The 144,179-nt window shown below is 42.6% G+C and overlaps 2 protein-coding genes across 4 annotated transcripts; one reads left to right on the plus strand and one right to left on the minus strand.

The window, feature by feature from the left end:
• Positions 1–1,614: 1,614 nt before the first annotated feature.
• RECK (reversion inducing cysteine rich protein with kazal motifs) lies at positions 1,615–75,710 on the plus strand. Of its 2 annotated transcripts, XM_059836192.1 has the most exons (22): positions 1,615–1,693; positions 6,361–6,419; positions 14,159–14,233; positions 18,433–18,469; positions 29,116–29,201; positions 31,520–31,567; positions 32,584–32,625; positions 42,749–42,782; positions 43,671–43,868; positions 44,268–44,535; positions 46,028–46,207; positions 47,171–47,383; positions 48,167–48,303; positions 50,570–50,710; positions 53,332–53,520; positions 61,340–61,462; positions 61,978–62,149; positions 64,233–64,425; positions 66,301–66,511; positions 68,248–68,321; positions 71,739–71,894; positions 74,570–75,710. In XM_059836192.1, the coding sequence occupies exons 1-22, from the start codon at positions 1,615–1,617 to the stop codon at positions 74,783–74,785; spliced, it is 2,931 nt and encodes a 976-aa protein (XP_059692175.1). In that variant the 3' UTR covers positions 74,786–75,710. The 2 variants fall into 2 exon arrangements, with proteins under 2 accessions (XP_059692175.1, XP_059692176.1); XM_059836193.1 differs by lacking the exon at positions 32,584–32,625.
• A 24,416-nt stretch (positions 75,711–100,126) lies between these two features.
• On the minus strand, positions 100,127–114,493 carry ADNP2 (ADNP homeobox 2). Of its 2 annotated transcripts, XM_059815186.1 has the most exons (5): positions 114,240–114,493; positions 113,906–114,066; positions 112,233–112,352; positions 108,006–108,095; positions 100,127–103,529 (listed from the first exon to the last, which is right to left on the minus strand). In XM_059815186.1, exons 3-5 carry the CDS (start codon positions 112,338–112,340, stop codon positions 100,521–100,523), a joined length of 3,207 nt encoding a protein of 1,068 aa, XP_059671169.1. In that variant the 5' UTR covers positions 112,341–112,352; positions 113,906–114,066; positions 114,240–114,493; the 3' UTR covers positions 100,127–100,520. The 2 variants fall into 2 exon arrangements, with proteins under 2 accessions (XP_059671169.1, XP_009817230.2); XM_009818928.2 differs by having other exon boundaries at positions 113,906–114,240.
• Positions 114,494–144,179: the final 29,686 nt, after the last annotated feature.

The raw sequence follows: 144,179 nt of genomic DNA on the forward strand, positions 1-144,179 counted from the left end.
GCACCTCAAGGTCCTTCTTGGAGTGAGGGGCCCAAAACTGAACACAGCATTCGAGGTGCGGCCTCAGGAGTGCTGAGTACAGGGGCACGATCCCCTCCCTACTCCTGCTGGGCACACTGTTTCTGATACAAGCCAGGATGCCGTTGGCCTTCTTGGCCACCTGGGCACACTGATGGCTCATCTTCAGCCGGCTGTCGATCGACACCCCCAGGTCCTTTTCCACGGGGCTGCTTTCCAGCCACTCGTCCCCAAGCCTGGAGCGTTGCATGGGGTTGTTGTGACCAAAGTGTAGAACCCGGCACTTGGCCTTATTGAACTTCATCCAGTTGGTCTCAGCCCATTGATCCAGCCTGTCCAGATCCCTCTGCAGAGCCTTCCTACCCTCCAGCAGATCAACACTCCCGCCCAACTTGGTGTCGTCTGCAAACTTACTGAGGGAGCACTTGATCCCCTCATCCGGATCATTGATAAAGATATTAAACAAGACCGGCCCCAAAACTGAGCCCTGGGGGACTCCCTTGTGACCGGCCGCCAACTGGATTTCACCCCATTCACCACGACCCTCTGGGCTCGGCCGTCCAGCCAGTTTTTTACCCAGCAAAGAGTGCGCCCGTCCAAGCCACAATCAGCCATTTTCTCCAGGAGAATGCTGTGGGAGACAGTGTCGAAGGCTTTACTAGAACCCAGGCAGACCACATCCACAGCCTTTCCCTCGCCCATGAGGCGGGTCACCTGCCCACAGAAGGAGCTCGCACCGTGCTAACACCTCCCTGGGCGCTCTGGGAGCTCGGCCCCGAGCAAGCGCTCGCCACGGAGCGAGCAGCAGGAGCCGATGATGAAGCAACAAGTTGCAGCCACAATGCCCTCCTCATCTCTGGACTCGGGGTGACGTCCGCCCAGCCTCCGGTGCCGTGCCGGTCGGTTACCGACGCTTTGTGCCATCCGGTTCACCTCTCCTGGGCGGTCACTGCGTACACAAAGCCATTTCACGCAGAAAACAGCGTTACGCAGCAGCCTTACGATCCACGCTCCGAAAGTAACGTGTAGAGGTGTTATTAATAACGCAAGGATGATCTAGACAGAGCTAAAGGAGTTCAGGGGAGGTCTCTGCCTCCTTGACAAAAACTTTCTCCTGAGTATCGGTTCTTCTCGCCTTTGCCCTCTCCCCAGCCACACCCGCCCGAGCCCTCCCTCCACGCACGCCCTCGCCGCCCCACGGGCCGGGGAGAAGGAAGGCTGCGGGCTCCCCGTGCGGGCAGCGGCGGAGGCCGGCCCAGGCACCACAGCACCGGGGCCCGCGGGCCCGGGGCCGGGCCGCAGAGGAGCCGGCGGCAGGAGCCCCGCCCCGCCGCAGGCCCCGCCCTTTCCGCGCCCCGCCTTCCCCCGCCGGGCGGGGCGGGGCTCCCGGCGGCGGCGGCGGCTCTCGCCCGCTGGAATGTCCGCGGCGGCCAGGCGGAGGGGGCGTGGCCTGGCGGGGGAGCCGCAGCCAATGGGGGCGGCGGGAGGCAGAGCGGGGCCGGGGGCGGGCGCGGGGGCGCTGCCCGCGTCAGAGCCCGTCCGTCCGGCGGGCGGGGGTCGCGGGGTGGGGCCGCGCGGCGGGTTGGGGAGCGGGCCATGGCGGGCCGGGCCGCTCGGTGGCCCTGGGCCCTGCTCTGCCTGGCGGCGGCTCCGCTGCTCTTCCCTGGGGCGGCCGGTGAGTAGCTGAGCCGCGGAGCGGGGGGGGGAGGCGGCTCGGCGGGTCCCTCTTCAACAACATGGCGCAGGGGCGAGGCCGCCGGCGGGGCTGCCGAGGCTGTGGGGCCGTGGCGTCGCCCGCGGGGCCGGGGCGCGGCCGGGAGCCTTGGCTCCCCCCTGTGCCGCCGCGGCCGGCGGCGGGCTGACCCGGAGCCGGGGGAGAGGGGGGGACGGCCCCCGGCACCCGCTGCCGCCCGCACCTGCCCGGGGCAGCGGGAGGCCGGTGGGCGCGGGGCCGCGGCAGGTGAGGGGCGGGGGCGGCTCCCGGGTGCGCGCGGGGCGCTGCGGGGCGGCAGCGCCGCCTTCCCGCCGCCGGCCCTCTCCCCGCTGCGGCCGTGCCCGCCCGCCCCGCCGCCCTGTGCGACCACGGTACTGAGTTCTGGGAAGAGCGAGGGGGGGGCGGTGAACAGAGGGCAGGACAGCGGTAAAACGGTTTCCCGCCTTCGCGTTGTGGTAGCAGGTAACCAGGGCCAGAACCGGGTAACGACGGAAGAAGGAGGCGCAAGCACAGGTATTGGCAAATAGCTTTTAATAAATAGAGCGCGGTGGTAATGCTGTCACGGGAGTGGGAAATACAAACTATGTAATACTTGAAAGCAGAAGGCTGCGGTCACTGAGGCGTTGATGGGCAAAGTGCCGGGTCCTGCACTTGGGTCACAACAACCCCACGCAACGCTCCAGGCTTGGGGACGAGTGGCTGGAAAGCTGCCCCGCAGAAAAGGACCTGGGGGTGTCGATCAACAGCCGGCTGAAGATGAGCCATCAGTGTGCCCAGGTGGCCAAGAAGGCCAACGCCATCCTGGCCTGTATCAGAAAGAGTGTGGGCAGCAGGAGCAGGGAGGGGATTGTGCCCCTGTACTCGGCTCTGGTGAGGCCGCACCTCGAATGCTGTGTTCAGTTTTGGGCCCCTCACTCCAAGAAGGACATTGAGGTGCTGGAGCGTGTCCAGAGAAGGGCGACGGAGCTGGTGAGGGGTCTGGAGCACAAGTCTTGTGAGGAGCGGCTGAGGGAGCTGGGGTTGTTCAGTCTGGAGAAGAGGAGGTGAGGGGAGACCTCATCGCTCTCTACAACTACCTGAAAGGGGGTTGTGGTGAGGTGGGTGTTGGTCTCTTCTCCCAAGTGACAAGCGACAGGACAAGAGGAGATGGCCTCAAGTTGCGCCAGGGGAGGTTTACGCTGGATATTAGGAAGAATGTCTTTCCTGAGAGAGTGGCGAAGCTTTGGAACAGGCTGCCCAGGGAAGTGGTGGAGTCACCATCCCTGGAGGTGTTCAAGGAACGTGTGGACGTGGCGCTGCGTGACATGGTTTAGTGGGCATGGTGGTGTTGGGTTGGTGGTTGGACTTGATGATCTTACAGGTCTTTTCCAACCTTAGTGATTCTGTGATTTCGCTGCTGTCGTGTAGTCCTGATTTCTGGCGAGGCACGGTGTTAGGAAGAAGGCAGTAAAAAGCTGGTGGAATGAAATAGGACGTGCTCCAGCCCAATTCGCCCTCGGTAAACCTACTTACGTTGCTGAGGAAGCAGATCTTATGAGTGTGTCGATATTTCATAGTTGGACATGAATAAAATTTTGAAATGAAACCCGGAATATTTTAGTAAAACTAGAGAAAGTGGGAATGAGAAAGTAAGGAACTGACCAAAAGAGATGTGGCAAGATTTCAGAAGAGGTTAACTGGAAAGAGAACTGAGGAATTGTGTTTGGAATGGGTATTGTTAATAACTTCCATTTCTGACTTAACCACTAAAGATCACTCTGGGACGGTTTAATTTGCTGCTCGTTCAAGACACCATCAACTGAATAAGATTTTGTATGAAAGGAATTAAACAACCATAAAGTTTAGTATATTGTTACTTCATTGTTACACTCTTTGGTGTAACTGGTAAGATTGAAACTCAGCAGTGGAAGCGGTTGAGAAGAACTATCCTGCATGTGTGTTAGCTCATCACAAGAGGGTTTAGAGCTACTGGAAGCTAATGGATAAAAGGCCACAGAGTATTAAGTAGTCTATGTGAAGGGGCCTTTAATAAAACATTGCCTAAGATATTCATGAACTCAAATCGTAGTGACGTACGCAGTTAAACATATGCATTGTCACCTAAGCCAATGTAAATTCTCTTTTTAGCTTGGGAACTCTGAATTCTTGGGTCTCTTAAATGTAGCAGTTACTCTCAATAAAAACTTCTACAATGAAAAATTTCTGGCACTTACGGCGAAACAAAACAAGAAAAACGTGACTGAGTAGTCAGTATTTCTGTTTGTAAGTAAAGTCTATGTTTAAGTACGTTTGGTTGGATTTTTTTTTACTTATGACAGTTAATTTGCTGGATACCTGTTTGTTGTGAATCTGAATGTTTTCTGCAGCACTGTGTTAATGTGCTCGCAGTCTGATGGCATAGGCACTGAAATTTGGAAACGTTTCTGAAAGTAAGAGCAACTCCTCCCTTAAGAAAAACTGTCTGTCCTTCAAAGTTAATGGTTTTTATTGTTACATATTTCTAATACCATGGCTTTATAACGGGACTAAGAAAGTGTAAAGCAAAGCTTTTCAGTTAAGTGAAATAATAACTGAAGTTTGAGCATGGTGGAGCCTGCTAGGGATGAAGTTGGTTCTTGGCACAGATCGGCTTACTGAACGTAGTGCAGGAAAACCTGCAAGATCCCATGTGTCGTCCTCAAATCGGAAAGATTTTTAAGCCATCTGTGTCATATCTCAATCCTTTTCTGCAATGGCAGAAAATTGTCAAAAAACATTAAAGTCAATTTTACAATTCCATTCTTTCATTTCATTGTGTTGTAAGCAGGATCTTGGTGCTGTCCTCATTTATTACAGGCATTTTGCTGTGTTGTTTCTAATTATTAATGAAAACATTCACCAGTTACAAGTCCTACTTTGGTTTCTCTACTTTCCTCTTTTTAGGAGTGATAGATTTCTGCATGAAAATATAGCTCAATCCTGTAGCAGCCGTTTTAAATTGTGACTGTTTCAGACAACCTTGTCAGTGATTTTTTTTTTTTTTTTATTCCCCCCCCCCAGTTCCTCAACATTTTCAGGCTGAAATTTTCTTTTCTGTTTTAATGTCATTTGAAGAGTGGAGAATTTGGGGTTTGGTGGTGGTGGATTCTTTTGGTTTTTAAATCGGCTATCTTGTAACAGCTCTAAGCTTTCAGATGGACACACTTGTAAGCTGTGAAATTATCAAGGAATTCATGCCCAAGATCCCTCTTACTGGTTTGGTCAAAATCTATTTAGTAACTAGGTATTGTGAAATGCAACTTTATGTCTGTGGTATCATTGTACAGTATTGCTTTTATGTTGTATCAGTGTGCTAAGTAGTGCAGATACAGTTGAGCAGGAATCTGTAATCATTAAGTGATCCTGTGTGTGAAGATGTGCGTGGAAGTAAAAGCTTTGAAGGAAACCTCTGTCTGTCTGGTTGCTAATACGCTGTTCCGAACACCGGGCAGTGAGGATGAAAACGATTATCAAGGAGTTGTGCAATTCATTTTATATTGGCCAAGCTTAACTCTGAATGAAGGAAATATTTGCATGGCAGGGGGAACAAAGCACAGCAAAGTATGTTAAAAATGCCGCTTTAAACCTTGGTGTTTCATGACTTCTCAGTGCTTCAGTTCTCATTTGTTTTCCTGTGGATGTGTTCATATCTGTGTTTGCTCTATTGCTTTCATCTAGTCAGGCAAAACCACTCTTAATCTCCATCACTAGTGAAACAATTTACAGTTTTGTTCCAGGTTTTTAAGGAGGCAGAATTCAGCGAGCAGCTCTGTTCTCCTCTGTGTAAAAAGGGACTCCTGCTCTCCTTTCCTTCTCTAGCTGTTCCTGACTGGGTCTTGCACTTTTCAGGTTCTGTGAGATGATTCAATTTACGGAGGCATATAGTCTCTATGGAGATTTTGGTGGGGTTTTTGTTCACTTTTTATTATTCTTTTTTAATAAATTGAATTGCTTCATGAAGGAATTAGGCAGGTGCCAAGCTAGTGCAAGTTAAGCCGCAGAAATGTGGCTAGAAAGCAGAAGGAAGGGGAGTGAGATCTCCTTTTGGTGGCAGTGTGTGTTCAGGGGTAATTCGATGTGTTCAGGTGAGATTCGAAGAACGGATCTGTGTGTACCTGAAAGGGGGTTTGCAGAGAGGTGGGTGTTGGTCTCTTCTCCCAAGTGACAAGCGACAGGACAAGAGGAAATGGCCTCAAGTTGTGCCAGGGGAGGTTCAGGCTGGATATGAGGAAATATTTCATCACTGAAAGGGTTGTCAGACATTGGAAGAGGCTGCCCAGGGAGGTGGTGGAGTCACCATCCCTGGAGGTGTTCAAGGAACGTGTGGACGTGGCACTGCGGGACATGGTTTAGTGGGCATGGTGGGGTTGGGCTGATGGTTCGACTTGATGATCTTACAGGTCTTTTCCAACCTTAGTGATTCTATGAACTTTGGAACAAAAATTTCTCATGTTCTTTTTTGCCTTCTGGGGAGGAAAATTTCTCAGGTTCACCTGTGGACCAGACAAATCGTCCTGATAGGCCATCATGTGGGCGCTTCTGTTCAGAAGCAATAGTTAGGTCCTTCACATCTTTTAAATATCTTTTTCCCTCCCCCTGCTTTTCCATAGGCTTGTCTTGTTGTTACCATGCAAAGGACAACTTAATGTGCCGTGATGTCTGTGAACAGGTAAGCTTGTTTTAAATTCGGTTTATCACTCAGAGTTAAAATCATGCCTTGAGACAACCATGTAGCAAGATTAGGGTTATAAGCAAATTATTTTTTGTGTGAATACTATGTGTGAATCATGAGATGTAATATTATTGTTATTTAAATGAAAAGTCAAAGGTTTAAAACTGTAGTCCTCTTTCCTTTCATAGTGGAAAACAGGTTCTGCTGAAGATCAGGAGAAACAGAGATACAAATCTGAGGTCAGGATTTGGTCAAGAAGTGATAAACATGTTAGGAAATGGGAGGGGTGAAGGTATTTTACCCAATTTCTGGATCTTGTGTGTTTCCAAGTTTTTGGGAATTTAAAATGAACAAGATGTTGGTACTGTTCTTTCTTCCTGCCAGTTCTTGTTTCTTAGCTAAGCATCCGAGGCGCTCGTTATGATATATGGCTTTGTGAATCCAGCAAAAAACTGCTTGCTTACTTACTCTGTTCTTAAGGTAATAACAAAGAGCTGTTTGTGCTAAATTCAAGCTTGGAAAATATTTTTCCACAACTTCTGTTTAGGTTTGTACCTTTGGACAGTATGTTGTACAGCTTTGTGTTTGTGTGTATTTATGTAAATTTATATACATAAAACTTACAGTAAAGCATATGTACACATATACACGATTTTTATATTAAAATTGTCATACCTGTGCCCTTTTCTTGTCCTCATTACCCACGTTGGGGCTATTCAAGCACTAAACCTGGTTATGATTAAGTTAATATTTATTTGTGATTGTACTAACAAAACTTTTAGTTTAAATTCAACTTCTCCCTGATACATTTATAGAATGCAACCAAATCTCCTTTCAGCTTTCTTATTGTTAGGCCAAACAAGAAAAAATCTTACAGTCTCTTTGCATAAGATATTCTCTCAATTCCTATAATTATTCTTGCTCAATTCCTATAATTATTCTTGCAGCCCTTCCAGCATAAGTTTATCTCTTTGAATACAGGTAAGCAAAACTGTACATGGTATTATGAACAAAAGTATAGCACGCAGTCTTAAAAATTGTGTTAAAACTTATGTGTAAGTAAGAGAAAGATATCCATTCCTGTATATAAACAAATTTCATTGGCAGGTTTAGTAGCTGCGTTGAGAGGACATTTAGAATAGTCCGCCCAGTCCTTTCTTCTGTTCCACTGGTTTGAAGTTCCCAGTTTATCGTGTGAATTCCTGTTAGCTCTTCATGAAAGGCCTTGAGCTTTTTACTGTCGAATTTCATCGCATTTCTGTTATACCTTTTCTAATTATCGTGCAGGTTTTTCTGTGGTTTTTGTAAGGTATTCTGACCTTGCCTCATCTGAATGATCTCACTCTACTCGGATAACCAGCATATTCCGAGTCTTTGTGGTGAGAGGTCTAGAACAAGTCTAAAGCAAGACTGGTGCCCCTCAAATTGTTGGATAAGGAGCTGTTTTAGTTACCTCACATCAGGCTGGTAGCACCATTTTCGGAATGACCCTTTGATATAGGCCAACAAACTGGCTGAGGGGGCTCTCTACTATTTTTTCTACTGATTTTCATGTTTTGTAACTTAACCATTTGTGCAGCACGATTCAAATGCTTTGCCTTCGTTGAATCCATTTTGGAATGTATTATTTGATACTTACCCCCTTGTCTTAAACATAACATTTGTAGGATGAAGGTTTCCATACGTGGGAGGTGACTGTAAGGGAACAGAGGTAGCTGAATGATTTGCCTTTTTCTGTCTTTCCAAACACGTTTTCTAAAGTATTTGCCATGCATTTGTTGCCTTGTCTGTACCACCACACTGTACCAGCCTGAAGTGATAATTTATTTAATAATAATTTTTAAAAAATGGTTTCCTCCTAGATTTGGTAGTTTGAACCATAAAACATCGAAGTTGCTTGCCAGGGACAGCAGGGAAAGAGAGCAGGCTTGTGCCCTGTATTTCTCTTTAGCTAATGTTGAGGGAATGCCAGTGACCAGGGTGCACGGACAGGAATTTGGGTGTTAACACAGACCTTTCTTGTCGAGAGGGCGAGCAGGAGGCGCAGATGTACTGCTTGAGACTGCGTGCAGCTGTTGTGTCCAGCAGGACAGTCTCTGGCACTGGCTGGGCCAACCACTCATGACAAGTTGGAGGTCTTGACCCAGAGGGAGCTCTTGAGGAAGAATGCATCCTCCCAAGTCTTGGGCTGCAGGGAAAGGATGGTGTCTCTCCTTGAGTCGATGGCACTTAAACTGTGGGAGTCATGCTCTGGTCAGCTTCCTGAACTGTCAGATAAAGAAGCTGAGGATAAAAACATTGCCTCAGTGTAAATGGGAGCTAGACAAGCTCTTCATGGAGAACCTGCAAGGGCAATAGCCTGAACTATGCATGGCATGGAAAGAAGGATGGCCAGAGGCTATGCTTAGTTGAGACTGAAAGTTTTTGACTCCTGACAGCAGGAAGAAGTTTCTTGGCCTGTCTTTGGATATGCGCTTACAGAATAGATTTGGGGCCTTAGAACAGGTAAGGAGGAACAAGCTCCATCAGGGAGCCGTTTTGGCCTCATCAACTGGTTGTAAACAGTGCCACCAGGAGAAAGACTCTCTTCTGCAGCAGATGGAGGGACTCATCTGCAGATGAGACTTGCTGTCTAAGGTGGTTTGGTTTTTAGGGGCTCAGGTCTAGGATGTTGCAGAAATTGCACGTTTTTTTTGACCCTCAGACTATTATGCATTGGCTGCTCATCTACATGGACACCAGTGATACTAATGAGGGAGGCCTTGCATGGGTAAAAGGTAACCACAGCCCAGGGTGAAGGGCACAGGAGACCTGGTGGTGTTCTCCTTGTTCCTACCAGTTAAGGAAAAAGGCTTGATTAAGAGTAAGGAATTCTGCTAACTAATAATTCAGCTACTTTAAGTGAGTCCTTTGGAAAAGAAAACTTGGATTACAGATTTGTTTGTCGACTAACGTGATTCAGACATCTAATTATTTTGCATTCTTAGTAAGTATTATTCCAAGCTTAGTTTCAGTATCATCTCCTTTTCATGATTATTTGATTAAGTCTGTCAGACATTGTAGCAAGGAATAAGTGGCCCTGTCTTTCTTTAATTGACATATTTTTCCTAAGTTTATTTCTGGGAAGTTCCACAATTATAAGGTTCCTGGCAGCATTCATCTCAGTACCACTCCAGCGATCTCTATCCAGATCCTCCTGCAAGCATAAGAACAGTCCATCCCAGCCCTCAGGAAAATGCATTAATGTTTGGAGAGGTTGGCTTGGCTAAAGAGAGAACTCGTGAACAAGCTTCAATGCAGAAAGGCAGTGTAGAGAAGGTAGAAGCAGGGAAAGGTTATAAAAGAGGAATTTAGAAAATTTGCCGAGGCATTTAAGATTATATTGGGAAAGACAAAGCTCAACTGGAGTTGAAACTTGCAGAGGGTGTCAAGGGCAACAAGACATGCTATGGCAGTAGTTAAAGGCTGAAGAAAGAAAAATGTGCAAGTGTTGCTGAATGCAGCACGTGATTTAGTGTCAGTAAACACCCATACGTCAGAGGTACTGAATGCCTTCTTTCCTGAGTCTTTGTTAACAAGGTCTCCCAGTCCTCTGTGCACAGACAGGGTTCAAGGAGGAGGACTACCAGTAATAGGTGATGGTTGAGTCAGAATTACCTGAGAAAATTTGACCCATACAAGTCCGTGGGACTAGGCAGACTGCATCTGAGGGTGCTGAGACTGCTGACTGGTGTCACTGGAAGGTTGCTCTCTATCACCTTTGAAAGGTTGTGGAACTTGAGGGAGGTCCCCAATGACTGGAGAAGGACAAACAGTGTACACATCTTCAAAAAAAATAGAACAGACCACAACAACAAAAAAAACACCCCAAAGGACAGTTCCCAATCCAACAAACTACAGACTAGTCATCTTCTCTCAAATCCTTAGGAAGATCCTCTCGGAACACATTTCTGAGCATGTGAGGGGCAAATCATGCCTGCCAAACCAGGTTGCCTTTGATAATAAGGCTGGATTTCTGGACAAGGGGAAAGAGGTGGATGTCATTTGTGTTTACTTTAGCAAGACTTTCAACACTGCCTCCCTCAATATTTTTGTATCTGTTCTAGGATAATTCCGGTTTTGATGGATGGACAATTAGATGAGTAAAAAAATTGTTTGGATAATCATGCTCAGAGAGAGAGGTTAGTGGGTCCTACTCTGCCTGCAGGTTAATAAGAAGTGGAATACCGACGGCGTCTGTCCTGGGACCTGTCCTGTTTAACATCATTATTAATGACCTGGAGGAGGCGACAGATTCCACTCCTGTTCAGTTTTCAGGCAATACCAAGCTGGAAGGAGAAGTTGATAATGGCAGGACTGTCATCCAGTCCTGCCAGGACCTGGACAGATGGAAAGAATTGGCCAATATGAACTTTATGAAATTCAGCAAGGACAAATACAAAATCCTGCATCTGGGAAGAAAGAATTGCTTGCAACAATATGAGTTGGAGATTGATTCGCTAGGGAGCAGATTTGCTGAAAAAGGACCCAGGAGTACTGGTATACAGACAGCAAGCTGAACATGAACCAGCAGTGTGCCCCCACAATAAAGGCGGCATCCTGGGCTATATTAACAGGAGCACAGCCAGTAGGTCTAGAGAAATGATTCTCCCCATTTAGTCAGCACTTGCTGACCACATCTAGAATACTGTGTCCAGTTTTGTCCCCCCTGTTACGAGAAAGACATCAGTTAACTGGAACAGGTTAGCAGGGAGTCACCAGGGTGATCAGGGGGCTGGAGCACGTGCCCTCTCTGGAGAGGCTGAGGGAACTGCCTTTAGTCTGGGGAAGAAGGAGCACCTCAGAGCAGCCTTCTGATACCTGTAATAAGATTGCTCAGAAGACAGAGCCAGGCTCTTCGCAGTGGTACGTAGTGGGAGGACAAGTGAGAGCAGTCATAAATTGAAACTGGAGAGTTCCAGCTGGTTTTAAGGAGGAACTTTTCCACCATGAAAACAGAGAGGCTGTGCATTCTCCATCTTCAGAGGTTTTCACGAGCTGCCTGGATAAAACCCTGAGCAACAGGGTCTGGCCTCATAGTTGACCCTTGAATTATTTTATTATTCTATGACCCCGGAAGACCCCAAATACTACTGCAGTTTTCTTCTGTCTCTCGTTTCTGAAACCAGTACTATTGTTCTCTTGTTTTTCTTTCCATGAGCTTATCGTTTATCATGTTGCAAATTTAGAATAGAACTGTAATGTATTTCTCTTTCTGAAAGATCTGAAATGCATCCATGTTTCGGTTATTCCTATAATTTCCACATTAATAGGTCTGTTTCCATCCCTTTTGTTGCCCAGTTTCTTGTTTTAATTTATAAATGTTTTACTTAATTGGACTGCTAAAGAAACAAGAACTAAAAACATGATTAACGTGGGACCAGAAAACAATTTAAAATATGCTGAGAGCTCAACTTACGTTAACATTTCCATGAAACTTTAAAAAACAAAACCAAACCAACAACAAAAACACCATCAAAAAGATTGATGAGGTAAAGGCATCTTGTAATAAACTGTTAAAATATTGCTACTGTTGTAAGGAAATGAGATGAGCAATACTGTAAAATGGTCTGAAGGACACCTGGAAAAAAAAGATAAGTTTCCATGATTCAGAATTGTGTATGAAAGTCAGTAAGATAAGGTAAGATTTCTTCCCAAGTATAGCTATGCAAAATAATTTAAGTTGGAAGAGTCATTTTGTCTAACCTCCTGCTCAGAGAGGTGCTAGCTTCAAAATTAAACCAGGTTGCTCAGGATCTTGTTAGTCAAGTTTTGAATATCCTCAAGGATGGGTTTTCCACAGCCATTCTGGGGAATGTGTTCCAGCACTTAACTACTCTCATGGTGAAGATTTATTTTTTTCCTTTGCATCCAGTTGTAATTTCTCTTGCTGCAACTTGTTACTTTTGCAGCTCATCCTTCCACTCTCAGAACAGTCTGACTTGCCTTTTCTATAATCCATCTTCAGGTACTGGAGGACAGGAATTTAGATTCCCCCCTGCCGCCTCTTAACCCTTCCTCAGTTTGAACAGATTCTTTTACCTTGGCCTGTCTTGGTATGTTGTGAAGTCCAGCATCCTTTGTGGCCTTCTACTGGACTCTCTGCAGTTCATCAATAACGTTCCTTGCACAGGGGTGGCACAGAGCTGGGTTTGGCGTTACAGATGTGGCCTCATCAGTGCCTGATAGAAGAGGACGGTCATCTTCCTTTCCCCAGCTGGTAGTGCAGTTGCTAGTGAAGTGCTGTATGCTGTTAGCTTTCGGTGCCGCATCGGTGCACTGCTGACCCACGTTCAACTTGTCACCCACCAGGACCCAACACCCTTTTCTGCAAAGCTGCTTTCTAGCCAGCGAGTGCCCAGCCTGTACTGTTGCATGGAGTTACTCCGTATCAGCTGCAGGATTCTGTGTTTGCCTGCGTTGAGCTGTGTGAGTTTCCTGCCAGCCCATTGCTACAGCCTGTTGAAATGCATCTGGGTGGCAGCTCCACCTTCCAGTATGCTGATGACAGCTCCCAGTACGCTCATCTGCGTACCTGCTGAGGATTTTTTCTGTCCCGTTGTCTGGCTCGCTAGTAAAGCCATTAACAGTATTGGTTTGACTCCTATACTGTACCACTTCTAAGTGGCCAACACTTAGACACTGAACTGCTGACTGCTAATCTTTGAGCCCTACTGGCTAGGCAGCTTGTCGCCCACCTAGTAGCACACCCATCCCATCCATGTTTCACCAGTTTGGCTTTAATGACACGGTGGGAGACCATGCAAAAACCTTTTTAAAGTCAAGGTGGACAACATATGCTGTCTCTACTTTTTTACTAAATCAGTCTTTTCGTTATGGAAAGCTATCAGGCTTAATTTGCCCTTGGTACGCCTGTGCTGACTGTTCCCAGTCACCTTCTTGTCCTTCATGTGTCCTGACGTGGCTTCTGCAAGGATTTGTTCCACAATCTTCCTGCGGGGTGAGGTTAGGCTGAACAGCCTGTAGTTCCCCAGATTATCCCTCTTGCCTTTTAATGGATATGATGTTTGTCTTTTTTCAGTCATCAGGAACCTCACCCAATCACCATGATCTTTCAAAAATGGTAGCAAAGCTGTCTTGCAATGACAGTGGCCAGCTTCTCGACATCCCCAGTCGGCATCCCATCCAGTCTCACGAACTCCTGGATGTTCAGTTTGCTTAAGCGGTGCTTAACTTGATCTTGCTCTGCTGTGGGTATTATTCATTCCCCTGGTAGTTTTGATAGACTCTTTAACTAATCTAGGTTTTGTTCATCTTTGTTCTACGAGAATTACTTGTTTCAGGGATTTTTGGAAGGAGTTTAGTTGCCTGAGGTAATGTAACATGTAGCAGAAGGTTAATTAAGTAAATAGAGTTGTATAATATTTTGATACGTGGGGTAGAAATCCTCTGTTTTTCACACTGCCTATTCAATAGAAACATTGATGGAAGTGTTTGAGGAGGAAATTCTCATTCACTTCGAAATATAAAAATGCCTTCTTCATAAAAAGTGGAACATATTTGAAAGACTGTGGATATATAGAAGAAAATCTTAACTTTGCCTTTTTTACATACTGTTAGCCAAAGCTGTCGAAGGGTAGATAGTAGTGAAACTAAGAGCGATGAGATCAATTGAAAAAAGTATTCAATGTGTAGTTACATTCTATGTGTTTTAAGGTGTGTTTTATTTCTAACAGATTTTGTCTTCTAAGAGTGATTCCCGTTTGAAGCACTTACTGCAACGAGCACCTGAGTATTGTCCAGAATCAATGGTAAGGCTTGCTAGTTTTTAATTAAAGAAAACAAAACAACTAATCTTATATTAACAAAGTTTTGCTTGCAAAAGCAAGGTTTTAAAATTATTTACTCACTCAGTTTTGAACTGGTAGAACATGTGTGTATGTCTTCAAGCTTTTTCTTCCTTGTTATGAGGACTAGAAAAATTCTTACAGTGAGATTTGACCCTCAAAGTAGGTTTTTTTTGTTTGTAAAGCCATCATGTATTATGCTACTTGCAGTAAGATGGGACTTGACACTTTTGCTAGGTGTCCTGGTTGTGTAAGCTATGAAATGCAATGAAAATCTGACCTGTGTTGTAAAAAATTGTGCTGGGTGATTGTCACTTGGATGTTGATGGCAGCGACTTAAATTAGAACATGTGTTCCAGCTCGTGTGTGGGACAAAGCTGTGAGGTCTTGGTTAGGCTAAGGCAAGGAGACCCTCATAGCTGCTCTGCGTGGTTTATGGCCATATCTGACAAACTGAAGTAATTCTTTTATTGGATAAGTAAGATTATGTTTTTCTGAAAGTTCTCTAGTGTATCACTAAAAAAATGAAGAATGTAATCTGCTCCCCGTCTTAGAGAAGATCTAATCGGGGAAGAGATAAGCACTGTCATTCAGATTGTAAATTCTGGAGTCTTATCTCTTGGCCACTTAGAATATCTCAACACATTTGCTGTCAGAAAGGTCTGCTTTCTTCTTGTGATTTTTTGTTACTTCTAAACAGTATCAATACTGTATCCAGCTAGCCTAAAACATAGACTCAGCTCAAATGGGCAATGCGTAGGAGTAGTAAATCCGAGAATAACATTTTGTAAGCAGCTTTGCAAGAGTGTACTTGCTTCTAGATCCTTTCCTTCTGTGTCAAAAGTATGGTTTTCCAGTGTTCTGTTTCTGCGGATCATCAGCTCTAAGGTCTTGGAAAGTTATAGCTGATGGTACGAGTAAAACCTGTGGCATGAAAACATATCAAAGTGGTGAATAGCTTTTGTTTTGGTACTGGTTATCTTTATCTTTTATTCCCTGACAGGAAGAGTAGGATCTATCTTTATAGTAGAGGAGTGCTTTTTTAAAAGACAGGATTGGAGAGTATCTGAAAAGGGGGAAATGATTGACACAATGATTTTTTTAACTCCCAATTACCATCTTTATAAATGGCAAGTTTATGGCAGTGTGTATCTTAAATTAATATAGCTGAACTGGTAACATGTATAAACTTTCTAAAAGACATCTAGATATAAAATAGTTAACAGTTCAATTTAATACCGTATTTGCTGTTTTCAGATACCACTTGTCTTTCTTGGAGAGGTGTTCATAGATAAGTTATGAATTTAATCAGATGGTCTGTTTTCTGGAGCACTGGTTAGACATTGTGTTGTCTATATTCCTTCAGGTAATATGATAGAAAGGGTATTGCCTGGTATTAAGTAATACAGTAACTGCCAACACAAGAGGTGACTTTGTCTTAGAATCATAGAATCATTTAGGCTGGAAAAGACCCTTAAGGTCGAGTCCAACCGTTAACCTTCTCGTGAAATAAAGGAAGTCAAGTGAATCAATGGGGTGGAACTAGTAGAAGTAGCAGCTCTTTACCCTTTTCTTTTGAGCTGACTTTGACTCTTATCTAAATGGGAAACTCCCACAGATACGGAGGAGGACAGTTTTAGATCATTAGCTACAGATCCATTGCAACTTTAGAAGTCATTAATTCCTGTGATGACAGAATCATTGCATGACAATATGGGTCGCTGTTTCAGTGTGATTGAATTGAACTTTTCATTTTGTCTCAAAGAACATGTTCAACAGTCTTACATTTAAAGCCCCTTGTGGTGGGTTAACCTTGGCTGCACCAGGTGCCCACCAAAGCCGCTCTATCACTCTCCCTCCTCAACTGAGCAGGGGAGAGAAAATAAAACGAAAGGCTCGTGGGTCGAGATAAGGACAGGGAGATCACTCACCAATTACCATCACAGGCAAAACAGACTCAATTTGGGGAAATTAATTTGATTTATTGCCAATCAAAAGGTCAGAGTAGGATAATGAGAAATAAGAACGAATCTAAAAACACCTTCCCCCCACCCCTCCCTTTTTCCCAGGCTCAGCTTCATTCCTGACTTTTCTACCTCCTCCCCCCGAGCAGTGCAGAGGGACAGGGAGTGGGGGTTGCAGTCAGTTCATTGCACGTTGTCTCTGCTGCTCCTTCCTCCCCCCACTCTTCCCCTGCTCCAGCGTGGGGTCCCACCCATGGGAGACAGTCCTCCATGAACTTCCCCAGCGTGGGTCCTTCCCATGGGCTGCAGTTCTTCAAGAACTGCACCACTGTGGGTTCTTTCCATGGGGTGCAGTCCTTCAGGAACAGACTGCTCCAGCGTGGGTCTCCCGTGGGGTCACGGGTCCTGCCAGGAGCCTGGTCCAGTGTGGGCTCTCCATGGGCTGCAGCTTCTTTCAGGGCACATCCACCTGCTCCGGCGTGGGGTCCTCCCTGGGCTGCAGGTAGATATCTGCTCCACCATGGACCTCCATGGGCTGCAGGTGGGTGTCTGCTCCACCGTGGACCTCCACGGGCTGCATGGGGACAGTCTGCCTCACCATGGTCTTCACCATGGGCTGCAGGGGAATCTGTGCTCTGGCACCTGGAGCACCTTCTCCCTGTCCTTCTTCACTGACCTTGGTGTCTGCAGAGTTGTCTTTCTCACATATTCTCACTCCTCTCTCCCAGCTGCTGTTGCACAGCAGTTTTTACCCTTTCTTAAATATGTTATCACAGAAGCGCTACTGCCATCACTGATGGGCTCAGCCTTGGCCAGCAGCAGGTCCATCTTGGAGCTGGCTGACATTGGCTCTGTCGGACATGCGGGAAGCTTCTGGCATCTTCTCACAGAAGCCACCCCTTCAGCCCCCCGCCACAAAACCTTGCCACGTAAACCCAATACACCCCTTAAGACTTGTCACTTGCCTTCTTACTCTGCAGAATTTTCCTCTTATTTCATCTAATTTAGGCTTTCCTAGTGCTTGCTTAAAAAATACTGAATTCAACATTGTACTAAAATACGTGTAATCCCTCAAGCCTTTTCTGTGCTCTTGTCATTTTAAATACTATGTTGTGATCATATTGTCTAAGTGTTGTAAGACTCCAGTTGTAGGATGTTAAAGATCTAGCACACAGTGTAGAGCAACTCCTGTAGCTTTTAATTCTTCAGGCTTTTAACACAGCGCACCCACTGTAACTGCGATATGTACTTGTTTCTGACAGTTGAGCTCTAAAATTCTTACCTTAGATGGAATTCTTCTTCTGCTGCCTCAGCCTCCCTCTTCCAGGACATTTGTAACTTTTATTGGGTGGGTAACATAAGTACCTGTGGCAGACCAGTGTCTGCCCTGAGATTTCTTTTATACTAGCCCCAGTGTAAAGAATCCCCTGTAGTCAGCTTGGCTAGTAGTCTTGGTAATAACAGCAATGAGAGAGATGGGGACAGCAACTCTTTGGTAAGCTCTTCACCTTTTTTTTCTGAAAAAAAAAAAAGAGAAACATTTACAGAATTCTCCTGCCTAATACCGTTAGCCACTTAGGTCATTTAGCAGAACATGTGCTTAGCACCAGAAGTGCTTTGCAGTTGGGATGAACCAAACAGATCCCTACTGTAACTTTTCATGTTAGTAAACTTCACCTATACAACTCTTTCTTCTGTGTATCTATCTTTCCCTGAAGCTACATTTCTCTGGTCTCTGGGGTACTCTAAAACCTCTTTCTTTCGTTTTATGTGTGGTTGTATGTGTGTTTGGGGTTTTTTTTTAAACTGGTAGAAAGGATTGATAGGGCAGTAAGCTTCTCCACAGGTCTTGGTCCTAGATAAATCTTTTTCTTTGTCTAAACAGTTGATACTTAGTCCTGTAAACACTGGTGGAGAAAGTTGACTAGCTAGCATATTCCAGGTAATCACAGCATGTTCTGCACCTACAAAAACACTGCTATCGATTCCATACTCTGTAGATGGCAGCCTTCTCGTCAAAGCAAGTGATACTCAACTTATATGACACAGTGTTTCTTTCGAAGATGCTTTAGACATAAGAATTATTCCAACAGGATGTTTAAAACCCAGGGCAAAAATGCTCAAAATGCTGGTTTGTGTCTGCTAGAAACTCTCTTATTCTATAGACTTATTTTTGCTTAATTGCATTTTACTTTTCAGGGGGAAGTGTGGGGTTGTATAAATTCTTCTTTGCCAGGTAAGAAATACTAGTTTACTATTGAATTGTGTTGCTTTTTCACCATGTGCATGTTTTGATGTTGTGTCTACCACCTGCACCTTCAGATTTCGTGATAATTTAACTTTCATTATGCTTCCATTATAAACTGCATTTGATGTCTAGTTTCCTTTAGTCTAAACTGGGTTACCTGTGCATTATTTTTTTAACTCTTCTTTTCTTTTCCTAGTTAGAAAGTGTTTAATATGTTTGTATGATTAAACATGTGTGCTTCTGTGACACATCCAAGAAATATCAAAGTTTCTTTCCTTTAAAGGTTTTCTATTATTTTTAGTTTCAGTATAGCTTAGCCTGATCTATAAAATCATGGATTATTGCAAGTTTGCTCTGGATGCAGTTTTTTGAAAAAAAACCTGAGTAACGGGGAAATAGTAAGAACTAGACAAACAGTTTAAGAAGTGCAGAGTCTCAGATCAAGAACCAAACTGCTTGGTACAGGAGGATTTAGAAAGTTAAAGCATAAATCACGAGACAGGACTGTTACGTTAAAAGGAGAGATCAAAAATAGATGGAACGGGACTTTACTACTACTGTTGTATCCTATGACATTTCTAAAAGACTTTGAGTGAAATGAGCATGCTATGGTTGGAAGAAGTGGTAGTGAGGAAAGAGGAGGCTATAACAGTTTTATGGCATCTGCTCAGACGCCCCCCCGAGCCCTGATTCAGAAGCAAACTGTTGATTCCAGTGCATGCCATGAGATTTGCTGACTTAGATTTTGCTAGTTCTACTTAACCAATAATATCTTTTGGAGTTGCAGTGCTTCTGTCTCATCCAAAACCTGATAAACTTTTATTTCTAAACAATACCTAATCTTCATTGAAGCTCAATAGCAATATACAAATGAGTGGCAATGCTTTTACTGCAAGTGAGAAATACATATTTTATTTTGAATGTTAGGTTTGTGTAAGCAAGTAAAAAAGCATTGAAATCTTTGTTAATGAACTGCTTCCAAATTGTCTTTGTGTACTTTTTAAACTGGTGTGAGGCCTCTTCAGTGCCTTTATGGTAGGATTCTATTATCCTCTGATTTAGGGGAAAAAAGTCACTTCTTCAGTGGTGCTGTTAATCATAGTTTAGTCCTGTGATCAAAGTGAAATCTTCTTGGAGTATCCTGAGCTCGTATCCTGAACTTTATACCTGCGCGAAACCAGTCACTTTTCGTTCTTCTTGCATGTGAAGTTACGTTACTGTTTTCTTCTTTTTTTGATGTGAGCCACTTTTAAAATTCTTTTAAGTATTCTGCAGTGATTCCATGCACTGTAGGATTTTGTATATTAATGGTGTGGTGTGTATAGGACAGCGTTACAGAGGAAGCTCTTACTCCCTTTTTGGGAAATCAGTACAACGGAGTGCCTGTACGCTAGTGCACGCAGCATGGGGAGCAAACGGAAGTCTGTGTGCAGTTACAGGGCTAAGATTTTATTGGGGTCACAGAGACATAGCAGGAAGGCTCCCACAGCCGGAGTGCAGTGGTGGACAGGTACAGCAAGGACGGGCCAGGAAGGTGAGGAGGGGCAGTTGCCCTCTATGTGAGACTGTAACTGGCATGCATGGGGCTCTGCCTGGGGATGGATGATGAGCCAGCTGAGAACAGCATATGGACATGTAAGTGGCATAGTATGGGCATATCAACACGTTAGTGAGCAGTCCAACATGGGTGATGTTGTGGGTGTCAGCTACAGACTGCCTGATCAGGAAGAAGTAGTAGATGAGGCCTTCTTCATACAACTGGAAGAAGTCTCATGTTCACAGGCCCCGATGCTCATGGGCAGCTATAATCACTCTAGTGCCTTTTGAAGAGACAGCACAGGAGGGCACAGGCAATCTCCTTGGAAGAATCCCATGGGATACTGCCCTGGAGAGAAGAGGGGTCCAAGAGAGCTGGTTGGTTTTCAAGGATCACCTTATCCAAGCTCCAGTTATGCATGATGGGGTTAGAAAAGCCAGAGCCTGTCTGGAGTTGATCCTGGTGAGGTATGTGAAGAGCAGCCAGAAAGCTGCCCTGTTTCTATAACTACAGCAGCAGCAAAAGGAAGACTAGGGGAAACAAGGGCCTGCTGCTAAGTGTGGGAGGAAACCTGGTGAGAAATTACATTAAAGAGGCCATGGCCTTTGCCTCAGTCTTTACTGGTAAGATGAGCCTTCAGGAATGCCAGATCCCTGAGATCAGTGATAAAGTCCAGAGCAAGGACAACTTGCACTTGATGGAGGAGGATCAGGTTAGGTAATATTTAAGCATACCAAACAGAAATCTATGGGGCCTGATGTGTGGAGGCCATTACAAGTGCTGAGGGAGTTGGCTAATGTCATTGCAAGGTCACTATCAATAATCTTTGAAAAGTCATGGCTATTGAGAGAGAATGCTGAGGACTGGAAGAAAGCAAATGTCACTCCTGCCTGTAGAAAGGGCAAGGAGGACCTGGGGAACTACAGGCTGGTCAGTGTCACCTCAAACCCTGGGAAGGTAATGGAGCAGATCTTCCTGCGAACCATTTCCAAACACCTCAAGGACAAGAAGGTGATTGGTTATAGTCAGCATGGATCAACCTAATCAACCTGATAACCCTCTGTGATGACTGGCTTGTTAGATGAGGGGAGAGCAGTGGGTGTTGTCTATCTCAACTTTAGTAAGGCTTTCAGCACTGTTTTTTATAACATCCTTGTAGACATACTGATGAAGCGTGGGCTGGATAAGTGGACAATGGAGGTGGATTGAAAACTGGCTGAGCTGCTGAGCTCAAAGGTTTGTGATCAGTGGCACAGAGTCCAGCTGGAGGCCGGTATCCCAGGGACTGGTGCTGGGTCTTGTCCTATTTAACATCTTCATTAATGATGGGACAGCATGCACCCTCAGTGTATTTGCAGATGATACAAAACTGGGAGGAGAGGTTGCTAGACGAGATAGTTGTGCTGCCGTTCAGAGGGATGTTGACAAGTAGAGAAATAGGAACCTCATGAAGTTCTAGAAAAGGAAATGCAAAGTACTGCACCTGGTAAAGGCCCCATGCTCCACAGCATGCAGGAGGCTGACCAGCTGGAAAGCAGCTGTGTAGAAACATACCTGGGGATCCTGGTGGACAGCAAATGGAACATGATCCAGCAATGTGCCCTTGTAGCAAAGAAGGCCAACAGCAGCCAGGCTGCGTTGGGGAGGGTGTTGCCAGCAGATGAAGGGAGGTGATCCCTCCCCTCTACTCAGCATTGATGAGGCCACATCAGGGATACTGTGTCTAGTTCTGGCCATCTTGGAACAAGAAAGATACGAACATGCTGGAGCAAGTCCAGCAAAGAGCCACTTCAAGATGATTAAGGGACTGGAACCATGTGTGCTGGAGATAGGCCTGGGGGTGGCACGCCAGTGCTGAAGGGTGGTGTGCTGGTGAGGTCCTTTGGTCTGCCGTCTTAGTGGAGGTAGGGGATGGAGAACCATGTGGCAGCAAAGACGCAGGGTTGTTGATGTGCTAGAAACCATGGAAGCACCTGAGAACAGTCACATAGGAATTAGGGCTTCTCCCACCAAAAAAAGTCCCGGGATCAATAGCCCAACTAAAGTGCATCTATACCAATGCACGCAGCATGGGCAACAAACAGGAGGAGCTGGAAGCGATTGTCCAGCAGGAAAACTATGATATAGTGGCCATCACGGAAACATGGTGGGATGACTCGCACAACTGGAGTGCTGCACTGGATGACTACAAACTCTTCAGAAGGGACAGGCAAGGCAGGAGAGGCAGTGGGGTAGCCCTGTATGTCAAGGAGTGTTTCGATTGTCTAGAGGTTAACGATGGTGATGATAGGGTTGAGTGTTTATGGGTGAGAATCAGGGGGAAGGCCAACGAGGCAGATATCATGGTGGGAGTCTGTTACAGACCACCCAACCAGGACGAGGAGACAGATGAAATATTCTATAAGCAGCTGGGAGAAGTTTCACAGTCCCTAGCCCTTGTTCTCCTGGGGGACTTCAACTTACCAGATGTCTGCTGGAAATACAGTACAGATGAGAGGAAAGAGTCTTGGAGGTTCCTGGAATGTGTGGAAGATAACTTACTGACCCAGCTGGTGAGTGAGCCAACAAGGGAAGGCATCCCACTGGACCTGTTGTTTGTGAACAGTGAAGGACTGGTGGGGGATGTGACGGTTGGAGGCAGTCTTGGGCACAGTGATCATGAAATGATAGAGTTTTCCATTCTTGGAGAAGTAAGGAGCAGGGTCAGCAGAACTGCTACCTTGGACTTCTGGAGGGCTGACTTTGGCCTGTTTAAGGTCCTGGTTGCCAGTCCCTTGGGAGGCAGTCCTGAAGGGCAAAGGAGTCAAGGAAGGCTGGACACTCTTCAAGAAGGAAGTCTTAAAGGTGTAGGAGCAGGCTGTCCCCATGTGCCACAAGACAAGCCAGTGGGGAAGAAGACTGGCCTGGCTGAACAGAGAGCTTTGGCTGGAACTCAGGGGAAAAAAAACAGAGAATTTATGACCTTTAGAAGAAGGGGCAGGCAACTCAGGAGGACTACAAGGATGTTGTGAGGTTTTACAGGGACAAAATCAGAAGGGCCAAAGCCCAACTAGAACTTAATCTGGCAACTGCTGTAAAAGATCATAAAAAAAATGTTTCTATAAATACATTAACAACAAAAGAAGGGCTAAGGAGAATCTTCATCCTTTACTGGAGGCGGGGGAAACATAGTGACAAAGGATGAGGTACTTAATGCCTTCTTTGCCTCAGGCTTTAATAGTAAGACCAGTTGTTCTCCAGCTACCCAGCCCCCTGTGACGGTAGATAGCGGTGGGGAGCAGAATGAAGCCCCACAATCCAAGGGGAAATGGTTAGCGACCTGCTACACCACTTAGACACCCACAAGTCTATGTATGGGGCCAGATGGGATCCACCCAAGGGTACTGAGGGAGCTGGTGGAAGAGCTCATCAAGCCACTTTCCATCATCTGCCGGCAGTCCTGGCTAACCGGGGAGGTCCCAGTGGACTGGAGGGTAGCGAATGCGATGCCCATCTACAAGAAGGGCTGCAAGGAGGATCAGGGAAACTACAGGCCTGTCAGCCTGACTTCGGTGCCAGGGAAGATCATGGAGCAGATTGTCTCGAGTGCCATTGTGCAGCATGTACAGGACAACCAGGCGATCAGGCCTAGTCAGCGTGGGTTTATGAAAAGGCGGGTCCTGCCTGACTAACCTGAGCACAAGTCTTATGAGGAGCGACTGAGGGAGCTGGGGTTGTTCAGTCTGGAGAAGAGGAGGCTGAGGGGAGACCTTCTCGCTCTCTCCAGCTACCTGAAAGGGGGTTGTGGTGAGGTGGGTGTTGGTCTCTTCTCCCAAGTGACTAGTGACAGGACAAGAGGAAATGGCCTCAAGTTGCACCAGGGGAGTTTTAAATTGGATATTAAGAAAAACTTCTTCACCGAAAGGGTTGTCAGACATTGGAAGGGGGTGCCCAGGGAGGTGGTGGAGTCACCATCCCTGGAGGTGTTTAAAAGACGTGTGGATGAGGCACTTAAGGACATGGTTTAGTCGCGGACTTGGCAGTGTTAGGTCAACGGTTGAACTTGATGATCTTAAAGGTCTTTTCCAACCTAAACGATTCTCTGAATCTATGTATGAGGGAAGGCTGAGAGAGCTGGGGTTGGTTACCATTGTCAGGAAAAGAAGCTGACGGGGATGGATCTTATCGGTATGTATAATTATCTGATGGAAGTGTGTAAATAAGATGGAGCCATCCTCTTCTCAGTGGTATCCAGTGGCAGTACAAGAAGCATTGAGCAAAGACTGAACAACGGTAACTTCCATGTAAACATAAGAAAAAACTTTTTTACTGTAAGGATGATGATTGAACAGTGGAAGAGGTTGCTCAGAGAGGTTTTGGAGTCTCTGTCTGTGGAGGTATTCAAAACCTTATTGGGCATGGTCCTGGGCAGTCTGCTCTAGCTGACCTTGCTTTGAGCAGGGAGATTGGACTAAACAATCTCCAGAGGCTCGTTCCAACCTCAGTGTGATTCTGTGGTTTTCTTTCTGATTTTTCTCCCCTCTGACTACCCTCAGTACAGAAAGTATTTCATAATAGAGTTTAGAGTGGGGCCACAAACTGAGTTTTGACAGGATCAGCATCTCTGATTTTTCATAGTACAGCATCCACAAAGTGTTTACGCACACACACAAAATGATGAAACATATACAGCCCTCCTAACATCGGTGTTATCATGGACAGTTGCAGAATATTGACTGGATAAACAGATGACTTCAATAGTTATTTTCTTTTTTAACAGCTGTATGACGTGCCTGGCAGTTTAGTTAAGAATGCAGGTGGAAACCTGTTTTGCATATGGCATCCTGTCAGAACACGACATATATACCAAATAATTTGGGTCTCTGCCTTACAATTTGCTGCTTGATATATCCTTTGTGTATTTTCATTACAGTTTGTATTTTCTCCTCTTCCATTCCTTCTCCACAGCAATTTGATATTACTGATCCGTGTTACAATTTTGAAATTGTTTGATTTACCAGTAACTTCATCACGATAGTTACCTTAAAATGTTAATATTCTTGCAGCCACCAGTTAAGCTAGCATTCTTTTTCACATTTGTTTCCACTTCCTTAAACCCATCACGATGGTCTTCTATTAACTTTCTTTTATGGCTCATCCTCACAAAACAACACTGTAAGTCATGCTTTATTGTCCTTGCCAAGACAGTGTTGTAAGCCTTAAATACTTAAGACTAGATGTTCAAGAATGTAATTATTCTCCAAAAGAAAATTATTTTTCTGTGTTTTCTGAAGGCAAATATCATTAGTTTGTCTATGTTTGTTTATTAAATCCGGTAGGCCTACAGAACGTATATTATTTTTTGGGACTTGTCTAGGAAATCAAAGTTTCTTTATGACCATGCACACACGATACTGTTCAAGAAACTGCTCACAAAAGGTGATCAAGGGACCCCCAGCTGAGGAGGGGGAGAGCAAACCCAGCAACCTGTAATTCTAGATTAAAATCAGAACATAATTATAGATTAAAATCAGAACATAATTATAAGCTTTATCATTTTCTGTAAGCAGACTGAAGAAGACATCAAAGAGACAACAAAATTCTGACTTGAGCTGTATTGCACGCTTCTTGACATGTGCAACTCTTGAACATGAGAAGCCTAGTTGTTTGTCACTTTCTTCTTTTTCTGTCTTCTTTTTTGTTTTCCTCCCCAGTTTCCTCAGGATCACGGTGATCCAGCATTTCTCAGATATTTTCAGGATGTAGAAAGTTTCTCTCAGCACAAAATAAACGTATCAGAGATGACATTCTGATTTTTTGTGTTTATGCAGCTTTTTACCTCTCTTTTTGACTTCAATACTCTCATGGAGACTGCAGTAAAATGTTTATAATAAGGAAGAAAAATGTGTGTGTGTTGTAAGTCATCTCACTAATATGATGTGGCTTCTGGAAACTTCTTGGAGGAGATGTGGGACAAGAGCCTGTGTTATGCAACTAGCTGATCTTTTATAGTTCAGGGATCTGTACTGTGCTTCTATCAGTTAATTTGGTGAATAATCAGAACTATGGACTCCAGTCAATTAATGGTGCACTGAAGGTGTATTTTCGTCTAGAAATACATGCATTTTAATTACCTTGACTACAAAATTCGTTTGTAAGTTGCTGTATTAAAATTGCAGCTCCATGTTTTTTGAAGATGTGACATGAATTTTTTCTCCGCAAGCTTGTCTGCTACTCATAAATATCCTGGGGAGAGGGCCACTTGCCAAGAAAATACTAACTATGGCTGAAACTTATCCGCCTTCTTAATTTGGCATGTATTTGTAGCTTGCGTCATTCTTTTAGCACAGTTTAGTTCCAGCAAAAGTATGTCTGAAAACCACAGGCTCTGTATTGCACAAAATACGGATGCTTGATTACTTAGCGGTGGTTTGCTGGTGACTCTTCGGTGGTGACATTGCCCCTAAAGCTGTATTTATCATGGGTTTCTCCTGGATATAGGCGGTTATTGCAGCAGAGATTTCTGGAAATCTTGTTTTCATATTGCACGTGATAGTTCTTTTGCGTTTTTTAGATTGCTTATACCTTACAATATCAATCCTACTAATTGATATTAGTAGGATTGATAATACTCTACGGAACATTACTATTTTGATTGAAAGGAGTCTGCGTATAGCTCCACATATGAAAGTTGTGCAGAAACAACTGCTACATTATTTTAGGCCTAAAATAGAATGTAGGGGGTAGTTGATTTGGCATTTAACTGTACGTATGTAGTTAAACATGTGCATGACTTCCATGTAGACATGCATTTACTTTTGGAACTAGCTTAAAACAATGCATCAAATTCTGAATTTTTGAACATTGATTACAAAGTACTGGGGTGTGCACAACAGCCATCTCTTTAACACTTTAACGCTTTCAAAAAGATGCTCAGTCTCTGAAAAACTACTTCCGTACCCCAATTATGGAAGTGGAAGGTGAGCTGAATTTGCAGTTTTTCATGGCCTTCACAGCTGCTTTGAACTAGTTTGAATCAGAAGGGTGAGCCAATACTCTGAATAGATGTAAAGAGGATATGGACGGTCTCCAAAAAGACTGGTCAACCCGTAGCCTGCAGCGCTTCCGGAAGGTCTGGACCGTTCAGATGGCACACGGCCACTTCAGCCTGACAGAATGCAGGCTGCAGCCGAAAGCTGTTCTTCACCTTAGCCTCTCTGCTCCCTCCACCCACTGTGCAATCCTGCTACCTTACTTGTGTCAAGCCTTAAGGTTTTCATTTGCATTTTAATAAATGTCATTAATATTTTAATTTGCTGGGGAAAGATGTTAATTTAGCTAAAGATTTTGCTCTTCCTTTATAAATTTACTTTTAGTGTGTTTTCTTAACTTGCCCATCAGAATGTCATGAAAGACTGATACTGGTAAGACTTTCTATGCCACCTGTGTTTGTAAAGCTGGCAGAGTATTTTAAAGGCAATTTTGTTCATGATCAATACCTACTGGTGATTGTTTTCCATTGATTGCAATGATTTTTAATGACTTTTTCCAGTATTTTCTTAACATTTGAATTTAAGCTCGCTGGTCTCACTCCTAGCTCTTTCACTTCCCTTTTTTAAAGCTGGACATTCCATGGGAGTTTTCTGAAGAAGCATTTCTACGAGGCTTAAGAGCATTTTTTGAAATTAAATGGTTGATTCTTTTACTTCCTACCTTTTATTTCTACATAAGGGACATAATTTGTGCACTTCCTAAAATACTGCTTTATTTTTAAAATATTCGTAACAAAAATGAGTGGTTCATTTGAGCTAAATAATTCCACCCCCTGCCCTAAGAAAAAAGAGTGTAACAAATCTGCCACAGCTGCTGGGCAGCTGTATAGGTTAAACCTTCCCTTTAATGATTTCTGTCCGTAAAGTTATGTGAGAAATAGATACAGGAATGCATTCTTCTTTTATTTGATTTCTGATGTCTTGAAAACATCAGAAAAATCTATATTTGTGAATAGATGAAGAGGATGCAGCAATTTGCTTTTGTATGTAACGTTATGGTAAGAAATGAGGATAATGGGCATAGTGAAATAAATGGAAAAAGAGAGACCGGGACATGGGAAACTTTTATTGAAGATAATTCTAGCTATGAAACCATGTTACTGGGGTGGGCGAACTACAGAGGAATTGTTGTGGGTTAACCCCAGTAGGCAACTAAGCCCTACACAGCCACTCACTCATCCCCCACTAATGGGATAGGGGGGAGAATCAGAAGGGTAAAAGAGAGAAAACTCATGGGTTGGGATAAAGACAGTTTAATAATTAAAAAATGGAAGGAAAAAAAAAATGGGGAAAACCCCCCCCAAACCAAGAAAAACGAATTATGTGAAAGAAAACAATTGCTCACCACCAACCACGCGGTGCCCAGCCAGTCCCCAAGCAACGGCAGCCCCCGCCAACCTCCACCCCCCAGTTGTATTACTGAGCATGATGTCATATGGTCTGGGATATCCCTTTGGTCAGTTGGGGTCAGCTGTCCCCGCTGCGTTCATCTGTTTTCATCAAAAATCCAAAACATAGCCCCATACTAGCTACTGTGAAGAAATTTAACTCCATCCCAACCAAAACCAGTACAGGAAGCTTGAAGAAAAAGTAAGAAACACATTCTGCATTGACAAAGTTGGTAGAAGAATATGCTATTGAAACCAACAAGAGGATGTGTCTGTGGGAGATAGTGTTGTTAATTTTAATGAGGTTTTTTTCCTGTTGGTTTCTGTGGGCTTATGTTTCAGATTAGATAATGCAAATTATCAAACTCTGAACAGTGAACATATAAAATACTTTGCATAAAGCATTCTTAAACTCAGAAGGTACTTCATAATTGCGAAGTTCAGCATTTATTAAGGCACAGACTTGCTCTTTTCTTGCTTAAAGTTGGTGTGGAATGACTTCACAAATTTCAGTGATCTGTAAATAGGCTTCTTGAATGAGAACAGGATTATCAAATTTGAAAAGTAACTCGCTCATGGGGGTGGAAGGGAAAATGATGGCATAGTACTCATGGGGAGGGAAGGGAAAACAATGGCATAGTTTCTACTGTAATATGTACTGTCATCTTATTTTCAAAGGAGTTTTGAAGAAGTCTGACGGGTGGGTTGGTTTAGGTTGCTGTGAGCTAGCTATTGCTGTGGAATGTCGGCAAGCATGTAAACAGGTAAGGCTTTCTAATTGTTTTTCTGTGCTTAATGTCAAATGATGGTGTGTTGAATTCATTCATGTATGAATGAACTTCAGGCTTAATGTGTTTTTTACATCAAAATTAAATTATCACATAAATTCTTTTTAAAATTGCAAAATACGACTAGATACTTCCCAGGAAGCACTACCGGTGACAAATGCCAGCAACCAAATTCCAAAAACCAAAACAGAGAATTTACATTTTTTTTGAAGAGAATTTTCAGTAAAAAAGTAAAAGCTCAAGTCTTCTGAGATGAAAACCTAGTTAAAAAAAAAAGTGGTGGGGTTGGTGGGGTGGATTTTTTTGGATATATATTTTCAACTGTGCTGTAGGACTAGGCTGCTTGCTATGACTTGACGAGCCTGAAGAAGAAATTTGAAGACCTTTGGGTTAGCTGTGCCTTTTCTGTACATTCTGACGCCACATTTAATTGCTCAGTAATGAAGATACAGTTAAGATGAAATCTTATTGTGTTTATAACTTTGACACCCCAGAAGTTCCAGTGTGAGAGCCGGCGAGCTGGCTGTAGGCGTGTCCCAGCACCACTGCGCTTGGCAAATGGACCCAATCCACTTAGTTTTGCTTTGCAAACAGTGGGCGCGTGATTATTCCTGATGTGCTCTAGTTTGTTACTTCGTAGTAATTTATTGACTGAATCCATAAAGATTCTGAAACCAATTCTCTTTGGTTAAGCTAAACTTAATTTCTTGAATTTTTTTGGTCACTACATGAAAGTTGTTGGTTTAAAATAGTGCTGAGTGGAAGGCAACTGTGACTGTTTCTAAGCTCTCTTTTTTTGCAGCGTAATGTTTAGTGACGCAACATTGTGGTTGCAGCCTCAAATAGGTTTTTATGCCTCTTCAAAGAGGTTTTTCTTCATCAGATGAAAGAAAGTTGGTTTTGGTGTTACTATATCACTGTTTTTGTCAAGTGACAATTTTAACCATAATACATAAATTTAGCAATGACCTTTTTATTAAAAATCTGTGAAGCATTTTGTGAGGGGTTTTTTTCCCCCCAAACACATGCTTGTGACCTTAAAAACGTCTTCAAAGTCAAAGAGCGTGTAATTATTTATCACCATCCTTGTAACTCACTTCTGGAGCACAGATGTACTTAATATTCGCTGTAGTATCTTGCATGTTACCTGTGTAATCTTAATCTTGGACCAGCAGCCTACTGCAGATCAGTGTCATACAAAGAAAAAGATGCTACCTTCACCCAAAAGCATACAGTTTAAACTATTTGACAAGAGATGAGCAGTCAGTTCAGAAACTGAGCAGTATGGAAAAAAGATGAGGAATGAATAAACAAAGCGGGTACTTTTGATCTTCTGATGAGAAGATACATGTATCGGTTCCCAAATGCATTTCTTAACAAAGTTTTCAAATTTATCCTAATGTTTAAGTGTTTTCCAGACCTGATAAAGGCACTTCCGTTTATTGCAGTGTCTTATGAAATTCTGTTAATTTGATCTTCTGATTGTCGTATCATTTCTCATTTTCAGAATCAGACACTGTGTTGTTTGATTGCAGACTCTGCTGTCTCAGAATCTTGGCTGTATTTTGTACTGTAGCTGACTCTCATTGATACATTTCTTGTGATTTTCTTTTAAACTAAAATACAGGTACTTGCTAAACATTAGGGATAGTGGGAAATATTTGGATATTAATTTGGAGGCATTCTGAAGGAGGTGATATGATAGGTCCAAGGTCAGACTTGGTATTTTAAATTACTGGAGAGGGAAATAACTAATGTTAGTAGTAATAATAATTTTTAATATCTGTCATATGAAAAAGGAGCAAGAAGTATTCTACAGAAGAAACTGATCTGCAGTTTGAAGGGAGAATTTCTGCAACTCAGTTTGACGATAGGACCTGTAGGACTGTACGTACAAGAGGGAGGAGAAGGGAAAGAGGCACATAGTGGTGCTGAGAACGCAAAATGGGGAGATTCTTATGCTCAAGTTCTTCCATTTCTGGAATGTTTCCTGTATTCTGCTCTACCTGGTAAACCTTTCCCAAAAACAACATTGCTTTGTGTGCTTCTGGTATCAACTAACTTGGTGCAGAAATAGGAGGTTTTGGTTTTTAATGAAATGTAGTATCGACAGTCATGGTTTCTGCTTTTTTTCTTAAAGCTTTACATGGATTCTTCAGGTTCTTAGAAAGGAACGTTTAAATAGATCGCGAATCCATGGTTATCACAGTTAATATAAAGGTAGAATCGTCTTTATTTTGCGACATGATTTTATTATTTTCTACTACAAATGGAGAAATGTATCTGTCTTTCAGGCTTCTGCAAAGAATGATGTTTTAAAGGTCTGCAGGAAGGAATATGAGGTATGTGTCTATGTGTCTGGATATATCTTATTAAAAATCAACTTTATAAATTCTGTAAAAAGTACCCTGTAGAAGAGGGAAAGTCCAGTCTTCTTATAGTCATATTTCTGGATATACTAATTTTCATCCAAATGTAAATTACCTCTCTCTACAGTTTTTGTGAAAGTACAGTCGTTTTCTGTAAAAAGGGCTTGTCTTTTTTTTAGACTTGCATATATCTTAATTTGAATGAAAAAGATGCAACTTTCAAAATGGAGACATGGATTCCAAAAAAAGTTTGTTTCATAGGAGTTCTGAGGAAAGTCAGCATTCATTGTGAGCATTCATTCCGTCAGAAACATTTCGGCTTCTATAGTGGGAGAGTCAGCTTAAAAGTGACCTAAAGAAATAACCTTTTCAATCTCCTGTTCTAATGTAAATAATTTCAAATTAATAATTTTTTGTAACATCAGTGAAACTATGAATGCTTGCAATTATTTTTACTGTTCTGCCCTTAAAATTAATCATCAGGATATTTTCAGAAATCTGCCTTTACCTATATTCCTTTTAACACAGTTTGTAGAAATGCTATTCTGCTAGGGCTTCTTTTCTTTCGATCTGTTTCTTAATTAAAAGCCAGATTCCTCCGCCCCCTTTTCATCTCACTTCCTCCTGCCCCGAATTAGGCAGTCCTGCATAAATTCTGCTCCTAACCAACGGTTCAGGATATGAGACAATTATCTGTTCTCTTGGTTTGGGCAGAAGTGCAGCAGGTTTCCTGTTTCTCCAGGAAATACTAAATTCCTTTTTTTTTTTTTCCCCCTTTGGTCCTTTTATCTAAACAATCTGCAGAGTATTTTCCTAGAATCTTCACTGTTGAAGTTACCATAGCTTGTTCTCTTAAAAATGAATTTTCATTGTAAGTAGTTCTGTCTCCTCTCATGCTATGTTATGCTATACTGTCAACACCTGTAAGCTTCTCCCCTGTTATGCTGGTCTGTTTCCTTCTTTTTTTCTGGATTTCTGCATTGCTGTAGGAGGTTGGCCAATATGGGTTGAAGGAGAACGGGAGAGGAAAGGTAAGAGATTAAAGAATGACTACAAAACGGTGATAGTCATCTTATTTACTTTTCCTAGTTCTTCTTTTTCCAGTTTTTATCTGGAATTTTGGAAAGTGGGTCCCTCACTCTTATTCAAGAGTGATCTTGATGTTACTGTACAGAAGACCTTAACTCTTTCTATCTGTGCAACACTAAAAGAGAAGGAGAGAGAGAAAAATGGTGGAAGAAGGAATCAGTCTTCTGATTGGTGAAGAAGGAAAGAGAACTTTTTTTAATGAGCGCTAGGAGTAGTAGATACAGATATTGTGTAGGGACGAAATTAAGTATCTGATGTGGTAGATCTTCGGTTATTACAGAATTTTGTATGACAGTGGGTTTTCCTGTGTATCAAGGCTTACAGGTACTCATGAAAAATAGTACTTACAATGTTCTCAAGAGACCCATTGGTTATTTAAAATTCAAGAAAGTTTTACCTAAGGTAGGAGATTCCAAAAAATACTTCTGGAGGAAGTGCAGGAAACCTGCACTTTTTCACACCCTAGTCAGTCTTTCTCCTTTTCTTAATTTTTTTTTTTTCTTGGTGAATGTGTCCTTCTCCCTCTGTAGTCTGTAAGTAGCTTCTGCGTCTGTGACCGGTACCATACTTTGTACTCAGTTGCGTTGGCTGGGGAAGAAACTGAACAATGGGAAACGGACTGCCTAGTTAAAACTGAAAGAGGTGACATACGATCAGAACCAGCCTGTGAATCGGATAGGTGCAATGTCATACATCTTGCGTTTACCTTCATGCTTAAGAATTCATACTTCATTCGCTAAAAATGAGGATCCAATTTGAGAATTAGTTTACAATATAGATCGTAGCGTTTGTTCATCAGCTCTCAAGTCTGTTATTGAGGTATTGAATATATAAGTACATGTCATGTAAGTAAAAATTAAGAATTAAGAAGCTGAATTAAGAATATAGAATTCCCTTTTTGTAAACACTCATAGCTTACCGGCTTTCATAGCTTACTTACATACTCACATAAGGATTTCCCGGCGGATTTTCACAAGCTTCTTACAGTAGTTGACTGAACTGTGCGTAGTACTTTTCTGTAATCTTCTGAGATTAGGGAAGCAACTTCATGAGTTACCCTTCAGCTTCCCACTAGGTCAGTGAGCATGAAGAACAAGGTAAGTCTTCAAGGGTAGGGCATAGGGTTCAGAGCAGTGACAAAACCCCAAACTCCAAGCGGGAGGCATCCCAAAGTTTGAAGTTGCAAAGCGGCGTGTCAGGTTGTACAGTAATAGAACTACTTCAGCATTGATGTGCCAGCTTTTCACAAGATTAATTGAAGATGTTTTTTCTGCTGATCACATGTTTCTGGATTACTTTTACTTGTAAATATTTATAAAGCTTGTGATTCTTCTAATTTGGAGATTTTACACGTTTTAGAAATGAATCATGTTGCAATAAGCTATTTGGTTTTGCATTGAAGATTGCCTGTCCTATTAAACATTTTTTATTTTCAAGTAGCACTGCATACAGAAATTTTAAAAATTAACACAGCTTGCTGAATATTTTTGAGTGTTACTGAAATGTACTTTATTTCCTTTCTTTTGAAAGGTTTTATTGTGGTAGTCCTTTTCCCATCTTCTGCTTCTCAGATACTCATTTTGTCATCTTCATTTTTTCTCTAGTTCTACGCATCTCAACTCTTTTATCTTTCACTACTTCTTCCAGCTTTCTGCTATCCTGTTCATCTTCCTCTAAAAAGAAGGTAGGTAATAGTCAAAGGAAGAAGAAAAAAAGAAGTGGAGACTGTATGGGTTGTATGTAGGATTTTCTGATTTTCCTATTTTTAAAAGTTTTGTGTGAAGTTGAGGTTCATTTTTTTAAAGACAGCATGGAATACATGCTTGGAAGAGTAACTGAAATTAGTTTATAAAGCTTGAAATAAGCTGTAAAGGATTTATTATTGCATTTAAGATCACTTTACTTTGTTCTGTGCATGGAAAGGGTATTACTAAAATTTCCATTAGACTGCAGTTCTTGAGTCTCTACACTGCATACTTTGAGTTCACCTCTCTACACATGAAGAACTCCCCTTCTTATTTCACATGCAGTAAATAAGACATTCAAACTTCTCTAGTTAATCGGCATTATGAGAGCTTTGCTGCAGCTGAGCACTATTAACATCTGCCATATGGTCGAAATATAATTGGAAATGCTGCCAGTTATCTAGCTTCTGCTCTTAAAACTATTTTTGACACACAGTAGTAAACGCTTTTGATGCCCTTGGACTGTTTAAAGGTATTTTTGCTCTCACAGATTTGAGCACTAATTAGCTTAATCTGATTTTGTTTTCTTAACAGTTTTTAAATACAGAAACTTCAAACGCAGTGCCTGCAGCTTCAAGTGCTCTAGTAGGGATTCAGAAGAGTATTCACTGTGTGACAGTATTGGCTTGTTTTATCTCCCAGGGTCATATGATGCTGCTTTATGCTGAGGTTTTAGTGGATGCTGGCTACTAATTACGCTTTCTGAAAAATGCAGTCAGCAGTTTTTAGCTCTTACCTAATTGTTTGCACTGATTACTCAGAGACAATAGGTTATAACTCAAGGAGCTGTTTAGGAATCACAGAATCATAAGATTGGAAGAGACCTGTAAAATCATCAAGTCCAACCATCAACCCAACCCCACCATGCCCACTAAACCATGTCCCGCAGTGCCATGTCCACACGTTCCTTCAACGCCTCCAGGGATGGTGACTCCACCACCTCCCTGGGCAGCCTCTTCCAGCGCTTCACCACTCTCTCAGGAAAGAAATTCTTCCTAATATCCAGCCTAAACCTCCCCTGGCGCAACTTGAGGCCATTTCCTCTTGTCCTGTCGCTTGTCAGTTGGGAGAAGAGAACAGCACCCACCTCACCACAACCCCCTTTCAAGTAGTTGCACAGAGCGAGAAGATCTCCCCTCAGCCTCCTCTTCTCCAGACTGAACAACCCCAGCTCCCTCAGCCGCTCCTCACAAGACTTGTGCTCCAGACCCCTCACCAGCTCCGTCGCCCTTCTCTGGACACGCTCCAGCACCTCAATGTCCTTCTTGGAGTGAGGGGCCCAAAACTGAACACAGCATTCAAGGTGCGGCCTCACCAGCGCCGAGTACAGGGGCACGATCCCCTCCCTGCTCCTGCTGGCCACACTGTTTCTGATACAGGCCAGGATGCCGTTGGCCTTCTTGGCCACCTGGGCACACTGCTGGCTCATCTTCAGCCGGCTGTCGATCAACACCCCCAGGTCCTTTTCTGTGGGGCAGCTTTCCAGCCAGTCGTCCCCAAGCCTGGAGCGTTGCATGGGGTTGTTGTGGCCAAAGTGCAGGACATTGTTTTGGAAAAGGTTCCAAAAAACAGTTTTAGTGAACTCCTAAGGCACAGGGCTGTCTGTGGCCTCTGTAAGTACTACTTAATTAATTCAAGGTGGATTCTGACCATATACTACACATAGTAGCCAATATTATTGTCATCTTATCTTCTGGTGCTTTTTGTCCCTATTCTCTACTGTTCGAAGGAGGTTGGTAGAATGCTCAATGATCTTGCCAAAATTTAAGTTCCAGTGATCTTGTTCTATCTTACTGTGCAAGCGTTCTCATTTCTTTACTGGTTTACATAATTGAGGAAAATCTTGGCCTTACTTGGTAATTACTGCAAGATTTTAAACTTCTTAACAGATGTGCACCAGCATTGAAACTTCAGCTGACTCCACTAAACCTTAGTATGTTACCTTCTGACTTTATCTTATCTTGATAAATTCAAAGATTAAACGAAGTCAAGGACAGACTAACAGGACTTTCATTGCAGTTCTCAGAGAGTGAAGCTTTTTGTTTCCTAGTGTATTTGTTAACTGTAGGTAATACTTCTAAATTAAGATGACCTTAATTGGATAGGATCTATACTCAAATATTTAACATGGTTAGGCTGCCCAAGACAACAGTACTAAACTTATTTTTCTGCCAGAGTTAGTACAATACAGGTACCACGGTAATTTTTAGGGAAGAAAATAATCTTTGATTTTTAGCAAAATACTCTTTAATTTCTGGCGTGAAAGAATAGCTTCACTCTCACTTTTCGTTCAAGACACAAAAGGCAGCCATTTTAAAAAGTGTGCTTGTAATATAAAAGCATGCCTTACAATGCAGAAGACTTCTTTTAGCCAAGTGTTCTGCTCTGTTTGTGTTTGTGTGCATGCACTTTGTTTTTTGAGCCGTTACCTGCAGCTGATGAGCTCCAAAAAGAGCGAAACCAGTTAGGTCCTGCAGTACGGGCTAAAGTCTTGCTTCAAGGAGCTTCTGGTGAGGAAGAGTGGACAATCTTCTCTGCTGGGTAAACTTCAGTTGCCTTTTTCAGTTTCCGTAACACCAAAAGACCTTTGAGACTGTTTTCTTTAAGGCATACATGGTTGTGTTGCCTGTGTCTGCCTGCCACTTTCCATTCCTTCTGCTTATAGTCTCACTGGCTTTAATCACCAGTTTCGGCAACTTTTGGGTTTAAAAAAAGAGAAGTCTGAAAGATGAGATTAATGCACAAGTAAAACAAATCTTTGTTTGTGTTTTATAAATGTCAATATTGCCATCTTTCTTCAATTAATATTTTATTCACAAGTTGAAAATGGAGTATCAGACTCTGTGTGTGTACACAGTATTGCCTTTTGATCCTCATTTTCCCAGATCTTGATGACTTAGTTCTTCCTTTAAAGAGAACATCCTTTCCTGCTCTTTTGTTTTTGTGGGGTTTGTTGTGTTTTGTTTTTCCTTACCTCTATCTCTGTTTTATCTTTTGCTTTGTTTTCTCTGTCTCCTGACAGTTCACTGGCAGATTCACAAGGAAGCTTCAGTGGGCAGAAAAGCTGCTGATTTTTTAAATATGAGTGTACTTTATTAGAGATGGGCATTAACCCTGTTTTATGGTTAGTAATTTAAATCAGACTGACTGTCTAACACCGTTATCAGCTTTATTTATGAACAGGTGACTGCACAGTAATTTTTATTTTTAAGATTCTGTCATGTCTGTATAGCTAAATTCCCCACAGGTGTACCTGTGCTTTCTGGGAAACTGAACAATTATCCAGACCTACGCAAAGAGCAAAGTCAGCACCCTAACTAGCACTGTATTCTGTGGTGGCTACAGGCACTACAGTTTCATGAGATATGGTGAGTTGCTTTAACAACTCGGTGCAGCAGAAGTTCCCCCGGTTCCTTCTTGCAACTGCCCTTTTGCCACACACACTCCCTCCCACTGCTAGCCATACAAATATACTCCTCCTTACCTTACTCTGCCTCTGGCATCTGGCAGGTCCGTCTAAAAGATGACGTCTAAAAGATGACGTCTAAAAGATGACGTCTAAAAGATGACGTCTAAAAGATGACGTCTAAAAGATGACGTCTAAAAGATGACGTCTAAAAGATGACGTCTAAAAGATGACGTCTAAAAGATGACGTCTAAAAGATGACGTCTAAAAGATGACGTCTAAAAGATGACGTCTAAAAGATGACGTCTAAAAGATGACGTCTAAAAGATGACGTCTAAAAGATGACGTCTAAAAGATGACGTCTAAAAGATGACGTCTAAAAGATGACGTCTAAAAGATGACGTCTAAAAGATGACGTCTAAAAGATGACGTCTAAAAGATGACGTCTAAAAGATGACGTCTAAAAGATGACGTCTAAAAGATGACGTCTAAAAGATGATTCTGTTCTAACTTACACCTATTGAAATCGCTGATTTAAATTCCTAGGAGATGAGAAAAAGGAGTTTTCAGGAGGGTTACTGAGAAAAATACAGGTCTTGAGAAGATGATTAGTGCCAGAGCTGATGTAAAGTCATACGCAAGACTATACAACTGAGAACAGGGAGAGAAGAGTTGACAACAATGTAGAAAAGAGAAGTAAGACCACCTCCTCTTAGCAGAAATACTAGCGTTATTACAGTGATACAGCAGTCTGTGGAACTATAGTTTCAAAGTACAGAAAGAAGAAGATTTATTATCTGCTTAGGGCATCCTGCCTGTGTAAAATGGGTGTGTAAAAGTGCTATAAGAAGGTAATTTTGTCTCAACTTGAGCCCTTCTTTAGAGGAGGAACGTTGGTAGACACCATCATCTTCTCAACATTCTTCTCCATTTTGTGTGTGGTTATAAACTGCAATTTGAGCTAACAGGGCCAGTGACACTGTTATCCCTGAACTGCTTTGTAATAACTTTTTTGTAACATTCAACTTTTAAATAACATGACAAATTTTAGCTGAGTTTCTAGCAGCATTACATCATGATTCTAAGTATTGTTTGCGCTAACAGTATGGTCAAGTACTTAGGTATAACAGTGACAGACAGGCTTCAGCCTTCTCAGGAGCCTCTATTGTCCCAGTGCATTAATTAATAAAGTTACAACATTGGTTTCTACCTGTCTGGTTTGTGTGCCGCCTTCCAGTGCTTGATACAGGGTGGGCGTGGAGAAGTCTAATTTCAGCAGCTTCTGAAGACAGTCAGTTTTGGGTCAGAGTGATGTTGTGTATGGCAATTCCTGTCTGACAATTGTTTCTTTTTTCGTACACGGGAGGTCCCAAAGAAACCAGGTGGCCACATTGAAACAGTGACTTGCTGATAACCGGTGTCCGGCATTCGTAGAGAAGGATGTATGGTGCTATAAAAATGACATGAGCCTTTAGGCAACAGTATAAATCTGTTCTTTACAGATGTAGGATGGTGACTCTGTCTACGTGTTCTGTTGCTGTGAGTTTTCTTGTCCCTCATCCGTGTTACAGAGATGAGTGGGTGACAGGATTGGCTTTGTGGGTGGTGAAGAGGGAAAAATCTGAAGTCAATCAGATGAAAACTTGCTGCTGGGATGAGGAATGTGGCTGCAAATTCATTCTCAGTCTCAGAGAAATAATTCAGTATCGATGCTCTTGGGAGAAAAGATCTAAAATTTGATAGCGGATATTAGAAGAATGAAAATAAAATGTCTGAATTGTTACTTTGTGAGCTTTGGGGTGTTGTTTCATGTAAGGCAGACTTTTGAATTTTTGTGTGAGGTGTTTTCAAGGGAGTTGTGCTTTTACTCACGATTACTGAAATTCTAAGTAGCTGCTGTTCATGGCAAGCTAACTTACATTTTCGAGTTAGATTTGTGTTTACTCTCTTAAGGTTGTTATTTCAGTGCCACATCCGCCGTGGTTGAAACCATGGTTTAAATTAATTTCTGACTGTAAATAGAAGAAAGTGACGCTGCTCACTACAATATTGGGACTATCCTCTTTAAAATCTTGTGTTTGACTGTTAACGTATTTCACTATCCAAAAATTTATTATCCAAAAGATGATATAATTGTGAGACTGTAGAAAACAGGATTGTGGCACTATGATTTACATGGCATAAAGAACAATTTGCGAGTTGGAGCTTGTGATTTAAATCACAGCATAAAATAAAATGATTAATGGCATGATACAAACTGAAATGTCAAGGCTTGAGGCTTTTCAAATATAAGTTAAGATGTGAGTCTTCCATCTTTTGGTACAGTAAATAATTCTTTTGGCTCTTCAGATTTTCATAGAACTGTCTCTGCAGGAATGCTAATTCATTTGAATGCTAATTCACGCATAGAGAGCCAGTCTGTTTTCTGAAGTGCTTACCCTTAAATGAACAACAGAAAATAGGACTAAGATAGCTACGAAAATGAAGAACAACATTTAAAAAAGAATCATGTTTTTACTTGGGTACTTACAAACCTTTCATGAGGAAAAATAATGTTAAAAAAAGGGGAAGTGGGCTTGTAGAATCCTCTGGTTCTGTAGTGGAATATATGTGCTTAATGAGTAGCACTTCAACGGAGTAAGAAGTTGAGACTCTGTAATATTTACTGATACTGGTATTAGGATTTACGATGTCTCTGAAGGTGAGTCAGTAAGGGAAAGGATGCAGAACGTGTGGGTTATATACTGAAGCTGTCTAGTAGAGATGAGTCTGCCTGTGCCGCTCCTGCGAACACAGAGATGTTCTATATTTACCCTGTCCTGGTCAGCATAACTGAAGGCGAGCGAGCTGCTTGAGAGGAGATCCTCAGCCTTCAGATGTTGCAGTTGCTCGTATTTTTATGAGTTCGCCACCGGGAGGTTTCATCACTTTGATATTTACTTTGCTTTTCTCTGTAATCCTACCTAGACCCTAGGGGGGAAAATAAGGATGGTGTCAAACCAGACTGAGTGACTCAAACTATCTCTGAGAAGAAAGCAAGTAGAGAATATGAATTGAAAAACAAATTCCTGCACTCCAAACAATCTCTAAGACAAAAATGAAAACGTCAGTATGATTCCTAACACGTTTGTATTTTCTTCGCTGTAAAAATGTAACCCTTCTGTCTGTTTACAGCAGTACAAAGTTTCACCAAAATGCCCCGAAGATTATTGGGGATACCCACTTCTCTGCAACGCCATAAATACTAGTAACTACCGCAGATGAAGAATGTAGTGAACTCCTGAGCTTAAGTTAGGTCTGCGTTTTGAGGTCTCTTCATTTTCTTATGTAGAGGTAGTAGCACATCTGATATTTTGCTGTACTGAAGCAAGATTTTAATCCCACGACATGATTGTGGATCAGTATGACGGTGTTTCTGTTTTCTTCTCTCGATGCTGTGTAAAATACAAATTTGTTTAATGATGGGGGTAGGGGAAATGAAGGAGATCAGGAACTTTATGAAGACGGGGATTGTGTTTTGTGACTATGTTTTAATTTATTTGATCACTTTTTATAATCTGGTGTTCAGGCAAGTGTGGAGGTCAGGTGTGGACGGGATTCAAATTCCTCTTCTTTTTCACAATCATATAATTTTAAAGTCTTTGATAATTGGCAACTACATTTTGGAATTTCAACCTCATGACTTCATCATTTCACAGAGTTCTGGAAAGTGTGTATGAGGTATCTATTTTTTTTAAGAAGAGATGTACTTTTTCAGCGTGGCAAAGGCTGTGGTTATTTTGGGCAAGAGTTCAATAGTCTTGAGGGAGGTGATTCTGCCCCTCTACCCTGCTCTGGTGAGGCCCCACCTGCAGTGCTGCGTCCAGCTCTGGGGTCCTCAGCACAGGAAGGACATGGACCTGTTGGAGCGCGTCCAGAGGAGGCCACGAAAATGATCAGGGGGCTGGAACACCTCTCCTATGAGGAAAGGCTGAGAGGGTTGGGGTTGTTCAGCCTGGAGAAAAGAAGGCTCCGGGGAGACACTATTGTGGCCTTTCAGTACTTAAAGGGGCCTTACAAGAAAGACAGGGACAGACTTTTTAGCTGGGCCTGTTGCGATGGGACAAGGGGTAATGTTTTTCAACTAAAAGAGGGTAGATTGAGACTAGAGGTAAGGAAGAAACTTTTCTCTATGTGGGTGGTGAAACCCTGGCACAGGCTGTCCAGAGAGGTGGGAGATGCCCCATCCCTGGAAACACTCAAGGTCAGGTTGGACGGGGCTCTAAGCAACCTGACCTAGTTGAAGATGTCCCTGCTCATGGCAGGGGGGCTGGACTAGATGACCTTGAAAGGTCCCTTCCAACCCAAACTGTTCTATGATTTTGATTGCTCTGTGGATTAGAGTCCTCTGAAAGAAAACAGCAGGGTGTATGTGTTTCCCTTCTTCTGTCACTTAACATGTTGTATATCCCCCAACTGTACCTTTTGGCAGCAGTTTCAGGGCGTTGATGGCATGCTTTAGCTTTTCAGGTATATTGTTGTTGAGTTAGTTTGTTGAGATTTTCTTTTGCATGTGTGCATCTGTGTTGAGTTCTTTTTTTCACGTAGAATCTTTAAAATTATTGTCATTAAAAAAAACACTTTGGGACATCCTGTTACAGCATGCTGTTTCTAAGTTCGTCCAGGAAATGCTTCCTATTTACTTGCTTGAATATCTATCTATTTTATTACGAGTACGCACAGAACTCAGGTGACCCCTGATCTTTTAATTTCCTACTTTCAGTGGTTTTGGATAGTGTTTTTGTTCTAATCCAATCTAATTGGAACAAACAATAACAAAGTTAGATTTATTAACTCATTATAAGAAATGACTGGACACTTAAATATTTATTTGAAGTTTTCTGGCTTGTAACACTATTTTTGTTTTGATTTCAGAACGCTCTCTTTAGTTGTATTAACAGAAATGAAAGTAAGTATGTAACGAATAGCTTGTCTTTTTTGTTTTTCTTTTATATCGTTCTATCCTTTTTTCTCTGAAATGCAAGAAATTCTGTGGATGTACATATACACAAATCATAGGGATTCAGTTCCATAGAAGGACAAACCACATGCATAAGTTTTCCTGCTCAAGTGATAAGGGGATTGGGCTGTTCATATAATTTATATCCGTTTTTAATGTGTGTATTTGTATTTGGCTTTTCTGTCCTATTTTGATGATTGCTTAGAAGCTCATTTTTTCCTTCTGCTTTGCTCAATTATTGAGTGTTAAGTAACAAAATTAAATGCATAGATGAAATCTTGCACCATGCAAGTGTTTTGTTGCCTGATGTCTGTCTATATAAAATGAAAAGAAATCAGTGTCTCAGAATTCATTCTAGTTAAAGTATTTCTCAAGAACTGTATATTTAAAAACATATCAAACATGGGTGAATCACAACACCATCTGTCTATTTTTTGGAATGAGTTTTAGGATGCTACTCTTGTATTTATTTGTGTACTATTAATATTTGTCTAATAATTCAATTATAGGACAATTCTGTTTACAGAATCACAGAATGGATTAGAAGGGACCTCTGGAGACAAAACAGCTGAAGATAAAATTCTTGAACTTGAGTTCAACATGGCTTTAGGGACTTTTTTTTTCTCCAGCTAAACAAACAAATGTAATTTGGCTAGTTACAGATTGTCTCAGTAACAGTACTCTGTAGGCAGAGATTATTCTAATAGAGCACAGAAGAATTTCTTCTTTTTTTTTTTTTTTTTTTTTTTTACAGTATTACCTTGAGCATCATTGCTCGTTTCTTCATTTCTCTGTGTAGGAACCCATAGCTTTTCTGTTGTTTTTTTGTTTCCCCAGTGGGGTCAGTCTGTTGCAGTTATGCAGGTCATCATACAAACTGTCGGGAATATTGTCAAGCAATTTTTCGGACGGACTCTTCTCCTGGTCCTTCACAAATTAAAGCAGTTGAAAATTACTGTGCATCTATTAGCCCTCAGCTTATACACTGTGTGAACAACTATACACAGTCATATCCAATGAGAAATCCTACAGATAGTAAGTATAAAAAATATCCTTTACTGAAAGTTATAAAAAAATACTGAAAATGTTTGAGGATTGTATGCACTTTTTATATAAAATGTGTTATTGTGTAACTCTATTGTATAAATTGTATTCATGTATCTCTATATTATAATTGTAATTATATAAATTTATGTAATGATAACTTTTGTAGGTGCATTATTGATTTTTTTTAATTTTTTTTTATTTCTACATATTGCTGTTTTTTTTCCCAGAGTTGATTCTGTTTGCATTTAAAAGAAGCAATGTTATTTGAAATTATTTAGGGGGCAAAAAAAGCCTCCTTATAGCAATTTTTCTCTGAGGGCTATTATGTCCTGCATCTCGGTGGTTGTTGTATGTTTGATCATTAACTATTTTTAAATTTTTTAACAGGTTTGTATTGCTGTGATAGAGCAGAGGACTATGCCTGTCAGACTGCTTGTAAAAGAATTCTAATGTCAATGAAAACAGAGCTTGAAATTGTTGACGGACTTATAGAAGGCTGTAAAACAATGCCTCTCCCTCAGGATCCGCTTTGGCAATGTTTTCTTGAGAGTTCACGATCTGTTCACCCAGGAGTCACTGTGCACCCTCCACCTTCAACAGGCCTCGATGGAGCTAAGCTCCATTGCTGTTCTAAAGCAAATTCTTCCACATGTAGGTCAGTATCTCTCTACCTTCATTTCCAGTTGTGAAAAAGCTTTAGAAGTTCTCTCGTATCAGGCCTTTACCCAAATTCTTCTATGTACATCAAATAAAGAGTTCTGTGAATTCTTAGGGAAAATAGAGGTTTCGCTACTCAGATGGGGCTCACGTTCTGTCCAATACTTACTTTGTATTTCAAAAAATACTGCTCTATAAGAGGAATCACACTTTTCTCACTTTTAGCACTAGCATGTTACAGCAGACACACTAAGTTAATGAAAACTGTACCTTACTTGTGGTCGTAACAGCCAATATTGCAACAAGATGAAGAGACCTTAAGCAGATGCTAAAGAGAGCCAAGGGGACAATGACCTGCACGAGCTCTCAAGTACCTGGTTGCCACGTGTTAAAACCTTAGCCGTATTCCTTACTAGACGCTATTCAGATTTTTGTCAATGAAAAATAACTTAGGTTATTTAATAATTAAATAATGGAACTAACTATTCTGACATTTAAAAAATAAGCGTTTCAGCAAATAGTTGCACACTTGCAAATAACTGTAACTGGAGCATTTTTAGTTTGTAGTGGTTATCTGTCCACTTTAAAAATAGACCATTATTGCTTTTTAAATGCATCAGTATGTCAAAAGAAGCTGCAAACGTTGATTTTTGAGCTGTTCCTTCCTTTTCTATCAAAGTTTACAGTAACAAAACAACAGATCCTGAATGCATCAGGATCTTATAATGAGTTCAGTCGTAGAGCCCTGGAGTTACGTTATTTCTTAGAACATTGTAGCATAGGGCAGTTGATATAATATCTTTTAGTTGCTTGCTTTGACAATGAGTTCTAAAAATGGATCCTACCCTCACGGTTTCAATATGCAGTAGACTTTAATAGTACAGTGAATTTCCATACCTTCAGTTGGGATGGGAACAGCTGTAGTTTGTGGGATGTTGCTGTGAATGAAGCGGCTTGGGTATTGCTGACACCGGCAAACACCTCAAACACAAGCCACAAAGAGTACCTCTGTTTCAAACATCAGGGCAAAAGAAGAAACGTATTTTGCTTGCCAATCATTCTGTAGGAGGAGAAGGCATGATTTGAACTGGAAGGGTGGAATTAGAAGTTGTTCATTATCATGTCAACCGAGATTTATTACAAGTAAAATTAGCTGGGATAGTTCTCACCTCCAAGTCATTAGTTCGGGTTTCCAACTATTACATTTTTACTGGATATTGCAGTTTTATATTCTGAAGTCTTTCAGTCTCACTAGCTTCAAGATTTTCTAGCATACTTAAGCAAAACTGCAAAACGTAGAAAACAGTGAAGTGGGGTTATTTGCTTTGAGCACAACATTTGAATACTCTTGCACACTTTGTGGGCGCTAACACAGTCTTCCACTGTGAGTGCAGGCTGTTGTGATCAGCAAAGAAACGATAGGCTCGGCTATATCTGAATGACTGCTCTTCTTTTAATTTTATTTTCTTCATCTGTGTTTTTCTTTTCAGAGAGCTCTGCACTAAACTTTATAGCACGAGCTGGGGCAATTCACAGAGCTGGCAAGAATTTGATCGCTTTTGTGAGTATAATGCAGTTGAAGTTTCCATGTTGACCTGTTTAGCAGATGTACGAGAACCTTGTCAGCTGGGCTGTAGAAATCTTACTTACTGCACTAATTTTAATAACAGGTAGGAGAGAGACACTGAATATTGTATAAAGGAATTCCTGTGCTGTGATGTAAAAAATAAGATAAAATGTTTTTCAGGCTTATTTTGAGATTGTATGTAGCTGTCTTTCTGCAAATATTTTTTTTTGATAATTTAAAAATCAATAGTTTTCTTTAGAATAAACTTTTGGAAATTAATTTAACAACAGACATAACAAAACTTACAAGAATAAAAGCTAACCCCTGAACTTGTAAAATGTCATCATGTATTAGCAGCATATTCCTCTGCCTTACTGTATAGACAAGTAAGCCATGATAACCAGAATGTTGTGTATTATAAATAAGGTAAAAATTCTTGTTAAATTTACATGTTACTCTCTTCTAAAATTCCTTTTCTTTCAGAAGTATTTATGTGATTTTTTTACTCTATAGGGCAAAATGCATGACTTCAAAGTGGTGTCTGAATTAGTATTTCCAAGGTTACAAATTAAATAGTTTGAGTTTCAAAAAAAGCATTTAAAAATTTGTTAGCTATTAGAGGTCTCTGGCTTTTCTTTGAAATAGTGTACAGTGGCACGAGTGTTACATGAGCAGTAGAATCACATGTGATAGATGCAGCCTGGGCAAATATAAATGATAAATCAACTTGCATTAGTGATTGACCAGGAAACATTCACGCAGATATTCAGGATATCTAAGATATTTGCTTTTAAGTCAACTTTTTCAGGTAAGAAAAATTTAAGTGGTATTTGATCTAAGAGTAGAGGTGAGAAGGGACTTTCAGCCTTGAGTCTTAAAGAGCTTATTTTCCTTAAAGACTGAATTCAAATTGATTTTGATCTTGCTTAACTGTGGAAGGGATTAATTTCTTTATACCACAAAAACCAAGCCATAGTAAGGTTGTAGAGTTCATATGGTGAAAGGTAAAATGTGTGGTGTTTTCTTTTTCTCGTATACATGCCATATCTTAACTTCTTCTTTTAAGACCAACAGAACTTTTTAGGAGCTGCAATACTCAGTCAGACCAGGGTGCCATGAATGACATGAAGCTGTGGGAAAAAGGGAGTATTAAAATGCCATTTATAAATATTCCCGTGCTTGATATTAAAAAATGCCAACCAGAAATGTGGAAGGCAATTGCCTGCTCGCTGCAGATTAAACCTTGCCACAGCAAATCTAGAGGAAGTATTATCTGCAAGTAAGTACTGTGGGGGGAAAAACAACTTAGAAGTTCCGTTAAGGATTTTGATGAGAACTAAAAAGCTGCTGTAGGATTGTGTTTGACTTACGTTAGGAAAACATGGCAAGGCAAACACAGAAGGAACATGAGCTTGTGTAGTTGCCATTGCTTGAATCTCCGTCACTGTAAGTGGAGGATGTTTGTCTGTTAATGAGATGGATCTATACGCTTCCATTGTAAAGTTGGTTTATTGCTGGGGTTTTTTTTGGCTCGCTGTGGTGTCTATAAAACCTCTCCTCTTTTTCGGTTTTGGGAACTACTGGTGATTTTCAGCTGACAGAAAGGTCTGAAAAAAAAAGGGAAGTTTATTTTTTAAAAAAATAAATTTTGAAAGTAGGTGATTGGGTAGAGAAGAGACCAGTTAACAGTACAGGTAGTGAGATAGAGTTCAACCCATATTAGACATTAGTAAATTAAGGAAATGTTTGGTCTTGAAACATGCATATGATGCCATAGAAAATAAAAATCACCAAGCCCAAAGTAGAGGAAGAGTATTGTAAGCAATAGTTCCTGTCTTTGTGTCACAAATTTGTTCCTTCTTCTGTATGTAAAATGTAGCACACATATATACACGCACACACATATATATATATATGTAAAAAAAACCACTCCGCTGTGAGACAGATGGGGAAGGTTGTGGCTTCGGGGAAGGGAAGAATTTGGAAAGAAATCTTTTTTTCATACAAGACCTTTTTTCTTCAAGTAGTGTTCATGAAGTTCTGTTTCTTTCTTCATCTGAAGATCAGATTGTGTGGAAATACTGAAGAAATGTGGAGATCATAATAAATTCCCTGAAGGCCACTCAGCTGAAAGTATTTGTGAGCTCTTATCTCCAACAGATGACTTGGAGAGCTGTATCCCTTTGGATACATACCTGAGTAAGTATCAATGTACCTATGCAACCAAATCAAAAACCAAGATACTTTGAATGCTTATCATTGTTTTTAATAACTTTCATTATTCTTTTAAAGACAGTTGTATTGAATGTGAGGCATTTTATTTAGCGTATTAGAGAAAATTGGATTTTTCAAATTGCCATAGCTCATTACGTTTATTCCTTCTTGTATTGGGTGTATAAGCAAGGTTGTTTTGGGGGCAGTGGAGGCTGCAGGGGCTGCGTGGGAAGGTATCAAGGACTGCACTCTGCCAGACACAGCCAGCTCGGCAATGGGCCTGCTATAGGCCAAACCTGTGCCCCTTAGCAAATTCAGTGGTGCCTCTGTGAAAACACATTTAAGAAAGGGCAAGAAGTGCTGGACAGGTGGAGGAGAAGGGAACGGGAAGAGTGAGAAACAACAGAGGTGGCACCAAGGTCAGGGGAGCAGGAGGAGAGGCGGTGCTCCATGGCAGAGCAGACGTCCCCAAGGCAGCCTGTGGAGGACCCCGTGCCACAGCAAGTGGGTGTACCCTGAAAGAGGCTGCAGCCCCGGGAGAGCCCGTGCTGGAGCAGAGGAAAGGTGTGACTGGGAATGAGGGGCAGAGCGAAACCGCTCTGTACCATGGTCACCATCATCCCCCCCTTCCCAATCCCCACTGCGTCACTTGGGGCAGGGGCAGAGAAATCTGGAGTGAAGGAGTGAAGGTGAGCCTGGGAAAGGGAGGAAGAAGGATGTTGCTTTAATGTTTGTCTTCATTCCCATTACCTGAATCTGTAATTCAATATTTATTTTAATTGGCAATAAATTTAGTTAATTTCCCCCAAGTCAGTTTTGCCTGCAGTGGTAATTCTTACACAGTCTCCCTGTCTTTATCTCAACCCATGAGCTTTTCTGTTCCTGTTCTACCTATTTTCTACCCCCATCCCATTTGGGGTGGGGGGACTGGGTGGGAGTTTGGCTGTTAGCCAAGGCTAACCCGCCACAATTCTCTTTTGGGGACTTCATATATTCAGTGCAAGTACAGTAATCTGTATCGTCTAATAATCTGGCTTGTTGAATTTCAGTGATTTTTACCTACTTGAAAACAGACTAGTTAATCTTATTTTAAGACAACTCTGTTCTTCAAGAAGTCATCTCACATGCCAAAAAAGCGCTATAATAATAAAACCACTAGCACTATTTATTTACAGGACAAAAGCTGGATCTTGCTTGGGAGGACTGATCTCAAGTAAATGTCACTGAAATAATAGCGTAATTTATAGCACAGCTTCTTGATGTACAAAATTACGTTTTTGCCCAATGCATAAAATCTGTTCTTCAACTGTGCAATTAGAATAACTAAAACCCAAATTAAGTCTTGGGGCAACAGAACATGAGTTTAGTAGGTATATGGAGGAACGAAGTTTTTGTGGTTCTGTTTTCTCCTAGCATGTCTTATCCCTCAGTGTGGAACACAATTGTATTAGTAAAATTTTCTCTTGGTTCTAGATGTCATTTAAATGCATCTTTTTACATTATTTTTCCAAATCTGCTCTACCCTGTTACTACTTCCTGTTGCATATATATCTCTGTAGGATTTAATCCTATAAAGCTGAAAAGGTCTTATCCATTTTAGACTTTATTCCAAATTAAATTTAGATATTTCTTTCTCAGAATCCCAGGAACTTTGAAAACAGTAAAATTTTGGTTAGTAAGAGCTGCAACTGAAAGTATGCCTCCACAAATAAATTGTTCCCCGAGAGACAATGTATTGAAGCTTTGGGTGGTTCTTTCCATGTTGCTGCTGCTTTTCCGTGTTGTCTTCACTCTCCTTCATCTTGTGACAGGAGAACATTACTAGTGAGTTAAAGGGAAAACAGAAACAAAAGTCTATCAATGATAGCAAACTTGGTTAAACATCAAGTGTACTTTAAACCTCCAGTTTCTTAATCACTGACTATGGGACTTCTCTTGATTAAACTGCTGGTCATTGTCAGTTTGTATTTTTGTCAAGTAGAGAAAATTATTGGGGAAACAAAATAGAGGAAATATATTTTGCTTGTGAAGAATCATCTGGGTCGTTATTTCCAGGATTGAGAACTAAACTTTTGAAATAAGTTAACTACCTTGTCGTGTCAAGCTTCTACAAGTATAGTTAAAAAAAGAAAAAATATTTCACAGAATTGTCAAAAAATACGATTTTACTGAATGTAAGAAATGCCATGCTTTACTGAAGAAAAATAAACCTCATTTAAATCACTATAGATGCTGTATATTCTGTTTTCAGGCCCAAGTTCTTTAGGTAACATTGTAGAAGATGTTACACATCCATGTAATCCGAATCCATGTGCAGCTAATCAGTTATGTGAAGTAAACAGGAAAGGATGTCAATCTGGAGAGCTGTGTCTTCCGTATTTGTGTGTACCAGGTAAGGCTTTTTGGAATTCTGTTTACCTGAATTTTGCTGCTAAATATATGTTACTGAAATTTTGTTGAAAGTTTCAGAGTGAATTGCTCATATCCCAAAAGAACTATTATCACAATTATCTTGTGTTTTCAAAAGCTGTAGCCTACCTTCTAGCTCTTTTCACTTCTCCATGTGTTTCTCTTTTTGTTGTCCACTGAAAGATAATGTCTTATTAGAAGATACATCATTACTTATTTGGCTTCAGAAGAAATAAATGTCCATACTTGGTCTCTAAGCAGCCTGCCTGCTATTTAAAATTACAAGCATGCAATACTGCAAATACAGTGCAGCTCACTGCTTCTGCAGACACCGTGACATGTATTGCCCTGTATTTCCATACATTATTAGTCATATCCGCATTATTTTCCTTGCTGGTGAAATAAAATGACATTATATCTTGCTTTGAAATTAATGAAAATCAGGCTGTCAGTCTTGGGAGGACTTTTTGAGAGCTCTGGGAATCTGATCAAATGCAGGGTGCCCTGGGATGTACATTTGCATTGGCAGCAATTCCGGTGTTATCTTAAAGTTCAAGATGGTATCTTACATGGAATTGTCCCAAATGCTTCTTCATAGGCAAGGTCGACTTCTCAAAATCTCTCCAGCAGCTCATGGGTAACTAGGTCCGGTCTGAGTAAATTAATACCCAAACTTTTTCTTAAGAGCTTCACTGTTGCTGCTTCACTGGATTCAGAGTGCCGAGGTTCAGGGCTTGGGAAGGAAATGACATGGCACATAATTTATTTGCCTCTCCTTTCTTCTCGCTGCTACTTGAGCTTGCAGGACTGATGCAGCATCTCTGCACTTCATCTTTAGTGACTGACAGCGCTGTGAGTTCATTGAGTGGAGAAAAAGGCAGAACCGCAAGGCAGATTAGCTCTGTGTCTCCCCCAGATCTGTATATAGGCTTGTAGTTTGGAGGAAAAAGACACTGACTTTGGGAAACAACAAAAATATGAATAATGGATCTTGTGCTGCCTTGTCCTTGCATGAGACCCACGGTACTGCTGTTCATTAAAGGTGATGTCTGGAGGTGCAGCAGTACGCAGCTGACTGCATTTCTGCTGCTGCTCCGTTGAGTGATACTTTTCATGTAGGTGCACCTCACTAGAAAGGCATCCGTGGTCATTTGGGAACTACTTTTTCAGAGCATAGGTGTTGTCTAACTTCTGCATCATGAGTAAATGTGAGCTGACTGGGGAGAGAGCCTCACGTAGAATGAGTTTCAGCTATCTAACTTTGAAACGGCGGGCTTGGATGGTGTTGATAACAAGGGTCAAATCTACAAAAGGAGGTGGGAGACTGTACGATGTCCAACTTCTACAGCCCCTTCATTGTTCTACATTAGACACCGGTAGTGCTTGCCACAATTTTCCCCCTTTCTTTAAAGCAAAAGGTAGCGTTCAGTGACATGAGGGATCACGTATGGTTCTTGAAGCAAAAAGGAAAGCTTACATTTGGTGACCGCTTGAACGCGTGTGTTGAGAGAGACTGAGCGAGTGAGAGCGACAGTGATTTTTAAACTGAATTGCATGAAGCAGCCTCCTTTCTAGAGGAGGTGATAGAGATCGTTGCCATAACTGCCTTGCATCAAGTTCCCTGAGCCTCTTTTGTTCCAGAGTCCCTTTTATTCAGCAGTTTCTCCAGTGATTTTTAATTACAAAGAGGAAAACTGGGGTTTGCGTCACTGGTACATCTGCTACACTTGTGCTCTTCTAAAAGTGAGGATAGACTTCAGCTTATTCTTTCTGTGAGCCTAGGGTATGACCCTTACAAAATATTTTTGGTTTTCTGAAAAGCCGAGCATTATTACTAGAGAGGTTGTATTGTCTTTGCTTGCTGCAAAAGTCATTCAAAGTGATCTGAAAATAAGCTCACACAGAGCTTTTGAAGAGACACTTTACCTCCTCTAAAGGTTGGAAGGTGACTTTTGGTTGAATTCAGTCTTTTTATTGGTTGAAAGTTTTGGGGGATTTGTTGCAGTTCATAATTTCTAGGGTAATTTTAATCTACTATTTCTCTTATTGTTGTTTCCTTGCAGTTTTTAAAACCATTTTTCTTCTTTTCCATTCTTTTTTTTATTATTTTAAATCCAGTTTTCCTGCTTTTTCTCCCTTTCTCCTCTCTTCACGTCTACCTATAAGAGTCCTTCAGTATTCACGTAAGAGGTACAAGTACGGAAGGAAGACACAATAAAATACGTAAGAGAGGGGAAATGACTGGGCTTTGCTTGTGACACCCTTCAATTCAGTTTGTGTATTGGAGAGAGTGAAGCGTATGTGGTCTTTGTTATATCACATACGTTTCATGCTACTCCAGAGCTCTGGAAAATGAGTTTACTTGAGAATTCTTGGAATTACCAGTCTTTTTGTCTGAAGTGACATTTCTACAGGCACTTCAGAACATTGTCACAAGCAAATATCTTCTCTTTCTGCTACTTGTTGCCTCTAAAATGAGTGGATTTGTCTAAAGGGCGAGAGCAAGGATGCTTTTTCACAAGTCAAAGAGTAGCAGTTATTTTTGATAGTGGCACTTGTCAAAGTATTTACTAAATATGAGCTCAAATTTCTCCTTGTATATAGGTTGCAAACTAGGAGAAGCCTCAGATTTTATTGTCCGTCAAGGTACACTTATTCAAGTTCCATCTTCAGCTGGCGATGTTGGTTGTTACAAGATTTGTACCTGTGGACACAGTGGATTGCTAGAAAACTGCATGGAAATGCATTGTGTTGACCTCCAAAAATCATGCATTGTTGGAGGACAAAGAAAAAGTAAGTATTAGAACAATAATTATATCTTTATACAGCACCTGTTCCTTAAGCAGTGAATTCTGAGGTACATAGGAAAACCCAGAGGATCTGAATGCAGGGTTTATGAGAAAATACAAAAGTTAATGTGTGCATCCCTATATATAATACTTGTTTAATTCTTATGTATGCTGGAGTTTTCCATTATTTAAATCAATACTGAACTGTGTCTGTCTCAACCAATGGAAGTCTTGTGTGAAGCATGTTCTTAGTACACCGTTTTTCAACCAAAAGGTCACTGGCTTGCCTCACATCCCCTGTATTTTATGGTACTTGATATTAGCTAGCTTTCTTTCTGGTAGAACTTGCTGGTGAGAGCTCTGAGGACTGAGGAGAGGAAAACAAAGGCAAGTGTAGGGTACTGCACCCAGGCCAGAATAACCTCACGCATCAGTACAGGTGAGGGGCTGACCTGCTGGAGAGCAGCTCTGTGGAAAGGGACCTGGGGGTCCTGGGGGACAACAGGATGACCATAAGCCAGCAATATGCCCTTGGGGCCAAGAATGCCAGTGGCATCCTGGGGTGCATCAAGGAGAATGTGGCTAGCAGGGCAAGGGATGTTATCCTCCCCCTCTATTCTGCCCTGGTGAGGCCGCATCTGGAGTCCTGTGTCCAGTTCTGGGCTCCCCGGTTCAAGAAGGACAGGGAACTGCTGGAGAGGGTACAGCAAAGGGCTACGAAGGTGATGAGGGGTCTGGAACATCTGTCTTATGAGGAAAGGCCGAGTGACTTGGGGCTTTGTAGTCTGGAGAAGACTGAGGGGGATCTTATCAATGCTTATAAATACCGAAGGGGTGGGCACCAGGAGGATGGGGCCAGTCTTTTTTCAGTGGTGCCCAGTGACAGGACAAGAGGTCATGGGCACAAACTTGGTCATAGGAAGTTCCATCTCCACATGAAGAGGAACTTCTTTCCTTTGAGGGTGGCAGAGCCCTGGAACAGGCTGCCCAGAGAGGCTGGGGAGTCTCCTTCTCTGGAGATACTCAGCACTCGCCGGGACGCATTCCTGTGCAACCTGCTCTGGGGGACCCTGCTCTGGCGGGGGTTGGACTAGGTGATCTCCAGAGGTCCCTTCCAACCCCTCTCGTTCTGTCATTCTGTGAAAAGTCCTGAGAGTTCCCAGCCAGGAGGCAGCAGGGATGAGGCAACAACAGCAAAACAAATTGATCTGCTTTAAGCATGCTGTCGTTCCGAGGTTTAAGCACAGTGTAATGGACTATAAATGGCTGCCCATTTCCTGGATTCCAACTTTGCGGGTACTCTCAGTCTACTTTTAACAGCATTAGATAACCAGTGACCAAGAGAGGTGTCTGGGGAAGAGTATGAGAAAAGGCAGAGGATTTAATCATATTTTCCATGAATACTCGACCAGAATTCGTTCTACGCTTCAAACCACAGACCCCTTCAGCAGGGAGTGGTTTCTTTACTGGCCCCAAATGGGTTTGGGGTTTTTGGGTTTGGTTTTATTTTTTTCTTCCATGGACTTAAAATATGGGTTAAAAAAAAGTCAGAAACTTTTATCATGAGCTGTAACCTCTGGCAGGAAGTTCCACATATAAAGATATGTGTGCCTAAAAACCCTCCTCTTTTTTTTTTTTTTTGGTGGGGGTTTGCAAGGGATTTCTTTTCATTTGAGCCTTGGTAGTTGGTTTCATCTGGTTCCTCTTAGTTCATGAGATTCATCCTAATTCTTGTATTGAAAAAGCTTATGAATGATTGTTGCCTATATGCCTCCTCTGTCAGTCCTCTGTCATATTCCCCTCAGCTTTCTGGGTTTTTTTCCAAGCCAGTTCCTATTCTAGATAATCATTCCTTATATGAAAACAGTTGTATACTTTTTGATCGTATTTATTGCCCTGCTGTGTACCTTTTTCTAGTTCTTACATTTGCTTTTGAAATGAGAACTGAAACCTCATGCACCACGCACAATCAAGTGCCCAATCAAGTGTATGTAATAGCAAAATTATGTTCCTTTCATAATTATTCTTGAACATTATCTTTTTTTGGCTACTAATTCTGTTGAGGTCATGCTTTCACAGAGCAGCCTATTGTAACACTGTGGTCCAGTTCTTAAGTGGAAATGGTCAGCTCACAGCTCGTTGTGTGAATTGTAGAGAATCACTTTATATTCAGTACAATTAATTTCCTCTGCTATATCCTTTCCTAGTTGCTCAGTGTGGTGAGATTTTCTTGCAGTTCTTTATTCTTTGGTCCTTTGTACCTTAATGTTACTGATAGACTTTGTCATGTAAATACTTGTGGTTTGTTTTTTGGATCACGTATAAATATGTTGAACAGAACAGCCACTGCATAGATCATGGAGACTCCTCCAGTGACCTCCCTTCATTGTCCATTTATTCTGTTTCACAGTTATTTATCCATGTGAGCGCTTTTTTTCTCTCTACTTTTTTTTCTTGAAAGCCTATGTTAAAGACCTATTAAATGTCTGTTGAGTGTTGAATTGTATCAACCTGATTTTCTGTTGTCCACATGCTTATTGACTCCTTTAGATAATCCTAAAAGATTTGTTTTGTGACTTGCACAAAAACTATGATTCCTTCCCCCGATGTATCATATTTAGGTGTGTGTCCACTGATGCAAACTTTTATACTTTTACCACGTTTGCATTGGACAAAATTAAGTTTACTTATCTCTATTATCCACAGAACCCTTTTAAAAAAGGTGAATATATTTTAGCCATTTGCATTGGTATCCAAACCCTGGGGAAGTTTAAAGCAAGAGGTTATAAATAAGTTTGCTTATATTAGCAGGTATTTCATACCCGAGTTCATTTTGAGTTTTTTGGTGAACGTTTCTGGTCTTGCATAGTCATTAGCATTTCACAGAATCATTAAGGTTGGAAAAGATCTGTAAGACCATCAAGTCCAACCATCAACCCAACACCGCCATGCCCATTAAACCATGTCCCGCAGTGCCATGTCCACACATTCCTTGCACACCTCCAGGGATGGTGACTCCACCACCTCCCTGGGCAGCCTCTTCCAGTGTCTCACCACTCTCTCAGGAAAGAACTTTTTCCTAATATCCAGTCTGAAACCTCCCCTGGCGCAACTTGAGGCCATTTCCTCTTGTCCTGTCACTAGTCACTTGGGAGAAGAGAGCAACACCCACCTCACCACAACCCCCTTTCAGGCAGTTGTAGAGAGCGATGAGGTCTCCCCTCAGCCTCCTCTTCTCCAGACTGAACAACCCCAGCTCCCTCAGCCGCTCCTCACAAGACTTGTGCTCCAGACCCCTCACCAGCTTCGTCGCCCTTCTCTGGACACGCTCCAGCACCTCAATGTCCTTCTTGTAGTGAGGGGCCCAAAACTGAACACAGCATTCGAGGTGCAGCCTCACCAGTGCCGAGTACAGGGGCACGATCCCCTCCCTACTCCTGCTGCCCACACCATTTCTGATACAGGCCAGGATGCCGTTGGCCTTCTTGGCCACCTGGGCACACTGCTGGCTCATCTTCAGCCGGCTGTCGATCGACACCCCCAGGTCCTTTTCTGCTGGGCAGCTTTCCAGCCACTCGTCCCCAAGCCTGGAGCGTTGCATGGGGTTGTTGTGACCCAAGTGTAGGACTCAACACTTGGCTTGTCCAAGACCCGGCATTTGTCTGTCCAAGAGCTGCTTCTGAGGTAGGTTCTCGAATACATTGCCTGTGAAGAAGGTACTCAGCTTAGACTTGTAACAACTTCTGCAGGGAACAGGGATGCAAGAAAATTCCTTTTTTTTTGTTGTTGTTGTTGACTTATCTTCCGAGTGGTTCTTCTGTGTATTGATCAGGTGTTCACTGTGTGCCCCTGCCTCCTACCACAAACCTAGCTGTAGGTGTAAAAGTCACATAAAACTAGTTTTATCAAAATAGTTGTTGATGTCTGAATTTAGCAGTGAACAAAACCGGTAATCACTGGATGTGTTCCCAATAGGCAGAAGATACAGAGGCGCGCGCACACACATATACACGCGCTGCTAACATGGCCAGCCACACTGATAAACACCGACAGAAATTAGTGCCCTTACTGGCACCTGCATAAACACACGTAGCGTTAACACAAACATGAACAGCACACGTGGCCCAAACCTGTTCCTGTTCTGCTGCTGATTGGAAATGAAGCCCGCTAATGAAATATATGCACGCAGAACAGCGTTCTGCCTGGTAGCAGGCCCTAGATGCCCAGTTTCTCCGCTAGCCGCCCCCCAGACACCAGTCTCCCAGAGCTGGTGGCATCTGGACCCGTGAGCTCCTACGGTTTGTGTTTCCACTCCAGTGGCTGGCACGCAGACCTTGTATCCTGCTTATTTATTTGTCCAGCTTAAAGCTTGTTAGCATTCACGTACACATTCAGAGGAGGAAGCACACGCATAAAGAGGGTAAAAACAGGATTGAATAAAAATATAGGATAGATTGTGGGGATCAAGTGTAGGTTCAGTCAGAGAAGTGTACTGACCAGCCACCTGTCTACGCTCAACCGTTCCCTTTTTGGCCTTTTCCCTCTGCTTTCCCACACATCTTCCATCTTAATTCCTCCTTTTTCTCATCTTTAGTCCTTCCACTAACCATCTCCTAGTAAGTTTTGCACAATCCCCAAATTCTCTTCCCTTGGCATTGCAAAATAAATCTGCCACCCCTTTAGGCAATGACGCCGGTTTAGTCTGCATGGCATTCTGGAGAGGGAGTTTCTTTTACTGAGTGCTGTTGGTAGGTTTCACACCAAGGACAATGGTTTAAAACAAGCGTTTAAAAGACTGTTCTGCTAATGTGTACAAACATGTTAGAAATACATACCTGTCCTAGACTGTCCTCTGCACTTGGGTTTCTTTGAAGCCTTTATAGCCTGCAGTGAAGCACCACAAGGCAGCCTATGCATTTCAGAAAAAAAAAACGAACTAAATTTTTTAATGAAATGAATATTAAATAAGAATTATAGTTTAACATATTAATCAATGGGGCTAACATATGCTTAAAAACAGGTAGGTGGATACATTATGATGACAAAGACCTATTGAACACTGCTTCTTTAAAGTCTTCCTCAGCATTGTGGGTCTAGACCTCATGCTGATTTCCTTCTGCCAGGTAACTGTAAGAGGAACAGCTTTTTATTTTAACAATCAAAGAATGCTAACTATCTCTTTCTTGACTTAGGTTTAAATTAGTAATTTTCTAAAATACCTTTACTGTTACTGTTCGGAGATTAAATTGGCATGGGTGACCAGCGTTACTTGGGTTCTACCTAATCTGATAGTCAAAGCAGTTGAAAGAGATTTGACAAATGATGCTTGTTAAAAGACAATTTATTTTCAGATTTATTCATTGCTTGAGAGCTTTAAAGGTGTATTTTTGTCATGCAAACTGGCACTGTGCTCTTTGAAAAAGGAAACAAAATCAAAAGCTCCTACTACAATAGGGAAAATCTTACAAAATGTCTTGAATATAAAATGGAGCCTGCTGAGCTGGAACCCGACTGAAGCCAATGTCTTTGAATCCGTCGGCAAGCAAGAGCTTTTCTGCTAGTGAACAGTTACGTATTTCAGCACTGGACATTGTTTAGTGTCTGTAAATCAGCCCTGAGTCACTTTTTTTACCAGGAAAAGAAAGAGTTATTTTCACATTAAGTAAATCTTAAGAAGCAAGGCACTTGTGGTTACATGTCACAAACATAATTTTCTGATTGTGAACCAAATCCTGAAATCATGAAAGAGTAGGTAATTGGGATATTTCTTTTTCTTAAAAGATACCAAGCAGATCTAAATAATCAGTTGTACAATTGATTGACTTTTCATCATTCAGGATGAATGATGAAAAGTCTGCCTGTAATGTTCTGCGCATTTACAGCTTGTAATGTTTTTTGTTGTTGTTGTTGTTAGTCCAAAGAGGATAAGTCAGCCAAACACACTTAAAAATTATTTTGTATTGCCAAGTTGGTACTATTGGTTCATGGAAGCAGAACACTGAAAACATCTTAGCCTTAACGCTATATTTGATGGGCAGTTATAGAAAGTATCTGGTGAAAGTAGATGCATTTAAAATTTAGTCATTAGCGGATATATTATTTAAATGGAGACTGAAAGCATTTATGGACCATTCTGTCCAAAGAAACTTGCACTTTTTCAGATTATTGGTGAAAATCATCACCAAAATGTCTGAAGTTCGTATTTGTGTTTTATGTTTGCACAGTGTACAGCTGTCACTCGCTGTGGTAACTGTAACAATAATACATGTAGGTGGTACGTATTCGGTAATCAGTAAGTGCTGTCCATTAAAAAAAAACCAACAACAAACCCAAACAAACCACCACAAAACCAAAACCAGCTTCCTCTCTTTTGGCATAATTACTCATTAAGTGTGTGTGGTGATTAAGACTGGAGGTATTATCCAATAAAAAATAAAAATTACTAAATTCCAAATTTGTTAGATGATGAATTGAAAAGAAATAATGAAAAATTTACGGTCACCATATGAACTTGTAGTTACTGTATTTTATTGGTTTATATGTCAGTTGCAAACAGCTAGGGTTTAGTCATAAAATCTGAACTGTTTTTTACAACCATTCTCTAGAAACCAAACAACCCTGAATGCTTTATCTGATGGTGGGGGGTTTGTGTTGTGAACTGACTCCAGTTACGAAATGACTACTGATGAAGAGGACAGTTTGCCGTGTGCATTCTCTGATAGTGAATGCCAGTAGTTTTGCCAAGTAGTTTGCCAAGTCAGTCTTTACTCGGAAGAATCACCCAAGAGATCCTGTGTTTGGCATTACCTTCAAATCTTGGGAAGTTTTCTTCTTCCCTGCTGACAAATTCCTTCTTCCTTGGGTAGCGCTGTGGTTTAAAGAGAGTTTTTTGCGCTACAGAGGCTTTCTCTTCCATCCCTTCTTGTTCTGCCGTCATTTGTCTAGGAGTACCTCTTCCAAATTGCTCAAACGTTGAGGATTTTCCTTGTGCCCCGTAGTATTTTTCAAAAATTCTAATCCTTGATCTCAACCCTTTTGAAAAGAGATTAGAAACAATTGCTTTATTTTGTAAGGCACAGCTACTCTTATGTTTTCCTGAAGAACTGTGTATTTGCTGGTAGTCTTTAATAACCGACCTGGTCCTGGATAGATTGGCTGTTACCAACATGAATTGATTTTACGTAAAGCATACAACATGGTGAAGGGCAGTCATATGGACAGTTCACAAAACCAAACTGGACTTGCTAAATTGAAGAAAAATTCCCAAAGTTTGCAGTGTGATTCTTAGATTCAGGTGTGAAAAAGTTATGGACTTGTAAAATGCAAAAATTAGGCAATTTGGAGTTTTGCATTGTGTATGAGACTATGGCTGGCGGTGTAGCAGTCTTACGTATAATTAATTTAGGAGAAGAACGGATCTTTAGAAAAGCTTTACCTTTAAAAATATGGAGCTTGCTAACCGGAATTTGTAGAAGTACTATGTACTATGCCACCACTTCTTCTGAGCGTATTTCTTTTTGCAGCTTTAAATTGTTCTAAAAAGGAAACCTAACTTATACAGGCTTTGAAAGGATAAAGTGCTTGCTTCCTTGTTGAACTAATTAATCAAAAACACATCTGACCAGACTTCTTCTTTAAATGACTAAAACAAAATTTGAAATCTAACACAAGATAGAAATTTCTAGGGGAAAAGAAACTGAGTAAGGGAAATTACAGGAACAATTCATATTGAAAATGTAATATCTATGTAATACATATGAGTATATAGTCTTCTGGTATATTGCATTAATTGTATGCATTTACTTAATTTCTTTTATTTTAAGGCCATGGAACGTCCTTTAATATCGACTGTAATGTCTGTTCATGTTTTGCTGGAAACTTGATATGTTCTACACGTCAGTGTCTAACTGAGCATAGTTCAGAAGATGAACGTCGGAAGTTTACAGGTAACTTTCCAAACTATGGAAACTATAAGCTTAACACTCTTAAAGCAAGGATTAGCTTCTAAGTTCTTTCTGCAGTATTAGTGGAAAATACCTGATAATTTGTTATTAATACGTTCTTTTAACGATTTATTTTTCTCATGCCCAACCTGCATGTCAGGAAAAAAACATACCTTTTAAAAAAAAAATCAGTGCTGAAAAATAAAACCTCGGGTAATATGTAAAAATAGGTAGAGACAGGGTAATGCCACTGGGGACAAGAGATAAGGAGTTTGGGGAAAAAATGGAGAAAGCTGAGAAGAATTAGCAAGTATGCAGGGCACAGACTTCCCTTCCTATGACTTAAAAGTGCCTATTTGCTACAGCATTGCTAAATTACAGGAGGGGGGAAGAGGCTGAAGATATGGCACATCTCTGCATTTGCTGGAAGGCAAAGATATCTTAGTGACCCCTTGGGCGTCTTCTGTCATGGAAAATAAGCGTGCACCGAATTCCTGTTTTGTGTGTTGCTTTTACAGGTTTACCGTGTAACTGTGTAGATCAGTTTGTACCAGTATGTGGTCAAAATGGACGCACGTATCCAAGTGCATGTATAGCTCGTTGTGTTGGGCTCCAGGACAATCAATTTGAATTTGGATCATGCATTTCCAAGGATCCTTGTAACCCTAACCCTTGCAATAAAAATCAGAGGTAAAAGCAGAATATGTTTTTAAGCTTTTCTTTGGCACTGTCTACTTGTGAAGCAGATTTACTTTTTCTTTGAATGTGTTGTGTTTGTAGTAACATTCTACTTTTGGGGTACTCCAATCAAAATAACTGTTTGAAGTAGCTGCTTTTTATTTATCATAGTAATAGACTGTAATAACTGCCAATTCTTGGTTCTGTTTATGTAGTGTTATGTCATTTAAATCCATTATGTAGATCTCAGGTTTCGCAATAAAAGAGAACCGATGGATACTTTCAAAAACGGGAGAAGCAAATTTTGTTGAAACGGCAATAAGTGTCGTTTTACTACTTTGTTTCACACCTTCTTCTAGTAGTTAAAAAAAAAACCACACCTGAATTCAAGACTTGAATTCAGTCTTGCTTATTCAGTCAATAATCTCTGCTTTTTATCTCTAAAATAGGAAAATACCGATCACTCTGGAAGACTTGAGTTTCTCTTAATTAGATTGGTACCTTGTGAAAACCATGTCTGTACAATCTGTTTTTTCAATGTCAGAAAAAACAAAATCTGTATAGACAAACATATTAAAACAAAAATATGCTCTGTACTCGTGTCAGGAAAAAAGAAAATCTGACCTTTCTTACAGAAATCAAAGTCTGTGGCTCATAATACTGGTCTCTGTCTTCAATTTTCTCAGTGTTGTGCAATACTGCAGTCTCCTTTGAATTTGTACATTTTTCTGTTTTGAAAGAAAGCCACCGTAAGAAGTTGCGTAATACTTTGCTTTCATGAAAACTGATTATAGCAATTTTATTTTTTTCCTTTTTCTGCACTTTAAATGCCTTGATGCAGAAAACTGCAGAGAAAACACTGTAGTTTTGTAGCTGTAATATCCATTATGGCACTGAAAACTGGATTTTCAAAGCTGCGTTGTGGATATACACTTTTCACGTTTTGTATTTTTAATTTGGAAAGTATAGAGAGGTTTTTCACTTTTACAGAATAACCATTATGCTTAGAACTTCAGCTTGTAGTTTCAGTAAAGGACTGTATACAGTACATTTTTCTGGGTCAGTTTGATAATGTAGCGTGAAATAAACATGCTCATTTTAAAACTACTCCGAAGTGCTTAGAATCTATTTAAGATCTTACAGTCCACTTGTAAAGTGTTTATATCTCAGAATTTCTGAGTCTTCCGTAATATAAAAGGAAACTGTGTAATGCATAGGACGGCAGCACTCGGAGACAATAAGGATGTGTCATACGTAATCTGGTGGGAGCGTTGTTGTCATTTATAGAAGGAGGAGATTGTTAAAAAAGCCATTTGACCTTTCATCAGTCTATTCATCAAACTCCCTTGGCTGGCATTTCTCTAGCAGAGGGATGCCTTGCAGGCAAATATTTTGCGGGTAAGACCGTGGAAGGTAGATATTTAATATAAAGGGGAAAGAATTTCTGCTCTTTATTGTTCTTTACTTCTTGTCTGTGAAGGCTTGAGAGGGATGACGTGCCAAAAAAGGGAATTGTGTTAATACTCAATTTTTCCATTTGTTTGCAGTCATCCCCAAGATTGGATGTGATATAATATACTGAACCTACAAAGCTAGACTCCAATTAGATATTTGTAATTGAAACCCTATAATCTTGTAAGTCTTGTTTTCACTGCCTTCTCGAGGAAGGGTGAGGCTAGACCTCTGCAATATAATCTTTGCTCTTGCAGTTCATTGTTTTCATGTTTTCTCTAGTTGTCCTGAAATATGCATTTACAAAATGAAGCTTGGGAGTAGGTAAGAAGTTTATCCAAGCCTTTTTCAAAAATCCATTGAAAAGTACTTGGTAAAAGATCAATTTTAGTGGAAACTGTGGTTGTGTTCACATACATTGACTAACCGTGGTGTGAACCGGTTTCAGGTTTGTGATGAGACCTGAAGTTGGCTCTTCAGAACGTTTTCTGACATGTATTTCCTGCAGCTCTGCTGAACCATAGTTGCCTCTAAAGCACTGGAAAAAGATTTCACTGAAAATATTTTCCCTGAATATTTTGAGACTTATATAAAAAAAAAAACCTCCTATGACATGATATGAAATTATTATTACTTTATGCAGGTGCATACCAAAGAAACAAGTTTGCTTGACTAGTTTTGGAAAGTTCGCATGTAGCCAGCATGAATGTGTGCCAAGGCAGTTAAATTGTGACCAGACACGGGATCCTGTTTGTGACACAGACAATGTGGAATACAGTAACCTGTGTACTTTATACCAAAAAGGAAAAAGTTTAGCATACCGAGGACCATGCCAGGTAGGAAGTGATTCTAGCAATAAATATCAAATCTTCTTCGTTCTTTAATGTTCAACTTTGCAATATTCTGGGTTTTATAGCTTACAAAATGTTTTCATTGAAAGTAATCCTTTAAAAATGTAATTTCCACTAGTATAAAAAATACTCTCACGAAATTACATTCAGAATTCTGTCAAGTGTTTCTCTGCTTTACTTAACAGTTGTCTCACAACCAACCAAAAGCTTTACTTAGAGTTTTATCCCCAAGATAGCCTGATGTTTATATTAAGTCTTCCTATATTTTTCACTATTAAAGCTTGCAGTGAGGTATGTTTGCAGTAATTAGTACAGTTCCTTGGTTAGTTAAATGCTAGTTTTCACCAATTTGAACTTGTTTTAAATAAAAATTAATGCCCGGTCATAGGAAGTCTTTAGCGTTTTGTGTGATTGTGCCCCAGGTTTACCAAGTTCATTGTTCAGGATGAACAAAACCTAAGTTTAGGCAGTCTAATATTTTCTTTAGTTAGTCTGGATTGGATTAGTCTTCATATTAATCCCTGAGAAGGATTAGGATTAGGTTTAGTTCTTCCATCCCACCGCTCCCTACAGTGTTGGTAGACAAGCTATTTCTATCGCTTTACAAGGAAAGTCAGGAGCTTCTCTTTTCAAAGTTGCTGGCTTTACCGTTGATAGGCTGTTCATCTCCAGGTTTTTCTCAAATGATGATGATTAATTTGAGACCTTCTCTTGGTCTCAACTGATGGGTATTCTTAGAAGTACAGACTATTTTTTCAGGGTTTTTCTGTATTGTAAATGCAATTGCTCTTTTAACCCACTTTTAGTTTCTGCCTTTCTGTCTTTATACCTTCTTTTTCTTGCCCTTTTTCAGCAACCTCGTTAAGTACAGATAATTCTTCTCATTGCACATCAGATATCTCATGAGATACTCAGAGAATGTTCAGCCCTTGAACAGTAAGAATCGAAGGAATATTGCATGGCTCTTATTCTTCTCCAGCAGTTCTATGTCTAGTTGTATCCATGTTCACCAAGTCTTTGACACTGGTAGCTTTAAGTTTTCACTCTTCCTTTTATAGGGAAGATGACCGCAAGATATGAAACTATTTGGGGTGCTCACATTTACTTGTCCTCTATCTGTTTTGTTGTTAGCTTAGGTGTGTAACACAGAAACTGTAACTGTCTTGCTATTTTAGAGGATATACAGTGATCATGTAGCTATGGTGACTTACTTGAATCATTTATGTTGGAAAAGACCTTTAAGACCATCAAGTCCAACCACAAACCTAACACCGCCAAGTCCACCACTAAACCGTGTCCCTAAGTGCCACGTCTACATGTCTTTTAAATACCTCCAGGGACAGTGACTCAACATGCGCACACGCACTAAATTTTAAGAACACAAAACCACACTGAGATAGATGAATGAATGAATAAATAATAAGTCGTTAAAATATTAATCAATAAATACTACACTGGCAAATATCTAATTAATTAATTTTAATAAAATAACACTTTTATTACATAATAAAATTATAATAATCTTTAAATAATTTTATAAGTTAATTTAAATGACATGGTTGTTTTTTGTAAGCATTAGCACAGAACAGAAATTGTTGTTTCCCAAAACACGTCTTATTGTACATTTCCCAGGTTCCAAGTTACATTTTTCTGTCACCTTCTTTAAGTACTTATTCCTTGCATTTATTACCCATTCATAAAATGGCAGGTTACTTACTCTAGATTTCCTACTTTTTTGAATGTTTAACAATATTATCAGCGAATTCCCATTAACTTTGGTTTCCCTAATGTTAAAACTACTCTCAAGTTTTGTCTGTAGCATGAATAAATTGATCTTTGAAACATTTCTATGTGTTTCAGCCATTTTGCAAATCGGTGGAACCTGTATGCGGACATAACGGGGAAACCTACAGCAGCGTCTGTGCCGCCTATTCTGACCGCGTGGCTGTTGACTATTATGGACACTGCCAGGCTGTGGGGGTTCTCTCAGACTACGGTTTTCATACTGAGTGTGCCTTTGTTAAATGTCCCCAGCTTTCTGCTACTGGCTGCAAACCAGTTATTGCCCCAGGTATGTGAATTTGTTGCTGAAGTTTACTGCAGGTAGGAGAGAGGCTCCAGGCTATGTGTATAAATAGGTGTATATTTGGAACAAAACTTCGGCTTTAAAGTATTGTCTTCCATAATGTCTTTGAGACATCTAAGAGAAAGGATCACAGAATCACTAAGGTTGGAAAAGACCTGTAAGATCACCAAGTCCAACCACCAACCCAACCCCACCATGCCCACTAAACCATGTCCCACAGTGCCACGTCCACACGTTCCTTGAACACCTCCAGGGATGGTGACTCCACCACCTCCCTGGGCAGCCTCTTCCAGTGCTTCACCGCTCTCTCAGGAAAGACATTTTTCCTATTATCCAGCCTGAACCTCCCCTGGTGCAACTTGAGGCCATTTCCTCGTGTCCTGTCGCTTGTCGCTGGGGAGAAGAGACCAACACCCACCTCACCACAACCCCCTTTCAGGTAGTGGTAGAGAGCGATAAGGTCTCCCCTCAGCCTCCTTTTCCGCAGGCTGAACAACCCCAGTTCCCCAGGATGAAGGAGACATTTTTACTTAGGGCTAGAACAAGCCAGTATCAGGACTCAGACGAGTAATTCCGAGGTGGAAAGGCCTTGGCTTTAGGAATCACGCTCCTTCAGTCTTTAGAAACTTGCTGCTGTCCCCATAGGACTGGTTTGGGAGAAACGAATGAGGTCTGTGGTGTCGAGGGTAGAATGTCACTGGGAATCAGACGAGTAACTTTTCGGAAGTGGCAGCACAGATACCACACTGGAATGCCAAACTATCGTCAGAGTTCCCAGAAGAACAAAGATTATATTTAATTAGAAGACAGAGTAAGATACCATATGTGTTTACAGTACTGTGAAAGAGGAAGACAGTAGGAATAGTTTTGCAGTTGTGCTGTTTTGAACTGTTTTTTTCATTGTTTTCACAAATACTTCCTTTATGAAAGTCAGGAACTAATCATGGGTAATACACAGAGCAAGGAAAGCTCAGTTTTTAAAAAGAGGCAGTTTTATGCATTTTTCTCATTCATTGGTTTGAAAAAGGGTCTTTGTGCTTTGGTATTACATCTAATATTGTAAAAGTCACTCTGTGAATGTGAATTATATATAAAAGTTGGGGGGGTGAATTAGATATACAGTCATGGGCAGAATGTTGAAATATTAGCTCTTTGGTTTCTGAGATAAAGAGGAGAAACACCAGGAGAAATATGACATGCTTCTGTGTTAAACACAAATGTGTCAGACAAGTCCTTTTCCCCCGCTTATTATATAAAGATTCTAAGTTCTAACATGGTATAACTGCATAAATTAATGTTTGCAGTGTGCGTAATTGCTTCTGTCATGTCCTAGCTATTTCAGCTCTTGAAATGCAATCATTTCTGTAGTTGCATATGCACTCATCCATACAAAACCTTGGCCTGTAGTACACAAAGTGCCTGTGGTTTTTAGCTTACAGTAATGTTATCATCTTGAAACAGATTAAAATTCATCTTGCTGCTTCATCTTGGTGGTAGTAAATGTGTGTTGAAAGGGGACTACCTTTGCATTATAAATGTTTTCAACATTAAAAAACCATAGAAATTGTGCAATTCTGCTATCAAATTGAAAGATTTACTTTGCTTTGGTAGTTTTGCTCTTTTCATTCTCAGTTAAAGTTCAATTTTTGACCTCTGCTCACTTAAAAGTGAAAAGACTATTTGCTTTGATTTCTGAGATTTATTTTCTTTTATTCACATAGGCGCCTGCTGTCCACTATGTGCTGGAATGCTGAGAATCTTGTATGACAAAGACAAGCTGGATACTTTTGCAAGGGTAAACAGTTTAATCATGCCTTATATTAAATGGTATATGAAAAAGTCGAGTTACTGTACACTCCCTCCTGAAAAGTTAACACATTATAAAATCAATTATTTTCCAGTAGATAGTGTGTGATTTGATTCTTTTTTTCTTTCTACTTTCCTTTATTTCTTAATATCAGGCATAGAAATGTAATTACAGTGCAAAGCAAAACAGGATTAGAGTAGGCACAAGCAAACACATTCAGGTTTGCAGTTTAAATGACTTGTAGTAGTAAAGACAAATGATACGGAACTGCATCTGTCTCATGGTAGTAATACAGTGCGTATTTGTTATTTATGGCCTTTTTGTTAAGATTATTCTGCTAGCTCACTATTTCCTAATGTAGGTAACTTAGTTCTGACATTGTCTTACGTTTAAATTGGATTGGTTTACACTCTTTGGGTTATCTAGCTAGTTGTCACTGATTTTGTTGCTCATCAGCTACAATGCTGGGGTTAAATTAAACATCTCTAAGTCAGACACCAGCGTCCTTCACTGCTGCTCTTTGAAAACCTCCAGTGTGAGATGGATATTCTGATGCTGATTGTCATCACTGAACACAACATACTAGGCCCAGACTCCCCGTGTGGTGTATAAAAGGATTGCACTTCATTGACCCCTGCTTTTATGCTTCAGTATACGGAACGGAGCAGAACGCTTGATTTTTGGCACGACATCACAACAAAATAGAGTAATATGACGATCACACCTAGTGAGGCAAAACAATTCACGTTTGCATCTGCACATGATTTTTATTTTTTTAAATATGAAGAAGAATTTCCCCAAAACAGTATAAAATTACATCAACCTATTTATATGTTTAGAAGTAGAAAGAATTAGCCATTATTGTAAAAACACAGAAAAATTTAGCTTGAACAGGACCCCTGGAGGGTCTAGTCCAACCCCCTGCTCAAAGCAAGGTTAACTCTGGTTAGATCAGCTTGGCCAGCTGAGTTTTTAAAACCTCCAGGAGTGGAGATTCCACAAGCTGAACACTGCTGGACTCTCTCCAGTTCATTGGTGTGGCCTGGGGAGGGAGGGGAGGCGTAAATAAAGGGGGATGATGACTTCTGCTGGCTCTGTTCTTGCTGTTGCAGCCCAGTCTGTGGTTGGCCTTCATCTCAAGGGTGTGCTGCTGATTGATGTTCTACTGATTTCCTCTCGGAGATCCTGGGTCTGTGTGTGCCATGGGTGTGCCTTGACCAATTTTGCTGAGTAACAATGTCTGTTAGGTCATGATCACATCCTGGAATGTCTTCCAGTTGTCATCTCTAATGGTACCAGGGACACAGTGACCACTGCAGCTTCTCAGTTCATACATTACAACATGTGGCTGTGAAGAAGAATTTTTAGTTTTAGTTAGAAGAAGGTTTTCTAGTTAAAGAAATTTATTGGACTCACTCAAGTAGTTATTCAAGTAGTTGGTGATAATTTAACTACTCTCCTCTAATCTACTAAGTACCCTAATACCTGGATTAGGGTACTTAGTAGTTGCTTTTTTTTCTTAGTTTTTCCCCTCTCTTTTTGCTTCCCTTTGTCACCAAAGTCTTGCTGACTTTCTCGTCTCTTGCTCACCTACCACCATAAAACACAGTCTTCAAGTTTTCAGAACTCATATATATAAATATATATATATATTTACATTTAAAACATGTCATCTCTCAAACATTGAAGTCAGCATTCTCTTAGCACATACTGGAAATTACAGAAGTTTGACTGAAGCTCTCTCCTTTGGAAACTTCAATCAGGGGTCATTCAGTAAGCCCCCAGAGATGATCTCTAACTGGTCACAGCCACCTGGAGACTGTGCATGGTGTGACACTACCCTGAGCATAGAGAGGTAGTAGCTCTGTGCCTTTGTTTCTCCAGTGTGAGTCAGAGGCCGGCTAATACCTCCTAATAATACAACAGAATATGCCCAACTGTGTATTTGAGTAGATTTGATCCTTTTGTCACCTACATGAAATTAATGTTAATAACATTGATCTCCTCTGATTCCATCAGTAAAACTATAGGATTGGTGTGCAGCTCTTGCTTTTGACAGTGTACGTATACATACAGTGTATACATCCATTCTACTGGAGATGGTTAAGTCTCAGATCAACGGAATCATTGCTAGAAACACTATCACACGCTTTAACCAACCCAAGAGGGCAAGGAGTAGTAATGTATGCCTATTGTAGTTCAGACGGGTGGTTCATGTGAGAAAAAACTGCTTCAGTTACTGAAGAGTACTATAAATCTGACTTTTTTTTTTCTCCCCTCACTCTGGCCTTTTTTGTAAAGGTAGCAGGAAACAAAAGTGAGCATCTACGCAGAGCAAAGAAACATTAGAGATGTGCTAAGATTCTAATCTAATCTACTACCTTTCTAATCCAAGACATGAAAATCCAAGTTTGGCACTATCAGTCATCCTTAAAGTATCCATGCTTCTGTTTTAAGACTGTTTGAACAGGATTTGCTGCTCAGTCAGCCCCCCCATTTTAATGGGGCTATAACAAGGAAATCCCTCAAAGATCTTTTAAAAGCAGTGTTGTGTGACACCTTGCAAATTTGATTCATGTAGTCTACCAGGATTTCCCAGATTTCCATTTGTTAAGGTCCTGTACCAGTGGTCTTAAAAGAAATGAAGGTACAGTAGGGTAATAAGGATGGATCTCTTGCAGCTAAAGCTAGAAAACGGAACACAACAGAATGACCAGAAGTTACAAGTGAAGTATTTGTGTTGGTGTCTATGCTGTCCAACACATCCAGAAGTGACCTGGAAAAAAGGTGAAAAACCTTTAAGGTGCGGCAGTCCTTAAACAGACTGAGCATCTACAATCAAATTATTGTTTGTCAGATACAGACAGCAGAACAGAGATAAGAATTTTAAGAGAAAAATATATTTACCTGGTAGTTATGTAGTGATTTTGAAATGTCACACGTTCCCATATATACAGACGTACATCTGTCTTCACATAGCCATAGATCTTCACTTCTGGTGGCTCTTGGAACAGGTTCTGCAATGGCAAAGGAGTGCCAGCTGGTAGGGCTGCTCTGCCTCTTGTTTCCCAGCACGGGAGTACAAGCCGCTGTAACAGATAACGATTTACATTATTTTGAGGTACATGATACATATAAACACTAACCATGAAGGTGGAGAACAACACATATCAAAACCATGGTTAATTTAAGAAGTAAAACATTTTTCCACTTCTTCCTTTCACTTTTTTATGGTTTTGGGGGGGTTGGTTTGGGTTGTTGGTTTTATTTGCTAGAGATTGGAACTGAGTAGTTTAATGGCTGAAACAAATTTTCTGGCATGACATAAAATTATTAAAACTGAAGAGGAGAAATGTGGTTTTCCATAATATCACATCATCCACAAAGTTCTTTGGTTTTTTCCAGGTAACAAACAAAAAGCCTATAACAGTACTTGACATACTTGAAAAAATCCGCCTGCATGTCTCAGTGCCACAGTGTGATGTGTTTGGATACTTGAGCATAGAATCTGAAATCGTGATTCTCATCATTCCTGTGGATCAGAACCCCAAACCATTGCAGGTAGACTATGTTATTATTTTGTTTACCCAGCATGGATTTACTTCATTTCTATATGAGTACACTTTACTATTTTCAATATAGCGGTTTTAAAATTGTGCCTTTTCCAGTGTACTGAGTACATGGGGATTTCTCTAGTGACTCAGATCTGAATAGCTAGTGTTATGGATGGTAAAAAGTGTCTCGAGAATCCCGCTCTTCTGGTAAGAGGCTTTTGAGTGTGGGTAATTAGAGGGGTGAGGTGAAGGAAGGCCAAGGATAAAGTAGTATGATTTTTGTTTTAAAATTAATAAATGCAGAACCCTCAACTTTCTATGGCTAAAATAACAGAAAATGTAAACTGATGAAAAGAAATAAATTACTGAATGACCTCTTAAATGAATATTAATTGTATATTAAACGCATACCTGCGTATGAAATGGTACTCCTTTGGCTCCGGTGTAATGGTTAAAAGTAGATTGAAGTATACGTGATCAGGCTGAAGCACATCACACATATTGGTATCATGTTAATACGCTGTGCGCGTCTTGATGTTAAGCAGTAGTTCATACTGAAGAGGATCTGTTGATACTATTCTGAGACCATCCTGGTTTTGATATTCCTTTCCACCTTATGGTAAAAAGTGCTGGGAGATCCCAAAATGCTATTACGACCTTAAAAAGGAAGTAACATTCCAATAAGCTGCCCGGCTTGCTGTGTCACAGCTAGTTCATGCTAGCAAACAAGAACCTGAAGCTCACAGTACTAAACTCTAAAGGTAAACCAACAAATGCAGCTCCGAGTTCTTACAGTACTTTCTTAGGAGCAGTTCAGAGCGATAGAAGCAAGGCTTTGGCTACGTATTGCATTATTATTGTCTCAGAGCTGTTGCTTCATTTTTACTTTCTGCTTGTTAACCTGTGCAAGATCAAGGAACATAATTCCTTGTCATTTTATAGTTGTTTCTAATAGTCTTGCCTGGCCCTGCTGACAGCACTTTACAATGAAGTCCCTTTGGAGATGAGGTGCTCTGACTGGTTCATTCTGTTACCTGACATGTTGATGGGTACTAGTGTGACATGAAGTTTACTCTGGAGAAGAGAAGACCGAGGGAGATCTAATCAACGCTTATAAATACTGAAGGGGTGGGCGCCAGGAGGATGGGGCCAGTCTTTTTTCAGCGGTGCCCAGTGACAGGACGAGAGGTCACGGGCACAAGCTTGGTCATAGGAAGTTCCATCTCAACATGAGGAGGAACTTCTTTCCTCTGAGGGTGGCAGAGCCCTGGAACAGGCTGCCCAGAGAGGCTGTGGAGTCTCCTTCTCTGGAGATACTCAGCACTCGCCGGGACGCATTCCTGTGCAACCTGCTCTGGGGGACCCTGCTCTGGCGGGGGTTGGACTAGGTGATCTCCAGAGGTCCCTTCCAACCCCTCTCATTCTGTCATTCTGTGAAGGATTTCACTTTGAAAAGGAAGGGGGGAGAAAACCTGCCCACAGTCTCTCTCTCATCTTTTACGTTACAAACAGAATTCAGGCAGGTCCGTTTCCTTGTTGTTTATTTTATATTGATGGCTGCTTCCCATCTCCATCTGATTTCTACAACCTCATTTTGCATGCTCAGGATTGCTTCTGGGAAGGGCTAAAATTACGGTACAGCGTGAGGGGATAGAATCACCGCCATAAACTTTGCCAGCTGCAGTATCTAATAGGGTAGCTGTTCCTCCAGCAGATACGTTGTGTGTATTTTGCTTGCCTGTGCCACGGGAGCAACCCTCTTATGTCCAACTCAGCTCCAATTTACATCTCCTTCTTTAGCAGAAATAGCTCAAAATGTTACCAAGACTTAGGAAATGAGGTCTTGAGCCTTGCCAGGCTGGTCAGCCCTCGCTCCATCTGCAGCAGGTGTTGTCAGATGCCTGGGGAGAGGAGGATGCTCTGAAATCAGAGAGGCCACCTGAAACCAGGGAGGAGCTGCTCATCTCACTGGTGACACCCGTTGCTGAGCTAGAAGTTCCTCAACTTTCAAAGCTTTGGGCGGCCAGATACTAAGTTTAAGTTAAAACTTCACCAGAGGCAGCTTCCAAAACTGTTAAAGAGACTTAGCGCTAAATTGATTCCTTTGCAGTAGAAGGTAAGGTGGAAAAAAATGGATTTTCTAACATAAATTCATAATTATCATCATGTAGGGGGGGAATGGAAACCTGGGTTTTCCCAGGTTTTGCTGTTACTTCCATTCTTCTCTTCCCTCTCCATAAAAGAAATAATTTTTCCCTGATTTGGAAGAAAAAGCCCAATAAGTAGAAAATCCTGATTTTTCCACTGTTGCAGACTTCAAGGCAGTATCTTGGTCAATCAGGAAAACAGACCACCGCTTTAGAGGTACTTACTTTAGTTATAATCTACTGTGAGCTTTTTGGCATCAACGTTCAAAACACATCACCCACGATAACTTGTATGTAGCTTCCTTCCTTCCCGTTTGCTACTACTCGGGGCCTCCACAGTAGTTTTCATAGTACCAAAGTCTATGATAAGAGCTCCAATATGTTTTCTAAGAAATACTCCCAAAAGTTGTATAAATCTTATGCGCTGATGGGAATAACTCAGATTTTCCTTCCAGAATTTTGGCATCTAGAAACACTTTTGCATTGGCATTTTACATGGCAAGAAGAGAAATAATCACTTTTTTTTTCCTCTTAGATTGAAGCCTGCAATAAAGAAGCAGAAAAGATAGAGTCACTGATAAATTCAGACAGTCCAACGTTAGCGTCACACGTACCGCTCTCAGCTCTAATTGCATCTCAAGTACAAGTTTCGTTTAGCATTTCTTCTCCTTCTGTTAAAGTGGCGCCTGTTCCGCACTCCCTGCTCATAAGCCTTCTACTCACCTTGTCCGGATTGATATATTCTATATAACTGCTTAGAAAATATGCATGAGTATTGCGGTATTTTATATTGTGAAGGACATTCAGAATTGTTGATCACTGAACCAGAAAACAAAAATTGTAGAAGATTTTGATGAACTAATATTTTTCAGTGAAGAACTAAAAGTATTCGGAATGTGAAAAGATGATTCTTTTATTCATTACTAGTCAGATGACCATTTCAGCACAATTAGATTGTTTTCCATTGATCTCGGAAACATAAAAATACTCTGGAAGGTTCTGACATTTTGGATTTATGATTTTTGCGAGAAGGGATCTTAGGATTTTTTCCAGCAGTGAACAAAATAGTGTTTTGAGCTTATTGAAAAATGTTAATTTTATATTATTCAGATGCATATCAGTGACAACAAAAAGCACGCACCTATTTTAAACACCATTTTTGGAAGAAACAAATTGCTGCTACTTAATTACCTTACCAAAAATTTAAGAGTTTATTCTCATGTAAATATTCTTTCCTATTTTATTATGAAGAAAACTAACCAGCCCTGGGCCTATTTCAGTAGACGTCTTTACTTGGACTAGTGAAGATTTGCAGGACATGGGGCTCAATGCTTGTGAAATGACAATCAAGCTCTGTATTAGTACCTGACTTCAGTGAAGAAATACGTTCTTTTTATAGTTTTGTACATTTCAGAATCTCATATTGGATGCAAAATTATAAAGAATCTCAGTATCTATATTTAAGTGCCATTTAAAATATTGCAGTATTTGCATGTTATCTAATGAAATTTATACTTTAAATGTTTATACAAACAGTATGTTTTATTACTTATTGTATTTTATGCACCTGACCTTAGCCTACATGAAGTATTTTATATCAGTATTACGATAGCCAACTTTTGAAGTATATACAGAAAAACTTATTTTTGCCAAAATGCTGAACTTTGAAAGAAAGCACTGAAAACTTTTTGAACATGTATGTTGTTGTAGCATGTTTGTAGCAATAATTTTCTGCTAAATCTTTTAAATGCAAAAGTATTAAAGCTTTTTATTTTAATAAAGCACTTTGTCACGTGTCCTTGTATACGAATGCACGTTAATTTTATAAATTCTGCGATGCAGCGCATATTTTTCTTTCTCTCTCTCAGCTCAACACTTAAAACTAACTGCAATTACATACATTCGTGACTCACACAGTTTAATGTTTCCAAATAAAGTACATCTCGAGGGGGTTTTGGGGGTGGTTTGTTGGGTTTTTTTACCAAATCTGTGTCCCATGCATGCAAGTTTACACTACGAGTGTCACACTCGATTAACTGTAGAAGAAGAACGCAGATGTCTTTATGGGACCCTCTTGGGTAAGGTTACAGTCTTCCACTTGGAAGAGACTTCTCTCCCCTAGAGCTGGAAATCTGCACAAATGGTAAGGACAGAACTGCTGCCTTATTTGTACCGAAACGTGAAGGCGCAACCTCCTCCACAGCAAACCGAGTGACTCGATGTGTATGCTTGCAAGCCAACAGAGTGAGTCTCTTTGAAACCTCCATCGGTTGCTTTTCTAAGCGTATCTCTGTTGTTTGTTGTCTCTTAATGAGTGAAAAGCACTCATATTTTAAGTGTTGTTGTACTCTATACATAGTTTCTGGGTACTTTTGGTAGATGAGTACAAATGCAGACCATCTTTGGAAGTGTTCTTGCCAAATAACTCCAGGAAGACTCATGCACATCATCATCGAAGTCCGGATACAAAAAAACTTGTTGGATATGTTGATAATCCATCTGTTTCTGGCATTTCTTCTGTGGATTCTGTAGAAACTTGGACACACGAGCATAATGAATGCATCTGAAAAGCTTTTTGACCTGAAATGGCTTAGATGATCTCACCAGAAACTGCAAGCAATTTGGACGGTTTATGGAATTCCTTATTTTTTCCAAATCACGAGCAAGCATCTCTTCAACATGTAGCCTGTTAGCTTGCCTAGCATTTAGCTGAAGCAATCTGATGCCTACTAAAATGAAAGGAATTATAGATGTCTCAAGAATTATATATATACAAATATATATATATATGCATCACACTGGAAAAATTAGTTAAGAGCTTAAAAACATACCTTTTGTGGAACAGAATATATAGTGACTTTTTTTTTAACAGCTGTGGAGATTTGCTTCAGTGAAAGATAATACCAAAAAAGTTGCCTCCATTTGAAATGATGAATCCGGAAAAAGCAGAATTTAAGCTCAGAGATTCTTGAATTCACAAGTAACTTGCTAGAAAAGAGTGAAGATTTTGAGCAGTTATGTTAAATATCTACAGAACCAATGAGACTTCATATAATCCTAAATTCTTGAACATAAGTCCAGCATCCAAAGTGTATGGGACTTCGGTTCTTTCTGCTGGATGATTAAGTATTTTCTAGGTTTTCTCAAGACCTCGGACTACCTCAAAGGAACGAAGAAACTATTTACTTACGGGTTTGAATTCAAATGAACTAGGACAAAGGATGGAAGAAACCAAGCCCAGTTTTACTTGCAAGTTACGGAATTTGAAACTAATGGGGACAAATTTGATACAGGTTTCAAAGGAGTTTTCCATGTAAGTGCTAATGATGTTGTGTCACCATCTGTGTGGAAATCGGGGTTCGCTTAAGAAGGGAGACAGCACAAGGGCACTTCAAAGCAGCGCGAGCCTGTTCATTGCTTTTGTAACAGGTCTGAGCTGAAACATTTACAAAATGTTATTCTCTTGCCTGCCGAAAACCAGAGTTAATGTCAGTAATTGGCTCTGGAGAGATGCTTCGGTTCTGTTTCAGTTTGTTTAGTTTGGCTCTTCTCAACAGGGTGTTTTAGACAGGTACACTCTTCGCTGGGTAAAAAACTGGCTGGACGGCCGAGCCCAGAGAGTTGTAGTGAATGGGGTGAAATCCAGCTGGCGGCCGGTCACAAGCGGAGTCCCCCAGGGCTCAGTTTTGGGACCGGTCTTGTTTAATATCTTTATCAATGATCTGGACGAGGGGATAGAGTGCTCCCTCAGCAAGTTTGCAGACGACACCAAGTTGGGAGGGAGTGTTGATCTGCTTGAGGGTCGGAAGGCTCTGCAGAGGGATCTGGACAGGCTGGATCGATGGGCTGAGACCAACCGGATGAAGTTCAATAAGGCCAAGTGCCGGGTTCTACACTTCGGCCACAACAACCCCAGGCAACGCTACAGGCTTGGGGACGAGTGGCTGGAAAGCTCCCTCGCAGAAAAGGACCTGGGGGTGTTGATCGACACCCGGCTGAAGATGAGCCAGCAGTGTGCCCAGGTGGCCAAGAAGGCCAACGCCATCCTGGCCTGTATCAGAAATAGTGTGGCCAGCAGGAGTAGGGAGGGGATCGTGCCCCTGTACTCGGCACTGGTGAGGCCGCACCTCGAATACTGTGTTCAGTTTTGGGCCCCTCACTACAAGAAAGACATTGAGGTGCTGGAGCGTGTCCAGAGAAGGGCGACGAAGCTGGTGAGGGGTCTGGAGCACAAGTCTTGTGAGGAGCGGCTGAGGGAGCTGGGGTTGTTCAGTCTGGAGAAGAGGAGGCTGAGGGGAGACCTCATCACTCTCTACAATTACCTGAAAGGGGGTTGTGGTGAGGTGGGTGTTGGTCCCTTCTCCCAAGTGACGAGTGACAGGACAAGAGGAAATGGCCTCAAGTTGCGCCAGGGGAGGTTCAGGCTGGATATTAGGAAAAAGTTCTTTACTGAGAGAGTAGTGAAACATTGGAACAGGCTGCCCAGGGATGTGGTAGAGTCACCCTCCCTGGAGGTATTCAAGGAGTGTGTGGATGTGGCATTGTGGGATGTAGCTTGATGGGCATGGAGCTGTGTGGTGTTGGGTGGGTTGGTTTTTGGTGTGTTGTGGTTTGTTGTTGTTGTGTGGTGTGGTGTGGTGTTTTTTTTTTTTTTTTTTGGTTGGACTTGATGATCTTACAGGTCTTTTCCAACCTTAGTGATTCTGTGATTCTGTGATTCTGTGGTAGCGAAGTGGAGACACCAGCAGTGTCTGTTTCTACGCCCCTGGGAGTGGATCAACCACGGGGTCAAATACCAGAGCAAGTTAAGAGCAAGGGGTTTCTGGCTTACGCTTTCTGCCGAGTTTTGAGTCTGGCGGGAGCTGGGATCTCTGAATTTCAGAGAATGTAGTAGTCAGTTCTGTGAGAGGGCATGAAATCGGCACTTGGAACCGCACTGTCACTTCATAGCCCCGCTCTTCTTTCATGGTCTAGTTTTATGCTACTTTTCCCGGTGTCATAACGTGGAGATTGGCACGTTTCTATCTTGACTGAAAGGTAAAGTGTTATTTACGCATCCTTACCGAGTTTCATGACACTTTTCCAGGTCTTCCTTTCACGCACAACAAAGTGTATTTCAAAACTTTGCAACACCACCACCGTTTCTAGGAAGCCCTTGGGAGCATTTACATGAGCAAACATAAATATGTGAGTGCTTTGTAAGACTGTGGCATCGCTGGTTTTTTCTTTGAAGTCTGGACTGTCAGATGAGCCTCTAGTCAAACCAATCCCAAAACGAAAAAAGCAGCATCTGCCATGGTTGTGCTAGACTTGACTGCACCTTCCTGCGTGATTTTGGAACTGGTGCTTTTATACAAGACCAGTAGCCCCAGCTGTTCCTTGTGGAGCACAAATGAAGGTCACAACCGCAGGTAACAGCTTTACCTGCTAGCAGTGGCTGCACCTACCCCTTCCAAGCCATTTGGCCTTCCGTGTAAACGGCTGCGCGCTGCTTGGTTTGGGCTCTTTCTCCCACTCCTCTCTGGGCTACAAAATTTTACAGAGCCCACTGCATAAGCCAAAGAGACTCTGAGCTTAAAACCAAAAACTCTCTTTGAGAAGGTGTCCAAGCCCCAGAAGGTTTGTTTCTCTCCAGTTACCTCACTACAGTAAAAATTATACACTTCTACCATTAAGTAGTACATCACTTTTACTAATTATTACCATGAAGCTGAAGGTTTCAGTTATGATATTTGAAGCTGATCAATTTTATACAAAGTCAATGCTATCAACATTTGCATTATTTGAGGCTGATTGTGTATGACCAATATGGTATTTAAAGCAAAGGGGAGTACTTTGGAAACTGAGAATCACAGAATAATTAAGGTTGGAAAAGACCTGTAAGACCACCAAGTCCAACCACCAACCCAACACCACCATGCCCACTAAATCATGTCCCGTAGTGCCATGTCCACATGTTCCTTGAACACCTCCAGCGATGGTGACTCCACCACCTCCCTGGGCAGCCTCTTCCAATCCTTCACCACTCTCTCAGGAAAGACATTTTTCCTAATATCCAGCCTGAACCTCCCCTGGTGCAACTTGAGGCCATCTCCTCTTGTCTTGTCACTTGGGAGAAGAGACCAACACCCACCTCACCACAACCCCCTTTCAGGTAGTTGTAGAGAGCGATGAGGTCTCCCCTCAGCCTCCTCTTCTCCAGACTGAACAACCCCAGCTCCCTCAGCCGCTCCTCACAAGACTTGTGCTCCAGACCCCTCACCAGCTTCGTCGCCCTTCTCTGGACACGCTCCAGCACCTCAATGTCCTTCTTGCAGTGAGGAGCCCAAAACTGAACACAGCATTCGAGGTGCGGCCTCACCAGCGCCGAGTACAGGGGCACGATCACCTCCCTGCTCCTGCTGGCCACACTGTTTCTGATACAGGCCAGGATGCCGTTGGCCTTCTTGGCCACCTGGGCACACTGATGGCTCATCTTCAGCCGGCTGTCGATCAACACCCCCAGGTCCTTTTCTGTGGGGCAGCTTTCCAGCCACTCGTCCCCAAGCCTGGCGCATTGCCTGGGGCTGTTGTGACCCAAGTGCAGGACCTGGCACTTGGCCTTGTTGAACCTCATACAATTGGCCTGGGCCCATCCATCCAGCCTGTCCAGATCCCTCTGCAGAGCCTAAACATCAATCTTTCTTAATTTTAGTGGGCTTTGCGCATACACTGCTAAATGGAAAAAAGTATGCGCATTTCATCTCAATACAGGAAATTTGTTACAGTGAGAACAATCAGTCACTGGACCAACCTCTCCAGGGATGTGGTGGAGTCCCCACAGCTGGAGGTTTTCAAGATGCGACTGGACACGGTGCTAGGTAAAGCCCCAAAAGGGCGGACCAGATGATCTGAGGTCCCTTCCAACCGGGGCTGTTCTACGGTTCCTGTGATTAAAGAAATACTTTCAGTCGCAATACATGGAAATTTTTGGTTTATTAAATCGCTTTCAGATCTTCTTATCTTATGAACACCATTAGGATTCATTTATCATTGTTTTCAAAATGACATATAAAATAATAACTATTATTTCCCACTTTAGACAGCTTTTTTCACAACATATACATTAAAACCTTTAGAAAATATTTAAATACTTTACACTGATCTAGGTTTTATTTAAATTATGAACAAGAAAATAGACTTCTGCGAGCATAACATAGCAACAGCTTTTATGCTCAGGAAGTTCTTTATCTTCTATGTGGACTCTCCCGCGCTCTTGGGGGGGGAGGAAAAAAACCCAAACCTTTACATTAGTCCATTATTCTCAAACTACTGGCTACTGTTCTTTAGAAATAGATCCATGTCGTTTAAGTAGATCTAGTTTTAGCACGTCACTGCTACGTAATCCTATGCAGTGACACCCCCCCTTCTGCATTCTTCAACACGAACAGAATTATGGTCAAAAACATACTCATTCTAGACATTCTGAAAGAGTCATACCTGAAGGGCAACAGTAAAAAGTTTAAAAGGCAAAAAAGCCCTTGTAAAAGGGTGGGGGTTCCCTTGCGGTTCCTAGGACATAAAGGAGAATAAAAAAGAAAGGATAGGCTTTCCTGAGGATGCAAGAACTCATGAAATAATGCAGTAACCTTATCGCCAGTTATATAAAGAAAGGTTGATAACCTTAAATTTTTCATTGGATGAGCAGAACTGTGCTCTTCAACATATATATGAGAGCACAGTTCTGATTATTATATATAGGTGTATATAATGCATCTATGAACCTATAAACAACTTTCAAATTTGTTTAATTAACAGATATCTGTTAATCAGATCTCAGTCTGTTCTTAAAACAGAACAAATCTATTCTTCCCCCAAAGTCTTCTCTGATTTGCTTTCCTCAAAGCTGGTTCCTGCTTCTTTTGGCCAGGTCCAGTAAGGAGAGTAACCTGAGCCAAAGGCTGCGGATGGTTCTGTAACTCCAACAGTACTTAATAATCCTATAGATTCTTGCTGTAAAGAGCCACCCTTGGGGTTTGGCCAATGCTTTCCGTTGTATTTGGCAAGGTTTCTCACTTTACTTCTTTGTGCTCGGCTCTCAGCATCAGCTGCAATATATGCAAAGGTTTTCCATTTGTTTTTTCAGTTCTGATTCTCCTTCTAAGCTAGCACGCTTCTAAAGCACTTCTGAATAATCCTAGAGGGTTAAATGATTTAATTAGCAGGTTAGGATATGCAGCAGAACAGGAGGGGTTTTTGCAAAGCCTTCTCCCCAGTGCTAGTGGGGTGGGTTTCAGATTAAAGCCTGCTCTTCAACTCCGTGATCTACAATTCTGCACTGTTCGCTGGCAGTGGAATGAGTGGATGCATTATTACTACTGTTTGGTGGATAAATTTACTTCTTAATTAATTTTTTAACTGCAGCGGCAGGAGTAACGTCAATAAATATATATAAAGCTATATTCACATGCACATATATACATACATACACATATAGACACACAGATATATACATGTATATGCATATAAATATCTTTATCTCCCAGTGCTCTGTATCAGGCTCGGTATCGGCCTCTTCAGGGAGCACGCATTTGGCCATTGTAGAGAATTTAGCAATTTATTTTAGAAAGAAACCAAATTTGGGGAGTTAATACTTCTAAATTTGGATTTCAAGTACAAGTGGCAAGCAAAGATGCAGGATCAGGCTGTTTGATTTGTTATGTAATTTATACATGGTGTTGTCTAGCTGTAAGTGTGCAAAAAGGTTAAAAAGATGTCTCTGCGTTGTCGCATTCTAAATGCCCATCAGCAGCGGTTCATTCTCCTCTGACTTGGAAACACTCTCGTCCCTCCTGGCCAGGGCACTAAGAGCAGCTTCCAAGTACCAGTGCAAGTGCTAACGTGAGTCAGGAGCAGCTATAGACCACCAGTTCAGTTCCTCTGGCATAAGAAAGTAAGTTTAAATACTTGCAGCCATTGAGCCAGCAGTGTGCCCAGGTGGCCAAGAAGGCCAACGGCATCCTGGCCCGTATCAGAAACAGTGTGGGCAGCAGGAGCAGGGAGGGGATCGTGCCTCTGTACTCGGCACTGGTGAGGCCGCACCTCGAATGCTGTGTTCAGTTTTGGGCCCCTCACTCCAAGAAGGACACTGAGGTGCTGGAGCGTGTCCAGAGAAGGGCGACGGAGCTGGTGAGGGGTCTGGAGCACAAGTCTTGTAAGGAGCAGCTGAGAGAGCTGGGGTTGTTCAGTCTGGAGAAGAGGAGGCTGAGGGGAGACCTCATTGCTCTCTACAACTCCCTGAAAGGGGGTTGTGGTGAGGTGGGTGTTGGTCTCTTCTCCCAAGTGACAAGCGACAGGACAAGAGGAGATGGCCTCAAGTTGCACCAGGGGAGGTTTAGGCTGGATATTAGGAAAAAATGTCTTTCCTGAGAGAGTGGTGAGACACTGGAAGAGGCTGCCCAGGGAGGTGGTGGAGTCACCATCACTGGAGGGTTCAAGGAACGTGTGGAAGTGGCACCGCAGGACATGGTTTAGTGGGCATGGTGGGGTTGGGTTGATGGTTGGACTTGATGATCTTACAGGTCTTTTCCAACCTTTGTGATTCTGTGATTCCTTGCAGAAACTGAGCTGTGCGCACTACCAGCTCATCTGAGTGCAAACTTCATCCCCATCAGATGGAGCGACGATGTGCTCCCCACTTGGCCAGAACTCAAGATCCAGTGAGCAGCCTGGCTGGTTTTTATGCTGGAAAACAGACGCTGTCCTAAACACATTCTCTGTGCCTGTATTAAATCTGTCAGGTTGGGCGTTTTGCTTTTTTAACAGCTTCAAAGTCTCAAGGTAAACTTAAGATTTTTCTTAAGTGCTGCTCAGCCCCATAGGGCTGGACTTACTGTGTCCCTGAACCACAGCTTTAGGAGCTCACTCGAGAGCCAGTTGAGTCAAAGAAGAAGATGTGAGAAATGCAAACACACGTTTCAAAACCAGACAAAAATAAAGCTATGGGATTTTTAACTCAGCTTAGAACAGTCATGAAGGCAAAGTAACTTGAGTTTTAACTTTCCCAAGCAAGATGGAGAGGCTGTCTGGCTGATCTCTGAATGCTTCTAGTACAGGCTAAGACAACACGGATCCTTAATTCCAGGGCTGGGCTACACAGGTTTTAGCAATAGTAGCACCCTCTGCAGCGCTCAGCAGAGAAATTGTCAGTGTCTGGTCAAGTAACTATAGTGTTGGTTGGAATAATGTGTAGCAGACGTGGCCTGCTCTGAGCAATGGAAAAGCAATCGGTTTAGATTCCCCATTTTCATAAATCTCATTCGATTGAAATTTGATTTTCCTAAAGGCACAGGATACCCCCACAAAACCATAAGTTGGCATTTACAAAGCTTTTATAACTGAAATTTCTAGGGGTTTTGGTTTGGTTTTTTACTCCCCAAAAGAAAAATATTATTTGGAATTGCTGATTATGTCTTCAGCTTATCGTTAACATACAGCACTACATAGGAGTAAATTATATGCCATGTCCCTTAATCGCTCCTCCTTGTTGCTGTGTGCTTTGCTGCAGCACAGCAAAGACCGTGGGCACAGCTGGAAAAGTTTAGCGAGTTTCTCCTAAGGTTCATTACAGTCATTTTAAGAACACGAAAATAGATGGCTATCTCTTTTTCCATATTCTTGGCATCTTTCCACAATTTCTATCATCACGTAGCTCCCCACCATTGTTTCCAGCTTATTTTTGGTTTTTCCGTTAGTTGCAGTAGCTGTGACTTTAACATTTACTTGCCAGTACAAATGAACCTTTCTTATGCAGCACTTCTTCTTAAAAAATTACAAAAAACTTTGGCTAGGTGGGTTTTACGGCAATTTGGAAAAACCTGTTCTTTAAATACAGAAACAAGTTTTTGATCTCCCCTTCAGCAGCGCGCACTCCTCTGACAACATTACAACCGTCTGTGCTCCATGAGTTGACTAACCTGATGGTACAGAATAAATAATGGATATCCCCCACATATCTGGTATGTATTAGCGTTACCTTTTTAACTGGGGGCACGCTAGTGTGTATAGAAATGTTTTATTGCCGCAGCAGCTCTCTTCCTGTGTCCCAGTAAAATAACATGAAAATTGCAGAATATTTAACTGAAAGTAAAATACCTACCTTACCTCCAACCTGCAATGCAAGCTTGCGTGTTAGCATTGCTGGTGTATCTGTGGTTGCGTGGCGCGGCGTATTCCGCTGTTGAAGCCCACATTGCAAGTCACGAATTAAGTTCACCGATTCTTTTTTTTTTTTTTTTAGGTTTTTTTTTTCCTCCAAATGAAACCCTTGCCGTGGTGCCATAACTTTCTGTTTGAATTCTGATGCCAGATGTGGACTTCCCCTGCTTATGATACACTGTGGGGGAAAAAAAAAAGGAATTCAGTTAGCTATCCAACCTCTCTTCCAGTGTTTACCTCAACCCAGCTAGCAATTTGTAATATGTATTTAAAACACGGTATCACAGTAAGAGATACCTCCTCCTTCTGTGTGGTACAAGGTTTGCACTCATTTTACAACTGATGACCACCGTAGTGTTAACATGGTATATACAGTTGTGACTCTGCTAAACACCCCAATAACAGCTCACCCGTGTTTAGCTCTTCAGTCAAAGCCAGTGAAAGGATGGTCTCTAATCAGATCACAAAACGTGTTAATTATGGAATATCGCCTTCCTAGCTTTAGAAGGTTGCAACAGGAGAAATGGTACAGGCAGAAAGAGTCAGAAGAATGAAACCAGAACGCTTATTACAAAAGCGAACAGAAAAGAGAGATGGAAACTTCCCATCCATACGCGATGTGATGGGGACGCGCCGTCACCAGCAAGCTCAAGCACGGACTTTTCAGCCCTGCTCTGGGCAACAGAAGAGCGAGGCAGCGCTGATGACACCACCAGAAGTTTGTAGCTGTAGTAACAGGGCAGGCAAGTTGCAGCGCGCGATGGGGAGGTAAGTTACAAGTCTCCCTGGTTAGTTAGTTGTGATGCCGAAGCAGCTGACGCAGTCTTGATTGTAACAATACCGAATCGTGTTACTCCATTATTTTGTCATTACTTTCCTTTCATAACGGTTGCCATTTTGCAAGTCTGCGATGAACTTCTCTTTTTAATCGTCAAATGCTCTCTAGTAGTGCAGCTGAACCTGAAGTTGGGTTAATCATTTAGATATTCAAACCATAGAGGTCTGCGGCTGAACTGGCCGTCTATGGCTCCGATACTGCCCATGGGGAGAAAGAGGCATTTTCAGGGTGAGTCATCTGATGTATTTTAAATACGGGTTGCAGGGCAAGAAAGATTGCGCTCTGGGAACGCCTGTCTGGTCAGGGGAGAGCTGCTCTCGCTGACCTAAGGAACAGGGCACGGGATATCTCCTCAACATCAGTACACCTAAGCAGGATGCATGTCATATTATTCTTAGAATGATTTTTAGCCAGATTTAAGCGTACTGAAAAATATGCGAGTCTGATTACTAACATGCATCCCTCATGTTCATGGAGAGAAGTTTCTCTTGGCAAGTGTTTAAAAAACTTCAGAGGCAAACACCGCGGGTGTGGGCAAGGGCCGGGGACTCAGAAACTCTCTTTGACCTTTTCGTGTCTTTGTTATTGCATCAAGGACATGTGTAGTACAGCAGCATCGCTTGAAGCACAAAATGTTGCCCTTACTGTGGCCCTTCTTGCTGTGATGGCGTAAGTCATGATCCGTTATACCGCATACTCATTTTCTGGTACGCACTTAGAAGCAGCACACTCGCACTTGCACTCAACGAGTAAATCAAATAGAATAGAAAATACCCACATTAATAAGCAGACTGAGTTAACATCACTGGAACAAACTCTGGAAATGAACGAATTATTCAGTACTTGTTCTCAATGCCGTAATAAATTACCCAAAACTGAATAGTTCACCCAACTTTCCTTTGTACAGCACTGTTGTACGTGACATGACATGACCTGATCCAGATGAAGATAAAGGCATCGGCAGCATGCACATAGCAACTGTGCCATCCCGTGATGCTCTCATTTTTAACAGCAGAGTAGATGTTTCATACCAGACCACAGCAGGAACATTTATTCTTAGTAAATGCATGTGCAGCTGCTGCTGATCTTTGATAAAGTTTTACTGCATACTGCAATGGACATTTAATCACACTATTATTGAGAGATGCCAGTTTTCCAAGGACACATTCATAATCTGGCAAAAAAGCCAAAAAGGTTTCTACGAATACATAAAGAGCAAAAGGAAGACTAGGGAAAATGCGGCCCCTCTGCTACATGCAGCGGGGGGCTGGTGACACAGAATCACAGAATCACTAAGGTTGGAAAAGAACTGTAAGATCATCAAGTCCAACCATCAACGAAAAAAACCCCACCACCATGCCCATTAAGCCATGTCCCACAATGCCATGTCCACACGTTCCTTGAACACCTCCAGTGATGGTGACTCCACCACCTCCCTGGGCAGCCTCTTCCAGTGCTTCACCACTCTCTCAGCAAAGACATTGTACCTAATATCCAGCCTGAACCTCCCCTGGCACAACTTGAGGCCATTTCCTCTAGTCCTGTCGCTTGTCACTTGGGAGAAGAGACCAACACCCACCTCCCCACAACCCCCTTTCAGGTAGTTGTGGAGAGTGATGAGGTCTCCCCTCAGCCTCCTCTTCTCCAGACTGAACAACCCCAGCTCCCTCAGCTGCTCCTCATCAGACTTGTGCTCCAGACCCCTCACCAGCTCCGTCGCCCTTCTCTGGACACGCTCCAGCACCTCAATGTCCTTCTTGTAGGTAGAGGCCCAAAAACAGGACGCAGACAAGGCCAAGGTACTCAAGGCCTTCCTCACCTCAGACTTTACTGGTAAGACCGAGCTTCCAAAATCCCTCTGAGACCAGAGGGGAGGAATGTAGCAGGGAAGACGTACTCCTCCTTGGTGGAGGAGGACCCGGTCAGGGCACATTTAAAGACGGTGGACACACACAGGACCATGGGCCTGGAGGGGTTGCATGCATGAGCATGGAGGGGACTGGCAGATGTCCATGTGATGAGGGGGCTGGAGCATCTCACACATGAGGAAAGTTTGAGAGAGCGGGGACTGTTCAGCTTGGAGAAGAGAAGACTCGGGAAGAGGCGGGGAATGACATCAATGATTGCAGACAACACCAAGTTGGGTGGGAGTGTTGATCTGCTGGAGGGCAGGAAGGCTCTGCAGAGGGATCTGGACAGGCTGGATGGATGGGCTGAGGCCAATTGTATGAGGTTCAACAAGGCCAAGTGCCGGGTCCTGCACTTGGGTCATAACAACCCCATGCAACGCTCCAGGCTTGGGGGCGAGTGGCTGGAAAGCTGCCCCGCAGAAAAGGACCTGGGGGTGTCGATTGAAAGCCGGCTGAATATGAGCCAGCAGTGTGCCCAGGTGGCCAAGAAGGCCAACGGCATCCTGGCCTGTATCAGAAACTGTGTGGCCAGCAGGAGTAGGGAGGGGATCGTGCCTCTGTACTCGGCGCTGGTGAGGCCGCACCTCGAATGCTGTGTTCAGTTTTGGGCCCCTCACTCCAAGAAGGACATTGAGGTGCTGGAGCGTGTCCAGAGAAGGGCGACGGAGCTGGTGAGGGGTCTGGAGCACAAGTCTTGTGAGGAGCGGCTGAGGGAGCTGGGGTTGTTCAGTCTGGAGAAGAGGAGGCTGAGGGGAGACCTCATCGCTCTCTACAACTACCTGAAAGGGGGTTGTGGTGAGGTGGGTGTTGGTCTCTTCTCCCAAGTGATTAGCGACAGGACAAGAGGAAATGGCCTCAAGTTGCGCCAGGGGAGGTTCAGGTTGGATATTAGGAAAAATGTCTTTCCTGAGAGAGTGGTGAAGCATTGGAACAGGCTGCCCAGGGAAGTGTTCAAGGAACATGGACATGGACTGCGGGACATGGTTTAGTGGGAATGGTGGTGTTGGGTTGATGGTTGGACTTGATGGTCTTACAGGTCTTTTCCAACCTTAGTGATTCTGTGATTCTGTGAATGTGTGTGGATGCCCAAAGGGAGGGAATGGAGAAGCAGGAGCCAGGCTCATCTCAGCAGAACCTGCTGACAGGACAAGAGGCCATGGGCACAAATGAGAAACCTCAAATTCCACCTGAACACCAGAAAACACTTTCACCGTGAGATTGGTCAAACACTGGCACAGGTTGCCCAGAGAGGCTGAATGTATCTCCCACCCTTGAAGCTATTCAGCACACTGTTGGACAGAGTCCTGGGCTCCAGGCGGCCCTGCTTTGAGCTGGGGTTGGATCAGATGATCTGAAGGGGCTCTCTTCCCACCTCAGCCATTCTGTGAGTCTGTGCTAAAGCTTTGAGTAGCTGAAGAGTAGCACTATACATGCAAACCATTTTGCTGGTCTCCTCGTTTATTTTGCATTTTAAAAATGTGACTTATTTCCAGAATTTGAAGCCCTAATCCATGCCGTATTTTCTCTTGGTGAGTTAATTCCAGACCAACAGTTCCACTGCGGCAACACATACCATGTAACAAATTCCAAGCATCTTTGACATGTTTTACTTTGTGCGTGCAACCCACCTGCAGCCGTTCCACAGCCCTGCGCCGCATCCACCAGGCAGGTACTCGACACCTTAGAAAAAAAAGGGCACTGACTCAGCAAGAAGGTTGAACTTGTCCAGTCCCGACCTGACAGAACATCCAGCAGCCCTCCTGACTTGAACAAAAGCTCTGTGTACTACTTGGGGAATTCAAGCCACAATTTAGTAACAAGTGTTCTGTGGTTGAAAAGAGTCAAGTGAGTCAAAATTTTGTTATATTACAAAATAATATGTAATATATATGTAAAATATGTAATATGTAATAAATACGTAAAATATATGTAATATATATTACATATTTCGCAAAGGTATGTATTTTTCCTCCTATATTATAGCCTTTCCTGCATTGTGAAATGAAAGGTGTTGCCCCAAATTCACAGGTTAGTGAAAGACTCACAGCCATAACCCCAATGTCTCGACTTTGAACGCTTCACACAGACATTACTTGTCTAGGGTTTAGGACGTTCACTTTGGACTATTTGTGTTAAAGCTTTGGATTTATTTTTCAAGTTTTCTTTTTATTTATGGCTTCAAAACGCTGATCTTTCAACACAGAAATCCTCTACTCTCCAAAACACGTATCAATTTCACAGGTTCAAAAATCACTGCTGTCACGTCTTCAGTAACTCAAAAGATTTTTTGTAGGTTATATTACTTTGTTTTTTTCCAAGACAGAGCTAGTATGTGCCAAGGGTCTTTTTAGAAAAGCTTCTGTGGACTGTAACAGGAACTGAAAGCGGTTCATAAGTTACACGAGGTGTTTGGCTCAGGTTTGTATTTGCTGAAGGCAGTATAGCAAAGTTTCTGAGAAGGAATATAACTTTCCTTGAATTAAATACAGAAATAGCCAGCTACAGTGTGGGCAGCATTTATTTTGATAGACTCAGGGGGGACATCATGCTCTTGTGGTTTTGAAACAAAACTTCAACCCTCAGATTAAAAATATAAACACTGTGGCCGGGGTTGTGCTCCCCACAGAAATCCCGCAGGTGGCATCGCAGCCTAAGCTTCATGACATCTCAGCTGCTTTTCATTTCGAAGGAATGCAACTGGTTTGGGAGGTTTTTTCAAATTTTTTTTAAAACCTAGCGCTTTTCTACAGCTTCAGCTCTATCTTCTGTGCCACTTCATTCTCAAAATCAAATCCGCACAGGCCTGATAAGTCTCTCTCGCTTTACAAAAATTTACTTTCTCCTGCAGATGCCCGTCGGGAAGTATTCAGGACTGCCCCAAGAATGTAATTCTCCAGTACATGAACTGGCACGGCACTTTTGAATGGTTTTTGAGAAGCATACCTGACATCTAGGACACGTATGGATGTATTACATCGTTGGCATGGAAATGAGCCAAATCCATAACGATAATTTTTGTCACTAGCGATCTACAAAGTTAATTTAACCGGGTATTTCAAGAGGCTGATCAGACATAGACACAGATGTATACAAACACACACACTATCAAGGTTTCAACCCTTGTGAGCAAAGAAGTGAGTATTTTTAAGATTCTTGGAAAACCCTGCTTGTTCAAGGACCCGTGTGCATGGACATGAAAATATCACAAATTACAGTAAATTCAGCATTATTGCCTTAATACAGAAGAGGGAAAACCAGCAAATGAGGAAACCAAGTTATAGCTGGAGATGCCACCGGAGAAGACCAGAAAGGACAAGAGAAGCTAAACCTTCCACAACGCGTTTGGCGATGTTGCGAGCTGCTGGACCACTTGTCCGTCATTCAGAAAGGTCGTTATGTGTTACCAGCACATTAACATCTGAATAATACCCAGTAGATGTCAGCACCAATTCTTCTCTGCTATCGGGGGGGCCTCTGCAAGGGGAGGACTGGGAAGACTGGTGAGGAGCCAAGGTGCATGCGATGCTGCCTCGGTTCCCGGAGCAAATGTCCCACCCTCGCTGATAACCATCAGGGCACAGTGCCCCCCGCGCCAGTTACGGCAACGTTGAATTTTTTGATGCGCAACCACCCGGGCACAATGCATATAATCTGCTGTTGAAAAGAAAAAGGATGAAAGTTGAGGCAAGGATGTCCTTGGGCTGAGCCTCGACTACACGCCTGACCTCTCTGCTTGCAGCCCTCCATGTAGTTTCTGGGGCTCCCTGCACTGGTTGCAGCGTGAGCGGATCATTCTCTGTTGTGCTGGCTGGGAAACTCCCCAGCTACATGCACGTTGAGTCTCGGATTAAAACAATGCCCAGTATTGCTCCCACCCATTCTTCAGGCACATTCGCCAGAGAAGGTCTCTCCTCTCAGGGACCTCTGACCAGCTTCTGGAGGCCTCAGACTAGACATCCCCAGCGTTACCGACTGCAGCTCAGACCCCTCATGGACATGGGATAGGTGAGCGGAAGATGACTTGTCATACAAGCACAAATAGTGTATTTTTATTTAGCAGTATGGAGGGAAGAGAAGAAAAAAAAGCAAAATGAAAAGCACCCTTGCAGGGTTTATCACCCTACTCGGCGCTTGTCACCAACGTAGTATTTCCAGCACAGCTCATCCCTCCTATCTCAGCTGGGTCTGCTTATAGGGTTTGTGAATTCCTCCGTCTAAAACTGCCTGTATAAATCTTTGCCCTTCTAATTCCTTTAAAAATCCACCTCCTTCCACCCGCAGAGAGGGAACAGGGCTGGCCCCACCAGCTTAACATCTTCTAATAGTAACGTCACTGTAATCAAAAGTTTTATGTCTGCAGATTTCCCAAAGTGAAATCTGTATTTCTCAGCATGATGCAAATAATACCCCATTTACAGCATGAAAATCTGGCCAGCAAAACCAAGCAGATCTCACAATGTTCGGTCACAAAGTAGCACAAAGCAAAAGCTATGCAAATAACAGAGATCTTGCGGACAGTCACCACTTCTCTTCCACCTACTCCAAAACGAGACAGAAAGTGGATAGAAGGTGTGAAACCCACGCCAATACCTCCAGGGACTTCTATGAGGAGTTGACTTCATTGTCCCAGAGGTACCTGTGGCTGAGGGCAATAGAAACAGCACACAGAAGCATCTGCTCTGAGAAAATGTCTTTATTTTTTTTTTTTTTTTTAGAATACATCTTCTTGCTAAGTTCTGTTCCCCCAGGAGCCTTGAACTATTAAGAGGGTTTTATTGTTGTTGTTCACAGAATCACAGAATCATTAAGGTTGGAAAAGACCTGTAGAAGCATCACGTCCAACCACCAACCCAACCCCACCATGCCCACTAAACCATGTCCTACAATGCCACATCCACACGTTCCTTGAACACCTCCAGTGATGGTGACTCCACCACCTCCCTGGGCAGCCTCTTCCAGTGTTTCACTACTCTCTCAGTAAAGAACTTTTTCCTAATATCCAGCCTGAACCTCCCCTGGTGCAACTTGAGGCCATTTCCTCTTGTCCTGTCACTTGTCACTTGGGAGAAGAGACCAACACCCACCTCACCACAACCCCCTTTCAGGTAATTGTAGAGAGCGATGAGGTCTCCCCTCAGCCTCCTCTTCTCCAGACTGAACAACCCCAGCTCCCTCAGCCGCTCCTCATAAGTTGTTCGGGGTCATCCCCTCCTCCCCCAAACTAAAGCATCCAGAATCGTACGTGCAATTTTTTGAATAAGTTTTATTAGAATATTTTGAATTTTTATATAAGTATTCACACTTTATTTCTTAGAAGAATAATATTTTGGCATAATTTTTATTAGAAAGCCTCTGGTCCAAGCCAATATAGGCGACAAAGAACAGAAATGGGATCCGAAGACTCTGGTAGCGGAGGTCTTGCCTACAAGAAGGGCCTCTGCTCTGCCCGAGGAGACGTGGTCCCTGGCAGCCCCCCGGCACCCAGGGACCCCAGCTCCTCTTCGCACTCCTCACTTCTGCAGGGACCCGCTCGAACCTGCCTCCGGTCAAGGCCACGTTCAGCAAAACCGAGGCCCTTCCAAACACAGCCCAGAAAGAGAAAGGGAGTGCGAGGCGCAGCCCCGCGCCCTCACAGACAGACGTTTCGGGAATTCTCCCACAGCAGCCACCCCTCATACAGTTTTTAACGGGGAGCTCCCACTCCCCTTCAAATCACCACTCCAGCTGCGGTGAAATGCGCCTGCATGTCCCGACCACAGCAAGCACCCTGCCCTCCTTGGCCGGACTTTCAGCCTGTCACCAGGCTAGATCTTTTCGCAGGAATCGGCAGGTGATCGTTCCCAGGGAGACCGCCCAGCACAGTGCTACGTGTGCTACCGGCTCATTTCTCTCCTTAATTTCTGGCACTCGGGCTCAGACATCCTCTGCAGATTCCCAGCAGCTCGTCCCAGCACCTGAAAGGCACGCAGCAAGGCCTCCGGAGGCCTGGCGGCGGGTGGCATGGCCGCTCAGCCCCGTGGTGACCCTCCAAAGATGGTGGATGGAGCAGTTCAGAACAGCTCGGTCGGCGGGAGAGGCCCTTGGCTGCCTGCGACACCCCCGCCCATGCTGCGGCCAGGAACCCTCGCCCACCAAAATGCGGGAAGCCAGGTCCCGAGCCTGGGCGGCCATCCCCTTTCTACCTCACGCACCTCCCCTCAGCTAAAGCGCTCGCGTTCACCTCAAAGCCGGCTTTCTCATCACTTCTGAATCTCACGGCCACGACCCAAGCGCTGGTCTTGTATGAGCCCACCCTGAACGCACAGGGGGTCACATTTCAACCCCAGTTTGTGCCAGGGTTACCACCGGCCTTCCGCAGCAGCCGCCAAGGAGGCGAATCTGTGCTGGCTAACCTTTATGCGTGCGAGTTCATAAACCACGATGTTCTTGTATGAAGTCCCAGCCCTCAACCTCTTCAAATACGACACTGGCTCTTCTCTACACCAATGCTGCCTGACAGCTTCTTTTCCATTAACAAGTTTGGTCAACAGCCTTGTGCTTTTCACATCATTAATAACATGAATAAGATCAGTCCCAACAGCTACCTTAAAATGAGCTCTTACTCCAAAATAAGCAAGCCAAGACAGAGTAGATTCAGCTGTACTGCTCACGCTCTGCCTTCCGTCTCTGCTAACGCACAGTGCTACGCGTGGGATCACTGTTGACCAGCCCACCTTACGCTTTCAGCGCCGTTGGGGATCACGTGCAGCCACCGTAGCATTAATCAGAGAGAACTTGAACACGTGCACAGTCACACGTACAGCAGACCGCCGCCAGTGCTTTCAAAGGTAACTACCTGGTGTGGGGTAAGTAATGCCCTTGCAACCCCAATTCTCTGCCCAGATCAGGGGAGGAGACTGTTCCGAGAGCTCTGAAAAGCTCGTAATTCAGTCCTCAGTCTCTACACAGTGTGTGATGCCAGTCCTGTGGCAGATGGATAACACTGCATGTATTTATATATTATTTATATATGTATTATATTATTTTTATATATAGTTATATAAAGGGTTGTGGTGAGGTGGCTGTTGGTCTCTTCGCCCAAGTGACAAGCGACAGGACAAGAGGAAATGGCCTCAAGTTGCGCCAGGGGAGGTTTAGGCTGGATATGAGGAAAAATGTCTTTCCTGAGAGAGTGGTGAAGCACTGGAAGAGGCTGCCCAGGGAGGTGGTGGAGTCACCATCGCCAGAGGTGTTGAAGGAACGTGTGGACGTGGCACTGTGGGACATGGTTTAGTGGGCATGGTGGGGTTGGGTTGGTGGTTGGACTTGATGGTCTTACAGGTCTTTTCCAACCTTAGCGATTCTGTGATTTGCTATGCCCGATGACTTAATAAATGAAATGGTTAAGGACACTTAAGTGTCCTTCATGACCTCGAAATGATTTCACAACGCATGTTCCAGAACTAGGTCCTTATTTGCCAAAGAGAGTATCGCACAGAGGCTCCAATAGCATCCTTTCTGCATCACCTTTTCTGAAAGGTGACGCTGCTGCCATACCACGTGCATGACAGTGCAGCGAACAAGCCCGGTCCGCAGCAGTCTTCCACATCTCTCAGTGGAGGCTGGAAACTGCCAGGGGCACTTCTCACCCCTTTCACTGCTCTTCTGCAAAGAACAACTAAAAATCTACAGTGCTTCTCTGTCATCTCTCTTCTCCTACTCATTTATTAATGCTACTTGACCATGCTGGAGTTGGTGTCATGGCATTTTTCCATCCATCCATCCGTAACTCCGCATTCTTCTTCAGTTATTCCTACAACAGCTGCTCTAATGCCAGTTAGATGTAGGCCAGTGGAGAACCACTGAGCAGCAAAGACTACAGCAATCACACCAGGAAGACTGCCACAGCCCCAATCTCCCCGTAGCCCTTCCGTCCACGACACAGCCACGCGCTATGCCACACTGAGTATGGCCGAGTTACCTACAGCCACAGACGGCTTCCTTCGCAAGTCTCTGTCTCATACCCCCGCAGGAAACGGATGGCAACACCGCTTTATAGACTTCTCGCTGCATTCAAAATTTAGTACCTTTGTCGCTTCCAAATGGATTGTTAAGCCCAAATGACACTCTGGTCATACAATTAATCCGATCTTTCTCCAGAAACGTCCGTGCCCGATGGCTTTCAATCATACATACGCACTGTCAGCTGTTCCACTTAGCTTACTCGGTGCAGCTCGATGCATAAAATACCTACCAGTCTCATCAAGATACTCACTCACAACATATGCCAGGAAGGCAAGAACTGCTATTACTCCCATTTAATAGACAAGCAGCCAAAATAAAGTAAGAACAACACTCGCAAAGATACTTGAGGTCTCTACCTTCCCCTGATTTTATTATAAAGGTGCTCTTCAACATACTATTAGGTAAAACAGTGTTAATAAACAGTAGTTTATGTGGAATTAGAAGATGGGCACCCAGCCCGCGTCCACGTTCCTGAGATCTGCAGACCTACGCTCTTCTCAAACACACAGGGCAGTGCTGTAAGTACGCACTGCATACGCCCCCTCTATCTCGGTATGTTAAACTCGGGCAAATTCAAAGCAAGAAGAGCGATGTCATACATGTTTTGGGATCTGGTACCTAAGTAAAAAGAGAAACGGTCACAACTGGGGCTTGCCTGTCAACAGCCGAAATGAGAAATGAGATACAGAGGCACTAAAGCAAGGTGTTAGGTCCGACTTTAAATGCAGCACCACAAAGTTCTGCTTCATTCATGAATACCCTCAATTTGTCCTTTTCGCACACATTTTGCAGAAGAAGGAGTGAAAATTCTCTGACCTTTAAAACAAGCCATGGGCGTTTTGTGAAGTTGGTTTTGGTCTTTTTTCCCCGCTTGCTATTAGATTGCAGCTTTTTTCTCTGTTTATCTGTACTTTGCTACTTAGCATCAGGTATCTTTCCTAGAAAAATGTGCCCACAGTTAAGTCTGACAAATGTATGTTTGAAAATGGCACGGCCAGCTGCAGTAGAATTATAGTTTTATACAGGTATTTGTTAGGAATTGTGCACCCAAAATTGTATTTAACAGCTCCTTAAATAAGTCCCTAAGCTTTCTTGAACAACTTAAAACAGTGAAGGGAAAAAAAGTGTGATGAGATGGTGAACACCAGTATTCTACACAAGAATACAATACTGAAAACCAACCACAATCGTGTTTTGGTTTTTGGCCCCCTCCAAAACGTCAGTTTACCAAACAGTATTACCTTAACTCTCAGCACATGAACGTATACAGAAGAAACATGACCAAGTGACATTATAATAATGCTTCCTACTACTTATTCAAATAATGTTATCAGATGATTTCACAAGCACAATTTTTCTGCTTGAAAACTCAAGACACCACAACAAATTATTTCTCGAACACAGACTTCTCCAGACCAATGCATTCCAGAAGGAGAATACATGCAGGCTGGTTTTTTTATTCCCATAAGGAATGAGTACTTGCTACAATCATCCTGCAAACCAACCAGTATTCTTCCCAACTGGACTTCTTTGACAGGGGAGCAGGGCTTCACCCACGGGCTTTAAGGACTCGCATTCGGAAAGCCTGCTGCGGAGGGCAGCTCCTTTGGTAGATCCTTTTTCCCCAACAGCACGTACCAGGAGCACGTCCGGAGCCAAGTGCCAGAGAGGCAGTCACCGCGTCGCCCACGTGTAGCCCGGACAGGGCGGCAGAACCCTTCCAGACTAACACTTTCTCACACATGCGAAGCCTACAGCAAAATCCCAGTTTAGTTAAAGCCACTGATTTAACTTGGCTGTTTTTCAGGATTCTTGGCTTTTCTGAAAAGCATGACCATGCTGTGAATCAGTCACTACTCTCACATTTCAAAATTCATCTGTTTTTTGATTTGTTTTTACAGTCCTCATTTAACGACAGCAGGAGCATTTAGCAATAGCAAATTAGTACCAAGATTTAAGAACACCAAGTCTCTCGGAAAATATGCAGCTGTCAGTATTTGAGATAATAAAAGATATTACTATAATGCACTAAGGTCTACCTAAAGCATCTGGATCTAAGGCGTAGGTCTTACTTTCCTTTTAACAGCTATTCTGCACCAATACTTTCACCACATCGTGCTCCCTGAATATATTAAAAGAGGGGGGCGGGGGACAGGTAATCATTTGCACACACACCTAAGAGCGAGTTAGAAAGTTGGTTTATTTGAAACTGTGAAATCAAAGTCCAATAAATGAAATGCTTAACAACACCACTGGGCGCTATGTAGGAAAACTCTGGTAAGACTGGTCTGCTCCCTTGATGCCCCGAGCACGGATGAACCCTGAAATGACTGCCCAGCTCCCCACTCCAAGCCACGCTGTCATCCCAAAAACTATCTTGAACCGTTCATGGCAAGCCTTCCCCGGATGCACGCTGCCACATTCCTCCCTGCCAGAGTCCCACCGACACCAGCAGAACTACCCAAAGATGACAGGGCTCACAGTACCAAGGTTTTAAGAGTGAAAACGAGTGCCTAGATTTCAGAACCTCTACAGAGCATCCCTCTTCCTCACTCAGAGCCCTTCAAACTCGTTCGTGAACTGCACTATGCCCAAATATGATTTTTTAATTTTTAATGAGCTATTATTAGGCTGTAAGAACTCACTGCCTCTTACTCACTGTCACACTTCGGGGTGGGGCATGTGGACAATCTCATAAATGGTGCTTACGTTTCTTCAACACTGCTATTAAATGACTAGGTTTTTCCAAATAGCAGATTCTCTCGGTTTCAGTTAACTGTATGTTACATACCCATCAAAATTCTTTGAAGTTATCAATATGAAAATATCAAGATTGTATCCAAAATAGAATTTCAAACAGCTTATAGAACTTCAGATGGACAGTCACCAAATTCTGCTAAAAATGCCATGCCCTTTTAGAAAGGGCACAAGAAACAACCCTGTATCTGCTTTAAAAACTATTGTGCAGGGCAAAAGTATGCTTACTAAAAAAAATAGAAATACGCTTGGGCATCTCACCCTTCCCTTGTAACACTGGGACAAGTGAACTGACAGAAGAGCCTCCTCTTTTCTTCTGGGAAAGAATGGTGGGGAGAGGGGGATGAAAAGGAGGAAGAAAAAATAATGCACCTTATAGGTTATTTACTATGTAACTGGCGATTAATGCATATTGGAGGCACTGTTTGAGAAGCCAGATGAAACCAAGCATATCCAGAAAGGACAGTACTCAATGAGGCCTCAATGCAGCCACCTGTACTATAGTTTGTTCTTCAAGTGACCCTTCCCAACAGCTTTTCTGTATAATCTGTAATAGGGATGCCAGTTGGTATTGAACAAGATAGTCTATTTGGGTTTCATACTATTCTTAAGCTCTCTTCAGGACACTAAAAAACAATCACTACATGAGTACCGTTGGTTCAGGTACTCAACAGCTTCAAGTCTTGATGCTACCAATTCCCCCAGTTTCAGTTTGTACAATTTCTGACTCAAAGGACTTCAAGCCTGGTATCTAATCCGCTGGGGAAGAGGCACTGCTCAGTCACTCCCTCATGCAACAGCATTTTCAAATAAAAATCAGATTTTTCACCAAATTTTGGTGATATTCGGACAGGGCTTCCACAGATAAGTGATGTGCACAGAAGTCCTGTACTCAACGTATCAAAACAATCTGACACTCTCCAAAGCAGTTTTGCTTTTTGAAAAAGAAAAGAAACCAAATGCTGCTACCAAGCTCTGAGCAATAGGTGTTTAAACAACCCGGCTTGAACACCAACAAAAAGAGTAAACACTTCTGGTTAGCAAGGTCTATTTAACAGATAACAACACAACCATTCCAAGTCAGTTAATTATAACACTTCAACGGGCACCCTCAAGCCCCTCAACCCCCACCACGTTAATACTAGTTCGATACTACAAGTCACCAGACTTAACCAGCACAGGTATTTTGACTGAGAAAAAAAAAAAAAAGATTGCCATGTATTTTATTGCTACCAGCGCATCGGGAATTTGAAGGGACAATGGATGTAAAGGCTACAATCACTTCTTCAGTAGATAAAACAAAAATAGGTTAAAAAAAACATTAGGAGGACTTAAAAACACAAATAATCAAACAGATGTTTTTCACGTAGTTTACCTCAGTATTTTAACCAACATTATACATTTTATTGTTTAGAAAAGATGACGACATTGCAGAAAAATAAAATAAAATTTGTTTTTAACAGGACAAATGTTTTACATGGTGGTATAAAACGTGTAAGGGGAGCCCGGAGAACTGAACAAACAAAAACCCAAAAACCCCACAACTTCAGAAACAGTAAAAAGCTAAAACAAATTCCAGATGTGTAAGTCTGAAGGTTTTAGCTTTTTCAAATACACAACTACGTGTGCCTTTCACAATAACAGTCACAAGTGAACGAGACTTTTTGTACTACTGCACCCTTCAACAGGCCAGTCTGCGAGTTAAAACAAATAATACAATAAACTGCTAAATCAGTAAGTATGCAATTATGGATTGCTTTTAGCTGTTATAAAAAGCTTGCTTACATATCTAATGGTTCATCTTTTATATTCAAACTGTGCTTAATATTTTTTAGTTCAGACATACTGAAACCCAGCAGCACAGATGGTTTGTGATTATTTATCGCCTTTAAGCATGTATTTCTACTTTTTCCAAAGAATGATACAACATCAATTTTCCACGCGTACAGCAGCGTAGAAAGTAATTCCATCTCTTTTTTAGAAGGATATGGCCTCTCGTGAAAGTAGTCTGTTAAGAACTGTTTTTGAGCCTCATACGAATTGTGATCATACTGTTTAGGATCTACTGCTAGAATGCGAAGATCCTCACTAGAAGGAAGCTTCTTCATCTCAGTCCTAGTATTAATCTTTTGTCGTTTGAAAGGCACTACCCCTGAATTCATTTCTTTTTCTGGAGACAGAGCTATGCCAGTACTTAAGCTCAGAGGCTGCTGTTCCTTATTCCTTTGGTCTTCTGCAACAAAGCAGGAATCCGATTGCTTTCTTTTCAGTATCACGGAATCATGCTTTTCACCATTCACAAACAGCAGCTCTTTCTTCTCATTACGCTCAAGCTGCATCTTCATGCTCGAGTTGCTGTCTTTGGGAGCACTTCTACAACGGAGCAAATGCACAGCGATAGCTGTTAGAGTCATATTTCCAGTGTACACACCACAACAGTGGATGCACTTGAAAGCAGGAGACTTTAAAATTGTATGTACAGTCGGCATTATATGATGCCGCTCTTTCAAATGTGTTTCATAGGTTTCTTTACTAACAAACGTACCAAAACAAAATGGACAGGTTAACACTTTTTTGTTGCATCTATTGTTCACTTCTGCTGTCTGAGGTTTCACTTTGATGTAAACAGGGACAAGCGTCCTTGAATTTAGGCCAGCAAGCACTGCCAAATGCACTTCTCTTTCCCCAATGTCTTCTTTTGGCAACACCGTACTGAAATCAAAGTGTGGAAATACAAGGTCACCCTGAGCATCGTTACCTAGTTGAAATCCTCTGTTGCTATAATCTGCATGTAACTGCTTTTTCCCATTGTGTGTAGTTTTATTGTGCTCCACGAGGCTTTTTAAGTCATGGAAAGTAACTGTGCAAAACAAGCAAGCTAAGCCATGCATCAAGAGATGTTTCATGAGCTCTTCCTCGCAAAGAAAACATTTACAAGAGAAACACCGGACCGTCTTTTCTGTCATCCACCTTAGAAAGGGTGCGCAAGCTGCAAGTTTGTCAGGTTCTGGGCTTTCCTCCATTTTTACGTCACCATGTTTGTGGGCCACCTCCATGTGCACCTGGTAGACGTTTGATGGGAAAAGCTCATTGCAAACAGGGCAAGTCTTCCACTGCTTAGCCTGTCTGACAGCCTGACTTGTTTCAGGACCAGGTGGGGAGGCTTGTAACGATATATTCTGAGACGTTAAAAGCACGGGAGGAGAAGGTGCACTAGCTGGTGACTGCGACAACTGAGTTACTGTCCCAGACTGCATTAGCTGGATGGGCACTTGTGGTGGCGTAACAGTTGCTACTCCACCAGGAGGTACAGGCAAAGTCACCGAAACCGGGGCAAGCGTGTACGTAGGTATCCCATTAACCTGCTTACCAGTTGGAATCAACTGCCTGAGTATAGAACCCGCGGTCAAAAAAGTTGTGTTTTGAGAAACTGCAGGCTGAACTGGCTGATTCACTGGGATAACTGCTGGGGTAACAGGTTGATTAAGCTGAAGAAACCCCGGTCTGACAGGCTGCCTGACAGGAACAACCCCAGAGGCAACAGGCTGGTTAAGCTGGAGAACCGCTGATGCAACCGTCTGCGCCACAGGAAGGACCCTGGGACCAATGGGTCTATTCACATTCCCAAGCGACTGGTTGACAGAGAGAACTGCTGGTGCAACCGGTTGATTCACAGGGAGGACTGGTGCAACTGGTCGATTCACAGGGCTGACAGGCTGAGTAACAGGTAGTGTTCCAGCTGCAACCGGACCATTTATAGTACCAATGGGCTGATTAATAGGAAAGAGCCCAGGCCTGACAGGTTGACTAAGAGGAAGAACTGCGGGGGCCACAGTTCTATTTACGGTCCCAACAGAATGATTAAGAGGAATAGCTCCAGCCCTCACAGGCTGGTTAAGGGGGAGCCTATGGGAAACAATGATAGGCTGGGAAGGCGATGGCTGAATATTAACATTATTCTGACCTACAGGAAGATTACTAGATACAAGAGTAACGTGTGACGGCGTAACAACCGGAGCAGAAGTTGTATGCGGAAGGCTACCAGAGGCACTTGGAACAGTCAGTGATCTGACTGTGTTTTGAACGGCTTTTGGCTGCACCACACTCTGGTTTTGATTGTTCTGTGGAAATGCAAGCTGGATGCAAGCCGGAGCTGTGACGGAACCTGCTGGAGCAGCAGCAGGCCCTGCAGATGGAGCAGCCACTGCCACGCCTTGGGGAGGCTTTGGAGCAATATGCATTTGTTTCACGAGTCCTGGTTTCTTAATATGTTCTGAAATCACAGACCGAAGTTTGTTCTCCAGGTCTCGGTGTATTTCAGCTGTCAAGACATGATACATTAAAGAATCTTGGCTGTTTGCAGAAGCATTACATTTTTTACAGTAGTGCTCAACAGAATTCTCTTTACTTTCATCAGGTTTCTGGCCAAAATATGTACTTATTAAGTTTTGAAAATGGTTCATCAGCACATGTTTCTTCATATTGTAATACAACGTGTCTGTAAAGTGACATTTTAGACATGTAAAGTTTATGATGTCACTCCTAAATTGTTTCATGCCATCCAGAATGCTGACTGTATAGTTCTGTATTCTTTTATTAGATGAGTGAAACATCCGGATATGTTTTCCCACTATTTTGGGATCAGAAGCAAATGCACATTTTGGGCAAGGAACCACCAGCTCTTGGTCCATTTCATCCTCATGGTAACGGTGCAAGTGATTCTTGAATGAAGTAAGCAATTTTGACGAGAACTTGCATAAGCTACAGCAGTACGGCTTTGTTCTGTATCTCTGCAAACAAAACAAAAACATCCACTTAGAAACTGCCAGTTCCTACATCCCTGTTATCTCTTTGAAAGTAAGTCTGTGCTATCACCTGTCAAAAATGCCTTCACTGGATGGGTAACATGTATCTTCTCAGTTTCATGGAGATCTGTTTTTGAAAAGCAGCCTTAAAGATGACATACTTAAAGGGAGAAACATTTGTGCTCCTTTATAATTTATTAAGGAGCCTTAAGTGAGTTCATTTCTACTCCAGTTCACAAGAAGTAATTCTGAAGCCCGTTTTTAAAGACGGGAATCACAGAACAAGCTAAGAAGAGTTTGTATGCCACTGTACATAGGAGGTGAAGCCTTAGCAATTAGGAACAGCAGCCCTTTTAATATGACACTTTTAAAGCTTTATTTAGTTCAGGGCCACCTGCTGTCTACTGGAGAAAGAGAGAGAAGAGAGAAGGGGTGGGGAATTTTTGTGTATTTCACTACCGTACCCTTCACTGAAAGGTCGCCAAAAGTACCTCTCCCAGCAAAACCACAGAAGACTGATTTTTTTTTTTTTTTCCAAGAACATTCCTTTGGAGCCAGATTAATAGTAGGAAGAGAAAGGAATAACCCCCCCCCCTTTTATGGTAAAGCAGCAATGACCTCTTTGTATTATCTCAACATACTGGACATTCCACCACAGTAATTTCTTTAAGAAATTTCCTCTAGCACATTCATTATAGAGCATATAGATTCTTCTCAGAAAAACATTTTAACTGTATAAAAATAAAAATAAACTTATCTTCCACTAAACAGTGGCTTGCTCCCTCAATTACACATCACTTGACAGCATTACTTTTTGCACCCATATGAACATTATTTGCTCTTTCCAAAAAAACTGGTAGCCCTGTCAACCATTTTTTCCTCATCAACTTCCTCGGAAATTAACCCTGGCTCTTGCCAAAAACTACAGAATCAGTCAGAGCAGCATCCAGGAAACAAACCAACACTCTCAAACATCTAGTGCAACTTGTCTGTTCCCTCAGATGTGTTTTTCCACCTTACTGACTTCTGCTCCTTATGAAACACCATCCAAAGGGAACAAGCTGTTCATCACCCACATGCATGTCACAGACACGTTATGAAGAACTGTACCAGAAATTTGTGCAGTTATTTTTTTTGTCATTTCATATAGCCATGAAGGTGTCAGCTATTAGCAGTACTGATGCTATCATCAGTCTCCTGATGATAACCAAAAATCTAACCTCCAAATCCAAAAGACTGGGTCAGATAAAGCCACTGGCTGGCTAAGGCTGCTGAAGAGTACACTGTGAAGGTATCAGTGAATTATCCTCTACTTACACTCTTTAGGGGTCTGGTCCCAGCTGCCAGTAAACAGCACCAAAGCAAATTAGAAGCTTCAAATTTTTAAGTATACGGAGTAGAGAAAGGCCAGCGACACCACTGAACTAATGAAGCATACAGAGCATTGTTAAAAGCTGCACCTCACTAGCCTTACTTCTGAAGTCAGGTGACAAAGAGAGGTGACTGTTTATTTTAATTGGTTGTCCAAGGCTTAGAAAAGCTTATATGCTTTTAAATACTGGGCCCATACATTCTTTACTTCCCACCCCATTTCTGGTGTGGGTCCTTCTGTCCCCATAAACTCGTATCATAGTGTAATAATACACTGTCAATATTTCCTTGCTGCCAAGTCTGAACAACTGTTGTTAGGTGCAGTGGGAACACTCTACAAGTAAGTGGTCCAAGTGCTGAATTAATTTACTATTCCGTAGTAACAATGTTTTTACTTATACAAACAATTGCAGTATACCACTAAGAAACTAGTAAGTCTAGGGGAAATATGTTCCATGCCTTCTTAGATCATTTATTTTTTGATGGAGATAAAAATTATGAGACTTCAGCAGAAGAAAAATAAAGTTCTGTTCCTCAAGTTCTACCAAATTAGGACGAATCCTAAAGTCCCACCACTTAGCTCAAAAAACCCCAACAACAAAAAATCCAAAAAAATTCTGTTTCGGCAGAACAAAAGTATGTGAAAGTCTGCTACTCTTGATGTTTTCTGTATGAAAGAGAGCTCTTCCACACAGACAACTCATTTCGTCAGCATGTTCTCCTTGCATACACACCTAAGCCGTTTTTTAGGTTCGCAAGTGCTACTACAGCCTACTAATGTCATCTCAGTTTTATAGAAAATTTGACAAAATAAGAATTCTAAGCCAATTAGGAAAAATGAAGTGTCTTGGAGATTGACCAACACAAGCCTAAACTGTACAAATGGAATCCAAAAAGGCTTATGAGAGGCATTTAGGAAATCTCGATTAGTCCCACTCCAAAGAACATACCCCAGAACGCAGTAACACTTTCCGTTGTGTAGTCTCACATTCCCCACAACCTAGAGACAAGCAGAAAGACACGACAGCCTCCAAAAACCGCAGTTCTCCCAGAATTATTAACGTCTCCCTAAAGATAGTACTAATGGTTGAAACCACCAACTCATCTAAATACACATCTTCTCCAGCCTACTGAGTTTCCAATGTAGCTCAAACAACTTATTTTCCCCTTTATGGCAACAACTTTAGAATACAACATCCTGAAGGACCAACTTCTTTTCTCCCAAATCTAGGCAGCTTGATGCCAAGATATGTGAATGATATATATATCAAGGAAGGAGGGTTGTTTAAAGAAAATGGATAGGAACAAGTTTAGTATCCAAAAGACATAGCTTGGCAAATCTGTTCCACAGCAACACATTACAAACTCCACACTGAAGTTCATCACATCAGATTCCAGTCTTGTTTTTTGGATAGATACAGATATTACTGGTCATGCTAACTAGCTGAGTCAGGATCTGTATTTCTCCCTTCTGGTAAGGGATCAGGTCTCCCTGCCTGCTCTCTCTCCAGACAATAGGGATGAAGGAATATTCCCTCTCTAGTGCATGACTTTTAGTTCTTCTCCATTTTCACTGAAATGGCTAATCATTTTTCCTAAAGGACTGTGGAAGGAAGACAGAATAAAAACACACCCTTTATCTTAAGTTTTAGACAGGAAGCTTCACTTGCTCTGTCTTCATCCTCCTCTTCCCTGTTTCATGTCTGGGGAGGAGGGGGAACCTTCCCTGCTCATCCAACACAGAAGATCTCCCAACACTGAATTTCTTTCTTTAGTCAAAAGGTGGAGAAAAAGGCAAAAAAGACCAAATCAGCAAGGCTAGAGCTCACATAACATGCTGACTGGAACCAGGAGACCTGATAAAAGGACATGTTTTCCACATGCATAAAGAAGAAATAAAAAAGAAGGAGGGGTGGGGAAAAAAAGAGATATCATAATCATTAATGGGATTTATTCCATTCACCTAAACTAAAGATAGTCTTGACTGAAGGTAACTGTAAGCCTTATCTGAAGTGGCACTAAGAGGCTAGATGCAATATGTCTCTACGGACCTAGTCCAACAACAAGTCACATTTGACTTTTTCATCCACAAATTCATGTAAACAGATGAACTGCCCAGTCTTAAATCTGTGAACCGATGTTCAGGAAAGGCGAACGAGGAGACAAAGGTCCTTTCTACTAAATGACAGTTTGGCAAAGACTGAGTGGCTTTGTTTGGTCAGCCTGTATGCTGAGGGCTTTGTTAAAAAACCACAACTATTGCACTTGGCAGCCTCAGTTTGTTTTGAAGATGTTACGGGCAGATAAAAAAAATCCTGGCAAACCACCACCACACTATTATAAACCATTACCTTTTGATTCAGGATGAAAAGAGCAGGCCCACCGCTGTTTACATGCTGTTGACAGGCCTTCCTCATGGAAGCAATCAGGAGCCCTAAGAATTTTTAGCAAGACCCAGGAAAGACTACCTTTTCTTCTGGATATACTCCTATGCTCTACATAGTATCTTAGAAACTTGCTAGAATATAAAATTATGGAAATCCTTTGGTTTGTTCATCTCAACCCTGCCTTTCTTGTAGATTCTAGCTTCACACAAGACTCCAGCTATATAGAACTAAAAGTTGTTTCACATACACAAATCTCACTGGAGTACGTTTTCCACTGCAACCCTATCCGAAGCCGCTAATGATAATTTCAGCTTAATCCCCTCGCATCTATGCAATCACATTTTCACTCTTCCAATGAAACAAGCAGCATGTTGTATACAAGAGCATGTTAAGCCTACACATCAGATTAAGCCAAAAAGGCAGAACATTAGAGTGACATCTTCAATATTGATGTTCAAGGCTGTATCCTTAAAGCCAGCAAACAGCATATATAGTCCTTATAGCCATCTGCATTACAGGGAAGAACACAGTGGAAATGAAAGATTAGTCCCTGACTAATAGTACTTAGAAAACAGATGTTAAAGCTTTTTTTTTTAATGATAAAAAAAGGTGTATTTTAACTTTTCCAGGACTTCTGAAAGTGATAGAATTCAGTGACTCCACATGCACACCTACCCAGAATTTCTAACACAAATATACATACCTTCCTTTTGCCCACAGACTCCCAAGGAGAGACATCACTCCATGAAGTGTTACAAAAGTGTTTTTCACCTGGGTCAAAACTTTTAAGATTCTAAAAGAAAAAAGAAAACAAGAAATAATCTGCTTTTGCAGTCTGTTCTGAATACAAAAATAGTCTCAATCTAGAGCAAGGAAAAAGGGAAAACCACACAAACAGAGGATGAGTGGGAAGTCCATACAGTATTTGGATACAGGTCTCTAACCTCAGTTCAAAGAAATTACTTCTTTGACCCCTCTGTGATTTATTTTACCTCAAATAATTGTTCATATGCCTGCCTCATAATACTGTAGGAATTCTGAACACTTCAGAGTTACTGAAAATAATATAGGAGAGGCAATATTTACACTTCAATTCCATTGCTTCTAGCCAAGTTCACAGTGAACATTGAAAGATATTTTCTCCCTCTACCTTACTCTTCCTAAATCTGTAATATTTCACCATTTAGTTCCATTTATTAACTTACCACTACGGTTTACTATGCAACAGGTTTTAGTATTAAATCTTCATAGCATTGCTATGCTTTTAACTTGGAAAAACAAAGACATTCCCAGAAGCTTATTTCAAAGAGCAGCAGTATTTTTCCTCAAGCTGCAAACGCAACAGTATTATTGCATCTGGAACAACCTCGTCAGGGTAAACAACTTTCCTTATAGCATTCTTCTAATCAATCCCATCACAGTAGTTTATGTTCCTCAAGCCAAAGCCTGCTACTACTCTAAAAATCTTAAGTTCCTCTCCTATTTTCTGAGGCCCACACATACCCAAACACAAACTTAATGAAAAAAATACCTAGATTCCTCTTTGCTAGGCATTTCTGAAGACCCTAGGCTAGCTTCAACAGCACACTAGAGTGTCTTAGATGAAACACGGGCTACGAACCCAGGCTTAAGCCACAGAAAACTAGCATCGCACCTACCCTCGCGTTCTCCTTCCCTTCCACGAACCCCTCTTCACTCAAAATTCTGCGAGATGCCTAGAGAGGGCAAGATGTTCTCAGCTCTGCACAAAACCGGTTGGAACAGCAGAAGCAGGTAATAAAGACCATTTAAGATTAGATCATCTTCATGAGAAGTGGAATTCATAAATCTAGCAGTTCGTGGTCAAGAAAAACAATGCGATATTTATGTGAAATTTACTAGCAACACAGGATATACTGAGCAACAAAAAGAAACAAAGCCTCTAGCAGTCAAACAAATACACGACCCTACTTAACGCAGGCTCTGTCTGCACTAGGCTCCTGTCCATACCATGCAAATGTGAGCATCCCTGTGTGTGTAACAGATTGTAGTGAGCCAGAAGGTCATGCCAGTGATAATTTGATTTAAATTAAATTATTCAAGAATTTAGGAAAACGTAGCCAAGTTTGCAATAAGCTTTCTAGCTTTTTCAACCTTCAAGTTTCCCCAAGGAGAATCCTGAAGAGCTCAGGGCAACAATGAACAAACCCCTTCGATTCTAATCAACATCTAGGCACTGAATGAGTCATCTATTTGCCCTTCAGCCAAACCTTCTTAAAAAAAAAAAAAAGACCTTAAAAAGAACCCTTGCATGGAACAAGAGAAATCCCACAGCCTTAGAGAACACAACGCTTTTCTTACATGTGTTTAATAGAGAAAACGAAGAGACTCAAGATTTAATAACAATTCTTCAACCAAACACACTGGAGTGAATTACACAGTTAAAAAAGTTTTCTTGACATTTATGCATTTATGACCTACCCCAAACATGTTCTGCTTTTGGTTTGAGTACTCTCCACCAAGAGAGGCTCCTAGACTTGAACACCAGATTCCCAACAAGCCAAAGGTGTTTGATAGTAAGTCTAGATAATTTTGCTGAAACTGCTATTTCCTACACAGAAATATTAATTGATAAAGAAAGAGAACCGTTCTTATCACTACCATTAGTCAGTGCTGTGAATGTCTATTCTGAATGTGTACTTAAAGCACACAGAGATCCACATTAACATCCCAGAAGCAAGCTTTGATGGACTAATTTGTTATGCCCCTCCCACATTTCTCACTTCGAGGAGGGGAGGAACAGGAGAAGGGAAAAGTAACAAGAAGGGAATAAAAACCCTCCGAGAATCCTGATGCATAGTGGGTATTTCTAAGTTTAAGAGAAAAGCATTTTAAAATTAAGAACTGTTCTTCCCTCTGTATTAAAACCATCACTGTTTTCCAGAACAAAAAGATAAAAAGCTCACAGTTTAAATGAAGACTTAAAGATCACCATATGTTAAAGAAGCTAAAGCAGTTTACTGAAGGAAAGCCTCTGACATTACAGTACTTAAAAAGTACTACCTTGAGAATCAAACTAGTCATCCAGCACAAAAGGCTCATGTTTTCTTCCTAGCAGAGATCAATTAAGAACTTCTAGCCTAAAAACTAATCCATTTGGTCACCAAGCTACAAAGAGATACTAGTTGTATGTGAAATTCCTTCACCTTCCTCGCAAACTACTGTCCATTATCATGCCTTATTAGAACAGTTTAAGCCAAATTTTAAGACCATATGGCAGGTCAAGTTTGTATCATATCATTTCATACTGTTTCCTAAATTGTCCAGCCTCCTGACAAGGACAATGTCCAGAATCAATCTTAATATTTGAGGGGGGAAAAAAACCCACCCTTAAGCTACTTCTCACCTATTACGACATCACACACCTTAATCTACCAAAAAGAAATACCATCATCATATGAGCCAAGTACAAATCAAGTTCTAAAAACCATTCTTTTTGCTGCTAAAGTTATACCAAAACCAGCCCCAGATTACCTGGAAACAACAAACTGAAGTTATGAAGCTGGTTGAGGGAGAATTATTGGCAAAAAAATAAAATGATATTTTTTTGGCCCACATCTCACAGAACTTTTTCCAGAATGGAAACGTTTGCTCAGTTCCCCACCACCACCATTTATTAATAATGAAACCAAACAAACACACACCACCACCCCCAAAAAACCAACCAACCACAAAACACCTATTCCTCATTCACCTTTAAACCCCATACTACGACCAAGAAGTTAGACTGCAGTCAATTTCACAGCAAAAAAACTAGTGTTGTCAAAACATTTCTACTTCAAAGGTCAAAACAGAACAGCTTCTGACTTAGAGGTTTAATTACGAAACAATATACAACACAATAAAAACAGTAAGAAAATGGAAATTACTAGGCAAATGCACTTTTCCCTGAGCTCTTATGACATTTATATATAGATATATCAAACATTGGTCACCTGCAATAACCAAGAATGGTCCAGAATTAGTTATGCATGTAGATCTTAAGCATATTTTTTTCCAATCATTTACTTACACAGCTTCAGAAAAAACACCACAAAAGACACAACAGCATCCCTACAGAGAGTCAACTTACTTTAGTACCATCATACAGAATTAATCCACACTCTTGACTACGGTCAATGTGAAGCCAAGAACAGACTGAACAGCCAAAGAAACCGGTGTACCGGCTGGCTGAAATACACTACTGTTTGGTCACCGAGTTGCATGACTGTGTTTGCACTCTTTCTGGTATTAGGCTTGCCAACCCGATGGTGTGAAGTCCTCCTGCTTGTTGCACAATACTTTCTCCTGAAAGTGGTAACAATGGTACCAGGTTCATCTTGATGGCCCCAGTACACTTCCATGTACTTTTTAAGATGCAGAACTGAACTACAACTCAGTAAGACAAGATTGGCATTTTCCCCTGGACATAAAGTTTCAAGGACTGCAACAAGATTACTGGGTCTAATTGCTCGTCCGTTTTCAGAAATACTGACAATTTGTGTATCCTTCAGAGGCTTGCCCTTGGTATGTCATGGGATGCCTTTGAGTCTTTATCTGTTTTTGATTTTAAAAGAATCACAAAAAAGTTGCTGTGTAGTACACAAATAACATTTCATTACCCTGTGGTGTTTTTCTTAAAGCTGTACTGTTTTCCTTTTGTTAAAATATTACCAGCAGAGAATATGCAGCACCATCTATAACACAACTTGCTGCGAACTAAGAGTTTCTTTCAATGTTATGTACTAAAACACTAAATTCCACCCCTGGCATATGAGTAGTCAGTCATGAGTAATCCTTCAAGTAAAGACCCCACCATAAAGACCTACAGCAGAGGAGTATCATATAAAAAGTGAAATATTTTTCAAGGGTTTACTTTTCCGCTTGGTTTACATTATTTCAAATGCTTTACCTTCAACAATTCCCTGCAGCTGTCAAGCCCAAGATCCACAAGAATGCCCTTCACCTTTTTTCGAGCCTTCCTGATATTATCAAGATTTTGAACAGGAATTTGAAACATTTTGCACTTTTCCTGAAAAAGAAATACAAAAAAGTGATGGAATACTTGAACACAGGCACTGCATTTAACAGTATTAAAACAAAAACTAAATTCTGAAAAATGCATTCTTAAATATGAAAACCCAAAAGCCTTAAGCCAAAGAACTGGTCTCATTAATACTTCCCAGTAGATCACTTGCTTCCTCTTAAAGGAAACAATCTGATTTGGGGGAAAAAAATCCTTTACGTTTCTTCTATCTAAACAAAATTCCAAGTTTTTCTTTCACATCCCTCTGTGTCTATATGGCAGCTATACTGTATTTTCTGGTTTTCTGGTAAGAGAACATGAACACCGGAATTTTACTAAGTTCTATTCAGAAGATTACTATCATCTCATTTAGCACGGAGGAATTCAACACCTGTCACCTTGAATGTTAGTGTCAAGATGAGAAGCCTCTTTGATAATTTGGTTTGTTGTCATGTATGTACATGCTTAAAACATGATGGCTAGTAAAATCTAAATTTCTTGCAGAAGTTTCTGCTGCTGTAAGCGGATATGGACCTCAGCATAAAACAAGCTACTACAGTATTAATGCAGTAGGAATAAAACGCAATTCATGTATGGCACTGATGACTAAATATGCTGAAGAGGGATGATTTTTTTTAATACCCATATGCTTTTAGGTCTCCTCCTCTGAAGTATATATAACTATCACCTTCCCCTACTCCAGAATTTGGATTTATACCCCACCCTGCTCCCTCCAGCAAGCTGCAAGTCCAACATACAGAGGAGGATGTAGACTAAAGCAGGATTATAGAAAGACAGATTATCTGCTGCGGGTCATCTATTTGAAGGGCTGTTGTACAGCGTTGGTGCCCATCTGTCTGGAACATACCACCAGGAAGGATCTAGCACTTCTGTAGTCCAGCTGCATGGGGAGTGATAAAAGCCTAGCTGTTGGGGAAGCATCAGATGCTTATCTTCAGCTCCCAGTACATAGCAAGGCAACCCCACGGGCTTAGCTTTAGAAATATGTGCCTTTATCAGCTCCTCCCTAGATTACAGCAAAATGCAATTTAGACTGCGGTTTAAGAAACTTAAATGGGCACAGAATGCAACAGAACTACCCTGCACTGAAAAAGGTCACTGGGAGCTTCACAGGTATGTCTTTGTTCTTAAATAGCTGGCAGAGGTCCCAAGAGAGTTTAAAAGATCGCAGTCCTTATTGCTAAACAAGGACAAGTTCTAACGTGAAGAAAAAGAAAAAAAAAAATAAAGAAAATGCTCAAACAGTACTTCAGCCTTGATGGTCCTGAGTGTCTCGAAAAGCTGTACTTCTCAAAAAGCAAGACTACTGTCAACATGAAATCTTTGCCTTGAAAGGCAAGACTTTCCTGTAAACAGTTGCAAAAATCCCTCCCACATAAGACAGAAGCTACAAGCTAAGCCTCACCAAAAGAAAAAAAAAAACACAAAAAACTTTTTCTACTCTGTATGTCATCACTCAAGAAGAAAAAAACCCAAACCTTAATTTATGTACAAAACACACAATTGAGGGTTTTTTAATTAAAATTCAAACAACTCACATGCTATTCTCCTCTTCTTCTCCCCCCAAAGGAAAGGTGTGTAGAGAGAAATGGAGAGGGAGCCCCATCTGACAGATACTAGTCTTGTTTTCTAATATGTCTTATCAGTAAGAAGTCTGGAAAACATTCTGATACCATTGGGGTGGGTGTGGAAGAGGAACCTGTATAGAATGGAATACATCAGAGTAACTAGTCTGGCATTCTATCAAAATCCAAGGAGTAAAATTAAGATGTAAAATCCTCTTTTTAAAGTGAAGTCAACCGGGAATTTGTATAGCCTCTGGTTAAAGCTTTACTATCAGTCCCTCTATGATAGCAGGTTATGTGCACCAACCCCATGGTCCACTGCAGGTAACAACAGAGCTGACAGGATGTCACCATGCTCAGATCAGCCAGGAGGAGATGTGGTTCAGTACGTTAGGCTCCACTGGAAACAGTTCCTCCATCTCAGTCCTTTAACTGATACACTGATGCTACTGAAGAAGGTGAAGCAGATATTTCTTGAGGCATGTCTATCTCACAAAAAAGAAACATTAGTCTACAAAGGTGGTAAAGTATGGAACATCTATGTATCTCAAGAATTTTCTTAACCAGTAATCTTTCTGAAATAGAAATCATTAATCCAGGAGAAAGAAAAACAACAAAAAACCCAAAACAAACAAAAAAGAACCTTGAATACAAATTACTTATTTTCCAGTTTTCAAGTAGTTGGTCTTCAATCCAAAAAGATGTGTATTTCTCTATCATGTGCAAAGTTATTCAGCTGATCTTTGAACAAACTGCTTGGGAGCAAGTTCTCGTCTAACATTCTCTGTACCCATTAGACCAGCAATGCCCCATCATAAAGGTCACAAAATTCCAACCTTCTAAGCTTATTCCCTCAAGCCCTGGGTTTAATTCCCTGATTACTATACAGTTTATTAGCCACACTCTTTTACTACTGATTTATTTCTCTTGTATTTTGGACGTTCTTCAAGCCTTAGCTTGCACTTTGTTTCCAGGCATAACTACAGTCAATCCTTTGTTGGTACACATCCCATTCTTAACCAGCAAATTCAACATGAAAGCACTACAGTAAAATTAAACCCGAGTTACTCTAGCCCAAGAGTCTTGATCCTTTTATCACGTTGGTTACCTAAAAGACAAATTTATCTTAAACTACTTTTAATTGTAGTTTCTAAAAAACTGATAATCCATTGAGTTTTCACAAACAGTACCTCCTCATAAAGAGGACCACGGCAAGTTAACAGCAAAATAAAACAATCACTGTAGCAGCTGTTCCAAAAAGGTCATTCAACGCCTGCTCAGGCATTTTATCCATCACTCTATTCCTGCGTTTACTGCTCACTTAGATAACACCTCCATAACGATACAGGAAACTGGAGTTTTATGCAACACTAAAGGTTCCCTTCCTTTCTACAACATTTGTAATCACGTATTATAACATCCAACTATGTTCAGCTCTTCAACAAAGATCACAAACGCAACTCTTCCCTTCCAGTAGTACTGTAGTATTTTAATACTAGACTAAACAAACAACAAGGTAACAGTCTGGACAGTATCTTGCTAGTCAAAGACAAATACTACTAGTTTGCCAAGTAATTATGCTTGACTATAATTTCTCAGCATTAAAAAAGTGAAAATACGAACATTTCACCTCTTAAAGTGAGAAGTCACCACAAAATGGAAAATTCCTGTTTGCCTTCCTTTTAGTCTACTTCTTAGAGCGATACTCATTCACCTGGGAAGGGACCTCAAGAGGACACCCAGTCCAGCCTCCTGTCCAAAGCAGGCTCAACAATGAACTGCAACCAGGGCACTCTGCATCTTGGCTGGTCAGGTCTTGAAATCCTCCACAGACAGAGGTTTGACAGCCTCTCTGGGCAACCTCTTCCAGTGATAGACTGTGCTCACAGTGAAAGGTTTTTTGCTTACATCCAATCAGCACCATCTTAGTTTGTGTTCCTAAGGAAACGAGGCACATGCAATCAAATTAAATATGAAGCCGCTACGGAGCTGGAGCAAGGAAGATGCACAAACAAGCCTTCCACGTGCATGCAAATACATCCAGCAAAATCCAACAGTAAACTAGATACTCTGGCATTTCCAGAGATTTCATGAAAAAGGCTGCAATGTAACTCTTCTTAGACACCAGGTAATCTACACAGAAGCCAGATCTCCAGACGTGTTCCTAGGAAGCTGCCCTTCACTAGTCTCTTGCTCGCAGAACTGCTCATAGTAGGGAAATCATGAAAGGCTTATGGAATTTTGTCCTTTCATATTATCTGCTTCGGAAATTCAATCATTCTTAGGTTTTTATACGTTTTTATCTAGTAAACTGTCATTAGGAACTGCGGAGGAGATTTTTATAAAGACTTTCAGGTTTTGGGCTATTTGGGTGGAAAGTATTTTTAAAGGTTTGTTTACCAACTTATATTTCAGCAGTTATCAGAGTTGACAAGCACCAATAAAGAAGTCTTTATTTTCATTTTAGTAAACTCATTAGAAGTTGATAGTTCAATATTAGCTGAGAAAACAGCAATGAAAACAGCAATAACTGCTTCATTCCTGAAAATGAAATGAGAGCATGTGACCTACTAATTCTCCGAATTTAAAGAGCAAGAACACAGGATGGCAAAGACAGCAGCTAGGAGAACAGGCACGCTGAGAAACTGCCCAGAAGAACGCCAGTTCAGCTTCACCATGCTGAATTTTACTCTCATCAATTTTGTTTTGTTTCTGATAAGCTTACAAGCCCTCCAAGAAGTCATACCTGGATATCTGCTCAACTGCATATTACACGGACGGTTCCATTCCCTGGACTCTTTATCTGTGCCTTCTGAGAAGGGCCTAACTGGATTTGAGAGTAGGCTGGCACCGTCAAAGCTTATCCAGCCTTTGGAGGGAAAGGGAAGAAACACATATAGCTTTCTATCAACATCTCTAGGTGTTTTAACAGCTTTGAAAGATATGATTCCTGGAAAGAAAAACAGTCAATTGATTAGAACAGATACTATTCTTGTTTATTATTTCCTTGGTTGTAAATTAAAATTAAACTGACTACAGAAAAAAACAGATTAATAAAAGTTACTAAGAGTAGTCCTGATCAACAAAATAACACTATGTATCTTCTTAAATTCCCATTTCTATCCAAGATAGAAATATCAGGTAAAAAAAAATTAAACTTTTTTTTGTGCAACTAAATCAGAAACCTTAAGGGGTCTGAATTATATATCTCTTATAGCCACAATAATTCTGCTCTTTTCTTGGCTATAAATCCCATACCCATTAAAAGAGACATCTAACCCAACACAAAGATGGCCATCACTCAGTAGTTCTTAACACTATTAAAAAGCATTAAGGTATGTGATTACATAGATAAAGATACAGCGCCTCAACCTGCATCTTACCTAAAAAGTCAAATCAAAACAAATTTAGGTCACTAACTTTTGCTCCTGTGGTTTAAATAACTATTGTGATGCTTCACTGACACACAATCAAGTCCCCCTTACCCAAGACTAGTTAGAAGAGAAGAAGGGACTATACCCTTCCAACTGATGGAGCCTTCCTAAAGCACCGTGACCCACACAGAGCTCAACTCCCTTGGGGATCAGCATTAGCCAGAAATCAAACCCAGCAGGACCCAAGCTCATTCTCCATGGCTCAAGCATCTACCTGGAGCCTACTCAAATCCCGCAGGACTCATGGGCCCCGTGCGTATGTGAGCAGAAGAGTCGTACACCGAGCCCAGCTACTCTAGGAAGAAGTACAACTGCATTTGTGCTGCACTGGTCAGCCTGGTACGACTCGAAGACATTTCACACAGATGCACAGAACAGTCCACAGCACAGGTAACGCACAACCCAAAAAATTCAGTGAGGGGACAGAACTGAAAAAAATAAGGCTGTGCTACGGGTTTCAGCGGAAGGACTTAAGTGTTTAAACAAGCACACACAGCTTTAGCAGCATTCAACAAGACTTAACCCAAATCAAGGGGTTTCCAGTGGTAAAACATAAAGGCATTATAAAACTGTGTTTGTGTTCTCTCCATTGTGTCTGAGGATTTGCTATAATCTGGGAGGAATGTTGCTTTTTTACAAAACTTTCATGAAATGAACTATTAGAATTACAGGTCTTATTACAGCTTGTAATATATTTATTACACACAGTTTGAATAAATATTGCTCTAAAGAAATCCCCTTTTCTTGCTTAAAAGTAAACTGGAAGTTTATTAAGAAAAGCACTGAGATTTCTAGAATACAGACTGGATTGGGGATCTCAAAAGTGAGTCTTTGGAAGTATCTCATTATAAATTTTTAAAACTTTTATGGGTTCCACATGTATTTTTGACGATAGAGAACTGTAAAGAAAAACAACCAATTCCCCCCCAATAGTTTACCTGTCGAACCCTAAGTATTTAGCAGTTGTAAGGGAGTTGTTTGTAATTTTGACAGTATGGAGCTACGAACCGTTGCAGCAAAAGTCAAATAACTATCTTGTATTCCATTTACAAACCAGGACAAAAAGAACTTCCCGCTACTTGCTCTCAAGCACAAAGCAAGTATATCCAAATGGTTTGAATGCTTTGCATTGTACGGGTTATATTTGCTTATATTATTCATAAGTATTCATAAGCTTTTTTTTATTTTTTCAAAAACTTATGCATTGCTGGAGTACCACAAGAATATTTGACGTGATTATGCGTGCCGTTAAGATTTTTCTTCGAATTTTGCATGCACGCCGTTCCCGCGCACATTACGGCTCCCCGTAAACTCTTTCAAACACCCGTATTGCCTAGAAGGAATTAAAGACCTTGAGACAACCTGTTGAGCTGGTTCCGTAGATACTCTGTCGCCTATGTACGGGCAGAAATTAGGGAAAGAAGCGGTGCTGAACAGCTGTTTGTTTAGCGGGGCGTCCTCACTGACTCACTGGGCTCCTTTCCACCTCCGGCCGCGGGAGAGCGCGGAAGTCCCGCCCCAGCTCGTGGGCTGCGGGCAGGGGAAGGGGCTTCCTCCCGCACAAGCCCACGGGGACTGCCTGCGGGGGAAGGCGGAGGACACCGCCGCGGAACGGCCGCGGCGGGAGCGCCCAGCGAGACGCCGGCAGGCACGGCCCCGCCGGGAGGCAGGGACCCCGCGGCCCTGCCCCGTCAGCCGGCTAGGTCGCCGGAGCACGCCGAGGAGCACCGGCACCGCCCGGCAGCCCCGGCCGGTGGCAGGAGGGGAGCTGACAGCCCCGCGGCCGCCACCCTCGGGCCACCCACACCCCCCCCCCCCCGCCCGGAGCGGTCCAGCTACCGCGGGGGCTTCAGCCTACACGCCTCCAGGGGCTTCCCGGGCAGGGAGACTCGGAGAGGCGGAGGTGCTGCTCCCTCCCGGCCCCGCGCCTCTCCGCAGCACGGCTGGGCGCACGGCCCCTTCCCGCCCGGCAGCCCTCGGCGAGGCGGGGTCCGGGCTCCCAGCGCTCCGCCACGGCGAGCCGCGGGGCCGGCAGAGCCAGCCAGGCGCGCTGAAGCCGGCGTCCAGCGGCAGCCGCCCGCCCGCACCCGCGGCCACAGCGCCTCCGCCCGCGGGGGAGGCCGCCCCGCCCCGCCCGCGCCGGGCGCCTCCGCTCGCGCCTCCCCGCGCCCCCCGGGGCGGGCCGCCTGCGGGCGCCGCCTGCAGGCGCCGCCGGCTCACCCCGCTGCACCTACCCGGCCGGGCTGCAGGGGGAGCCCGCCGCCGCTCTGCCGCTCCGCCGCCGCCGCTCCCGCCGCCGCCGCCTGCTGGGTCGCGGGCCCGCGCCGCAGCCTCCGCCTCCGGCTCCTCACGGCGCCGGCCCCGCCGCCGCCGCCGCCTCGGCCGCCGCGCCCCTCCCGCGCTGCGCCGTGCCCGCCGCCCCGCCCCGCGGCTCCTCCTCCTCCTCCGCCGCCGCCTGCTGCTGCTGCTGCTGCTGCCGCGCTCACTCCGCGCGCCGCGAGGGCGGCGGCGGTATCGCTGGAGCCCGGGACCGACCTCGGCTCAGCCCCCGCGCGCAGCGCCCGCCGCCCCGCACCCGCCCTGCGGCCTCCGCCCGCTCCTCATCCAGAGCCAGAAAGAGAAAATGGCGCTCGATTTATCCCAGGAAGTGACGTCGGGGCTCATTTGCATGCCAGGCAGCCAGCCAATGGGAAGAGACTTGGGCCAATGCTCCCATTGGCTCCCCAGAGGAGCTGGGCGCGGCTGGGGGCGGGGCCTCAGGTGGAGGGGCCCCTCCGGCCCCGGGGCTCACCTGCGCCCTGGTCACCTGACCCTCCCGCCTGCGCCCCCCAAGGCCCACCGCTGGGGGCTCTCGCGAGAGCTGGAGGAGTGACGTCACCCGGGAGTGGGCGGAGCCTGATGGCAGCGTGCCCATCATGTGAGGTCACCACGTGACCACCCAGCAGCACTCTCCTCATTTGCATGGAATGTTGGGTGAAGCCTCATTTGCATCTGCTGGGGGCTGGAGGCCCCGCCCACCTCCACCAGCCAATAGGACAAGGAGAGGCCTGGCAGCCAGGCTTCCCATTGGAGGAGGCCCCAGCTGACCCCTCCACATGTGGCTCACACCTCCCCGGGCTGGTGCTCCTCTGGAGGGCCTGGCCGCCATGGCGGGGCTGGGGCTGCAGGAGGCCGGGGCGCCCCGGCGAGGATACCGGGGAGCCGTGGTGCGGGTCCCGGGCGGCGGAGCCCCACCGGATGCCCCTCCGGTGACGTCGTCCGTGAGCGTGGTGGTATCGCGCCCGTGGCGCTGGAAGGCGCCGTGGTCTGATGAAAAGTGCATCTCTGTGGGGCAGTCCCTTGAGCTGTGTCTACCAGACGTCTCCGTGTCGACCAGCGAACACAGTTCTTGCTCCTACCGTGATGGTAGGTGGTTTCTAATGAACGCAAGACGGAAACAGGATTGATCCCCTGTGCTGGCGGGTAACAGCCGTACCCCAAGGACCGAGACAACAGGCCACATCAGCAGCGTGGGTGGCTCTCCACCGCTCAGACGCGTGGTGTGGCCCTGTGGTCGGAGGAGGCAGGTCGTGGCAGGAGGTGCACTGCAGTGGAAGCGCGTGGGGCCATGCTGGATCCCACCCTCGGCACACCGGGACCTGCTCCCTGCCATCCCTGCCATCTTCCCGGGACAGCTTTTAGTCTTCCCCACAAGGTTGTCCTGGCTTCGCTCAGGACATCTCCAAAGGGTTTGCAAACTAATTGCTTCAACTAGCGTTTCTTTAAGTGTTTGCCGCGAGAATGATGCGTCGGCTCATGGAATGCTCATCGCATGGAAGCCAAGGGGAATTTTGCCATTGGCCTTGGTAGCCGTATGATCTCGCTGGTTGTCTACATACAGCTCATGCGCAGGCCAATGTGTTGGCCAACTCCCGTCAAAGCCTGTGAAGGACACAGCAGTAGACTGACTGGTATCTTGTCAGGAAGTAATACTAATGAAATACTCACATTGGCAGAAAAATATTCTGTTCTTTTACAGTAAAGGCCAAAAAATTATTTACCTTTGTAGTCAACTCTCTAATAAGTACATTGAAACATAATTAGTTCTAAGGTTTTTTGGGTGATAACTTTCTGTTATTAAAAATTTATATGATATAATTTCATTAGCCATGTGGTTTCTGCACCGTTGCACACTCAGTAAAGGTGTAGGTAAGTCAAGAATCAAAACCATTAAAGGCAAAAAGGGCAGCCCTCTATGAAAGATAAATTATCCATAGTAGATCTATGACCACAACATTAAAAATTGTTACTATGCAGTGTGAGGAGGGATATGTCCCAGTTAGTTAAAATGTAGCATTTAAAATAAAGATACTAGCTGCTGTCTAATAATTCATAAAGTAAAATAATTAAATATGGCTCTGCCAAAATGGCAATGCCCAATGGCTCCCACATAACAACATTAACCTTCTGTTGCAACAAAGCTTCACCAAATAATTGCGGAGTTTCAAACAATAGATATGTACAAAAGATAAAGGGAAAGATTAAGAGGAAACAGTTGTGAAAGGGTCTTTCACAGCTGAACATCACAGTGAAACTCTGGAATATCTCCTGATTTTCACAGAACCGCAGAGTGGCTGAAGTGGGAAGGGACCTTGGGAGGCCACCTGGTCCAACCCCCCCTGCGCAAGCAGGGCCACCCAGAGCCAGGGCGCCCAGGACCACGTCCAGACAGCTTTTGAGATCAGCCAGTGCTTTCTATCACGGTAGTAAAAATGGGAGCTACTTTATGAAGTGCGTAAATTAAATGTACCTACATGATACCTTTCGTTGTAAATCTCTTACTTGTTTATCTCCAGCTGTCACATCGTGTGGTCCTGTTTAAATGAGGTGGAGTTAGCGCTCATTCACTGGGGAAAGGAGGTTATATTTTCACATTGCGGGACCAGTGTGAAATTGTACACGTTGGAAGTAGGTCTGTCAGCCTCCAGCACGCGCTTTAGACTTTCCAAAATGAGACCTGTGACTAGACTTCAAATTCCTCCCGTTGTAAAAAACAAATAGGACAGCAACATGCAAAATTAATTTAAGAGGAGGACTTGGAAGAATAAAAATGGTTAAGGTTAAAAGGGAGGAGCAACATATGTACTCATTTTTCCCATAAGTCAACAACAGTATCGAAATATAAAAATAAGTGGGTTTAAGGACAACAGAGTGAAGAGAAGAAAAGTCAGAAACCCACAGTGTAAAGAAGAGTAAAAAGTAAAAAGATCAGTTAGTTTTTCTTAGATAAATGTAATAGCTTGGATCAACTAAATCCAATGGGATTAGTCATTTGCATTGGAAATGTATTTCAAGACAAGTACTTCTCCAACTAGGAGACATCAAGAAATTTGGTGATGGTGTTTTACTTACACGTAGCTTTGCTGTCATATGGGACTTAAATATTTTAGTTAGTTATGCCCTTTAAGTAACATTTTAAGTAACATTTAACAGTAATATATTCAGTAATATTTTTGCTTATACTGTTGGACAGCTCAGGTCTGGAGGAAGTGGCAACAGCAAGAGAGTGTTTTGGCAGCTCACAGCGATTTGTGAGCACTTTAGCCCTGTCGTCTCCTTCCCGCGGGCGAGATTCACAACTTCGGTTCTTGCCCATTAGCTCTCTCCAAGCAGAACAGCAGGAGCAAAGAGCACCTGCCGGCAGGTGCGCAGCCAACGGTTGGGTTGGCAGAAGGGACTCCTCAGAGTCCGTAGAAAAGTCAGGAGAATTAACTTCTGTAGCTGCCTTCCAGGTCCTGGAGCAAGATCCCAAACCAGTACTGACCTAGATGGCTCTTCTGGGGAAGTGCAAGAGGATGGAGGGGAGCTCTGCCTTTTTACAGGGATTTTCAGCCAATATATTTTCTCTTTGACATACCAGTCTCTTTTTCAAAACAGCCTGTTGAATATTTACATTGGCCTGTTCTAGAAGTTTAAAGATTAATGTAATTACTTCACAAAATCTCTTCCCAACAAACAGAAGTTACAAGTTCTCCCTTTGCAGAGTCCATATGTTTAATTTGTCAGAAAAAGGTGTTTCACTGATTGTTGTAGTGTTGCCTTGATTCTGGAGAAACAGAAGACCTGGGAAGAGTTTCCAAAGGAGCCACGTGCCTGTCTCCCACTGCCACCCCATTCTTCTGCTCCCTGCAGGAGACCTTCTCTAATCCATCCTTCCTAAGTAACAACACCCTACAGTTACAACTCCTGAATTCTTTAATTCAAACAAAATTATGTATTAAGAGCTAAAGTACTTTTCACTTAAGTCCAATTAAAATAGCAGGATATCTACTGTGCTCAGGGTGTGGTGACACATGCTGGCACAGCCTCAAATTCCACTGAAGTCTGGAAAGCCTCTTACTGAATGCGATAGATTTTCAAGCAAGTTTTTTATCAAGAACGAAGGAGCTTCTCTTCTAGAAGAAGAAAAGGAAGCCAAGAAACAAAGCACAAAGAAAAGGCAAAGCAGAATGCCAGGCAAGCAGAAGTTACGCAAAAAATAACCATATTCAGAAAGTCTGGTTGTTTTTATAGCTTAAAGGACATTGCCGAGTCAGTGGTGGAGAAATTAAAAGGATGACAGTTAAAAAACTGAGTACCATTGTAAAATAAAAGAGGGATAGAGAAGCTCTTTCCAGGGAGGCTAGTCTCTCATTTACCATAGCAAAACTTTTTAATCACAACTTGCTGTTTTCACTCTCTGCTGTGAGACACTGTCATAGCTAGGTGGCACGAGACTTTTCTTGAGAACTCTTTAAAACCCAAGTTCTCATTTGGAAAGTACACGATGGGTCTTAATTTCTGTGCTGAAATTAGACACATTGCTAACGGTAATAAAAACATGTGCCAATCTCTAGCCTCAGTCTTCCTTAGGCACTATTAACAAAACCAATAGATCATGTCATATGCCAGAATACAATATCTAGGCCAAATTAACTTGTCCTTGATATTTATCCCTAAATCAGTTGTGTTAGTTTGGATACTTAATGACATTACCTCTCCTCATATTCTATATATTTTTTTATATGAGCATGATGTAAAGATTTCCAGAGGAAAAATTTATCACAATCACTTGTTAATTATAGCTGAAGCAAGATCGCTTTCTTTACTAAACAAAACAATGCATATCAAGATGATTTACCTACAAAAACAGATTCAAAATTACTGTTAAACTATGTGACTTGTTTGGCTAAAAGAAACATGGATCTTAAAAACGCAGGTCATGTTGTAGAAAAGAATTAATAATTTAGACAAATTAAGAAGTAAAGGTAACCAGAAAAGAACAAGGAATCTTTCCAAGGCCATTCACTAATTAGTATCTCAGGCACTAATTCACACTCAAAATTAATCAAATTCATTTTAGAAATAATGTGATATTTCTGAATTTCAAATATCATCAGCAAATTTTCAGTTTCATTCACCTTAGAAGCACTTTAGCAAAATTTGAAAAAAATATCTCTAGAAAGATTAAATATATCTTAAATTTTAATCGTAAAATGTGTGCAGTAATGCAGGAAATCGATTCCTCAGTAGGTGCAAATATTTCTACTTTGAGAAGTCCATTGGGAAACACAATTCAGTCTACTTTTCATAATTTCTAAAGTCTGGAAATGCAAACAAGAAAATGTTAGAAAAAAACAATCACCACTGCGTTTGCCAACACTTTGCACATACAATTCCGATACTTTATTTTTCAGATGTTCCCTGTTTTTAGAAGAGGAATTAAAAACCAGTTATAACAATGTATTAGGCGTTGCCAACCATCGCCTTTTTAATGTCAAACATCCCTTCAAGTTTGGTCCAATTTTCCCTAGGTTGTTCTGGAAGTACGTGGGTGTACGTCTACCAACATCGAAGGGAGCTGAAAAAATCTGTAGGAGTATGTATTCGGTTCACACAGTAGGGCTAGTAAGGCTAATGACATCTACTAGAACGTCAACATTTCTACATTATTTTGAACTTTATTAAACTGGAGAATATATTCAAAGAATTCTTATTAACCTACTCAGCCTTTCTGCTATGTTCCACTAAAGACAGTGTTTCCATCAAGCAAGTATCCTGAGAAAGCTATAAGCCAGTATCATATAGCTTCTTTCTAAATTATGTACATATTACATACTAAATTTTTTTCTTTGTTCAGAAATAATGTTTAGCAAATTCCTAGAATAAATGTAATTCATGCATGTATTCATTTATATAGCCACAGGAGCTAGGGTGTAGTCTTTAAGGAAAGGCAACATTGCAGGAGGTGTACCCCGTCTTGGCTCAGGGTGGTGTGCTGGACATTTGATAGGAGATAAGATAAAACAAAACATAAAATAGTTAATGTTTAACAGAGCTGCAGACTAATCCATAAGAGAATACTTAGTGGCTTGTTGTCACTAGATTTAACATTAAGTGGAGTTTTTTAAATTACCTAACCAAAGAGACAATATGGCTAGTCTTTGGCCAGGTGTAAAATCAACATATTTCAGCTAATTCCAACAAGCTGGGCTGACTTTGGCCAGTCCCAGCCCAATGTTTGTGGAGTTCTGTGAAATAAATTACAGCCTCGTTTTTCCAGTTAGCATGCTGCCTATGTACTTGAAATAATTAAGTGAATATTTCAATATTTGATCTTATGCTGTTCACATATAAAGGAATTTTCCCATTCATTTGAAAAGTAATAGCTTTAAGTCCAAAACAATTAACAATTTCATTAATTATGGTGCTATGAGTGTTCATGGTCAATCTCAAAAAGTTCTAAGTTCCTTTTTAAAAATGTAATAATCCCATTTGAATATTTCTAGGACTGAAACTCCTTTGCCCTCTGCACAAGAGAACAGACATTTAAATTTACAATTATAGTGCTTTATATATATAACACCCTGAACAATCCCTCCTCTTGTAATGATTCAGAGGTTTAATGAAGTATTGCTGGGGGGAAAAAGAAAAATAAATAAAGGTCACTTGCTGTGGAATCATAGCAGTCCCTCTAGACAGCTTAGCCAGTGCCCACAACTGATAACTGGCAGACTTGCTCTTGGAAACGAGATGTTTCAGCTGAGTAAGTGAAAAAATGGTTGTGGTGCTGCTCCCTCTGCCAAAGGTGACACATAAATCCAAGTCACAATACCTAAAAAGTTTAAAAGATTATTCCATTATACAACCTTTCAGATGCCTTGTCTTGACCTGCTCCTAAAGCAGACAGCAAGGTTTACCTTATATTTTGTGAGAGATTAAGTTTATGTTGAGTGTGAGAGGTACACAGGTCAGCAAGGAGATAACCTTTTGGTGGCTGGTCTTGACTAGAAATGTCTGGTTGGGAAAAGAATGGATTGGTTCTGTCAATGTATTAAAGTAAATTCTGAACAATTTAGGCGCATACAATTTCTTTTCTTCAAACTCTAAGTATTGCTTGAAAAGAAGACAGATGAAGAGGCTCATTTAGATTATATTCTAAGACCGCCTTATTAAGATTAGGGTCTTCAAGTTACCTTATCATGATAGTTTGCCACATACCGTGGTTTGGCTAGAGAGGTCCAAATGAAGACTGCTGGAATCTCAGGAAAATTGTAAAGGTCACAGACAGTAGCAGATTCATGGCCAACAAAAAACTGTTCAAGAAAGGTCGAAAAAATGTGAGATTGTTGTGAAGTTGGGCTTAATGCAGCTGAACAGATTCAATTGGATTCAATGCCGGCAAAGGAGGAGCGGCACGGTGATGATTAGGAAGTGTGTATTTCTTCAAAGCGCAGCACATAGGGGTGTTTGTGAGGAGCCTTGTTCTGATCATTTTTTTAATGACAGGAATGTGTTTGGAGCTGCTAATACGAAAGTCCTCCAGGCATATCATTTGTTCAGCCTCCTCACAGATCTCTGGAGTTCTCATCCTACCTGGCTGTTTAGGAATTTCTCCTTGAAGGAGCTATGTTACACATTTAGCTAGCAGACTCTGCATCTATTTCTAAGCTTAATCCAATTATCAAAGTCCTGTTTGCAAGCAGGTACCAAAGCTGCCAGTCCCAAAATGTCTGGTACAGTTCACAGAATCACAGAATCACTAAGGCTGGAAAAGACCTGTAAGATCATCAAGTCCAACCACCAACCCAACACCACCATGCCCACTAAACCATGTCCTGTAGTGCCACGTCCACACGTTCCTTGAACACCTCCAGTGATGGTGACTCCACCACCTCCCTGGGCAGCCTGTTCCAATGCTTCACCACTCTCTCAGGAAAGACATTTTTCCTAATATCCAGCCTAAATCTCCCCTGGCACAACCTGAAGCCATTTCCTCTCATTGCTTGAACAACCATCAGTGAGACAATTAGTGTCAGGGAAGTTCATGTTGAGGATGTCTGGGCTAAAGGACTGTTCTTCCTGATTCCCCATCAGAAGGGGTATCAATATCCTAGATGAGAAAAAGCCTAGATGAGCATGAGACGTATTTGAAACAGGAGGGTTTGAGTTCCACCATGAGTTATGACAACTGGCCCAAAGGTGCTTGCCTCACTCCATTGGCCAAGTCAGTGCTTAATTTCTTCTGTGTAAAACATGGAGATAGGCAGCATTTCTTCACCAGATAGGTTCCAAAAGGTTCAAAGAGAGAATCACATAGTGGACTGGATGGTTGCTGAGTTCAGACCTGCAGTCCCAGGGACCTTGGTGAAGGCTGTAACTGTTCTGCTTACACAGAAGTATAGTTGCTGAAGCAAACCCAGTTGCGTATGCGAGGCACTTGCATATCTGGAGTGAAATCCATGATGATGACATTGGCATCATTGTGATGAACAGACACAGTTTGAACTTGACTCGATATGGATGTTACTCCAGTCAAGGTCAGATGCAGAAGAGAAGAGTTCAAGATCATTGCAGCCAAGCTGGACATCCTTTGACACCTATATAAATGTGAAGAAAGGAGTGGAAAGAATAAAGTAAAGTAAAGTAAAGTAGAGTAGAGTAGAGTAGAGTAGAGTAGAGTAGAGTAAAGTAAAGTAAAGTAAAGTAAAGTAAAGAGGATCAAATAGTTTTGGGAATAGATGGATTAATAAAGTATGCTTTCTTATTGACAATATTTTATCATTGGGTGTCAGTGTCTAATAAGGTAAAAGCATCCCTCACAGTTTCTCCACAGCTGGGGCTTGCAGAACACCTTGCTCTTATTTGGATTTTCTAGTGCTAGCAAGCTCCAAGTTCATGCTGCAATATTTTCTGTAGTGGGAGTCCTACCACCACTCCTGCCTCTGATGGGCTTCCTAAAGACTTACAGTTAAATAAAACAGGTGATGTTGCTTACAGCTAAAAGGGATTGGAAAACAAAAAAATATATCTTTGTGTCAGGGCCGTGAATGCCCCAACAGACTCAGAACCTCTTCCCCCACCTTCCCCTGAGGCTTTTGGCTGCCTGCACCCAAGGCCAACTCTCACGCAACCCAGGTGTGTACCCAGGGTTCAACTGCTGGGAGAGCTGAGAGAAGCCTCCAAGCTCAGGTCCTCACCTTCGCTAGGCTGTAGGTGTACCTCTGCCAGGAATCATAGCTTCCTGACTTGCTCTTCTGGCTTGACCTCAGACCTGCGTCATCCCTATGGACCTGTCTGGCCATCACTGGAGCACAGCATCCCATGGTTACCATCATAAGCCCTGCTCTGGTCATCTTGCTCAAGTGCTGTACCCTGAACCTCGGCTCAGACAGCATGATTGTGACAGGCTTGTCCTTGTCAGGGTCTGCGATGGGGGAAATATGTGAACCAAGCTCAAGACAAAAAAGGTAGGACCTGAGGGCAGCAGTCTCATTTTCCACTGCTGCCACCCTTTGTAGCAGAGCTTCTGAATGAGGAAAGACATCTACCAGAGGTTAGGCACCTTCTCTAACTTCTAATGCCTCCAACAGTAGAGGAAAACAGATACATTCTGCAGATACCTGTTGGGCCTATCATAAAATCCCTGGAGAGTCTGGTGTTCAGGGAGTGCTCTTCTATCCCTCAACATGACAGATAGCTTTCCTAACTCATCTTGGTCGCTTTTAGATTTCTTTTTATCACTCAGATCTCTGCATTACCTGCTCCCAGACTGGCTCATCCAGCTCAGGTAGAGACCCACAAATCAGTCGTCCCGGTACGGTGCTCTGCAGCGTGGTCCAGATTCCCAGTGAAAAGACTTGCCATCTCCTGGGGAGAGAGGGCTCTCAAGGTACCAATTTCAAATCACCCTTAACTCCAGATAGTTAAAACAAACAGGATTTATTTGCAAGATCTAAGAAAGGCAACACAGACGCAAGTCTTGCAAGTGTTGTAACTAAAGTAAAACATGCTTTATCTGCCTCCACTCAGAGGAAATCTGAAAGGTCTCTCTTTTTCTCCTTCTGGCAAGCGGACAACACCAGGGACCAGCCTTTTACCTAATCCACGTGGTCTGTGACTGAATCCTCTTGCATTTCCCCTCCTCCATTGTCAGAACAGGCTATTTTTAGAGCCACAGGGTCCAGTCACATTCTCTTCCTCCTTCTTGTGATTACGGAGATATAATAATGCGTGGGAGGTAATTCTAATGCGTTTAATACTTTTCCCTTACATAATTGAACACCTTCACCTCTTTGGAAATGCCCACGTCCCTTTGGCATGGTTAAAAGCGGTCAATAGTTACCTGGACAGTACATGTAGTCGGTCAGCAGTTTCCCGAGTGCTTAGTTAAGCTACAAGCAAGTCACTAACCCACTGAGAAGATAATGTCCTTTTGCTCTGCAAGGGATCCAAAGAAGTTCACTGGGGGAAGCTTGTTTATCCCCAGAACCACGTACATAACATAAAACATATAATTTGATAAATACACTTTACATAACCACAAGCAAGGGAGGGCAGCCCTGTAGCCCTTTCCCCGGAGTGAGACTGTGGCAAGGCAATACAGGTAGAGAAGAGTGAGGTCTGGACCCGTGCCTTCAAGTCACAGAATCACAGAATCACTACGGTTGGAAAAGACCTGTAAGATCATCAAGTCCAACCATCAACCCAACCCCACCATGCCCATCAAACCATGTCCCGCAGTGCCACGTCCACACGTTCCTTGAACACACAAACACCTTTTACCAGGAGTTGAATAATGCTCAGGAAATTCTGTCCCACAACAGACTAAGAAATTTGTTAGGAGAGAGCCAGACATTATCTGGTCAGTTATGAGCAAACTCAGGTTTGTGGTATGTTAAGTGCTTCCACAGTGGGATCAGGCAGTCCCTCATGATTCAGGACAAAGCCCAGAAATCCTTTTTATTTAATGGAAGGATTAAAAAATTCTCCAGAGGACTGCAGGAGATTTGAATCTTAATAACCATAATCATTTCTAGGGGACAAAAAGAAGTGGAAAACCCTAATTCCAGGTCATCTCCCATGAAGGGTAACCTAAGGGTGCAGAATTGCTGACCGGTTTATCAGTCAGGAGGTTGTGATCAGCAAGCAGCCTGTCACCTTCAAAATGAGAGGAAGCTTAGATGTCGAAGGAAGAAACAGGAATGGCAAAGCTCTCTTTTCATTTGTTTTTAATTGTTTCTGTAGATTCTGCACCTCCTGTATTTGTACGTACATTTTGTAAGGCAATTGCTTTCTTCACGTATACCTTCACCTTAAAACCGAAGGGTGATTTCAGGGAATGGGTGGGAGTCCTCAGTTCTTCCGTGATGCCAGTCCTTGTAACTGTGATACATGACCACTGACGTGCTTCCCCGAGGCGTTCAGCCGGTGAAACGGTGCTCTCCTACTTAGCTGCATGGGCAACTGGCAGGGAAGAGTGCTCAATGGAGGAACTGTCATCTAGGGGTACCGGGTGTTTCCTGGCTGCAGCTGACCATCGGGGAAAATAAGTAAATTTTGAGAGGCCGCTTGTTATCTGTGACAGAGTTGCATCGTTGGACTACGTATCAGAAGTTCTTCAAAATGAAGGATGCCAAATCTAGGAATAGAAAACAATGTTTTCAGGTTACTTGGGTTTCTACCACAATTAGTTCAATATGCACAATGCCATTGTGGATCTAAAATCTTTTTTACATTGTCAGCTGGGTCATGAAGCCAGCAGGCTGTCTAGAGCTATAAACTGTGTTGTTTTTTCATATCTGTCCCTGCTAGCGTGAGCCAGTTCAGAGGTCAGTCCAGTCAGGCACACATTTGGATGGTGTCATCAGCTTTAAGCCTACACAGAAATAACTCTCTCTGCTACCACCTTTCAGCAATAATGCAGCAATGCTATTCTAACCAGCTAGGCAGTTAGACTGTTTTTTCATCAGTATTAACGTTTAGACTTCAACTAAGTGTTTATCCTGACTTCACTGAGGTCTGCTCTTGCCCTTAAAAAATAAAAGCATACAATAACTGTGTATCAAGACTGAGAAACTAATTTTTAAATATTTTAATTACTTAGAAGCTGTACTTAAAAAGCCCCAGACCTTTTAAAGAGAAATAGAGAATGGCTTTTCTTTTCAGCTTTGTAAACACTCTTGCAACTTGCCTTTCTCCCTTTCCAACACCTTTTCCTAAACAAAGATCCCAGTGGCTCCTGACAGAGAGTGATTGCCCACGCTTTTCCATGCTGGAATAACTATTCAGTGTCTTGTGGAATAGTATGGGCACAGCAGTCAGGTAGTTACATAGGAAAGGGTGCAGAAAAATAAGTTGTTTTCTAGGTAACACAAATGCATTCGTTGATGCTGACTTACAAGTATCGCTAATCTTCTGCTGAGCCAAGAGCAGCTTTTACATTTGCCTGGCTAGTCAGATATTTTGTAATTTAGTGTATATAAATGGATGAACATTTTTGATCCTATCTTGAATTAAATTTTTAGAGTGCTACTAACAATCTGTGCCGAAGTGCATACACTCAACACGTGTGTGTGTGTATATATATACGTATGTCTGTGAATAGCGGGGCATTTTGTGCAGAACTACAGCATGACACTGGAGACCTGCTGGCTGAGCATCTCTGCCTCAAAATCAGAATGAAAAGTGATGTTGTGGGGGAGTTTGTTACAGCTTGTCTGACCAAGAGGATGAAGTGGATGAGCTGTAGACACCTATCAGAAGCCCCTCAATTGCAAGCCCTTGCCTTCGTGTGGAATTTCAATCATCCAGATATCTTCTAGGGCAGTAAAACAGGACTGTGCAAGCAATCCCTGAGTTTCCTAGGCTCCACTCATGATGATTTCTGAATGCAAATGCTAGATAAGCTGACCAGGTAATGCGCTACTTGACCTGCTTCTCACAAACAGGGAGGAAGTAATGGCAAATAGGGCAGTAGACAGCAATTTGGGTTGCTGCGACCACCAGATGATCAAATTGAGGATCTGGAGAAAGGCTAGGAAGGTAAGCAGCAGAGTTGGGGCTTTGACTCTGGGGAAGTGGCCATTGGCTTATTCAGGGTAGAAAAGCAGCAGGGTAGGTAAGGCTCCCTGCTTTGCCATTGAACTGAAAGGCAAAAAGAGAGCGGGCAAGAGGGGAAACAATGACAAGCAGAAGAGGAAAAGTGTAAGTGCAAGGGTATTCTGGATGAAAACACAAAGGCCAAAGCCAAGCTGGAACTAAAACCTTCAAGGGATAAAAAGGTCAACAAGAAGGATTTCTACAAGTATGTTAGCAGCAGGGAGGTCAAGAGAAAATACAGGTCCATTGATGAATGGTGTATGCAACTTAGTGGTAGACAACATGGAAAAGGTTGAAGCACTCAATCACAGAATCACAGAATCATTAAGGTTGGAAAAGACCCATAAGATCATCAAGTCCAACCGTCAACCTAACACCACCATGCCCACTAAACCATGTCCCATGTCTTTTAACCTCACTTTTCCCAAGTGAAGTCTCCTCTCAGACCTACGTGCCTACCAGCACAGTTCGGGATGGTGAAGGACAGCAAAACAGCAACTACTTAGAGAGGCTAGATGTCAAATCTGTGTGCTGAATAGGGTACACCCAAGATGTGAGAAGGCTAGGTTGGCTCAATCTGGTGAAGACGAGCCCGAAGGACAATCTAATAGCAGTTTAGAGCTTCTTCAAGGTTACTTACAAAGATGACAGGACAAAACACTTCTCAGCAGTGGCAGATGGTAAAATGAAGGGCAGCGGCCACAAGTTGCAAGTCAGGATATTCGGACTGATCATTAAGAAACATTTTCTTAATATGAACGTGTCCCAACCCTGGAACTGGCCCAGGGAGGCTGTGGCATCCCCATCCTTAGAGGTTTCCAAGGCTTGAACACGCAGAGCTGGCCTAATTGTCAGCAGTCCATGTTTATACTCTGATTGCATTTAAAAATGAACACACGATACAGACCAACAGGTCCCTTGGAGGGATGTGTCTGAACTTTGTGCTTGCTCTGAACAGCTCAAGAACTTCACCTGAGAAAGACAGAAGTGACGACTGAAGTGTTGCTGTTGGGGAACAAGTGGTGTTGTTGGGAACAGGCACTTTCAAGAAATTCTTTCAACCTGTACCACTTTCTGCAAGATTTGGTGTTTTTATAATTACTTGATGGTTATGCCTACTTGCGGCCCAATCTAATTGTTGATACTTAATAGCACTGAGTATTTATATACAAGGCCAACAGAGTTCAAAAGACTTTGCCATGCATTTTTCTAGATTCATGATGCCACATATCACAATCTCCATTGCTGTCAGACTTTGGGGCGGGGGAATGTTTTTCTGTTAGGAGAGCATTACTTTAATTAATTTCTATCAGCCTTGGGAGACTGGAAAACAATTGCCCACTTGGTAATTCCTCTTACTGTAAAAGAAAAAAGACAGCAGATACTACCTGGGAATAGTGTAACACAATTATCACAATTTGAATGTTACTGAACATAGATGAACCTTTCCAAACAGAAAGTGGGGAAAGAATTAGAGCTTTCTGTGTACCTAAGGCTAATCTTCCTGCACCTGTAGGAAGTTTGGACATTACCACTAAGAACAAATGGAAAACATGAGTTTAACTGACAATGTACTTTCCCAAATCAGTCAAAACTGTCTGCATTGAGAAGAAAAAGTGTTGATTACCTTCCTTGGTTTTTTTTTCCCTTTCTCTGGTGGTTGATAAGCCACCAGAGGACACAGAAGACAACAGGACCCCAGCCCTCACCCCTTCTACCTCTCTGGGACCTATGGGTACCCAATAGGCCACAATGAGCTACAGAGCAGACAACAAGGCTCTTGTGGCCTCCTGGTGCTGCTGTCATCTGCACCCAGTGAAAGCCATCACAGGAAAACACGCTGCCTGTCACTGCTTCCCCCAGCCTCTGCACCGCCGACTCCAGGGCAGAGCGCCTGTCCCGCTGTGAGCCAGCTCACACTGACAGCAAGTGTTACTTCGTTTATTTTACAGAAATGCACATGGTTAAAATCACATGCATGATAAGTGTTTTGCGTCTCAAATGCAGTTGTGCAATTGATGTCCTTTTTTTAAAGATACGCATATGTAGACTGGTATGTGCAGAGCAACGCACGAATAACAACATGGCTCATGGTGACATTCATTATTTTAGTTGCACACATGCTCATCTTAAGACCTGTTAGGTTTAATATTTTAAGCTGTCTAATTAATATGGGCCAAACTAACCCTATAGCAGGACAGTGCCAGGATTGCAGTTGCAGGTTCCCCCCTCTGCCCATTCTCCGTTACGTAAAAACAGTATTATCTTGGGTCTTCTTCAGCCTCACATAAACAAGATGATTGACCATTTCTTTCATTATGGAACCCCTCTTGCTCACCTTCTGTCCTATAATCACTGTGATCTCACTCCTTTTATTTTATTCCCTTTCAAGCAGGAAGGAACCAGGTTTCTTTTGTTGTTGTTGTTGTTAATTTTGTGATCAGTTCCTAATTCAACCACTACAGATACAGTTAGGCTGAAAGGGGTAGGATGCAGGTAGCAGTAGAATAGGAGAAAGAAAAGCAAGGGATGGATCAGTTTTCTAAGCCTGTTGCTGTGAAATTCCAGTTTGCTCTTCTGCAAACAGGGCTTTCTAGGTACATCTACAGAGCACAGCACCGCAGGATTTTCTGATTGTCAGGAACCACTCATAGGTGTACTAAAAAGCTGCGAAGCACTTTTCTAACGTTTTTGTGGTGTTAGCCACTGACCTAGAGAGTCTCAATCCAAGCAATGGCAGACCTCAGGGATATGCTAAGGGTAAGGGGGGAAAATTCATGTAGTCAATTTATTCATTTTCTAAGAACTATCACTCTTTCCACCCTATATCTTGCATATCTGGAACAATGGCATAAGTGAGTTAATCACAAAACAGGGCAAGGCTCTATGGCATTTAGTTATTCGTGTTTTTATCTGTGTGTGAGAGATTTGAGAAGGGCTGTAGGGATGGCCATTTGAGAACAGAAATAATTCAAGCAAACTTGTGTAGAGCCTTTCTAAACACACGACTGGTACAAACCAAGTTGCCATTAGTGATCCTGAGAAGAAACAACTGGTGGATTCTCTTTACTGGATCACCACCTACCTAAAAAAAAAAAAATAGCCAAAACCAGCTAGGAGTGGAGAGGGCAGGTCCGTGGCTTCTCCTGAACTTAAGTAACTTGTATTGATCCTCCGAGTCACCCAAGCACGCTGGTTCAGCACACCTCAGTTACACATTTATTGCTCCACTGTAAAACTACTGAACTGAGGCCAATGGAGAGCATTAGCAGTGTTATCTGTAGCTCATCAGACAGAATGGACACTTCCAGTAAAAAAAGATGATGATAGATAGATACAGCAATAAAAGTAATTAATTTTAAGAGTAAGGCACTTAGCATGCTAATCCTGCAGATTACTGCAATTCTCACTTTCGGCTGACCAGCCACCATACTCAGAATATAACTGTCAAGGGCAGGCTAATGGTCTTGGGAAATTACACTGTGTTGAATGTTTTTTAATGGGAGACTGTTTTGAAGACAAAATTGTTATATCAATATACTTCTCCATAAGGTAAACCCATGCATTAAAGCCTTTCTTTCCATTAATGTACTCTGGATTCTCTACCTAAAGGAACTTTGCTGTCTCCTAACTCGGGGTGACGTGTCAAAGGCTGTAACACTGACACTGCCCACCTGAACGTTGGGCCTTCAACTTCTGTATATGCTGCGTAATATTTATTCTAACATTACTGTAATTAGGACAGTTAGCTGTAGTACAGTATGCTGACTGTATTTTAGTAAGTATATGGCCACATCACAGCTGCCTGACTAATCTGGTAGCCTTTTGCAATGGAGTGACTGCATCAGTGGACAAGGGAGGAACAACTGATGTCATCTACCTTGACTTCCGTGAGGCCTTTGACATGGCCACGCACAACATCCTTGTCTCTAAATTGGAGAGAGAGGGATTTGATGGATGGACTATTCAATGGATAAGGAAGTGGCTGGATGGTGGCATCCAAGGAGTTGCAGTTAATGGCTGAATGTCCAAATGGAGATCAGTAACAAGTGGTGTCCCTCAGGGGTCTGTACTGAGACCAATACTGTTCAATATCTTTATTAATGACATTAACAGTGGGATTGAGTGCACCCTCAGCAAGTTTGCAGATGACACCAAGCCGAGTGGTGCAGTTGATACGCTAGAGGGAAGGGATGCCGTCCAGAGGGTCCTTGACAGGCTGAAGAAGCCAGCCTGTGTAAACATCATGAAGTTCAACATGGCCAAGTGCAAGGTCCTGCACCTGGGTCCAGGCAATCACCAGTATCAGTACAGACTGGGGGATGAATGGATTGAGAGCAACCCTGTGGAGAAGGACTTGGGGATACTGGTGGACAAAAAATTGGACATGAACCAGTAATGTGCGCTTGCAGCCCAGAAAGCCAATTGTATCCTGGGCTGCATAGAAAGAAGTGTGGCCAGCAGGTCGAGGGAGATGACTCTCCCTTCCTAATCCACTCTCATGAGACCCCACCTGCAGTACTGCATCCAGCTCTGGGGCCCCCACACGAAGAAAAACATGGACTTGTTGAAGCGGTCCAGAGGAGGACCACAAAAATGATCTGAGGGCTGGAACACCTCTCCTATGAGGAGAGGCTGAGAGGGTTGGGGTTGGTCATCCTGGAGAACAGAAGGCTCCGGGAGATGTTATTACAGCCTTTCAACATACATAAAGAGGGCTTATAAGAAAGACAGAGAGAGACTTTTTACCAGGGCCTGTAGAATACAATGGAATGGAATGGAATGGAATGGAATACAATACAATACAATACAATACAATACAATACAATAGGAATAGAATAGTTGAGTTGGAAGGGACCTACAACAATGATCGAGTCCAACTGCCCCTCACACTTCAGGGCTGACCAAGTTAAAGCACGTTATTAAGGGCATGTCCAAATGCCTCTTCACCACTGACAGGCTTGGGGCATCGACCACCTCTCCAGGAAGCCTGTTCCAGGGTTTGACCACCCTCTTGGCAAAGAAATGTTTCCTCATGTCAAGTCCAAACCTCCCCTGAGGGACGCAGCTTTGAGCCATTCCCACGTGTCCTCGCACTGGATCCCAGGGAGAAGAGCTCAGCACCTCCCTCTCCACGTCCCCTCCTCAGGAAGCTGCAGAGAACAATGAGGTGGCCCCTCAGCCTTCTTCTCTCCAAACTAGACAAACCCATGTCCTCAGGCACTCCTCAGAGGTCATGCCTTCCAGCCCCTCCCCCAGATTTGGTGCCCTTCTCTGGATGCATTCAAGGACCGTCCCATCCTTTTGAAACTGTGGGGCCCAATTTATGGAATTGCATTCCCGTACTATGTTCCCTCCAGTACAGGAACGCAATTAGTACAGCTATAGCGACTTATTTCGGGACATGGTACTTCAGCATGCATTTGCCTTGTGGGGCCCTTTGCAAGGATGAAAGCATGGTCTGAAAACGCACTGGCTACCAGTTCGTAACTCAAAGCGCAACTCAAAACCTAGGTTTTAGCTTAAAAACTCCATGTTGTTTGAAATCCTTGCTCCTTAAAGACTATCCTCTTCCTAAGAGCCCTCTGGACAGGGGGTACTCCTGGCGAGGGAATTCATCTCTAGCCTTACTCTGCCTGCTGATCCACCAGATCCATGTTTGGACACATGCATGGGCCTATTGTCTCTTCCCACTGAGCTGGTATCAAAATGTTGAGATTCTTTAACTGAATAGACACATGCTGGCAGCTTTCTGCACTAATTGCACCAGTTTTGCAAACTAACTACCAAGTGTGTGCTAGAAGAGTGTTTTTCATAGTTTCTTTTCTCAATTTAAAAAAAAAGTTCCTTTGTATCTGAATAACGTCATCAGTAATTTCATCACACCAACATTCTACGGTGGTTTCAAGTGGGTGTATAAAAAGCAAACTCCTCACTCCTTTTTGGCAGCTATGGTGTAGGTGTGTAGGGACTCTTAAAGAGAGGCAGTTGCCTTTTAGTGTTGGATGGCCACCTGGCCGGCCAGCTCCTTACCCACATCAGCATGATCAGCAACAACCTTCCTCTTCCCTAAAGACTAAAGAATTCATTTAAAAACTCGGTGACCTGTCTTCGCATTCCTGGAGAGTAAAGCTTATCCCCACAGACAGCAGTGCCACTAACTGCCTCTCATTGACCCACCAGTGTTTCGTCTCTTTCTTCTTCATCTTTTGTCTTTGAGCTTTTTGAGTGTCTGGCACTTTCTCCAAGGAAGCTTCCCAAACGGAAGCTCAGTTAATGCCAGCTGTGGTTATTTCCTTCCCTGGGAGGAGACATCCATTTCTGAAGTGACCAGGCTGACACCATCAGCTTCCTGTTGGGAGCCCACCCACACAGCGCGTCCTTTGCTCACCCGCTGGTGGAGGGCTGGATCTGGTGGTCATGACTGCGTGGAGCTGGACGCCAGCAGGCTACCGATGGGCGAAAGCCTCCTTAACACATCTCTCAGGCTCCACCCTTCAGGCTTTGATGTCATCAAATGTATGAAAGGGTGAAGTTCATGCTCATGTCTTTTGAATTTGGATTGCAGAAAACCATCATTCAAGAAATGTAGGTTTCCTTGTCTACGTCATAGTCCGGATTTCATGGCATCCATGAACCAGAAAAAGCTGTATCTCACGGTCTAATTCTACAGCCCCCATACTCAATACCAGCTGAAGCTCTCACAGAAGAGATAACCCCTACATCAAGAAACTACGCGTGAAGAACTGCACTGCAGAAATAAGTAACCCAGCGTCAGGTGAAGCGCCATGAGTTTCTGCTCCAGTCTGGAAACATGGGAGTAGGCAAATGTTCCCGGAGGCAGGAGCAGGTCACAGAGTGACTATAAGCCACCAATGTGATACGGGCAAATACCTTCTTGTGTGTCAGGCAAAATATTTCTGTAGAAAAGGCAAGTGTTGTGCAAAGCCCTGGTGAGAACTCACCTGTACCACTATGGACATTTCTCATTCCTCAGGTTCGAGAAAGAGAAACTCTGTCTGGGATGAAGGCAGACAAAGACTAAGCAGTTGATTAGGGGCCTAGTGGCCTACGGAAGAAGATGATGACTCTAAGGAGCAAGACAAAGGCTGAGAGGGCTGCCACCACTTTCCAGAAAGGTAGCAAGGATGAAGGCCAAAGAAGGAAAAGAGCTACTGAAGTGCAAGGAAAAAGATGGTCAAGAACACAAACCAATTCAGTACTTCTTTCCAAGAGGAAGAGCTCACCATCAACAGTGTAGTAGCAAATATCCCTTGGTACATTGCTAAGGAATGGTGAGGAAATCCTGCATACTCTTCATGTCTCTGCAGAGTTCATGCAGAGGGAACCAAAACCCAGTCTTTCACCTCTGGCATCACCACAACCAAATAAATGTCTATGGTAGAAATGTCCTTATTTACATAGTCCGAACGTACATATCCGTTTTGGCACCAACATACAAAATTACAAGAATAGTACCTTCCTTCCTCTTTTGGGACTCAAAATACTAAATCCTAAAGGAAAAAGAGATTTGCCAGGCTTTTAGATAAGATCTGAACATCTTCCCACAAATGGAGGTAGGCAAATAACTCTCAGAAAGGTTAGAGTCACCAATGAGCTCTGAAAGTTTTATCCCATGGCTGAAGCTCGTTTTGTGTCCGGTATAAACACGGCCAACTGTGCAGCTCGGTGTCAGTGGAAAAAGAGCATGTGAGGGCGATAGCAGCAATGGGCTATTTTTACAGTTTGGAAGAGTCATTGTTTGCCTGGCTGTGCTTTGGGCACAGACCCAAATGTTCTAGGTCTGAAAAATGACCAGCCTTTCCACCACAGCAGTGTAACCCCCGTACCCTGGTTTTTCAAAGCCTGTGTTATTTCCATGGTGGTCTTTTGGCACTGTCCATCCCAACCTATGGCTCTCGCTACACCTTAGCTTTCCTCCCGGCTACAGCTGCTGCAATCACCCCCCTTGCACCCCTGGAAAAGGATTTGTGTCCAGCCAGAACAAGTCCCTGGTCCTCCTCGCCGCATGACCTCATGGCTGTTAGCTCTGGCACAGAGAGGGGTTGGCTACTAGGGGTGGTCTCTGGGCTGCAGGCTTGGTTTCTGCCATGGCCTGAGAGAGGAGTAACAGCACTGGGTTTGTCCTTGGGAGCTGAGTGGCAGAGGACGCATCAGGGTCACCCAGCAGCTGTGCCCAGTGCATGGCCACCAAGGTCAGGGACAGCCCCCTGGGCGCCCTGGGCATAGGGACTGCCTCGGGGCCAGCACCTCAAAGGCCTTCCTCCAACAGATGCTGGGCAGAGGGGCAGAGGGTAGGGCTGTGCACAGAGGGCCGGGTCACTCCCATGTCACAGTGCCACAACCCGGCAACGCAGCAGTCACAATGCCCTGGGGCAGGATAAAAGGGAGCATCCTCCTGTGTCCTGCTGCCAGAGCTGGCCTGGGGGCAGCCCACAGACATCCAAGAGGAATTCCTTGAGGAGCTGGTGGAATTACTTGGAGGGGGTTGAGGGAGGAAGACTGGAGGCTGGATGACGCTGCTGGAGAAGAGAAGAACCAGCAACAGCTGGGGGTACCCAAGGCTATCTGGCCTTTTCAGCTGGAGAGCAGTGGCCAGACCAAGGGAATGCCTTCTTGAGGAGCACTGCAGAGCTTGCCATCCTCATCCCCTGTGGAGCCAGTGGCAGCAGCCGTAAGAAATGGGATGCAGAGATGTTGCCAGGGGTCCCAGTGCTTTGGAGCACCCACTGGTGTCCTGCCAGGTACGGGAAGGATTCTTGCACCCAAGATCGATCAGGCCAGGGGCTTTTTGGCCACTCTGGGAAGCCCCAGAGATGGCTCCAGGTTGAGGGAGGGCTTGGGCATCTCCTGGGAGGGGTGACCAGCCTGTGGGAGGAGGAGGCAGGTCTTGCTCACATGCTCAGGGAATAGCCAATCGCCAGCGCTGGGGTCAGGAAGGAATTTCCCCCCGGGGCAGACTGGCACTTGTCCCCGGGGGTTTTTTGCCTTCCTCTGCAGCATTGAGCACGGCCACTTGTCAGGGCTCCTCTGGTCCATTTTGGCTGGGTCACTGCCTGCTGCTCATGCACCACGAAGATGGCCTCTCGTGCCCTGCAGCTGGGGGGAGGAAGGCTTTTTTCCCCCAGGGTGGGCTAGCCAGTGTCCCTGGGGTTTTATGCCTTCCTCTGCAGCACTGAGCACGGCCACCTGCCAGGGCTCCTTTGGGCCATTTTGGCCAGGTGCCTGCTGCTCCTGCTCCATGAAGGTGGCCCTCGTGCCCCGCATCCGGGGGGAGGAAGCTTTCTAGACTCCCAGGGCGGGCCCCCAGGGTGGCCCCCGGGGGTTGCTTCTTGTCCTCTGTAGCATGGAGCACAGCCCCTTGTCAGGGGTCCTCTGTGCCATTTGGCGAGGTTCTTGCCTGCTGCTCTTGCACCTCCAAGGCACTACTTGTGCCTTGGCTCTCTCGGGCTCTCTTGCCCATTGCCAGTTTGTAGCGGGAACAAGCTCTGCTTCCCCTTGGCTCTGTTTCTTCAGGGATTCTTGCTTGTGCACAACAGGCTGTGCTTGCAAGGGCTCCAGGCTCACTGCACCATCAGGAGCTGCCACTTTTCAGCTCTCCCTGCATGTAATCCAAGCGCGGGGCAGGCACGAGAGCACTTTTCATGCACCTCTGGCCAAGAAGCACAGCGGAGCAAGTTTTGGAAGGCAAAAAGGATGCTTCTCATCGATATGTGTCCTACTTTGGAAAATACCCCACAGCACCACACACCACCTCCTCTTATTATTATTCTTCTGTGTGTGGTTGGTCCTGATCCTCATTCTTTAAGTTCTCACTCCAGGAACCAGGGACTGCTTGGCCTGTATTCCTGCTCCTACTTTCTGTAGCTCGGTGACTGGCCTTTGCCAGACTGCAAGGGATGTTTTTTCAAGCCAAACTGAAGAATGCATCAGCCTGCTCCTGGCTATAAGTGCACATTGTGTTAATGCTTGTGAGCATCGGCTATGAAACAGAGTCAGAAAAATAACATAAAATAACAAACATAAAATGACATAAAATATCATAAAATTACATAAAAATCTAAAAATAAAATCCTGTTTCCACTTGTAACCTTTCTGAATTGTGTCCTTGAAAGTGTTTTTGGAGCTGAAAAACCCTTGGCATTTCGGGAAATAACAATCTCATTGTTATTTGACTCATGGTGAGGGAATAAAATAGGGAATAAAATAGAATAGAATAGAATTAGAATAGAATAGAATAGAATAGAATAGAATAGAATAGAATAGAATAGAATAGAATAGTTATGCTATGTTATGCATATGGTACTGCATGACAAGCTATGACCTAGGTCTGAGGTGCAGGAGAGCAGCTCTCTGCAGTGCAGGTCCCAGGCCCACCCAGGAGAGAGGGGCAGAGACGGGCACACCGACGACACCCCTCAGGCAGGGACTGAAGGCCCCAGGCTGAGCTGAGACACCACGTCCCCTGGGCCCTTGGCAGGAGACGGTGGGCATGGGGGTCCCAGGGGAGGCTGGTCCCAGCCATCGAGGCCTATGAGCACCCCCAGGACCCCAGCAGAAGTAGACCTGCACAGCTCGAACACTCTCCTTTAGACATTTATGGTTGGCCACTTTGGAGACACAGTACTGGGACAGGTGGACCTTCGCTGTGGTGGAGTACTGCTGTTCTCTGGCTCTTCTGTTTTAGCATGTTTTTCCAAGGGAAACAGCTCAGGAATTTCAAAAAATGAGTACAGGGGTAAAAAAAACCAAAGAAATCCCCAGGGAAATGAACAGATATTGCTCACCTCAGAAAGGTTTGTAACCATTTAGTTCTGGAGCACTTCCTGCTTTGGACTGAGGGCTTGATCTTTGAGCCTTGCTAGTCTCAGAGGTGTGCTTTTTTGCCATCCTCTGGAAACCCAGCTAAACTGGATGACCACAGGAGACTTTCAAAAACCGCAGTTCCCATGTGCTTTTTGCAAATTTGTTCAGTTGGTCAAATTATCTCGAGACGATCCACAGCTCTCACCCCATCAGTAGGTACATGCCTCCTTCCCACAATGTGACAGAGCCAATGCCAGGGCTGGGACATCACTACCCATTCAATCCCTTCCGCTAGTGCAGGTCTGGGAAGAAATGTCATCAAAGATTTCCTCAGCATGTACTGGTAGGGGAAGAAGGAGGGAGGAAGGAGAGTTGAATCAAATTTAATCGAATTGAAGAGTTGAGTTGGAAGGGACCTACAACAATGATTGAGTCCAACTGCCCCTCACACTTCAGGGCTGACCAAGTTAAAGCACGTTATTAAGGGCATTGTCCAAATGCCTTTTCACCACTGACAGGCTTGGGGCATCAACCACCTCTCCAGGAAGCCTGTTCCAGGGTCTGAACACACTCTTAGTAAAGAAATG

The sequence above is a fragment of the Gavia stellata genome, chromosome 3 (genome assembly GCF_030936135.1).
Source record: "Gavia stellata isolate bGavSte3 chromosome 3, bGavSte3.hap2, whole genome shotgun sequence".
NCBI lineage: Eukaryota > Metazoa > Chordata > Aves > Gaviiformes > Gaviidae > Gavia > Gavia stellata.

Excerpts from the sequence above, each read along its gene's own strand:
- RECK (XM_059836192.1), top strand. The coding sequence starts at position 1,615 with ATGGCGGGCCGGGCCGCTCGGTGGCCCTGGGCCCTGCTCTGCCTGGCG. Across the intron at positions 50,711-53,331 it reads TCCGTATTTGTGTGTACCAG|GTTGCAAACTAGGAGAAGCC; the intron begins GTAAGGCTTTTT and ends CCTTGTATATAG. Across the intron at positions 61,463-61,977 it reads TGAACGTCGGAAGTTTACAG|GTTTACCGTGTAACTGTGTA; the intron begins GTAACTTTCCAA and ends TTGCTTTTACAG.
- ADNP2 (XM_059815186.1), bottom strand. The coding sequence starts at position 112,340 with ATGTTTCAAATTCCTGTTCAAAATCTTGATAATATCAGGAAGGCTCGA. Across the intron at positions 108,096-112,232 it reads GCTGCAGGGAATTGTTGAAG|AATCTTAAAAGTTTTGACCC; the intron begins GTAAAGCATTTG and ends TTTTTCTTTTAG. Across the intron at positions 103,530-108,005 it reads AGTCTGTGGGCAAAAGGAAG|AGATACAGAACAAAGCCGTA; the intron begins GTATGTATATTT and ends TTTTGTTTGCAG.